The sequence below is a fragment of the Pristiophorus japonicus genome, chromosome 8 (assembly GCF_044704955.1).
Source record: "Pristiophorus japonicus isolate sPriJap1 chromosome 8, sPriJap1.hap1, whole genome shotgun sequence".
Taxonomy (NCBI): domain Eukaryota; kingdom Metazoa; phylum Chordata; class Chondrichthyes; family Pristiophoridae; genus Pristiophorus; species Pristiophorus japonicus.
The window spans coordinates 34,837,878-34,982,056 of NC_091984.1; positions in this window are offsets into that span (position 1 = coordinate 34,837,878).

The following is a 144,179-nucleotide window of genomic DNA, read 5'->3' on the forward strand; positions in this document are numbered from 1 at the left end:
CCCCGACTCCAGCGCCTTTACTTGGGTGAGGCCTGGAGTTGGATGGTCTAGAGTCGACCGCCTTTACGTGTCTCGGGCGTACGTTTCCTGCGTCCCGGCGGCCTCCATGCGGCCGGTGCCGTGTTCGGACCACCACCTGGTGTGGGCGGAGCTCGCTTCACTCCGCGCGAGGACGGGGTCCGCGTGCTGGCACTTTAACAACCGGCTGCTGGAGGACGTGCGGTTCCAGGACTCGTTCCGTCGATTCTGGTCCGACTGGAGAAGGAAGCAGGGGGGCTTCCCCTCCTTGAGGCTATGGTGGGACGTGGGCAAGGCTCACGTCCGCGTCTTCTGTCAAGAGTACGCGAGGGGGTCGACCAAGAGGCGGGCGGCCAGAGTCGGGCGCCTAGAAAAAGAGGTGCTCGACCTGGAAGGCCGTCTCGGTCAAGTCGTCCAGGACCCGGCCCTGCGGACGGTGTACGAAGCGAAGAAGGCCGCGCTGAAGGACCTGCAGCTCGTCGGGTCCCGAGGCGCGTTCGTGAGGTCGCGGATCCGGTTCCTGCGGGATCTGGACCGCGGCTCCCCCTTCTTCTACTCGCTGGAAAAAAGGCAGAGTGTCCGTAAGCAGCTCTTGACGCTGCTGGCCGACGACGGCTCTCTCGTCTCGGATCCGGAGGGCGTCAACAACAGGGTCCGTGAATATTACGGGGCTCTGTTCTCTCCGGATCCGTCCAGCGAGGAAGCGCGTAGAGTTTTGTGGGAGGACCTGCCGAAGGTCGGCCCGGAGGGCGCCGAAAATCTGGAAGCTCCGCTAAGCCTGGCGGAGCTGACCGGTGCCCTCGCCCGGCTCTCGAGGGGAAAATCCCCGGGGCTGGACGGGCTGACCGTGGAGTTCCACAGGGCGTTCTGGGACGTCCTGGGGAGCGACTACGCGCGGGTCCTGGGGGAAAGTCTGGCGACCGGGGAGATGCCCCTCTCTTGGCGCAGGGCAGTCATCGTCCTGCTGCCTAAGAAGGGCGATCTCCGCCTCCTTAAGAACTGGCGCCCGGTCTCCCTCCTCAGCACGGACTACAAAATTTTCGCCAGGGCGATGTCTGCTCGCCTTGGTGCCGTGCTGGACCACATGATCCACCCCGACCAGTCATACACGGTCCCGGGCCGGACAATCCACGACAACATCCATCTGGTCCGGGACCTCATCCATTGTTCCCAGGAGGCTGGTCTGTCGGTCGCCTTCCTATCCCTCGACCAAGAGAAGGCGTTCGACAGGGTGGATCACGACTATCTGCTCGGAACTCTGCGCGCTTTCGGGTTCGGGACGCATTTCGTCGCCCGGATCCGACTTTTGTACGCCGCCGCGGAGTGTCTGATTAAGGTTAACGGGTCCTTGACGGCGCCCCTTCGCTTTAGGAGAGGGGTGCGCCAGGGATGCCCCATGTCCGGCCAGTTATACGCCGTTTGCGTGGAGCCTTTCCTGCGCCTCTTGCGGACGAGGTTGACGGGACTGGCTCTGCAAGGGCCGGGCGTGGAGGTCGTCCTCTCGGCTTACGCCGATGACGTGCTCCTCGCGATAGAGGATCCCGCTGACCTGCGGAGGATGCGTGAGTGCCAGGAGATTTACTCGGCCGCGTCCTCCGCCAGGATCAACTGGGAGAAATGTTCCGGACTCCTGGTGGGTCAGTGGCGGGTGGACTCCCTGCCGGAGGAGCTCAGGCCTTTTGCCTGGAGCACGACCCATCTCCTCTATCTGGGAGTCTACCTTAGCCCCGACGAGGAAGCCTGGCCGGCGAACTGGCAGGAGCTGGAGGCCAAGGTCGCCGCTCGCCTAGGGCGCTGGACAGGACTGCTCCGAGTGCTGTCCTACAGGGGTCGAGCGCTAGTCATAAACCAGCTGGTGGCCGCAATGCTGTGGTACCGGCTGGTCACTTTGACCCCTCCCCCTGCGTTTGTCGCCAAGATACAGAAGAAGCTGGTGGACTTCTTCTGGAACAACAGGAAGCACTGGGTCTCTGTCGCGGTCTTGAGTCTCCCGCTTGAGGAGGGCGGTCAGTCGTTGGTGTGCGTCAGCGCCCAGCTCGCGACTTTCCGTCTTCAGACCCTGCAGAGATACCTTTACGTCGAGCCCCCTCTGGCGAGGTATTTCTTCCGCCAGCAGCTCGACCTCAATTATGACACGCAGCTCCTGTTTGTGAACTTGGGGGGTGCCAGGACCGCCCTCCGGGAGCTGCCTGTCTTTTACAGGGAACTCATCAGGGTCTGGAACAAAGTCTCCACCAAGCGCAGCTCTCCGCCGGCTGGAGTGGCGGCCGTCCTGCAGGAACCGCTGCTCGGGAATCCGTACCTCCACGGCCGAGGCTTCATGTGGCGGTCGGAAGAGAGGGCTGTGGCTGGTGAGGTGACCAGGGTCAGGGACCTGCTCGATGGCGGAGGAGCGGGCTGGATGGCGCCAGTCACGCTGGCGCGGCGCCTAAATTCTGCCAACGTCCGCCGCGCGGCCGATGCCATCGAGTCGCTAAAAACAGCTCTGGGCCCTGACTCCGTTAGGTGTATCGAGGAGGCTCAAGCACGTGGGGAGATCCCGTCCGAACTGACCCCCGTCCGGACGGAATTCCTCATCGGCGCCAAACCCCGGAACCTCCCTCGGGGGCCGGCGCCTCACAACTTGAGCCGCCTCGGGGAAATCCCCTCCGTGCCTTTCAGTTCCGCGCGGAGGGGTTTCCTGTACGGGCTGCTCCTGCACACCCTCAACTTTGCCATCCTCGCCGGCCGTCCGGACACGCCATGGCGTACCATCTTGCCGTCCGGAGGAGGCGGGGGTCCCCGATGGAGGGCACTCTACGCAGGGGTCCTCCCACTATTCATCGGGGACTTGGCCTGGAGGGTGGTGCACGGAGCAGTGCCGTGCAACAAATTTTTAAGCCGGTTCACGGACTCCCAGGCCGCCTGCAATTTCTGCGGTCTGGAGGAGTCCGTGTTCCATGTTTTTATTGAATGCACAAGGTTGCAGCCCCTGTTCCACTATTTGAAGGGGCTGCTCCTGAAATTCTGGCTGCACTTCAGTCCCACTCTCCTGATCTTTGGGCACCCTGTGCGGAGGGGAGCGGGTAGGTCCGAGGGCCTCCTCGTAGGACTGCTCCTGGGCACGGCCAAGGGTGCCATCAGCCGGTCCAGGCAGCGGGCGGTCGAGGGGGTCGTTCAACCTGACTGCCTGCCCCTCTTCCGCTCTTACATCCGATCCAGGGTGTCCTTGGAGATGGAGCACGCGGTGTCCACCGGTACGCTCGCGGCCTTCCGCGAGAGGTGGGCACCGGAGGGACTGGAGTGCATCATCACGCCCGGCAACCAAATTTTAATTTGATTTTACGTTTTAAAGTTTAATTTGTTTTAATTGCCGGTGCTTTTAGTGTCCCCCTCTCCTTTTATAGGGGGCACTGGAAAAAGGAAAAATTTGATTTTAGTGCCCCAAAAAAAAAAAAACACAAAAAAAATAAATAAAAAAGGGGCCTTGTAAATGTCTTGTGTGTGTCATCCAGGTCGGGTGGCACGGATACATGTTTTATGTTTTTGCAGGTGAACTCCAAAAAGAGTTTCATGCACAAGGACCAATTGTGGAGGAGTGGAGGCGTGTCCTGCTCAGTTGGAGCTGTGAGCAGTGAGGAGAGCAGCTAGCAACTTGTGCTCCTGCCTGGAGAGCCCTGAGACCAGCCCAGGAAGAGAAGGAAGGAAGGGGCTTCACCTTCAACTTTACCCAGAGGGAGAGGAGGAGAACAGAAAACGTTTTCATCAACTTTACCACTTCTGCAAGGAGTTGGAGAGAGGGGGAAAAGACCAACAACATCCAGTGTGGAAGGAGGGAGACTCAACATTCTACAGGTGGGTGTGGGTGCATTTCCCCAAACAGACTTTGTTGTATCGGTGGGGGGAGGAAAGAAGACCACTGAGGGCCGGAACATCGCGGGGGGTGTGTGTGTGTGTGGTAGTGTGCGTGGGGGCCTTGCTGACAACTAGGCCCCCCCCCACAATTGGAACCCCCCCCCACCCCCCACATTTGCCTAGCCTGGGATAGCTGGAGCTACCAGGCTGAAGATTTTCATTAATCACCCAATTAAACATCGTTTAGGATTGTGTGCCTGGTGGCTCCAGCTACCCCAGGTGAAGACATCTTCTCCCCCCACCTGAAGACCGCCCCAAAGACTGTGTTTTTTGTGTGTTTTGCCATCTGGGGAGTGCACCCACCCACAGCTGCGAGGGGAGACCTGCCCTCGCAGCCCCCCCCCTTCCCACCCCCCTCTCTCTTTCTCCGTTACTCTCTGTTTCTCCCCTCTCTCTCTGAGAGCCCTTTTCTTCCGAAATTTAAAAAAAAACCCAATTAAGACAACTGAGCAGAGGGAGCAAGGCCTCTCCCCAATTGTCAACGAGGGGAGAGGTGCCTCGTTAAGGGCTCCTCTGCTCAGTTAACATAAGAGGCCATTAAAGACCTTTAAGGCCTGTGACTTTGGGGTGGGTGTAGCCCTTAAAGGGACCCCGTGATGGCGACCCCATCCACGCCGGTGGCAGGGCCAGCAAGGACGTATGCGCAGGTGGCAACCGCTTCCACAGCACCTCCTGCGCCACCCGCTGCCCTGCCACCATTTACACTTATAACAAAAAAACACGGGGTCAAGAGCTACACTCACCTCACAATGAGCATCGAGGAGTGCGTGCGGGCGATGGCTGGGGTAGTCGGCCCCTCGGCCATTGTCGCAGCCTCCAAGATGTCTGGGAAGGCTGTTTTCTTCCTGAGGTCGGAGCGGGCGGTGTCCCTGGCCCTCGAAAAGGGGCTCACGGTGGGCGGGACGTTCCTGCCGGTGGATCCTCTCGAAGCCACCGCGCAGAGGGTCATCGTGTCGAACGTCCCGCCCTTTGTTCCCGCTGGGCTCCTCCTCCCTCACCTACAACAACTGGGGGAGGTAAGGTCAGGGATCAACCCCATACCGCTCGGCCTCAGGGAGAACAGCCTGCGCCACGTGTTCTCCTTCCGCCGCCAGCTCTTTGTCCGGCTGGCGCGGGAGGACATGACAGAAGGGCACTTTAATGTGGTGCACGAGGGGACTGCCTACCGCGTCTTCTGGACGTCGGACGGCGTGCGGTGCCATGCCTGCAGGGAGGTGGGGCATGTTCGCAAGAACTGCCCCGCCTCCAAGGCCGCCAAACCACCGAAGGCGGCCAAGGCTGGCGCTGCCGCCACCCCTCCCCCTAGTTGCGTCCGCGTGCCGGGAGCCATGGGTGCGCGGGCATCGTCGGAGGCCTTTGTTTTCAGGGCCTCCGGCGGGGGGGAGGGAGAGCGTCCGACCGGAAAGAAGGCGCGGAAGAAGACAAAACATCAAGAGGCGGGTCCCCTCGGTGCGCCGGATAATTTGACCACCGCGCTCAGCCCAACCCCGTCACCGGCGAGCGCGGGGTGCCCCGAGCCCGTGCCCGAGCCCTTGAACAACACCACAGAGGGGCCCGGGCGCGGGCAAGAAAAGGAAAAGGGGGGGGCGGAGCGGGAGGCCTCGGCAGACATGGAGGTCTCCCTGACTCCGCGCGCCCCCAGGAACAAAAAGAGGCACCGCCCCAATGACGCGGAGGGGGAACAATATCCCTCCGCGGAGGAGTCGGTGCCCGCCGCGTGTCCCGCGTCCCCCACCAGCGCCCCCAAATTGCGCTGCAGGCGCGAGGAGTCTTTCCCCGGGGAGGGTGAGACAGTTGAGGCTGCCCAGCCTCTGCCTCCCGGGGATGGAGTGGAAGATCTGCCTGTCGTGGGGGGCGTGGGGACCGCGGAGGAATGCGTAGCCGCCGGGCCGGGCGTCCCGGGGACTGAGGCGGGCGAGGCCGAAAAGGCCGAACCTGAGCCCGCCCAGCTATTACCCAACTTCCCCCGGGAGTTGCTCGACCCGGCAGAAACAAAATATATTGATTTTAATGAAACTGTAGATGCTGGGCCGGGGGGTGGCAGCGGGGAGGGGGAGGAACACCCACCCTCGCCCCTTACTTTGGAGCTGGAGCACTTGGAGGGCCTGGGGATTTCCTATGGCCGGGTCTCTCCTTGTTCTCCGGTTCCTGGGGCGGAGGGGGAACCCCTTCCGCTGTCATTTCCCGACCCAGCACCATTTTTAAAAGAGCCCAGTGGGGACTCCTCTGCCGACGATCCTGGGGTTGGGATCGGGGCAGTGCCAGGGCCGGTTGGAGCGGCCGGTTCATTTGCCGTACCTTGTGCGGTCGATGGGCCGGCTGCTGGCGGCCACCTCCCGGAGGAGGACGGGGACTCGGTGGGGGACGCGGGTGAAGACCTAGAGACCACCGCCAGGGAGGCGGTGGATCTGCTCGCGGCCGCCGCTGAGGCCCTCCTCGTTCCTGCAAAGGAACTCCGGGACTTTTTGGCCCAGAGCCGGGGTCGCCGCGACCAAGCCCGACTGGCCCTGGAAAAATGGTCCGAGCCGGAGCTGATCAAGGGGTCCGTCCGCGCCGCCGTTAAAACCTTGGCCGCGGGCGGGCCCTTGACAAAGGAGCAGCACCTTGAGCTGCGCGAGCTCGAGGGACTCCTCGCTGGGCTGCGGGGGGAGCGGAGTTCAACAAAAGACTCCGCTCCCTCCCCCACAATAGGTTAAGGTAGAGGTTGCACTATGCTTTTGCCATGAAGATAACCATAGCCAGCCTCAACATCAACGGCGGCAGAGGGGCACGCCGTAGATTTGACAATTTTTCGCTCCTGCGGGAGGGGAAATATGCGGTGTGCTTCCTGCAAGAAACCCACACCGTTCCGGGAGACGAAGCCACGTGGCTCCTGGAATGGCAAGGAGAGGTCCGCATGAGCCACCTCACCGCCATTTCTAGTGGGGTGGCCATCTTGCTGGGCCCGCATTTTCAGCCGGAGATCTTGGGGGTCGAGGAGCCCGTGCCAGGCCGCTTGCTGCACGTAACGGTTCGCCTGGGGGACGTGCCGCTCCATCTCGTGAACGTGTACGCCCCTCATCCCGGCCCGCAGCAAACGCGCTTCTTTGAAGAGGTGTCCGCTCTTCTTGGCTCCGTCGACGTCGGCGACTGCATTGTCCTCGGGGGGGATTTTAACTGCACCCTCGAGGCGAGGGACCGCTCCGGTGCCCCGCAGTGCATGACGGCGATGGAGAAGTTGAGGGACCTGGTCGGGTCCTTCGACTTGGTGGACGTCTGGCGAAATCTCCACCCCGACTCCAGCGCCTTTACTTGGGTGAGGCCTGGAGTTGGATGGTCTAGAGTCGACCGCCTTTACGTGTCTCGGGCGTACGTTTCCTGCGTCCTGGCGGCCTCCATGCGGCCGGTGCCGTGTTCGGACCACCACCTGGTGTGGGCGGAGCTCGCTTCGCTCCGCGCGAGGACGGGGTCCGCGTACTGGCACTTTAACAACCGGCTGCTGGAGGACGTGCGGTTCCAGGACTCGTTCCGTCGATTCTGGTCCGACTGGAGAAGGAAGCAGGGGGGCTTCCCCTCCTTGAGGCTATGGTGGGACGTGGGCAAGGCTCACGTCCGCGTCTTCTGTCAAGAGTACGCGAGGGGGTCGACCAAGAGGCGGGCGGCCAGAGTCGGGCGCCTAGAAAAAGAGGTGCTCGACCTGGAAGCCCGTCTCGGTCAAGTCGTCCAGGACCCGGCCCTGCGGACGGTGTACGAAGCGAAGAAGGCCGCGCTGAAGGACCTGCAGCTCGTCGGGTCCCGAGGCGCGTTCGTGAGGTCGCGGATCCGGTTCCTGCGGGATCTGGACCGCGGCTCCCCCTTCTTCTACTCGCTGGAAAAAAGGCAGAGTGTCCGTAAGCAGCTCTTGACGCTGCTGGCCGACGACGGCTCTCTCGTCTCGGATCCGGAGGGCGTCAACAACAGGGTCCGTGAATATTACGGGGCTCTGTTCTCTCCGGATCCGTCCAGCGAGGAAGCGCGTAGAGTTTTGTGGGAGGACCTGCCGAAGGTCGGCCCGGAGGGCGCCGAAAATCTGGAAGCTCCGCTAAGCCTGGCGGAGCTGACCGGTGCCCTCGCCCGGCTCTCGAGGGGAAAATCCCCGGGGCTGGACGGGCTGACCGTGGAGTTCCACAGGGCGTTCTGGGACGTCCTGGGGAGCGACTACGCGCGGGTCCTGGGGTAAAGTCTGGCGACCGGGGAGATGCCCCTCTCTTGGCGCAGGGCAGTCATCGTCCTGCTGCCTAAGAAGGGCGATCTCCGCCTCCTTAAGAACTGGCGCCCGGTCTCCCTCCTCAGCACGGACTACAAAATCTTCGCCAGGGCGATGTCTGCTCGCCTTGGTGCCGTGCTGGACCACATGATCCACCCCGACCAGTCATACACGGTCCCGGGCCGGACAATCCACGACAACATCCATCTGGTCCGGGACCTCATCCATTGCTCCCAGGAGGCTGGTCTGTCGGTCGCCTTCCTATCCCTCGACCAAGAGAAGGCGTTCGACAGGGTGGATCACGACTATCTGCTCGGAACTCTGCGCGCTTTCGGGTTCGGGACGCATTTCGTCGCCCGGATCCGACTTTTGTACGCCGCCGCGGAGTGTCTGATTAAGGTTAACGGGTCCTTGACGGCGCCCCTTCGCTTTAGGAGAGGGGTGCGCCAGGGATGCCCCATGTCCGGCCAGTTATACGCCGTTTGCGTGGAGCCTTTCCTGCGCCTCTTGCGGACGAGGTTGACGGGACTGGCTCTGCAAGGGCCGGGCGTGGAGGTCGTCCTCTCGGCTTACGCCGATGACGTGCTCCTCGCGGTAGAGGATCCCGCTGACCTGCGGAGGATGCGTGAGTGCCAGGAGATTTACTCGGCCGCGTCCTCCGCCAGGATCAACTGGGAGAAATGTTCCGGACTCCTGGTGGGTCAGTGGCGGGTGGACTCCCTGCCGGAGGAGCTCAGGCCTTTTGCCTGGAGCACGACCCATCTCCTCTATCTGGGAGTCTACCTTAGCCCCGACGAGGAAGCCTGGCCGGCGAACTGGCAGGAGCTGGAGGCCAAGGTCGCCGCTCGCCTAGGGCGCTGGACAGGACTGCTCCGAGTGCTGTCCTACAGGGGTCGAGCGCTAGTCATAAACCAGCTGGTGGCCGCAATGCTGTGGTACCGGCTGGTCACTTTGACCCCTCCCCCTGCGTTTGTCGCCAAGATACAGAAGAAGCTGGTGGACTTCTTCTGGAACAACAGGAAGCACTGGGTCTCTGTCGCGGTCTTGAGTCTCCCGCTTGAGGAGGGCGGTCAGTCGTTGGTGTGCGTCAGCGCCCAGCTCGCGACTTTCCGTCTTCAGACCCTGCAGAGATACCTTTACGTCGAGCCCCCTCCTAGGTGGTGTGCTCTGGCGAGGTATTTCTTCCGCCAGCAGCTCGACCTCAATTATGACACGCAGCTCCTGTTTGTGAACTTGGGGGGTGCCAGGACCGCCCTCCGGGAGCTGCCTGTCTTTTACAGGGAACTCATCAGGGTCTGGAACAAAGTCTCCACCAAGCGCAGCTCTCCGCCGGCTGGAGTGGCGGCCGTCCTGCAGGAACCGCTGCTCGGGAATCCGTACCTCCATGGCCGAGGCTTCATGTGGCGGTCGGAAGAGAGGGCTGTGGCTGGTGAGGTGACCAGGGTCAGGGACCTGCTCGATGGCGGAGGAGCGGGCTGGATGGCGCCAGTCACGCTGGCGCGGCGCCTAAATTCTGCCAACGTCCGCCGCGCGGCCGATGCCATCGAGTCGCTAAAAACAGCTCTGGGCCCTGACTCCGTTAGGTGTATCGAGGAGGCTCAAGCACGTGGGGAGATCCCGTCCGAACTGACCCCCGTCCGGACGGAATTCCTCATCGGCGCCAAACCCCGGAACCTCCCTCGGGGGCCGGCGCCTCACAACTTGAGCCGCCTCGGGGAAATCCCCTCCGTGCCTTTCAGTTCCGCGCGGAGGGGTTTCCTGTACGGGCTGCTCCTGCACACCCTCAACTTTGCCATCCTCGCCGGCCGTCCGGACACGCCATGGCGTACCATCTTGCCGTCCGGAGGAGGCGGGGGTCCCCGATGGAGGGCACTCTACGCAGGGGTCCTCCCACTATTCATCGGGGACTTGGCCTGGAGGGTGGTGCACGGAGCAGTGCCGTGCAACAAATTTTTAAGCCGGTTCACGGACTCCCAGGCCGCCTGCAATTTCTGCGGTCTGGAGGAGTCCGTGTTCCATGTTTTTATGGAATGCACGAGGTTGCAGCCCCTGTTTTATTATTTGAAGGGGCTGCTCCTGAAATTCTGGCTGCACTTCAGTCCCACTCTCCTGATCTTTGGGCACCCTGTGCGGAGGGGAGCGGGTAGGTCCGAAGGCCTCCTCGTAGGACTGCTCCTGGGCACGGCCAAGGGTGCCATCAGCCGGTCCAGGCAGCGGGCGGTCGAGGGGGTCGTTCAACCTGACTGCCTGCCTCTCTTCCGCTCTTACATCCGGTCCAGGGTGTCCTTGGAGATGGAGCACGCGGTGTCCACCGGTACGCTCGCGGCCTTCCGCGAGAGGTGGGCACCGGAGGGACTGGAGTGCATCATCACGCCCGGCAACCAAATTTTAATTTGATTTTACGTTTTAAAGTTTAATTTGTTTTAATTGCCGGTGCTTTTAGTGTCCCCCTTCCCTTTTATAGGGGGCACTGGGGAAAATTGTGATTTTAGTGCCCAAAAAAAAAACCAAAAAAAAAGAAAAACACAAAAAAAAAAAGGGGGGAAAAAAAGGGCCTTGAAAATGTCTGGAGTGTCACCCAGGTCGGGTGGCACCGTTTATTGTTTTTATGTTTTCACAGGTGAACTCAAAAGAGTTTCATGCACAAGGACCAATTGTGGAGGAGTGGAGGCGTGTCCTGCTCAGTTGGAGCTGTGAGCAGTGAGGAGAGCAGCTAGCAACTTGTGCTCCTGCCTGGAGAGCCCTGAGACCAGCCCAGGAAGAGAAGGAAGGAAGGGGCTTCACCTTCAACTTTACCCAGAGGGAGAGGAGGAGAACAGAAAACGTTTTCATCAACTTTACCACTTCTGCAAGGAGTTGGAGAGAGGGGGAAAAGACCAACAACATCCAGTGTGGAAGGAGGGAGACTCAACATTCTACAGGTGGGTGTGGGTGCATTTCCCCAAACAGACTTTGTTGTATCGGTGGGGGGAGGAAAGAAGACCACTGAGGGCCGGAACATCGCGGGGGGTGTGTGTGTGTGTGGTAGTGTGCGTGGGGGCCTTGCTGACAACTAGGCCCCCCCCCACAATTGGAACCCCCCCCCACCCCCCACATTTGCCTAGCCTGGGATAGCTGGAGCTACCAGGCTGAAGATTTTCATTAATCACCCAATTAAACATCGTTTAGGATTGTGTGCCTGGTGGCTCCAGCTACCCCAGGTGAAGACGTCTTCTCCCCCCACCTGAAGACCGCCCCAAAGACTGTGTTTTTTGTGTGTTTTGCCATCTGGGGAGTGCACCCACCCACAGCTGCGAGGGGAGACCTGCCCTCGCAGCCCCCCCCCTTCCCACCCCCCTCTCTCTTTCTCCGTTACTCTCTGTTTCTCCCCTCTCTCTCTGAGAGCCCTTTTCTTCCGAAATTTTTAAAAAAAAACCCAATTAAGACAACTGAGCAGAGGGAGCAAGGCCTCTCCCCAATTGTCAACGAGGGGAGAGGTGCCTCGTTAAGGGCTCCTCTGCTCAGTTAACATAAGAGGCCATTAAAGACCTTTAAGGCCTGTGACTTTGGGGTGGGTGTAGCCCTTAAAGGGACCCCGTGATGGCGACCCCATCCACGCCGGTGGCAGGGCCAGCAAGGACGTATGCGCAGGTGGCAACCGCTTCCACAGCACCTCCTGCGCCACCCGCTGCCCTGCCACCATTTACACTTATAACAAAAAAACACGGGGTCAAGAGCTACACTCACCTCACAATGAGCATCGAGGAGTGCGTGCGGGCGATGGCTGGGGTAGTCGGCCCCTCGGCCATTGTCGCAGCCTCCAAGATGTCTGGGAAGGCTGTTTTCTTCCTGGGGTCGGAGCGGGCGGTGTCCCTGGCCCTCGAAAAGGGGCTCACGGTGGGCGGGACGTTCCTGCCGGTGGATCCTCTCGAAGCCACCGCGCAGAGGGTCATCGTGTCGAACGTCCCGCCCTTTGTTCCCGCTGGGCTCCTCCTCCCTCACCTACAACAACTGGGGGAGGTAAGGTCAGGGATCAACCCCATACCGCTCGGCCTCAGGGAGAACAGCCTGCGCCACGTGTTCTCCTTCCGCCGCCAGCTCTTTGTCCGGCTGGCGCGGGAGGAGACGACGGAGGGATCTTTTAATGTGGTGCACGAGGGGACTGCCTACCGCGTCTTCTGGACGTCGGACGGCGTGCGGTGCCATGCCTGCAGGGAGGTGGGGCACGTTCGCAAGAACTGCCCCGCCTCCAAGGCCGCCAAACCACCGAAGGCGGCCAAGGCTGGCGCCGCCGCCACCCCTCCCCCTAGTTGCGTCCGCGTGCCGGGAGCCATGGGTGCGCGGGCATTGTCGGAGGCCTTTGTTTTCAGGGCCTCCGGCGGGGAGGAGGGAGAGCGTCCGACCGGAAAGAAGGCGCGGAAGAAGACAAAACATCCAGAGGCGGGTCCCCTCAGTGCGCCGGATAATTTGACCACCGCGCTCAGCCCAACCCCGTCACCGGCGAGCGCGGGGTGCCCCGAGCCCGTGCCCGAGCCCTTGAACAACACCACAGAGGGGCCCGGGCGCGGGCAAGAAAAGGAAAAGGGGGGGGCGGAGCGGGAGGCCTCGGCAGACATGGAGGTCTCCCTGACTCCGCGCGCCCCCAGGAACAAAAAGAGGCACCGCCCCAATGACGCGGAGGGGGAACAACATCCCTCCGCGGAGGAGTCGGTGCCCGCCGCGTGTCCCGCGTCCCCCACCAGCGCCCCCAAATTGCGCTGCAGGCGCGAGGAGTCTTTCCCCGGGGAGGGTGAGACAGTTGAGGCTGCCCAGCCTCTGCCTCCCGGGGATGGAGTGGAAGATCTGCCTGTCGTGGGGGGCGTGGGGACCGCGGAGGAATGCGTAGCCGCCGGGCCGGGCGTCCCGGGGACTGAGGCGGGCGAGGCCGAAAAGGCCGAACCTGAGCCCGCCCAGCTATTACCCAACTTCCCCCGGGAGTCGCTCGACCCGGCAGAAAAACAATTTATTGATTTTAATGAAACTGTAGATGCTGGGCCGGGGGGTGGCAGCGGGGAGGGGGAGGAACACTCACCCTCGCCCCTTACTTTGGAGCTGGAGCACTTGGAGGGCCTGGGGATTTCCTATGGCCGGGTCTCTCCTTGTTCCCCGGTTCCTGGGGCGGAGGGGGAACCCCTTCCGCTGTCATTTCCCGACCCAGCACCATTTTTAAAAGAGCCCAGTGGGGACTCCTCTGCCGACGATCCTGGGGGTGGGATCGGGGCAGTGCCAGGGCCGGTTGGAGCGGCCGGTTCATTTGCCGTACCTTGTGCGGTCGATGGGCCGGCTGCTGGCGGCCACCTCCCGGAGGAGGACGGGGACTCGGTGGGGGACGCGGGTGAAGACCTAGAGACCACCGCCAGGGAGGCGGTGGATCTGCTCGCGGCCGCCGCTGAGGCCCTCCTCGTTCCTGCAAAGGAACTCCGGGACTTTTTGGCCCAGAGCCGGGGTCGCCGCGACCAAGCCCGACTGGCCCTGGAAAAATGGTCCGAGCCGGAGCTGATCAAGGGGTCCGTCCGCGCCGCCGTTAAAACCTTGGCCGCGGGCGGGCCCTTGACAAAGGAGCAGCACCTTGAGCTGCGCGAGCTCGAGGGACTCCTCGCTGGGCTGCGGAGGGAGTGGAGTTCAACAAAAGACTCCGCTCCCTCCCCCACAATAGGTTAAGGTAGAGGTTGCACTATGCTTTTGCCATGAAGATAACCATAGCCAGCCTCAACATCAACGGCGGCAGAGGGGCACGCCGTAGATTTGACAATTTTTCGCTCCTGCGGGAGGGGAAATATGCGGTGTGCTTCCTGCAAGAAACCCACACCGTTCCGGGAGACGAAGCCACGTGGCTCCTGGAATGGCAAGGAGAGGTCCGCATGAGCCACCTCACCGCCATTTCTAGTGGGGTGGCCATCTTGCTGGGCCCGCATTTTCAGCCGCAGATCTTGGGGGTCGAGGAGCCCGTGCCAGGCCGCTTGCTGCACGTAACGGTTCGCCTGGGGGACGTGCCGCTCCATCTCGTGAACGTGTACGCCCCTCATCCCGGCCCGCAGCAAACGCGCTTCTTTGAAGAGGTGTCCGCTCTTCTTGGCTCCGTCGACGTCGGCGACTGCATTGTCCTCGGGGGGGATTTAAACTGCACCCTCGAGGCGAGGGACCGCTCCGGTGCCCCGCAGTGCATGACGGCGATGGAGAAGTTGAGGGACCTGGTCGGGTCCTTCGACTTGGTGGACGTCTGGCGAAATCTCCACCCCGACTCCAGCGCCTTTAATTGGGTGAGGCCTGGAGTTGGATGGTCTAGAGTCGACCGCCTTTACGTGTCTCGGGCGTACGTTTCCTGCGTCCCGGCGGCCTCCATGCGGCCGGTGCCGTGTTCGGACCACCACCTGGTGTGGGCGGAGCTCGCTTCGCTCCGCGCGAGGACGGGGTCCGCGTACTGGCACTTTAACAACCGGCTGCTGGGGGACGTGCGGTTCCAGGACTCGTTCCGTCGATTCTGGTCCGACTGGAGAAGGAAGCAGGGGGGCTTCCCCTCCTTGAGGCTATGGTGGGACGTGGGCAAGGCTCACGTCCGCGTCTTCTGTCAAGAGTACGCGAGGGGGTCGACCAAGAGGCGGGCGGCCAGAGTCGGGCGCCTAGAAAAAGAGGTGCTCGACCTGGAAGCCCGTCTCGGTCAAGTCGTCCAGGACCCGGCCCTGCGGACGGTGTACGAAGCGAAGAAGGCCGCGCTGAAGGACCTGCAGCTCGTCGGGTCCCGAGGCGCGTTCGTGAGGTCGCGGATCCGGTTCCTGCGGGATCTGGACCGCGGCTCCCCCTTCTCCTACTCGCTGGAAAAAAGGCAGAGTGTCCGTAAGCAGCTCTTGACGCTGCTGGCCGACGACGGCTCTCTCGTCTCGGATCCGGAGGGCGTCAACAACAGGGTCCGTGAATATTACGGGGCTCTGTTCTCTCCGGATCCGTCCAGCGAGGAAGCGCGTAGAGTTTTGTGGGAGGACCTGCCGAAGGTCGGCCCGGAGGGCGCCGAAAATCTGGAAGCTCCGCTAAGCTTGGCGGAGCAGACCGGTGCCCTCGCCCGGCTCTCGAGGGGAAAATCCCCGGGGCTGGACGGGCTGACCGTGGAGTTCCACAGGGCGTTCTGGGACGTCCTGGGGAGCGACTACGCGCGGGTCCTGGGGGAAAGTCTGGCGACCGGGGAGATGCCCCTCTCTTGGCGCAGGGCAGTCATCGTCCTGCTGCCTAAGAAGGGCGATCTCCGCCTCCTTAAGAACTGGCGCCCGGTCTCCCTCCTCAGCACGGACTACAAAATCTTCGCCAGGGCGATGTCTGCTCGCCTTGGTGCCGTGCTGGACCACATGATCCACCCCGACCAGTCATACACGGTCCCGGGCCGGACAATCCACGATAACATCCATCTGGTCCGGGACCTCATCCATTGTTCCCAGGAGGCTGGTCTGTCGGTCGCCTTCCTATCCCTCGACCAAGAGAAGGCGTTCGACAGGGTGGATCACGACTATCTGCTCGGAACTCTGCGCGCTTTCGGGTTCGGGACGCATTTCGTCGCCCGGATCCGACTTTTGTACGCCGCCGCGGAGTGTCTGATTAAGGTTAACGGGTCCTTGACGGCGCCCCTTCGCTTTAGGAGAGGGGTGCGCCAGGGATGCCCCATGTCCGGCCAGTTATACGCCGTTTGCGTGGAGCCTTTCCTGCGCCTCTTGCGGACGAGGTTGACGGGACTGGCTCTGCAAGGGCCGGGCATGGAGGTCGTCCTCTCGGCTTACGCCGATGACGTGCTCCTCGCGATAGAGGATCCCGCTGACCTGCGGAGGATGCGTGAGTGCCAGGAGATTTACTCGGCCGCGTCCTCCGCCAGGATCAACTGGGAGAAATGTTCCGGACTCCTGGTGGGTCAGTGGCGGGTGGACTCCCTGCCGGAGGAGCTCAGGCCTTTTGCCTGGAGCACGACCCATCTCCTCTATCTGGGAGTCTACCTTAGCCCCGACGAGGGAGCCTGGCCGGCGAACTGGCAGGAGCTGGAGGCCAAGGTCGCCGCTCGCCTAGGGCGCTGGACAGGACTGCTCCGAGTGCTGTCCTACAGGGGTCGAGCGCTAGTCATAAACCAGCTGGTGGCCGCAATGCTGTGGTACCGGCTGGTCACTTTGACCCCTCCCCCTGCGTTTGTCGCCAAGATACAGAAGAAGCTGGTGGACTTCTTCTGGAACAACAGGAAGCACTGGGTCTCTGCCGCGGTCTTGAGTCTCCCGCTTGAGGAGGGCGGTCAGTCGTTGGTGTGCGTCAGCGCCCAGCTCGCGACTTTCCGTCTTCAGACCCTGCAGAGATACCTTTACGTCGAGCCCCCTCCTAGGTGGTGCGCTCTGGCGAGGTATTTCTTCCGCCAGCAGCTCGACCTCAATTATGACACGCAGCTCCTGTTTGTGAACTTGGGGGGTGCCAGGACCGCCCTCCGGGAGCTGCCTGTCTTTTACAGGGAACTCATCAGGGTCTGGAACAAAGTCTCCACCAAGCGCAGCTCTCCACCGGCTGGAGTGGCGGCCGTCCTGCAGGAGCCGCTGCTCGGGAATCCGTACCTCCACGGCCGAGGCTTTATGTGGCGGTCGGAAGAGAGGGCTGTGGCTGGTGAGGTGACCAGGGTCAGGGACCTGCTCGATGGCGGAGGAGTGGGCTGGATGGCGCCAGTCACGCTGGCGCGGCGCCTAAATTCTGCCAACGTCCGCCACGCGGCCGATGCCATCGAGTCGCTAAAAACAGCTCTGGGCCCTGACTCCGTTAGGTGTATCGAGGAGGCTCAAGCACGTGGGGAGATCCCGTCCGAACTGACCCCCGTCCGGACGGAATTCCTCATCGGCGCCAAACCCCGGAACCTCCCTCGGGGGCCGGCGCCTCACAACTTGAGCCGCCTCGGGGAAATCCCCTCCGTGCCTTTCAGTTCCGCGCGGAGGGGTTTCCTGTACGGGCTGCTCCTGCACACCCTCAACTTTGCCATCCTCGCCGGCCGTCCGGACACGCCATGGCGCACCATCTTGCCGTCCGGAGGAGGCGGGGGTCCCCGATGGAGGGCACTCTACGCAGGGGTCCTCCCACTATTCATCGGGGACTTGGCCTGGAGGGTGGTGCACGGAGCAGTGCCGTGCAATAAATTTTTAAGCCGGTTCACGGACTCCCAGGCCGCCTGCAATTTCTGCGGTCTGGAGGAGTCCGTGTTCCATGTTTTTATTGAATGCACGAGGTTGCAGCCCCTGTTCCACTATTTGAAGGGGCTGCTCCTGAAATTCTGGCTGCACTTCAGTCCCACTCTCCTGATCTTTGGGCACCCTGTGCGGAGGGGAGCGGGTAGGTCCGAAGGCCTCCTCGTAGGACTGCTCCTGGGCACGGCCAAGGGTGCCATCAGCCGGTCCAGGCAGCGGGCGGTCGAGGGGGTCGTTCAACCTGACTGCCTGCCTCTCTTCCGCTCTTACATCCGGTCCAGGGTGTCCTTGGAGATGGAGCACGCGGTGTCCACCGGTACGCTCGCGGCCTTCCGCGAGAGGTGGGCACCGGAGGGACTGGAGTGCATCATCACGCCCGGCAACCAAATTTTAATTTGATTTTACGTTTTAAAGTTTAATTTGTTTTAATTGCCGGTGCTTTTAGTGTCCCCCTTCCCTGTTATAGGGGGCACTGGGGAAAATTGTGATTTTAGTGCCCAAAAAAAAAAACCAAAAAAAAAAAAAAAAGGGGGGAAAAAAAGGGCCTTGAAAATGTCTGGAGTGTCACCCAGGTCGGGTGGCACCGTTTATTGTTTTTATGTTTTCACAGGTGAACTCAAAAGAGTTTCATGCACAAGGACCAATTGTGGAGGAGTGGAGGCGTGTCCTGCTCAGTTGGAGCTGTGAGCAGTGAGGAGAGCAGCTAGCAACTTGTGCTCCTGCCTGGAGAGCCCTGAGACCAGCCCAGGAAGAGAAGGAAGGAAGGGGCTTCACCTTCAACTTTACCCAGAGGGAGAGGAGGAGAACAGAAAACGTTTTCATCAACTTTACCACTTCTGCAAGGAGTTGGAGAGAGGGGGAAAAGACCAACAACATCCAGTGTGGAAGGAGGGAGACTCAACATTCTACAGGTGGGTGTGGGTGCATTTCCCCAAACAGACTTTGTTGTATCGGTGGGGGGAGGAAAGAAGACCACTGAGGGCCGGAACATCGCGGGGGGTGTGTGTGTGTGTGGTAGTGTGCGTGGGGGCCTTGCTGACAACTAGGCCCCCCCCCACAATTGGAACCCCCCCCCACCCCCCACATTTGCCTAGCCTGGGATAGCTGGAGCTACCAGGCTGAAGATTTTCATTAATCACCCAATTAAACATCGTTTAGGATTGTGTGCCTGGTGGCTCCAGCTACCCCAGGTGAAGACGTCTTCTCCCCCCACCTGAAGACCAACCCAAAGACTGTGTTTTTTGTGTGTTTTGCCATCTGGGGAGTGCACCCACCCACAGCTGCGAGGGGAGACTTGCCCTCGCAGCCCCCCCCCCTTCCCACCCCCCTCTCTCTTTCTCCGTTACTCTCTGTTTCTCCCCTCTCTCTCTGAGGCCCCTTTTCTTCCTAATTTTAAAAAACAAAACCCAATTAAGACAACTGAGCAGAGGGAGCAAGGCCTCTCCCCAATTGTCAACGAGGGGAGAGGTGCCTCGTTAAGGGCTCCTCTGCTCAGTTAATATACGAGGCCATTAAAGACCATTAAGGCCTGTGACTTTGGGGTGGGTGTAGCCCTTAAAGGGACCCCGTGATGGCGACCCCATCCACGCCGGTGGCAGGGCCAGCGAGGACGTATGCGCAGGTGGCAACCGCTTCCACGGCCCCTCCTGCGCCACCCGCTGCCCTGCCACCTTTCAGACTCATTACTAAAAAACACGGGGTCAAGAGCTACACTCACCCCACAATGACCATCGAGGAGTGCGTGCGGGCGATGGCTGGGGTAGTCGGCCCCTCGGCCATTGTCGCAGCCTCCAAGATGTCTGGGAAGGCCGTGTTCTTCCTGGGGTCGGAGCGGGCGGTGTCCCTGGCCCTTGAAAAGGGGCTCACGGTGGGCGGGACGTTCCTGCCGGTGGACCCTCTCGAGGCCACCGCGCAGAGGGTCATCATTTCAAACATCCCGCCCTTTGTTCCCGCTGAGCTCCTCCTCCCTCACCTACACCAACTGGGGGAGGTAAGGTCGGGGATCAACCCCATACCGCTCGGCCTCAGGGAGAACAGCCTGCGCCACGTGTTCTCCTTCCGCCGCCAGCTCTTTGTCCGGCTGGCGCGGGAGGACACGACGGAGGGGAATTTTAATGTGGTGCACGAGGGGACTGCCTACCGCGTCTTCTGGACGTCGGACGGCGTGCGGTGCCATGCCTGCAGGGAGGTGGGGCATGTTCGTAAGAACTGCCCCGCCTCCAAGGCCGCCAAACCACCGAAGGCGGCCAAGGCTGGCGCCGCCGCCACCCCTCCCCCTAGTTGCGTCCGCGTGCCGGGAGCCATGGGTGCGCGGGCATCGTCGGAGGCCTTTGTTTTCAGGGCCTCCGGCGGGGGGGAGGGAGAGCGTCCGACCGGAAAGAAGGCGCGGAAGAAGGCGAAACATCTAGAGGCGGGTCCCCTCGGTGCGCCAGATAATTTGACCACCGCGCTCAGCCCAACCCAGTCACCGGCGAGCGCGTGGTGCCCCGAGCCCGTGCCCGAGCCCTTGAATAACACCACAGAGGGGCCTGGGCGCGGGAAAGGAAAGGAAAAGGGGAGGGCGGAGCGGGAGGCCTCGGCAGACATGGGGGTCTCCCTGCCTCCGCGCACCCCCAGGAACAAAAGGAGGCGCGGCTCCGATGAGGCGGATGGGGAACAACATCCCTCCGCGGAGGAGTCGGTGCCCGCCGCGTGTCCCGCGTCCCCCACCAGCGCTCCCAAATTGCGCTGCAGGCGCGAAGAGTCTGTCCCCGGGGAGGGTGAGGCAGTCGAGGCTGCCCAGCCGCTGCCTCCTGGGGATGGAGTGGAAGATCTGCCTGTCGTGGGGGGCGTGGGGACCGCGGAGGAATGCGTAGCCGCCGGGCCGGGCGTCCCGGGGACTGAGGCGGGCGAGGCCGAAAAGGCTGAACCTGAGCCCGCCCAGCCAATACCCAACTTCCCCCGGGAGACGCTTGACCCGGCAGAAACACAATTTACTGTTTTTAATGAAACTGTAGATGCTGGGCCGGGGGGTGGCAGCGGGGAGGGGGAGGAACACCCACCCTCGCCTCTTACTTTGGAGCTGGAGCACTTGGGGAGCCTGGGGATCTCCTATGGCCGGGTCTCTCCTTGTTCTCCGGTTCCTGGGGCGGAGGGGGAACCCCTTCCGCTGTCATTTCCCGACCCAGCACCATTTTTAAAAGAGCCCAGTGGGGACTCCTCTGCCGACGATCCTGGGGGTGGGATCGGGGCAGTGCCAGGGCCGGTTGGAGCGGCCGGTTCATTTGCCGTACCTTGTGCGGTCGATGGGCTGGCTGCTGGCGGCCACCTCCCGGAGGAGGACAGGGACTCAGTGGGGGACGCGGGTGAAGACCTAGAGACCACCGCCAGTGAGGCGGTGGATCTGCTCGCGGCCGCCGCTGAGGCCCTCCTCATTCCTGCAAAGGAACTCCGGGACTTTTTGGCCCAGAGCCGGGGTCGCCGCGACCAAGCCCGACTGGCCCTGGAAAAATGGTCCGAGCCAGAGCTGATCAAGGGGTCTGTCCGCGCCGCCGTTAAAACCTTGGCCGCGGGCGGGCCCTTGACAAAGGAGCAGCACCTTGAGCTGCGCGAGCTCGAGGGACTCCTCGCTGGGCTGCGGAGGGAGCGGAGTTCAACAAAAGACTCCGCTCCCTCCCCCACAATAGGTTAAGGTAGAGGTTGCACTATGCTTTTGCCATGAAGATAACCATAGCCAGCCTCAACATCAACGGCGGCAGAGGGGCACGCCGTAGATTTGACAATTTTTCGCTCCTGCGGGAGGGGAAATATGCGGTGTGCTTCCTGCAAGAAACCCACACCGTTCCGGGAGACGAAGCCACGTGGCTCCTGGAATGGCAAGGAGAGGTCCGCATGAGCCACCTCACCGCCATTTCTAGTGGGGTGGCCATCTTGCTGGGCTCGCATTTTCAGCCGGAGATCTTGGGGGTCGAGGAGCCCGTGCCAGGCCGCTTGCTGCACGTAACGGTTCGCCTGGGGGACGTGCCGCTCCATCTCGTGAACGTGTACGCCCCTCATCCCGGCCCGCAGCAGACGCGCTTCTTTGAAGAGGTGTCCGCTCTTCTTGGCTCCGTCGACGTCGGCGACTGCATTGTCCTCGGGGGGGATTTTAACTGCACCCTCGAGGCGAGGGACCGCTCCGGTGCCCCGCAGTGCATGACGGCGATGGAGAAGTTGAGGGACCTGGTCGGGTCCTTCGACTTGGTGGACGTCTGGCGAAATCTCCACCCCGACTCCAGCGCCTTTACTTGGGTGAGGCCTGGAGTTGGATGGTCTAGAGTCGACCGCCTTTACGTGTCTCGGGCGTACGTTTCCTGCGTCCCGGCGGCCTCCATGCGGCCGGTGCCGTGTTCGGACCACCACCTGGTGTGGGCGGAGCTCGCTTCGCTCCGCGCGAGGACGGGGTCCGCGTACTGGCACTTTAACAACCGGCTGCTGGAGGACGTGCGGTTCCAGGACTCGTTCCGTCGATTCTGGTCCGACTGGAGAAGGAAGCAGGGGGGCTTCCCCTCCTTGAGGCTATGGTGGGACGTGGGCAAGGCTCACGTCCGCGTCTTCTGTCAAGAGTACGCGAGGGGGTCGACCAAGAGGCGGGCGGCCAGAGTCGGGCGCCTAGAAAAAGAGGTGCTCGACCTGGAAGCCCGTCTCGGTCAAGTCGTCCAGGACCCGGCCCTGCGGACGGTGTACGAAGCGAAGAAGGCCGCGCTGAAGGACCTGCAGCTCGTCGGGTCCCGAGGCGCGTTCGTGAGGTCGCGGATCCGGTTCCTGCGGGATCTGGACCGCGGCTCCCCCTTCTTCTACTCGCTGGAAAAAAGGCAGAGTGTCCGTAAGCAGCTCTTGACGCTGCTGGCCGACGACGGCTCTCTCGTCTCGGATCCGGAGGGCGTCAACAACAGGGTCCGTGAATATTACGGGGCTCTGTTCTCTCCGGATCCGTCCAGCGAGGAAGCGCGTAGAGTTTTGTGGGAGGACCTGCCGAAGGTCGGCCCGGAGGGCGCCGAAAATCTGGAAGCTCCGCTAAGCCTGGCGGAGCTGACCGGTGCCCTCGCCCGGCTCTCGAGGGGAAAATCCCCGGGGCTGGACGGGCTGACCGTGGAGTTCCACAGGGCGTTCTGGGACGTCCTGGGGAGCGACTACGCGCGGGTCCTGGGGGAAAGTCTGGCGACCGGGGAGATGCCCCTCTCTTGGCGCAGGGCAGTCATCGTCCTGCTGCCTAAGAAGGGCGATCTCCGCCTCCTTAAGAACTGGCGCCCGGTCTCCCTCCTCAGCACGGACTACAAAATCTTCGCCAGGGCGATGTCTGCTCGCCTTGGTGCCGTGCTGGACCACATGATCCACCCCGACCAGTCATACACGGTCCCGGGCCGGACAATCCACGATAACATCCATCTGGTCCGGGACCTCATCCATTGTTCCCAGGAGGCTGGTCTGTCGGTCGCCTTCCTATCCCTCGACCAAGAGAAGGCGTTCGACAGGGTGGATCACGACTATCTGCTCGGAACTCTGCGCGCTTTCGGGTTCGGGACGCATTTCGTCGCCCGGATCCGACTTTTGTACGCCGCCGCGGAGTGTCTGATTAAGGTTAACGGGTCCTTGACGGCGCCCCTTCGCTTTAGGAGAGGGGTGCGCCAGGGATGCCCCATGTCCGGCCAGTTATACGCCGTTTGCGTGGAGCCTTTCCTGCGCCTCTTGCGGACGAGGTTGACGGGACTGGCTCTGCAAGGGCCGGGCGTGGAGGTCGTCCTCTCGGCTTACGCCGATGACGTGCTCCTCGCGATAGAGGATCCCGCTGACCTGCGGAGGATGCGTGAGTGCCAGGAGATTTACTCGGCCGCGTCCTCCGCCAGGATCAACTGGGAGAAATGTTCCGGACTCCTGGTGGGTCAGTGGCGGGTGGACTCCCTGCCGGAGGAGCTCAGGCCTTTTGCCTGGAGCACGACCCATCTCCTCTATCTGGGAGTCTACCTTAGCCCCGACGAGGGAGCCTGGCCGGCGAACTGGCAGGAGCTGGAGGCCAAGGTCGCCGCTCGCCTAGGGCGCTGGACAGGACTGCTCCGAGTGCTGTCCTACAGGGGTCGAGCGCTAGTCATAAACCAGCTGGTGGCCGCAATGCTGTGGTACCGGCTGGTCACTTTGACCCCTCCCCCTGCGTTTGTCGCCAAGATACAGAAGAAGCTGGTGGACTTCTTCTGGAACAACAGGAAGCACTGGGTCTCTGCCGCGGTCTTGAGTCTCCCGCTTGAGGAGGGCGGTCAGTCGTTGGTGTGCATCAGCGCCCGGCTCGCGACTTTCCGTCTTCAGACCCTGCAGAGATACCTTTACGTCGAGCCCCCTCCTAGGTGGTGTGCTCTGGCGAGGTATTTCTTCCGCCAGCAGCTCGACCTCAATTATGACACGCAGCTCCTGTTTGTGAACTTGGGGGGTGCCAGGACCGCCCTCCGGGAGCTGCCTGTCTTTTACAGGGAACTCATCAGGGTCTGGAACAAAGTCTCCACCAAGCGCAGCTCTCCGCCGGCTGGAGTGGCGGCCGTCCTGCAGGAACCGCTGCTCGGGAATCCGTACCTCCATGGCCGAGGCTTTATGTGGCGGTCGGAAGAGAGGGCTGTGGCTGGTGAGGTGACCAGGGTCAGGGACCTGCTCGATGGCGGAGGAGCGGGCTGGATGGCGCCAGACACGCTGGCGCGGCGCCTAAATTCTGCCAACGTCCGCCACGCGGCCGATGCCATCGAGTCGCTAAAAACAGCTCTGGGCCCTGACTCCGTTAGGTGCATCGAGGAGGCTCAAGCACGTGGGGAGATCCCGTCCGAACTGACTCCCGTCCGGACGGAATTCCTCATCGGCGCCAAACCCCGGAACCTCCCTCGGGGGCCGGCGCCTCACAACTTGAGCCGCCTCGGGGAAATCCCCTCCGTGCCTTTCAGTTCCGCGCGGAGGGGTTTCCTGTACGGGCTGCTCCTGCACACCCTCAACTTTGCCATCCTCGCCGGCCGTCCGGACACGCCATGGCGTACCATCTTGCCGTCCGGAGGAGGCGGGGGTCCCCGATGGAGGGCACTCTACGCAGGGGTCCTCCCACTATTCATCGGGGACTTGGCCTGGAGGGTGGTGCACGGAGCAGTGCCGTGCAACAAATTTTTAAGCCGGTTCACGGACTCCCAGGCCGCCTGCAATTTCTGCGGTCTGGAGGAGTCCGTGTTCCATGTTTTTATTGAATGCACGAGGTTGCAGCCCCTGTTCCACTATTTGAAGGGGCTGCTCCTGAAATTCTGGCTGCACTTCAGTCCCACTCTCCTGATCTTTGGGCACCCTGTGCGGAGGGGAGCGGGTAGGTCCGAAGGCCTCCTCGTAGGACTGCTCCTGGGCACGGCCAAGGGTGCCATTAGCCGGTCCAGGCAGCGGGCGGTCGAGGGGGTCGTTCAACCTGACTGCCTGCCTCTCTTCCGCTCTTACATCCGGTCCAGGGTGTCCTTGGAGATGGAGCACGCGGTGTCCACCGGTACGCTCGCGGCCTTCCGCGAGAGGTGGGCACCGGAGGGACTGGAGTGCATCATCACGCCCGGCAACCAAATTTTAATTAGATTTTACGTTTTAAAGTTAATTTGTTTTAATTGCCGGTGCTTTTAGTGTCCCCTTCCCTTTTATAGGGGGCACTGGGGAAAAATTGTGATTTTAGTGCCCAAAAAAAAACCAAAAAAAGAAAAACACAAAAAAAAAACAAAAAAAGGGGGGGAAAAAAAAGGGCCTTGTAAATGTCTGGAGTGTCACCCAGGTCGGGTGGCACTCTTTAATGTTTTATGTTTTCGCAGGTAAACTCAAAAGAGTTTCATGCACAAGGACCAATTGTGGAGGAGTGGAGGCGTGTCCTGCTCAGTTGGAGCTGTGAGCAGTGAGGAGAGCAGCTAGCAACTTGTGCTCCTGCCTGGAGAGCCCTGAGACCAGCCCAGGAAGAGAAGGAAGGAAGGGGCTTCACCTTCAACTTTACCCAGAGGGAGAGGAGGAGAACAGAAAACGTTTTCATCAACTTTACCACTTCTGCAAGGAGTTGCAGAGAGGGGGAAAAGACCAACAACATCCAGTGTGGAAGGAGGGAGACTCAACATTCTACAGGTGGGTGTGGGTGCATTTCCCCAAACAGACTTTGTTGTATCGGTGGGGGGAGGAAAGAAGACCACTGAGGGCCGGAACATCGCGGGGGGTGTGTGTGTGTGTGGTAGTGTGCGTGGGGGCTGTGCTTACAACTAGGCCCCCCCCCACAATTGGAACCCCCCCCACCCCCCACATTTGCCTAGCCTGGGATAGCTGGAGCTACCAGGCTGAAGATTCTTTAAATCACCCTATTAAAGATCGTTTGGGATTGTGTGCCTGGTGGCTCTAGCTACCCCAGGTGAAGACGTCTTCTCCCCCCACCTGAAGACCAACCCAAAGACTGTGTTTTTTGTGTGTGTTTTGCCATCTGGGGAGTGCACCCACCCACAGCTGCGAGGGGAGACCTGCCCTCGCAGCCCCCCCCCCCTTCCCACCCCCCTCTCTCTTTCTCCGTTACTCTCTGTTTCTCCCCTCTCTCTCTGAGAGCCCTTTTCTTCCGAAATTTAAAAAAAAAACCCAATTAAGACAACTGAGCAGAGGGAGCAAGGCCTCTCCCCAATTGTCAACGAGGGGAGAGGTGCCTCGTTAAGGGCTCCTCTGCTCAGTTAACATACGAGGCCATTAAAGACCATTAAGGCCTGTGACTCTGGGGTGGGTGTAGCCCTTAAAGGGACCCCGTGATGGCGACCCCATCCACGCCGGTGGCAGGGCCAGCAAGGACGTATGCGCAGGCGGTGTCCACATCCACGGCACCTCCTGCGCCACCCGCTGCCCTGCCACCGTTCAGACTTATAACCAGGAAACACGGGGTCAAGAGCTACACTCACCCCACAATGAGCATCGAGGAGTGCGTGCGGGCGATGGCTGGGGTAGTCGGCCCCTCGGCCATTGTCGCAGCCTCCAAGATGTCTGGGAAGGCCGTGTTCTTCCTGGGGTCGGAGCGGGCGGTGTCCCTGGCCCTTGAAAAGGGGCTCACGGTGGGCGGGACGTTCCTGCCGGTGGACCCTCTCGAGGCCACCGCGCAGAGGGTCATCATTTCAAACGTCCCGCCCTTTGTTTCCGCTGAGCTCCTCCTCCCTCACCTACAACAACTGGGGGAGGTAAGGTCAGGGATCAACCCCATACCGCTCGGCCTCAGGGAGAACAGCCTGCGCCACGTGTTCTCCTTCCGCCGCCAGCTCTTTGTCCGGCTGGCGCGGGAGGAGACGACGGAGGGATCTTTTAATGTGGTGCACGAGGGGACTGCCTACCGCGTCTTCTGGACATCGGACGGCGTGCGGTGCCATGCCTGCAGGGAGGTGGGGCACGTTCGCAAGAACTGCCCCGCCTCCAAGGCCGCCAAACCACCGAAGGCGGCCAAGGCTGGCGCCGCCGCCACCCCTCCCCCTAGTTGCGTCCGCGTGCCGGGAGCCATGGGTGCGCGGGCATCGTCGGAGGCCTTTGTTTTCAGGGCCTCCGGCGGGGGGGAGGGAGAGCGTCCGACCGGAAAGAAGGCGCGGAAGAAGACAAAACATCAAGAGGCGGGTCCCCTCAGTGCGCCGGATAATTTGACCACCGCGCTTAGCCCAACCCCGTCACCGGCGAGCGCGGGGTGCCCCGAGCCCGTGCCCGAGCCCTTGAACAACACCACAGAGGGGCCCGGGCGCGGGCAAGAAAAGGAAAAGGGGGGGGCGGAGCGGGAGGCCTCGGCAGACATGGAGGTCTCCCTGACTCCGCGCGCCCCCAGGAACAAAAAGAGGCACCGCCCCAATGACGCGGAGGGGGAACAACATCCCTCCGCGGAGGAGTCGGTGCCCGCCGCGTGTCCCGCGTCCCCCACCAGCGCCCCCAAATTGCGCTGCAGGCGCGAGGAGTCTTTCCCCGGGGAGGGTGAGACAGTTGAGGCTGCCCAGCCTCTGCCTCCCGGGGATGGAGTGGAAGATCTGCCTGTCGTGGGGGGCGTGGGGACCGCGGAGGAATGCGTAGCCGCCGGGCCGGGCGTCCCGGGGACTGAGGCGGGCGAGGCCGAAAAGGCCGAACCTGAGCCCGCCCAGCTATTACCCAACTTCCCCCGGGAGTTGCTCGACCCGGCAGAAACACAATATATTGATTTTAATGAAACTGTAGATGCTGGGCCGGGGGGTGGCAGCGGGGAGGGGGAGGAACACCCACCCTCGCCCCTTACTTTGGAGCTGGTGCACTTGGAGGGCCTGGGGATTTCCTATGGCCGGGTCTCTCCTTGTTCCCCGGTTCCTGGGGCGGAGGGGGAACCCCTTCCGCTGTCATTTCCCGACCCGGCACCAATTTTAAAAGAGCCCAGTGGGGACTCCTCTGCCGACGATCCTGGGGGTGGGATCGGGGCAGAGCCAGGGCCGGTTGGAGCGGCCGGTTCATTTGCCGTACCTTGTGCGGTCGATGGGCCGGCTGCTGGCGGCCACCTCCCGGAGGAGGACGGGGACTCGGTGGGGGACGCGGGAGAAGAACTAGAGACCACCGCCAGGGAGGCGGTGGATCTGCTCGCGGCCGCCGCTGAGGCCCTCCTCATTCCTGCAAAGGAACTCCGGGACTTTTTGGCCCAGAGCCGGGGTCGCCGCGACCAAGCCCGACTGGCCCTGGAAAAATGGTCCGAGCCGGAGCTGATCAAGGGGTCCGTCCGCGCCGCCGTTAAAACCTTGGCCGCGGGCGGGCCCTTGACAAAGGAGCAGCACCTTGAGCTGCGCGAGCTCGAGGGACTCCTCGCTGGGCTGCGGAGGGAGCGGAGTTCAACAAAAGACTCCGCTCCCCCCCCCACAATAGGTTAAGGTAGAGGTTGCACTATGCTTTTGCCATGAAGATAACCATAGCCAGCCTCAACATCAACGGCGGCAGAGGGGCACGCCGTAGATTTGAAAATTTTTCGCTCCTGGGGGAGGGGAAATATGCGGTGTGCTTCCTGCAAGAAACCCACACCGTTCCGGGAGACGAAGCCACGTGGCTCCTGGAATGGCAAGGAGAGGTCCGCATGAGCCACCTCACCGCCATTTCTAGTGGGGTGGCCATCTTGCTGGGCCCGCATTTTCAGCCGGAGATCTTGGGGGTCGAGGAGCCCGTGCCAGGCCGCTTGCTGCACGTAACGGTTCGCCTGGGGGACGTGCCGCTCCATCTCGTGAACGTGTACGCCCCTCATCCCGGCCCGCAGCAAACGCGCTTCTTTGAAGAGGTGTCCGCTCTTCTTGGCTCCGTCGACGTCGGCGACTGCATTGTCCTCGGGGGGGATTTTAACTGCACCCTCGAGGCGAGGGACCGCTCCGGTGCCCCGCAGTGCATGACGGCGATGGAGAAGTTGAGGGACCTGGTCGGGTCCTTCGACTTGGTGGACGTCTGGCGAAATCTCCACCCCGACTCCAGCGCCTTTACTTGGGTGAGGCCTGGAGTTGGATGGTCTAGAGTCGACCGCCTTTACGTGTCTCGGGCGTACGTTTCCTGCGTCCCGGCGGCCTCCATGCGGCCGGTGCCGTGTTCGGACCACCACCTGGTGTGGGCGGAGCTCGCTTCGCTCCGCGCGAGGACGGGGTCCGCGTACTGGCACTTTAACAACCGGCTGCTGGAGGACGTGCGGTTCCAGGACTCGTTCCGTCGATTCTGGTCCGACTGGAGAAGGAAGCAGGGGGGCTTCCCCTCCTTGAGGCTATGGTGGGACGTGGGCAAGGCTCACGTCCGCGTCTTCTGTCAAGAGTACGCGAGGGGGTCGACCAAGAGGCGGGCGGCCAGAGTCGGGCGCCTAGAAAAAGAGGTGCTCGACCTGGAAGCCCGTCTCGGTCAAGTCGTCCAGGACCCGGCCCTGCGGACGGTGTACGAAGCGAAGAAGGCCGCGCTGAAGGACCTGCAGCTCGTCGGGTCCCGAGGCGCGTTCGTGAGGTCGCGGATCCGGTTCCTGCGGGATCTGGACCGCGGCTCCCCCTTCTTCTACTCGCTGGAAAAAAGGCAGAGTGTCCGTAAGCAGCTCTTGACGCTGCTGGCCGACGACGGCTCTCTCGTCTCGGATCCGGAGGGCGTCAACAACAGGGTCCGTGAATATTACGGGGCTCTGTTCTCTCCGGATCCGTCCAGCGAGGAAGCGCGTAGAGTTTTGTGGGAGGACCTGCCGAAGGTCAGCCCGGAGGGCGCCGAAAATCTGGAAGCTCCGCTAAGCCTGGCGGAGCTGACCGGTGCCCTCGCCCGGCTCTCGAGGGGAAAATCCCCGGGGCTGGACGGGCTGACCGTGGAGTTCCACAGGGCGTTCTGGGACGTCCTGGGGAGCGACTACGCGCGGGTCCTGGGGGAAAGTCTGGCGACCGGGGAGATGCCCCTCTCTTGGCGCAGGGCAGTCATCGTCCTGCTGCCTAAGAAGGGCGATCTCCGCCTCCTTAAGAACTGGCGCCCGGTCTCCCTCCTCAGCACGGACTACAAAATCTTCGCCAGGGCGATGTCTGCTCGCCTTGGTGCCGTGCTGGACCACATGATCCACCCCGACCAGTCATACACGGTCCCGGGCCGGACGATCCACGACAACATCCATCTGGTCCGGGACCTCATCCATTGCTCCCAGGAGGCTGGTCTGTCGGTCGCCTTCCTATCCCTCGACCAAGAGAAGGCGTTCGACAGGGTGGATCACGACTATCTGCTCGGAACTCTGCGCGCTTTCGGGTTCGGGACGCATTTCGTCGCCCGGATCCGACTTTTGTACGCCGCCGCGGAGTGTCTGATTAAGGTTAACGGGTCCTTGACGGCGCCCCTTCGCTTTAGGAGAGGGGTGCGCCAGGGATGCCCCATGTCCGGCCAGTTATACGCCGTTTGCGTGGAGCCTTTCCTGCGCCTCTTGCGGACGAGGTTGACGGGACTGGCTCTGCAAGGGCCGGGCGTGGAGGTCGTCCTCTCGGCTTACGCCGATGACGTGCTCCTCGCGGTAGAGGATCCCGCTGACCTGCGGAGGATGCGTGAGTGCCAGGAGATTTACTCGGCCGCGTCCTCCGCCAGGATCAACTGGGAGAAATGTTCCGGACTCCTGGTGGGTCAGTGGCGGGTGGACTCCCTGCCGGAGGAGCTCAGGCCTTTTGCCTGGAGCACGACCCATCTCCTCTATCTGGGAGTCTACCTTAGCCCCGACGAGGGAGCCTGGCCGGCGAACTGGCAGGAGCTGGAGGCCAAGGTCGCCGCTCGCCTAGGGCGCTGGACAGGACTGCTCCGAGTGCTGTCCTACAGGGGTCGAGCGCTAGTTATAAACCAGCTGGTGGCCGCAATGCTGTGGTACCGGCTGGTCACTTTGACCCCTCCCCCTGCGTTTGTCGCCAAGATACAGAAGAAGCTGGTGGACTTCTTCTGGAACAACAGGAAGCACTGGGTCTCTGCCGCGGTCTTGAGTCTCCCGCTTGAGGAGGGCGGTCAGTCGTTGGTGTGCGTCAGCGCCCAGCTCGCGACTTTCCGTCTTCAGACCCTGCAGAGATACCTTTACGTCGAGCCCCCTCCTAGGTGGTGTGCTCTGGCGAGGTATTTCTTCCGCCAGCAGCTCGACCTCAATTATGACACGCAGCTCCTGTTTGTGAACTTGGGGGGTGCCAGGACCGCCCTCCGGGAGCTGCCTGTCTTTTACAGGGAACTCATCAGGGTCTGGAACAAAGTCTCCACCAAGCGCAGCTCTCCGCCGGCTGGAGTGGCGGCCGTCCTGCAGGAGCCGCTGCTCGGGAATCCGTACCTCCACGGCCGAGGTTTTATGTGGCGGTCGGAAGAGAGGGCTGTGGCTGGTGAGGTGACCAGGGTCAGGGACCTGCTCGATGGCGGAGGAGCGGGCTGGATGGCGCCAGTCACGCTGGCGCGGCGCCTAAATTCTGCCAACGTCCGCCGCGCGGCCGATGCCATCGAGTCGCTAAAAACAGCTCTGGGCCCTGACTCCGTTAGGTGTATCGAGGAGGCTCAAGCACGTGGGGAGATCCCGTCCGAACTGACCCCCGTCCGGACGGAATTCCTCATCGGCGCCAAACCCCGGAACCTCCCTCGGGGGCCGGCGCCTCACAACTTGAGCCGCCTCGGGGAAATCCCCTCCGTGCCTTTCAGTTCCGCGCGGAGGGGTTTCCTGTACGGGCTGCTCCTGCACACCCTCAACTTTGCCATCCTCGCCGGCCGTCCGGACACGCCATGGCGTACCATCTTGCCGTCCGGAGGAGGCGGGGGTCCCCGATGGAGGGCACTCTACGCAGGGGTCCTCCCACTATTCATCGGGGACTTGGCCTGGAGGGTGGTGCACGGAGCAGTGCCGTGCAACAAATTTTTAAGCCGGTTCACGGACTCCCAGGCCGCCTGCAATTTCTGCGGTCTGGAGGAGTCCGTGTTCCATGTTTTTATTGAATGCACGAGGTTGCAGCCCCTGTTCCACTATTTGAAGGGGCTGCTCCTGAAATTCTGGCTGCACTTCAGTCCCACTCTCCTGATCTTTGGGCACCCTGTGCGGAGGGGAGCGGGTAGGTCCGAAGGCCTCCTCGTAGGACTGCTCCTGGGCACGGCCAAGGGTGCCATTAGCCGGTCCAGGCAGCGGGCGGTCGAGGGGGTCGTTCAACCTGACTGCCTGCCTCTCTTCCGCTCTTACATCCGGTCCAGGGTGTCCTTGGAGATGGAGCACGCGGTGTCCACCGGTACGCTTGCGGCCTTCCGCGAGAGGTGGGCACCGGAGGGACTGGAGTGCATCATCACGCCCGGCAACCAAATTTTAATTTGATTTTACGTTTTAAAGTTTAATTTGTTTTAATTGCCGGTGCTTTTAGTGTCCCCCTTCCCTTTTATAGGGGGCACTGGGGAAAATTGTGATTTTAGTGCCCAAAAAAAAAAAACCAAAAAAAAAAAGAAAAACACAAAAAAAAACAAAAAAAAAGGGGGGAAAAAAAAGGGCCTTGAAAATGTCTGGAGTGTCACCCAGGTCGGGTGGCACCGTTTATTGTTTTTATGTTTTCACAGGTGAACTCAAAAGAGTTTCATGCACAAGGACCAATTGTGAAGCAGTAGAGGCGTGTCCTGCACAGTTGGAGCTGTGAGCAGTGAGGGAAGCAGCTAGCAACTTGAGCTCCTGCCTGGAGAGCCCTGAGACCAGCCCAGGAAGAGAAGGAAGAAAGGGGCTTCAACACAACTTTTATCCAGAGGGAGAGGAGGAGAACAGAAAACTTTAAACATCTTTATCATTTCTGCAAGGAGTTGGAGAGAGGGGGAAACCACAAACAACATCCAGTGTGGAAGGAGGGAGACTCTACATCTTCTACAGGTGGGTGTGGGTGCATTTCCCCAAACAGACTTTGTTGTATCGGTGGGGGGAGGAAAGAAGACCACTGAGGGCCGGAACATCGCGGGGGGTGTGTGTGTGTGTGGTAGTGTGTGTGGGGGCCTTGCTTACAACTAGGCCCCCCCCCACAATTGGAACCCCCCCCACCCCCCACATTTGCCTAGCCTGGGATAGCTGGAGCTACCAGGCTGAAGATTCTTTAAATCACCCTATTAAAGATCGTTTGGGATTGTGTGCCTGGTGGCTCTAGCTACCCCAGGTGAAGACGTCTTCTCCCCCCACCTGAAGACCAACCCAAAGACTGTGTTTTTTGTGTGTTTTGCCATCTGGGGAGTGCACCCACCCACAGCTGCGAGGGGAGACCTGCCCTCGCAGCCCCCCCCCTTCCCACCCCCCCTCTCTCTTTCTCCGTTACTCTCTGTTTCTCCCCTCTCTCTCTGAGAGCCCTTTTCTTCCGAAATTTAAAAAAAAAACCCAATTAAGACAACTGAGCAGAGGGAGCAAGGCCTCTCCCCAATTGTCAACGAGGGGAGAGGTGCCTCGTTAAGGGCTCCTCTGCCCAGTTAACATACGAGGCCATTAAAGACCATTAAGGCCTGTGACTCTGGGGTGGGTGTAGCCCTTAAAGGGACCCCGTGATGGCGACCCCATCCACGCCGGTGGCAGGGCCAGCAAGGACGTATGCGCAGGCGGTGTCCACATCCACGGCACCTCCTGCGCCACCCGCTGCCCTGCCACCGTTCAGACTTATAACCAGGAAACACGGGGTCAAGAGCTACACTCACCCCACAATGAGCATTGAGGAGTGCGTGCGGGCGATGGCTGGGGTAGTCGGCCCCTCGGCCATTGTCGCAGCCTCCAAGATGTCTGGGAAGGCCGTGTTCTTCCTGGGGTCGGAGCGGGCGGTGTACCTGGCCCTTGAAAAGGGGCTCACGGTGGGCGGGACGTTCCTGCCGGTGGACCCTCTCGAGGCCACCGCGCAGAGGGTCATCATTTCAAACGTCCCGCCCTTTGTTTCCGCTGAGCTCCTCCTCCCTCACCTACAACAACTGGGGGAGGTAAGGTCAGGGATCAACCCCATACCGCTCGGCCTCAGGGAGAACAGCCTGCGCCACGTGTTCTCCTTCCGCCGCCAGCTCTTTGTCCGGCTGGCGCGGGAGGAGACGACGGAGGGATCTTTTAATGTGGTGCACGAGGGGACTGCCTACCGCGTCTTCTGGACGTCGGACGGCGTGCGGTGCCATGCCTGCAGGGAGGTGGGGCACGTTCGCAAGAACTGCCCCGCCTCCAAGGCCGCCAAACCACCGAAGGCGGCCAAGGCTGGCGCCGCCGCCACCCCTCCCCCTAGTTGCGTCCGCGTGCCGGGAGCCATGGGTGCGCGGGCATCGTCGGAGGCCTTTGTTTTCAGGGCCTCCGGCGGGGGGGAGGGAGAGCGTCCGACCGGAAAGAAGGCGCGGAAGAAAACAAAACATCAAGAGGCGGGTCCCCTCAGTGCGCCGGATAATTTGACCACCGCGCTCAGCCCAACCCCGTCACCGGCGAGCGCGGGGTGCCCCGAGCCCGTGCCCGAGCCCTTGAACAACACCACAGAGGGGCCCGGGCGCGGGCAAGAAAAGGAAAAGGGGGGGCGGAGCGGGAGGCCTCGGCAGACATGGAGGTCTCCCTGACTCCGCGCGCCCCCAGGAACAAAAAGAGGCACCGCCCCAATGACGCGGAGGGGGAACAACATCCCTCCGCGGAGGAGTCGGTGCCCGCCGCGTGTCCCGCGTCCCCCACCAGCGCCCCCAAATTGCGCTGCAGGCGCGAGGAGTCTTTCCCCGGGGAGGGTGAGACAGTTGAGGCTGCCCAGCCTCTGCCTCCCGGGGATGGAGTGGAAGATCTGCCTGTCGTGGGGGGCGTGGGGACCGCGGAGCAATGCGTAGCCGCCGGGCCGGGCGTCCCGGGGACTGAGGCGGGCGAGGCCGAAAAGGCCGAACCTGAGCCCGCCCAGCTATTACCCAACTTCCCCCGGGAGTTGCTCGACCCGGCAGAAACACAATATATTGATTTTAATGAAACTGTAGATGCTGGGCCGGGGGGTGGCAGCGGGGAGGGGGAGGAACACCCACCCTCGCCCCTTACTTTGGAGCTGGTGCACTTGGAGGGCCTGGGGATTTCCTATGGCCGGGTCTCTCCTTGTTCCCCGGTTCCTGGGGCGGAGGGGGAACCCCTTCCGCTGTCATTTCCCGACCCAGCACCAATTTTAAAAGAGCCCAGTGGGGACTCCTCTGCCGACGATCCTGGGGGTGGGATCGGGGCAGAGCCAGGGCCGGTTGGAGCGGCCGGTTCATTTGCCGTACCTTGTGCGGTCGATGGGCCGGCTGCTGGCGGCCACCTCCCGGAGGAGGACGGGGACTCGGTGGGGGACGCGGGAGAAGAACTAGAGACCACCGCCAGGGAGGCGGTGGATCTGCTCGCGGCCGCCGCTGAGGCCCTCCTCATTCCTGCAAAGGAACTCCGGGACTTTTTGGCCCAGAGCCGGGGTCGCCGCGACCAAGCCCGACTGGCCCTGGAAAAATGGTCCGAGCCGGAGCTGATCAAGGGGTCTGTCCGCGCCGCCGTTAAAACCTTGGCCGCGGGCGGGCCCTTGACAAAGGAGCAGCACCTTGAGCTGCGCGAGCTCGAGGGACTCCTCGCTGGGCTGCGGAGGGAGCGGAGTTCAACAAAAGACTCCGCTCCCTCCCCCACAATAGGTTAAGGTAGAGGTTGCACTATGCTTTTGCCATGAAGATAACCATAGCCAGCCTCAACATCAACGGCGGCAGAGGGGCACGCCGTAGATTTGACAATTTTTCGCTCCTGCGGGAGGGGAAATATGCGGTGTGCTTCCTGCAAGAAACCCACACCGTTCCGGGAGACGAAGCCACGTGGCTCCTGGAATGGCAAGGAGAGGTCCGCATGAGCCACCTCACCGCCATTTCTAGTGGGGTGGCCATCTTGCTGGGCCCGCATTTTCAGCCGGAGATCTTGGGGGTCGAGGAGCCCGTGCCAGGCCGCTTGCTGCACGTAACGGTTCGCCTGGGGGACGTGCCGCTCCATCTCGTGAACGTGTACGCCCCTCATCCCGGCCCGCAGCAAACGCGCTTCTTTGAAGAGGTGTCCGCTCTTCTTGGCTCCGTCGACGTCGGCGACTGCATTGTCCTCGGGGGGGATTTTAACTGCACCCTCGAGGCGAGGGACCGCTCCGGTGCCCCGCAGTGCATGACGGCGATGGAGAAGTTGAGGGACCTGGTCGGGTCCTTCGACTTGGTGGACGTCTGCCGAAATCTCCACCCCGACTCCAGCGCCTTTACTTGGGTGAGGCCTGGAGTTGGATGGTCTAGAGTCGACCGCCTTTACGTGTCTCGGGCGTACGTTTCCTGCGTCCCGGCGGCCTCCATGCGGCCGGTGCCGTGTTCGGACCACCACCTGGTGTGGGCGGAGCTCGCTTCGCTCCGCGCGAGGACGGGGTCCGCGTACTGGCACTTTAACAACCGGCTGCTGGAGGACGTGCGGTTCCAGGACTCGTTCCGTCGATTCTGGTCCGACTGGAGAAGGAAGCAGGGGGGCTTCCCCTCCTTGAGGCTATGGTGGGACGTGGGCAAGGCTCACGTCCGCGTCTTCTGTCAAGAGTACGCGAGGGGGTCGACCAAGAGGCGGGCGGCCAGAGTCGGGCGCCTAGAAAAAGAGGTGCTCGACCTGGAAGCCCGTCTCGGTCAAGTCGTCCAGGACCCGGCCCTGCGGACGGTGTACGAAGCGAAGAAGGCCGCGCTGAAGGACCTGCAGCTCGTCGGGTCCCGAGGCGCGTTCGTGAGGTCGCGGATCCGGTTCCTGCGGGATCTGGACCGCGGCTCCCCCTTCTTCTACTCGCTGGAAAAAAGGCAGAGTGTCCGTAAGCAGCTCTTGACGCTGCTGGCCGACGACGGCTCTCTCGTCTCGGATCCGGAGGGCGTCAACAACAGGGTCCGTGAATATTACGGGGCTCTGTTCTCTCCGGATCCGTCCAGCGAGGAAGCGCGTAGAGTTTTGTGGGAGGACCTGCCGAAGGTCGGCCCGGAGGGCGCCGAAAATCTGGAAGCTCCGCTAAGCCTGGCGGAGCTGACCGGTGCCCTCGCCCGGCTCTCGAGGGGAAAATCCCCGGGGCTGGACGGGCTGACCGTGGAGTTCCACAGGGCGTTCTGGGACGTCCTGGGGAGCGACTACGCGCGGGTCCTGGGGGAAAGTCTGGCGACCGGGGAGATGCCCCTCTCTTGGCGCAGGGCAGTCATCGTCCTGCTGCCTAAGAAGGGCGATCTCCGCCTCCTTAAGAACTGGCGCCCGGTCTCCCTCCTCAGCACGGACTACAAAATCTTCGCCAGGGCGATGTCTGCTCGCCTTGGTGCCGTGCTGGACCACATGATCCACCCCGACCAGTCATACACGGTCCCGGGCCGGACAATCCACGATAACATCCATCTGGTCCGGGACCTCATCCATTGTTCCCAGGAGGCTGGTCTGTCGGTCGCCTTCCTATCCCTCGACCAAGAGAAGGCGTTCGACAGGGTGGATCACGACTATCTGCTCGGAACTCTGCGCGCTTTCGGGTTCGGGACGCATTTCGTCGCCCGGATCCGACTTTTGTACGCCGCCGCGGAGTGTCTGATTAAGGTTAACGGGTCCTTGACGGCGCCCCTTCGCTTTAGGAGAGGGGTGCGCCAGGGATGCCCCATGTCCGGCCAGTTATACGCCGTTTGCGTGGAGCCTTTCCTGCGCCTCTTGCGGACGAGGTTGACGGGACTGGCTCTGCAAGGGCCGGGCGTGGAGGTCGTCCTCTCGGCTTACGCCGATGACGTGCTCCTCGCGATAGAGGATCCCGCTGACCTGCGGAGGATGCGTGAGTGCCAGGAGATTTACTCGGCCGCGTCCTCCGCCAGGATCAACTGGGAGAAATGTTCCGGACTCCTGGTGGGTCAGTGGCGGGTGGACTCCCTGCCGGAGGAGCTCAGGCCTTTTGCCTGGAGCACGACCCATCTCCTCTATCTGGGAGTCTACCTTAGCCCCGACGAGGGAGCCTGGCCGGCGAACTGGCAGGAGCTGGAGGCCAAGGTCGCCGCTCGCCTAGGGCGCTGGACAGGACTGCTCCGAGTGCTGTCCTACAGGGGTCGAGCGCTAGTCATAAACCAGCTGGTGGCCGCAATGCTGTGGTACCGGCTGGTCACTTTGACCCCTCCCCCTGCGTTTGTCGCCAAGATACAGAAGAAGCTGGTGGACTTCTTCTGGAACAACAGGAAGCACTGGGTCTCTGCCGCGGTTTTGAGTCTCCCGCTTGAGGAGGGCGGTCAGTCGTTGGTGTGCGTCAGCGCCCAGCTCGCGACTTTCCGTCTTCAGACCCTGCAGAGATACCTTTACGTCGAGCCCCCTCCTAGGTGGTGTGCTCTGGCGAGGTATTTCTTCCGCCAGCAGCTCGACCTCAATTATGACACGCAGCTCCTGTTTGTGAACTTGGGGGGTGCCAGGACCGCCCTCCGGGAGCTGCCTGTCTTTTACAGGGAACTCATCAGGGTCTGGAACAAAGTCTCCACCAAGCGCAGCTCTCCGCCGGCTGGAGTGGCGGCCGTCCTGCAGGAGCCGCTGCTCGGGAATCCGTACCTCCACGGCCGAGGTTTTATGTGGCGGTCGGAAGAGAGGGCTGTGGCTGGTGAGGTGACCAGGGTCAGGGACCTGCTCGATGGCGGAGGAGCGGGCTGGATGGCGCCAGTCACGCTGGCGCGGCGCCTAAATTCTGCCAACGTCCGCCGCGCGGCCGATGCCATCGAGTCGCTAAAAACAGCTCTGGGCCCTGACTCCGTTAGGTGTATCGAGGAGGCTCAAGCACGTGGGGAGATCCCGTCCGAACTGACCCCCGTCCGGACGGAATTCCTCATCGGCGCCAAACCCCGGAACCTCCCTCGGGGGCCGGCGCCTCACAACTTGAGCCGCCTCGGGGAAATCCCCTCCGTGCCTTTCAGTTCCGCGCGGAGGGGTTTCCTGTACGGGCTGCTCCTGCACACCCTCAACTTTGCCATCCTCGCCGGCCGTCCGGACACGCCATGGCGTACCATCTTGCCGTCCGGAGGAGGCGGGGGTCCCCGATGGAGGGCACTCTACGCAGGGGTCCTCCCACTATTCATCGGGGACTTGGCCTGGAGGGTGGTGCACGGAGCAGTGCCGTGCAATAAATTTTTAAGCCGGTTCACGGACTCCCAGGCCGCCTGCAATTTCTGCGGTCTGGAGGAGTCCGTGTTCCATGTTTTTATTGAATGCACGAGGTTGCAGCCCCTGTTCCACTATTTGAAGGGGCTGCTCCTGAAATTCTGGCTGCACTTCAGTCCCACTCTCCTGATCTTTGGGCACCCTGTGCGGAGGGGAGCGGGTAGGTCCGAAGGCCTCCTCGTAGGACTGCTCCTGGGCACGGCCAAGGGTGCCATCAGCCGGTCCAGGCAGCGGGCGGTCGAGGGGGTCGTTCAACCTGACTGCCTGCCTCTCTTCCGCTCTTACATCCGGTCCAGGGTGTCCTTGGAGATGGAGCACGCGGTGTCCACCGGTACGCTCGCGGCCTTCCGCGAGAGGTGGGCACCGGAGGGACTGGAGTGCATCATCACGCCCGGCAACCAAATTTTAATTTGATTTTACGTTTTAAAGTTTAATTTGTTTTAATTGCCGGTGCTTTTAGTGTCCCCCTTCCCTTTTATAGGGGGCACTGGGGAAAATTGTGATTTTAGTGCCCAAAAAAAAAACCAAAAAAAAAAAAGAAAAACACAAAAAAAAAACAAAAAAAAAAAAGGGGGGAAAAAAAGGGCCTTGAAAATGTCTGGAGTGTCACCCAGGTCGGGTGGCACCGTTTATTGTTTTTATGTTTTCACAGGTGAACTCAAAAGAGTTTCATGCACAAGGACCAATTGTGGAGGAGTGGAGGCGTGTCCTGCTCAGTTGGAGCTGTGAGCAGTGAGGAGAGCTGCTATCAACTTTTGCTCCTGCCTGGAGAGCCCTGAGACCAGCCCAGGAAAAGAAGGAAGGAAGGGGTTTCAACACCAACTTCTATCCAGAGGGAGAGGAGGAGAACAGAAAACGTTTTCATCAACTTTTTACCACTTCTGTAAGGAGTTGGAGAGAGGGGGAAAAGACAAACAACATCCAGTGTGGAAGGAGGGAGACTCTACATTTCAACAGGTGGGTGTGGGTGCATTCCCCAAAAAGACTTTGTTGTATCGGTGGGGGGAGGAAAGAAGACCACTGAGGGCCGGAACATCGCGGGGGGTGTGTGTGTGTGTGTGGTAGTGTGTGTGGGGGCCGTGCTTACAACTAGGCCCCCCCCCACAATTGGAACCCGCCCCACCCCCCCACATTTGCCTAGCCTGGGATAGCTGGAGCTACCAGGCTGAAGATTGTCATTAATCTCCCTATTAAAGATCGTTTAGGATTGTGTGCCTGGTGGCTCTAGCTACCCCAGGTGAAGACGTCTTCTCCCCCCACCTGAAGACCAACCCAAAGACTGTGTTTTTTGTGTGTTTTGCCATCTGGGGAGTGCACCCACCCACAGCTGCGAGGGGAGACCTGCCCTCGCAGCCCCCCCCCCTTCCCACCCCCCCCTCTCTCTTTCTCCGTTACCCTCTGTTTCTCCCCTCTCTCTCTGAGGCCCCTTTTCTTCCTAATTTAAAAAAAAACCCAATTAAGACAACTGAGCAGAGGGAGCAAGGCCTCTCCCCAATTGTCAACGAGGGGAGAGGTGCCTCGTTAAGGGCTCCTCTGCTCAGTTAAATACACGAGGCCATTAAAGACCATTAAGGCCTGTGACTTTGGGGTGGGTGTAGCCCTTAAAGGGACCCCGTGATGGCGACCCCATCCACGCCGGTGGCAGGGCCAGCAAGGACGTATGCGCAGGTGGCAACCGCTTCCACGGCCCCTCCTGCGCCACCCGCTGCCCTGCCACCTTTCAGACTCATTACTAAAAAACATGGGGTCAAGAGCTACACTCACCCCACAATGACCATCGAGGAGTGCGTGCGGGCGATGGCTGGGGTAGTCGGCCCCTCGGCCATTGTCGCAGCCTCCAAGATGTCTGGGAAGGCTGTGTTCTTCCTGGGGTCGGAGCGGGCGGTGTCCCTGGCCCTTGAAAAGGGGCTCACGGTGGGCGGGACGTTCCTGCCGGTGGACCCTCTCGAGGCCACCGCGCAGAGGGTCATCGTGTCAAACGTCCCGCCCTTTGTTTCCGCTGAGCTCCTCCTCCCTCACCTACACCAACTGGGGGAGGTAAGGTCGGGGATCAACCCCATACCGCTCGGCCTCAGGGAGAACAGCCTGCGCCACGTGTTCTCCTTCCGCCGCCAGCTCTTTGTCCGGCTGGCGCGGGAGGACATGACAGAAGGGCACTTTAATGTGGTGCACGAGGGGACTGCCTACCGCGTCTTCTGGACGTCGGACGGCGTGCGGTGCCATGCCTGCAGGGAGGTGGGGCACGTTCGCAAGAACTGCCCCGCCTCCAAGGCCGCCAAACCACCGAAGGCGGCCATAGCTGGCGCCGCCGCCACCCCTCCCCCTAGTTGCGTCCGCGTGCCAGGAGCCATGGGTGCGCGGGCATCGTCGGAGGCCTTTGTTTTCAGGGCCTCCGGCGGGGGGGAGGGAGAGCGTCCGAGCGGAAAGAAGGCGCGGAAGAAGGAGAAACATCTAGAGGCGGGTCCCCTCAGTGCGCCGGAAAGTTTGACCACCGCGCTCAGCCCAACCCAGTCACCGGCGAGCGCGGGGTGCCCCGAGCCCGTGCCCGGGCCCTTGAATAACACCACAGAGGGGCCCGGGCGCGGGCAAGAAAAGAAAAAGGGGGGGGCGGAGCGGGAGGCCTCGGCAGACATGGGGGTCTCCCGGCCTCCGCGCGCCCCCAGGAACAAAAGGAGGCGCGGCTCCGATGAGACGGAGGGGGAACAACATCCCTCCGCGGAGGAGTCGGTGCCCGCCGCGTGTCCCGCGTCCCCCACCAGCGCTCCCAAATTGCGCTGCAGGCGCGAGGAGTCTTTCCCCGGGGAGGGTGAGACAGTTGAGGCTGCCCAGCCTCTGCCTCCTGGGGAGGGCATGGAAGATCTGCCTGTCGTGGGGGGCGTGGGGACCGCGGAGGAATGCGTAGCCGCCGGGCCGGGCGTCCCGGGGACTGAGGCGGGCGAGGCCGAAAAGGCCGAACCTGAGCCCACCCAGCTATTACCCAACTTCCCCCGGGAGTTGCTCGACCCGGCAGAAACACAATATATTGATTTTAATGAAACTGTAGATGCTGGGCCGGGGGGTGGCAGCGGGGAGGGGGAGGAACACCCACCCTCGCCCCTTACTTTGGAGCTGGTGCACTTGGAGGGCCTGGGGATTTCCTATGGCCGGGTCTCTCCTTGTTCCCCGGTTCCTGGGGCGGAGGGGGAACCCCTCCCGCTGTCATTTCCCGACCCAGCACCAATTTTAAAAGAGCCCAGTGGGGACTCCTCTGCCGACGATCCTGGGGGTGGGATCGGGGCAGAGCCAGGGCCGGTTGGAGCGGCCGGTTCATTTGCCGTACCTTGTGCGGTCGATGGGCCGGCTGCTGGCGGCCACCTCCCGGAGGAGGACGGGGACTCGGTGGGGGACGCGGGAGAAGAACTAGAGACCACCGCCAGGGAGGCGGTGGATCTGCTCGCGGCCGCCGCTGAGGCCCTCCTCATTCCTGCAAAGGAACTCCGGGACTTTTTGGCCCAGAGCCGGGGTCGCCGCGACCAAGCCCGACTGGCCCTGGAAAAATGGTCCGAGCCGGAGCTGATCAAGGGGTCCGTCCGCGCCGCCGTTAAAACCTTGGCCGCGGGCGGGCCCTTGACAAAGGAGCAGCACCTTGAGCTGCGCGAGCTCGAGGGACTCCTCGCTGGGCTGCGGAGGGAGCGGAGTTCAACAAAAGACTCCGCTCCCTCCCCCACAATAGGTTAAGGTAGAGGTTGCACTATGCTTTTGCCATGAAGATAGCCATAGCCAGCCTCAACATCAACGGCGGCAGAGGGGCACGCCGTAGATTTGACAATTTTTCGCTCCTGCGGGAGGGGAAATATGCGGTGTGCTTCCTGCAAGAAACCCACACCGTTCCGGGAGACGAAGCCACGTGGCTCCTGGAATGGCAAGGAGAGGTCCGCATGAGCCACCTCACCGCCATTTCTAGTGGGGTGGCCATCTTGCTGGGCCCGCATTTTCAGCCGGAGATCTTGGGGGTCGAGGAGCCCGTGCCAGGCCGCTTGCTGCACGTAACGGTTCGCCTGGGGGACGTGCCGCTCCATCTCGTGAACGTGTACGCCCCTCATCCCGGCCCGCAGCAAACGTGCTTCTTTGAAGAGGTGTCCGCTCTTCTTGGCTCCGTCGACGTCGGCGACTGCATTGTCCTCGGGGGGGATTTTAACTGCACCCTCGAGGCGAGGGACCGCTCCGGTGCCCCGCAGTGCATGACGGCGATGGAGAAGTTGAGGGACCTGGTCGGGTCCTTCGACTTGGTGGACGTCTGGCGAAATCTCCACCCCGACTCCAGCGCCTTTACTTGGGTGAGGCCTGGAGTTGGATGGTCTAGAGTCGACCGCTTTTACGTGTCTCGGGCGTACGTTTCCTGCGTCCCGGCGGCCTCCATGCGGCCGGTGCCGTGTTCGGACCACCACCTGGTGTGGGCGGAGCTCGCTTCGCTCCGCGCGAGGACGGGGTCCGCGTACTGGCACTTTAACAACCGGCTGCTGGAGGACGTGCGGTTCCAGGACTCGTTCCGTCGATTCTGGTCCGACTGGAGAAGGAAGCAGGGGGGCTTCCCCTCCTTGAGGCTATGGTGGGACGTGGGCAAGGCTCACGTCCGCGTCTTCTGTCAAGAGTACGCGAGGGGGTCGACCAAGAGGCGGGCGGCCAGAGTCGGGCGCCTAGAAAAAGAGGTGCTCGACCTGGAAGCCCGTCTCGGTCAAGTCGTCCAGGACCCGGCCCTGCGGACGGTGTACGAAGCGAAGAAGGCCGCGCTGAAGGACCTGCAGCTCGTCGGGTCCCGAGGCGCGTTCGTGAGGTCGCGGATCCGGTTCCTGCGGGATCTGGACCGCGGCTCCCCCTTCTTCTACTCGCTGGAAAAAAGGCAGAGTGTCCGTAAGCAGCTCTTGACGCTGCTGGCCGACGACGGCTCTCTCGTCTCGGATCCGGAGGGCGTCAACAACAGGGTCCGTGAATATTACGGGGCTCTGTTCTCTCCGGATCCGTCCAGCAAGGAAGCGCGTAGAGTTTTGTGGGAGGACCTGCCGAAGGTCGGCCCGGAGGGCGCCGAAAATCTGGAAGCTCCGCTAAGCCTGGCGGAGCTGACCGGTGCCCTCGCCCGGCTCTCGAGGGGAAAATCCCCGGGGCTGGACGGGCTGACCGTGGAGTTCCACAGGGCGTTCTGGGACGTCCTGGGGAGCGACTACGCGCGGGTCCTGGGGGAAAGTCTGGCGACCGGGGAGATGCCCCTCTCTTGGCGCAGGGCAGTCATCGTCCTGCTGCCTAAGAAGGGCGATCTCCGCCTCCTTAAGAACTGGCGCCCGGTCTCCCTCCTCAGCACGGACTACAAAATCTTCGCCAGGGCGATGTCTGCTCGCCTTGGTGCCGTGCTGGACCACATGATCCACCCCGACCAGTCATACACAGTCCCGGGCCGGACAATCCACGATAACATCCATCTGGTCCGGGACCTCATCCATTGTTCCCAGGAGGCTGGTCTGTCGGTCGCCTTCCTATCCCTCGACCAAGAGAAGGCGTTCGACAGGGTGGATCACGACTATCTGCTCGGAACTCTGCGCGCTTTCGGGTTCGGGACGCTTTTCGTCGCCCGGATCCGACTTTTGTACGCCGCCGCGGAGTGTCTGATTAAGGTTAACGGGTCCTTGACGGCGCCCCTTCGCTTTAGGAGAGGGGTGCGCCAGGGATGCCCCATGTCCGGCCAGTTATATGCTGTTTGCGTGGAGCCTTTCCTGCGCCTCTTGCGGACGAGGTTGACGGGACTGGCTCTGCAAGGGCCGGGCGTGGAGGTCGTCCTCTCGGCTTACGCCGATGACGTGCTCCTCGCGGTAGAGGATCCCGCTGACCTGCGGAGGATGCGTGAGTGCCAGGAGATTTACTCGGCCGCGTCCTCCGCCAGGATCAACTGGGAGAAATGTTCCGGACTCCTGGTGGGTCAGTGGCGGGTGGACTCCCTGCCGGAGGAGCTCAGGCCTTTTGCCTGGAGCACGACCCATCTCCTCTATCTGGGAGTCTACCTTAGCCCCGACGAGGGAGCCTGGCCGGCGAACTGGCAGGAGCTGGAGGCCAAGGTCGCCGCTCGCCTAGGGCGCTGGACAGGACTGCTCCGAGTGCTGTCCTACAGGGGTCGAGCGCTAGTCATAAACCAGCTGGTGGCCGCAATGCTGTGGTACCGGCTGGTCACTTTGACCCCTCCCCCTGCGTTTGTCGCCAAGATACAGAAGAAGCTGGTGGACTTCTTCTGGAACAACAGGAAGCACTGGGTCTCTGCCGCGGTCTTGAGTCTCCCGCTTGAGGAGGGCGGTCAGTCGTTGGTGTGCGTCAGCGCCCAGCTCGCGACTTTCCGTCTTCAGACCCTGCAGAGATACCTTTACGTCGAGCCCCCTCCTAGGTGGTGCGCTCTGGCGAGGTATTTCTTCCGCCAGCAGCTCGACCTCAATTATGACACGCAGCTCCTGTTTGTGAACTTGGGGGGTGCCAGGACCGCCCTCCGGGAGCTGCCTGTCTTTTACAGGGAACTCATCAGGGTCTGGAACAAAGTCTCCACCAAGCGCAGCTCTCCGCCGGCTGGAGTGGCGGCCGTCCTGCAGGAACCGCTGCTCGGGAATCCGTACCTCCACGGCCGAGGCTTTATGTGGCGGTCGGAAGAGAGGGCTGTGGCTGGTGAGGTGACCAGGGTCAGGGACCTGCTCGATGGCGGAGGAGCGGGCTGGATGGCGCCAGACACGCTGGCGCGGCGCCTAAATTCTGCCAACGTCCGCCACGCGGCTGATGCCATCGAGTCGCTAAAAACAGCTCTGGGCCCTGACTCCATTAGGTGCATCGAGGAGGCTCAAGCACGCGGGGAGATCCCGTCCGAACTGACCCCCGTCCGGACGGAATTCCTCATCGGCGCCAAACCCCGGAACCTCCCTCGGGGACCGGCGCCTCACAACTTGAGCCGCCTCCGTGAAATCCCCTCCGTGCCTTTCAGTTCCGCGCGGAGGGGTTTCCTGTACGGGCTGCTCCTGCACACCCTCAACTTTGCCATCCTCGCCGGCCGTCCGGACACGCCATGGCGTACCATCTTGCCGTCCGGAGGAGGCGGGGGTCCCCGATGGAGGGCACTCTACGCAGGGGTCCTCCCACTGGAGGGTGGTGCACGGAGCAGTGCCGTGCAATAAATTTTTAAGCCGGTTCACGGACTCCCAGGCCGCCTGCAATTTCTGCGGTCTGGAGGAGTCCGTGTTCCATGTTTTTATTGAATGCACAAGGTTGCAGCCCCTGTTCCACTATTTGAAGGGGCTGCTCCTGAAATTCTGGCTGCACTTCAGTCCCACTCTCCTGATCTTTGGGCACCCTGTGCGGAGGGGAGCGGGTAGGTCCGAAGGCCTCCTCGTAGGACTGCTCCTGGGCACGGCCAAGGGTGCCATCAGCCGGTCCAGGCAGCGGGCGGTCGAGGGGGTCGTTCAACCTGACTGCCTGCCTCTCTTCCGCTCTTACATCCGGTCCAGGGTGTCCTTGGAGATGGAGCACGCGGTGTCCACCGGTACGCTCGCGTCCTTCCGCGAGAGGTGGGCACCGGAGGGACTGGAGTGCATCATCACGCCCGGCAACCAAATTTTAATTTGATTTTACGTTTTTAAGTTTAATTTGTTTTAATTGCCGGTGCTTTTAGTGTCCCCCTCTCATTTTATAGGGGGCACTGTAAAAAGGAAAAATTTGATTTTAGTGCCCAACAAAAAAAACCACAAAAAAAAAAAAAAAAAAAAAAAGGGCCTTGTAAATGTCTTGTGTGTGTCATCCAGGTCGGGTGGCACGGATACATGTTTTATGTTTTCACAGGTAAACTCAAAAGAGTTTCATGCACAAGGACCAATTGTGGAGGAGTGGAGGCGTGTCCTGCTCAGTTGGAGCTGTGAGCAGTGAGGAGAGCAGCCATCAACTTGAGCTCCTGCCTGGAGAGCCCTGAGACCAGCCCAGGAAGAGAAGGAAGGAAGGGGCTTCACCACCAACTTTACCCAGAGGGAGAGGAGGAGAACAGAAAACATTTAACATCTTTATCATTCTGCAAAGAGTTGGAGAGAGGGGGAAAAACCAACAACATCCAGTGTGGAAGGAGGGAGACTCTACATTTCTACAGGTGGGTGTGGGTGCATTTCCCCAAACAGACTTTGTTGTATCGGTGGGGGGAGGAAAGAAGACCACTGAGGGCCGGAACATCGCGGGGGGTGTGTGTGTGTGTGGTAGTGTGTGTGGGGGCCTTGCTTACAACTGGGCCCCCCCCCACAATTGGAACCCCCCCCACCCCCCACATTTGCCTAGCCTGGGATAGCTGGAGCTACCAGGCTGAAGATTGTCATTAATCATCCTATTAAAGATCGTTGAGGATTGTGTGCCTGGTGGCTCCAGCTACCCCAGGTGAAGACGTCTTCTCCCCCCACCTGAAGACCAACCCAAAGACTGTGTTTTTTGTGTGTTTTGCCATCTGGGGAGTGCACCCACCCACAGCTGCGAGGGGAGACCTGCCCTCGCAGCCCCCGCCCTTCCCACCCCCCTCTCTCTTTCTCCGTTACTCTCTGTTTCTCCCCTCTCTCTCTGAGAGCCCTTTTCTTCCGAATTTAAAAAAAAAACCCAATTAAGACAACTGAGCAGAGGGAGCAAGGCCTCTCCCCAATTGTCAACGAGGGGAGAGGTGCCTCGTTAAGGGCTCCTCTGCTCAGTTAACATACGAGGCCATTAAAGACCATTAAGGCCTGTGACTTTGGGGTGGGTGTAGCCCTTAAAGGGACCCCGTGATGGCGACCCCATCCACGCCGGTGGCAGGGCCAGCAAGGACGTATGCGCAGGCGGTGTCCACATCCACGGCACCTCCTGCGCCACCCGCTGCCCTGCCACCGTTCAGACTTATAACCAGGAAACACGGGGTCAAGAGCTACACTCACCCCACAATGAGCATTGAGGAGTGCGTGCGGGCGATGGCTGGAGTAGTCGGCCCCTCGGCCATTGTCGCAGCCTCCAAGATGTCTGGGAAGGCCGTGTTCTTCTTGGGGTCGGAGCGGGCGGTGTCCCTGGCCCTTGAAAAGGGGCTCACGGTGGGCGGGACGTTCCTGCCGGTGGACCCTCTCGAGGCCACCGCGCAGAGGGTCATCATTTCAAACGTCCCGCCCTTTGTTTCCGCTGAGCTCCTCCTCCCTCACCTACAACAACTGGGGGAGGTAAGATCAGGGATCAACCCCATACCGCTCGGCCTCAGGGAGAACAGCCTGTGCCACGTGTTCTCCTTCCGCCGCCAGCTCTTTGTCCGGCTGGCGCGGGAGGAGACGACAGAGGGGTATTTTAATGTGGTGCACGAGGGGACTGCCTACCGCGTCTTCTGGACGTCGGACGGCGTGCGGTGCCATGCCTGCAGGGAGGTGGGGCACGTTCGCAAGAACTGCCCCGCCTCCAAGGCCGCCAAACCACCGAAGGCGGCCAAGGCTGGCGCCGCCGCCACCCCTCCCCCTAGTTGCGTCCGCGTGCCGGGAGCCATGGGTGCGCGGGCATCGTCGGAGGCCTTTGTTTTCAGGGCCTCCGGCGGGGGGGAGGGAGAGCGTCCGACCGGAAAGAAGGCGCGGAAGAAGACAAAACATCAAGTGGCGGGTCCCCTCAGTGCGCCGGATAATTTGACCACCGCGCTCAGCCCAACCCCGTCACCGGCGAGCGCGGGGTGCCCCGAGCCCGTGCCCGAGCCCTTGAACAACACCACAGAGGGGCCCGGGCGCGGGCAAGAAAAGGAAAAGGGGGGGGCGGAGCGGGAGGCCTCGGCAGACATGGAGGTCTCCCTGACTCCGCGCGCCCCCAGGAACAAAAAGAGGCACCGCCCCAATGACGCGGAGGGGGAACAACATCCCTCCGCGGAGGAGTCGGTGCCCGCCGCGTGTCCCGCGTCCCCCACCAGCGCCCCCAAATTGCGCTGCAGGCGCGAGGAGTCTTTCCCCGGGGAGGGTGAGACAGTTGAGGCTGCCCAGCCTCTGCCTCCCGGGGATGGAGTGGAAGATCTGCCTGTCGTGGGGGGCGTGGGGACCGCGGAGGAATGCGTAGCCGCCGGGCCGGGCGTCCCGGGGACTGAGGCGGGCGAGGCCGAAAAGGCCGAACCTGAGCCCGCCCAGCTATTACCCAACTTCCCCCGGGAGTTGCTCGACCCGGCAGAAACACAATATATTGATTTTAATGAAACTGTAGATGCTGGGCCAGGGGGTGGCAGCGGGGAGGGGGAGGAACACCCACCCTCGCCCCTTACTTTGGAGCTGGTGCACTTGGAGGGCCTGGGGATTTCCTATGGCCGGGTCTCTCCTTGTTCCCCGGTTCCTGGGGCGGAGGGGGAACCCCTTCCGCTGTCATTTCCCGACCCAGCACCAATTTTAAAAGAGCCCAGTGGGGACTCCTCTGCCGACGATCCTGGGGGTGGGATCGGGGCAGAGCCAGGGCCGGTTGGAGCGGCCGGTTCATTTGCCGTACCTTGTGCGGTCGATGGGCCGGCTGCTGGCGGCCACCTCCCGGAGGAGGACGGGGACTCGGTGGGGGACGCGGGAGAAGAACTAGAAACCACCGCCAGGGAGGCGGTGGATCTGCTCGCGGCCGCCGCTGAGGCCCTCCTCATTCCTGCAAAGGAACTCCGGGACTTTTTGGCCCAGAGCCGGGGTCGCCGCGACCAAGCCCGACTGGCCCTGGAAAAATGGTCCGAGCCGGAGCTGATCAAGGGGTCCGTCCGCGCCGCCGTTAAAACCTTGGCCGCAGGCGGGCCCTTGACAAAGGAGCAGCACCTTGAGCTGCGCGAGCTCGAGGGACTCCTCGCTGGGCTGCGGAGGGAGCGGAGTTCAACAAAAGACTCCGCTCCCTCCCCCACAATAGGTTAAGGTAGAGGTTGCACTATGCTTTTGCCATGAAGATAACCATAGCCAGCCTCAACATCAACGGCGGCAGAGGGGCACGCCGTAGATTTGACAATTTTTCGCTCCTGCGGGAGGGGAAATATGCGGTGTGCTTCCTGCAAGAAACCCACACCGTTCCGGGAGACGAAGCCACGTGGCTCCTGGAATGGCAAGGAGAGGTCCGCATGAGCCACCTCACCGCCATTTCTAGTGGGGTGGCCATCTTGCTGGGCCCGCATTTTCAGCCGGAGATCTTGGGGGTCGAGGAGCCCGTGCCAGGCCGCTTGCTGCACGTAACGGTTCGCCTGGGGGACGTGCCGCTCCATCTCGTGAACGTGTACGCCCCTCATCCCGGCCCGCAGCAGACGCGCTTCTTTGAAGAGGTGTCCGCTCTTCTTGGCTCCGTCGACGTCGGCGACTGCATTGTCCTCGGGGGGGATTTTAACTGCACCCTCGAGGCGAGGGACCGCTCCGGTGCCCCGCAGTGCATGACGGCGATGGAGAAGTTGAGGGACCTGGTCGGGTCCTTCGACTTGGTGGACGTCTGGCGAAATCTCCACCCCGACTCCAGCGCCTTTACTTGGGTGAGGCCTGGAGTTGGATGGTCTAGAGTCGACCGCCTTTACGTGTCTCGGGCGTACGTTTCCTGCGTCCCGGCGGCCTCCATGCGGCCGGTGCCGTGTTCGGACCACCACCTGGTGTGGGCGGAGCTCGCTTCGCTCCGCGCGAGGACGGGGTCCGCGTACTGGCACTTTAACAACCGGCTGCTGGAGGACGTGCGGTTCCAGGACTCGTTCCGTCGATTCTGGTTCGACTGGAGAAGGAAGCAGGGGGGCTTCCCCTCCTTGAGGCTATGGTGGGACGTGGGCAAGGCTCACGTCCGCGTCTTCTGTCAAGATTACGCGAGGGGGTCGACCAAGAGGCGGGCGGCCAGAGTCGGGCGCCTAGAAAAAGAGGTGCTCGACCTGGAAGCCCGTCTCGGTCAAGTCGTCCAGGACCCGGCCCTGCGGACGGTGTACGAAGCGAAGAAGGCCGCGCTGAAGGACCTGCAGCTCGTCGGGTCCCGAGGCGCGTTCGTGAGGTCGCGGATCCGGTTCCTGCGGGATCTGGACCGCGGCTCCCCCTTCTTCTACTCGCTGGAAAAAAGGCAGAGTGTCCGTAAGCAGCTCTTGACGCTGCTGGCCGACGACGGCTCTCTCGTCTCGGATCCGGAGGGCGTCAACAACAGGGTCCGTGAATATTACGGGGCTCTGTTCTCTCCGGATCCGTCCAGCGAGGAAGCGCGTAGAGTTTTGTGGGAGGACCTGCCGAAGGTCAGCCCGGAGGGCGCCGAAAATCTGGAAGCTCCGCTAAGCCTGGCGGAGCTGACCGGTGCCCTCGCCCGGCTCTCGAGGGGAAAATCCCCGGGGCTGGACGGGCTGACCGTGGAGTTCCACAGGGCGTTCTGGGACGTCCTGGGGAGCGACTACGCGCGGGTCCTGGGGGAAAGTCTGGCGACCGGGGAGATGCCCCTCTCTTGGCGCAGGGCAGTCATCGTCCTGCTGCCTAAGAAGGGCGATCTCCGCCTCCTTAAGAACTGGCGCCCGGTCTCCCTCCTCAGCACGGACTACAAAATCTTCGCCAGGGCGATGTCTGCTCGCCTTGGTGCCGTGCTGGACCACATGATCCACCCCGACCAGTCATACACGGTCCCGGGCCGGACGATCCACGACAACATCCATCTGGTCCGGGACCTCATCCATTGCTCCCAGGAGGCTGGTCTGTCGGTCGCCTTCCTATCCCTCGACCAAGAGAAGGCGTTCGACAGGGTGGATCACGACTATCTGCTCGGAACTCTGCGCGCTTTCGGGTTCGGGACGCATTTCGTCGCCCGGATCCGACTTTTGTACGCCGCCGCGGAGTGTCTGATTAAGGTTAACGGGTCCTTGACGGCGCCCCTTCGCTTTAGGAGAGGGGTGCGCCAGGGATGCCCCATGTCCGGCCAGTTATACGCCGTTTGCGTGGAGCCTTTCCTGCGCCTCTTGCGGACGAGGTTGACGGGACTGGCTCTGCAAGGGCCGGGCGTGGAGGTCGTCCTCTCGGCTTACGCCGATGACGTGCTCCTCGCGGTAGAGGATCCCGCTGACCTGCGGAGGATGCGTGAGTGCCAGGAGATTTACTCGGCCGCGTCCTCCGCCAGGATCAACTGGGAGAAATGTTCCGGACTCCTGGTGGGGTCAGTGGCGGGTGGACTCCCTGCCGGAGGAGCTCAGGCCTTTTGCCTGGAGCACGACCCATCTCCTCTATCTGGGAGTCTACCTTAGCCCCGACGAGGGAGCCTGGCCGGCGAACTGGCAGGAGCTGGAGGCCAAGGTCGCCGCTCGCCTAGGGCGCTGGACAGGACTGCTCCGAGTGCTGTCCTACAGGGGTCGAGCGCTAGTTATAAACCAGCTGGTGGCCGCAATGCTGTGGTACCGGCTGGTCACTTTGACCCCTCCCCCTGCGTTTGTCGCCAAGATACAGAAGAAGCTGGTGGACTTCTTCTGGAACAACAGGAAGCACTGGGTCTCTGCCGCGGTCTTGAGTCTCCCGCTTGAGGAGGGCGGTCAGTCGTTGGTGTGCGTCAGCGCCCAGCTCGCGACTTTCCGTCTTCAGACCCTGCAGAGATACCTTTACGTCGAGCCCCCTCCTAGGTGGTGTGCTCTGGCGAGGTATTTCTTCCGCCAGCAGCTCGACCTCAATTATGACACGCAGCTCCTGTTTGTGAACTTGGGGGGTGCCAGGACCGCCCTCCGGGAGCTGCCTGTCTTTTACAGGGAACTCATCAGGGTCTGGAACAAAGTCTCCACCAAGCGCAGCTCTCCACCGGCTGGAGTGGCGGCCGTCCTGCAGGAGCCGCTGCTCGGGAATCCGTACCTCCACGGCCGAGGTTTTATGTGGCGGTCGGAAGAGAGGGCTGTGGCTGGTGAGGTGACCAGGGTCAGGGACCTGCTCGATGGCGGAGGAGCGGGCTGGATGGCGCCAGTCACGCTGGCGCGGCGCCTAAATTCTGCCAACGTCCGCCGCGCGGCCGATGCCATCGAGTCGCTAAAAACAGCTCTGGGCCCTGACTCCGTTAGGTGTATCGAGGAGGCTCAAGCACGTGGGGAGATCCCGTCCGAACTGACCCCCGTCCGGACGGAATTCCTCATCGGCGCCAAACCCCGGAACCTCCCTCGGGGGCCGGCGCCTCACAACTTGAGCCGCCTCGGGGAAATCCCCTCCGTGCCTTTCAGTTCCGCGCGGAGGGGTTTCCTGTACGGGCTGCTCCTGCACACCCTCAACTTTGCCATCCTCGCCGGCCGTCCGGACACGCCATGGCGTACCATCTTGCCGTCCGGAGGAGGCGGGGGTCCCCGATGGAGGGCACTCTACGCAGGGGTCCTCCCACTATTCATCGGGGACTTGGCCTGGAGGGTGGTGCACGGAGCAGTGCCGTGCAATAAATTTTTAAGCCGGTTCACGGACTCCCAGGCCGCCTGCAATTTCTGCGGTCTGGAGGAGTCCGTGTTCCATGTTTTTATTGAATGCACGAGGTTGCAGCCCCTGTTCCACTATTTGAAGGGGCTGCTCCTGAAATTCTGGCTGCACTTCAGTCCCACTCTCCTGATCTTTGGGCACCCTGTGCGGAGGGGAGCGGGTAGGTCCGAAGGCCTCCTCGTAGGACTGCTCCTGGGCACGGCCAAGGGTGCCATCAGCCGGTCCAGGCAGCGGGCGGTCGAGGGGGTCGTTCAACCTGACTGCCTGCCTCTCTTCCGCTCTTACATCCGGTCCAGGGTGTCCTTGGAGATGGAGCACGCGGTGTCCACCGGTACGCTCGCGGCCTTCCGCGAGAGGTGGGCACCGGAGGGACTGGAGTGCATCATCACGCCCGGCAACCAAATTTTAATTTGATTTTACGTTTTAAAGTTTAATTTGTTTTAATTGCCGGTGCTTTTAGTGTCCCCCTTCCCTTTTATAGGGGGCACTGGGGAAAATTGTGATTTTAGTGCCCAAAAAAAAAAAACCAAAAAAAAAAAAGAAAAACACAAAAAAAAAAACAAAAAAAAAAAGGGGGGAAAAAAAGGGCCTTGAAAATGTCTGGAGTGTCACCCAGGTCGGGTGGCACCGTTTATTGTTTTTATGTTTTCACAGGTGAACTCAAAAGAGTTTCAAGCACAAGGACCAATTGTGGAGGAGTGGAGGCGTGTCCTGCTCAGTTGGAGCTGTGAGCAGTGAGGAGAGCAGCCATCAACTTGAGCTCCTGCCTGGAGAGCCCTGAGACCAGCCCAGGAAGAGAAGGAAGGAAGGGGCTTCACCACCAACTTTACCCAGAGGGAGAGGAGGAGAACAGAAAACATTTAACATCTTTATCATTCTGCAAAGAGTTGGAGAGAGGGGGAAAAACCAACAACATCCAGTGTGGAAGGAGGGAGACTCTACATTTCTACAGGTGGGTGTGGGTGCATTTCCCCAAACAGACTTTGTTGTATCGGTGGGGGGAGGAAAGAAGACCACTGAGGGCCGGAACATCGCGGGGGGTGTGTGTGTGTGTGGTAGTGTGTGTGGGGGCCTTGCTTACAACTGGGCCCCCCCCCACAATTGGAACCCCCCCCACCCCCCACATTTGCCTAGCCTGGGATAGCTGGAGCTACCAGGCTGAAGATTGTCATTAATCATCCTATTAAAGATCGTTGAGGATTGTGTGCCTGGTGGCTCCAGCTACCCCAGGTGAAGACGTCTTCTCCCCCCACCTGAAGACCAACCCAAAGACTGTGTTTTTTGTGTGTTTTGCCATCTGGGGAGTGCACCCACCCACAGCTGCGAGGGGAGACCTGCCCTCGCAGCCCCCCGCCCTTCCCACCCCCCTCTCTCTTTCTCCGTTACTCTCTGTTTCTCCCCTCTCTCTCTGAGAGCCCTTTTCTTCCGAATTTTTTAAAAAAAAAACCCAATTAAGACAACTGAGCAGAGGGAGCAAGGCCTCTCCCCAATTGTCAACGAGGGGAGAGGTGCCTCGTTAAGGGCTCCTCTGCTCAGTTAACATACGAGGCCATTAAAGACCATTAAGGCCTGTGACTTTGGGGTGGGTGTAGCCCTGAAAGGGACCCCGTGATGGCGACCCCATCCACGCCGGTGGCAGGGCCAGCAAGGACGTATGCGCAGGCGGTGTCCACATCCACGGCACCTCCTGCGCCACCCGCTGCCCTGCCACCGTTCAGACTTATAACCAGGAAACACGGGGTCAAGAGCTACACTCACCCCACAATGAGCATTGAGGAGTGCGTGCGGGCGATGGCTGGGGTAGTCGGCCCCTCGGCCATTGTCGCAGCCTCCAAGATGTCTGGGAAGGCCGTGTTCTTCTTGGGGTCGGAGCGGGCGGTGTCCCTGGCCCTTGAAAAGGGGCTCACGGTGGGCGGGACGTTCCTGCCGGTGGACCCTCTCGAGGCCACCGCGCAGAGGGTCATCATTTCAAACGTCCCGCCCTTTGTTTCCGCTGAGCTCCTCCTCCCTCACCTACAACAACTGGGGGAGGTAAGGTCAGGGATCAACCCCATACCGCTCGGCCTCAGGGAGAACAGCCTGCGCCACGTGTTCTCCTTCCGCCGCCAGCTCTTTGTCCGGCTGGCGCGGGAGGAGACGACGGAGGGAGATTTTAATGTGGTGCACGAGGGGACTGCCTACCGCGTCTTCTGGACGTCGGACGGCGTGCGGTGCCATGCCTGCAGGGAGGTGGGGCACGTTCGCAAGAACTGCCCCGCCTCCAAGGCCGCCAAACCACCGAAGGCGGCCAAGGCTGGCGCCGCCGCCACCCCTCCCCCTAGTTGCGTCCGCGTGCCGGGAGCCGTGGGTGCGCGGGCATCGTCGGAGGCCTTTGTTTTCAGGGCCTCCGGCGGGGGGGAGGGAGAGCGTCCGAGCGGAAAGAAGGCGCGGAACAAGAAGAAACATCTAGAGGCGGGTCCCCTCAGTGCGCCAGATAATTTGACCACCGCGCTCAGCCCAACCCCGTCACCGGCGAGCGCGTGGTGCCCCGAGCCCGTGCCCGAGCCCTTGAATAACACCACAGAGGGGCCCGGGCGCGGGAAAGGAAAGGAAAAGGGGGGGGCGGAGCGGGAGGCCTCGGCAGACATGGGGGTCTCCCTGCCTCCGCGCACCGATAGGAACAAAAGGAGGCGCGGCTCCGATGAGGCGGAGGGGGAACAACATCCCTCCGCGGAGGAGTCGGTGCCCGCCGCGTGTCCCGCGTCCCCCACCAGCGCTCCCAAATTGCGCTGCAGGCGCGAAGAGTCTGTCCCCGGGGAGGGTGAGGTAGTCGAGGCTGCCCAGCCGCTGCCTCCTGGGGATGGCACGGAAGATCTGCCTGTCGTGGGGGGCGTGGGGACCGCGGAGGAATGCGTAGCCGCCGGGCCGGGCGTCCCGGGGACTGAGGCGGGCGAGGCCGAAAAGGCCGAACCTGAGCCCGCCCAGCCAATACCCAACTTCCCCCGGGAGACGCTCGACCCGGCAGAAACACAATTTATTGGTTTTAATGACACTGTAGATGCTGGGCCGGGGGGTGGCAGCGGGGAGGTGGAGGAACACCCACCCTCGCCCCTTACTTTGGAGCTGGAGCACTTGGAGGGCCTGGGGATTTCCTATGGCCGGGTCTCTCCTTGTTCTCCGGTTCCTGGGGCGGAGGGGGAACCCCTTCCGCTGTCATTTCCCGACCCAGCACCATTTTTAAAAGAGCCCAGTGGGGACTCCTCTGCCGACGATCCTGGGGGTGGGATCGGGGCAGTGCCAGGGCCGGTTGGAGCGGCCGGTTCATTTGCCGTACCTTGTGCGGTCGATGGGCCGGCTGCTGGCGGCCACCTCCCGGAGGAGGACGGGGACTCGGTGGGGGACGCGGGTGAAGACCTAGAGACCACCGCCAGTGAGGCGGTGGATCTGCTCGCGGCCGCCGCTGAGGCCCTCCTCATTCCTGCAAAGGAACTCCGGGACTTTTTGGCCCAGAGCCGGGGTCGCCGCGACCAAGCCCGACTGGCCCTGCAAAAATGGTCCGAGCCGGAGCTGATCAAGGGGTCCGTCCGCGCCGCCGTTAAAACCTTGGCCGCGGGCGGGCCCTTGACAAAGGAGCAGCACCTTGAGCTGCGCGAGCTCGAGGGACTCCTCGCTGGGCTGCGGAGGGAGCGGAGTTCAACAAAAGACTCCGCTCCCTCCCCCACAATAGGTTAAGGTAGAGGTTGCACTATGCTTTTGCCATGAAGATAACCATAGCCAGCCTCAACATCAACGGCGGCAGAGGGGCACGCCGTAGATTTGACAATTTTTCGCTCCTGCGGGAGGGGAAATATGCGGTGTGCTTCCTGCAAGAAACCCACACCGTTCCGGGAGACGAAGCCACGTGGCTCCTGGAATGGCAAGGAGAGGTCCGCATGAGCCACCTCACCGCCATTTCTAGTGGGGTGGCCATCTTGCTGGGCCCGCATTTTCAGCCGGAGATCTTGGGGGTCGAGGAGCCCGTGCCAGGCCGCTTGCTGCACGTAACGGTTCGCCTGGGGGACGTGCCGCTCCATCTCGTGAACGTGTACGCCCCTCATCCCGGCCCGCAGCAAACGCGCTTCTTTGAAGAGGTGTCCGCTCTTCTTGGCTCCGTCGACGTCGGCGACTGCATTGTCCTCGGGGGGGATTTTAACTGCACCCTCGAGGCGAGGGACCGCTCCGGTGCCCCGCAGTGCATGACGGCGATGGAGAAGTTGAGGGACCTGGTCGGGTCCTTCGACTTGGTGGACGTCTGGCGAAATCTCCACCCCGACTCCAGCGCCTTTACTTGGGTGAGGCCTGGAGTTGGATGGTCTAGAGTCGACCGCCTTTACGTGTCTCGGGCGTACGTTTCCTGCGTCCCGGCGGCCTCCATGCGGCCGGTGCCGTGTTCGGACCACCACCTGGTGTGGGCGGAGCTCGCTTCGCTCCGCGCGAGGACGGGGTCCGCGTACTGGCACTTTAACAACCGGCTGCTGGAGGACGTGCGGTTCCAGGACTCGTTCCGTCGATTCTGGTCCGACTGGAGAAGGAAGCAGGGGGGCTTCCCCTCCTTGAGGCTATGGTGGGACGTGGGCAAGGCTCACGTCCGCGTCTTCTGTCAAGAGTACGCGAGGGGGTCGACCAAGAGGCGGGCGGCCAGAGTCGGGCGCCTAGAAAAAGAGGTGCTCGACCTGGAAGCCCGTCTCGGTCAAGTCGTCCAGGACCCGGCCCTGCGGACGGTGTACGAAGCGAAGAAGGCCGCGCTGAAGGACCTGCAGCTCGTCGGGTCCCGAGGCGCGTTCGTGAGGTCGCGGATCCGGTTCCTGCGGGATCTGGACCGCGGCTCCCCCTTCTTCTACTCGCTGGAAAAAAGGCAGAGTGTCCGTAAGCAGCTCTTGACGCTGCTGGCCGACGACGGCTCTCTCGTCTCGGATCCGGAGGGCGTCAACAACAGGGTCCGTGAATATTACGGGGCTCTGTTCTCTCCGGATCCGTCCAGCGAGGAAGCGCGTAGAGTTTTGTGGGAGGACCTGCCGAAGGTCGGCCCGGAGGGCGCCGAAAATCTGGAAGCTCCGCTAAGCCTGGCGGAGCTGACCGGTGCCCTCGCCCGGCTCTCGAGGGGAAAATCCCCGGGGCTGGACGGGCTGACCGTGGAGTTCCACAGGGCGTTCTGGGACGTCCTGGGGAGCGACTACGCGCGGGTCCTGGGGGAAAGTCTGGCGACCGGGGAGATGCCCCTCTCTTGGCGCAGGGCAGTCATCGTCCTGCTGCCTAAGAAGGGCGATCTCCGCCTCCTTAAGAACTGGCGCCCGGTCTCCCTCCTCAGCACGGACTACAAAATCTTCGCCAGGGCGATGTCTGCTCGCCTTGGTGCCGTGCTGGACCACATGATCCACCCCGACCAGTCATACACGGTCCCGGGCCGGACAATCCACGATAACATCCATCTGGTCCGGGACCTCATCCATTGTTCCCAGGAGGCTGGTCTGTCGGTCGCCTTCCTATCCCTCGACCAAGAGAAGGCGTACGACAGGGTGGATCACGACTATCTGCTCGGAACTCTGCGCGCTTTCGGGTTCGGGACGCATTTCGTCGCCCGGATCCGACTTTTGTACGCCGCCGCGGAGTGTCTGATTAAGGTTAACGGGTCCTTGACGGCGCCCCTTCGCTTTAGGAGAGGGGTGCGCCAGGGATGCCCCATGTCCGGCCAGTTATACGCCGTTTGCGTGGAGCCTTTCCTGCGCCTCTTGCGGACGAGGTTGACGGGACTGGCTCTGCAAGGGCCGGGCGTGGAGGTCGTCCTCTCGGCTTACGCCGATGACGTGCTCCTCGCGATAGAGGATCCCGCTGACCTGCGGAGGATGCGTGAGTGCCAGGAGATTTACTCGGCCGCGTTCTCCGCCAGGATCAACTGGGAGAAATGTTCCGGACTCCTGGTGGGTCAGTGGCGGGTGGACTCCCTGCCGGAGGAGCTCAGGCCTTTTGCCTGGAGCACGACCCATCTCCTCTATCTGGGAGTCTACCTTAGCCCCGACGAGGGAGCCTGGCCGGCGAACTGGCAGGAGCTGGAGGCCAAGGTCGCCGCTCGCCTAGGGCGCTGGACAGGACTGCTCCGAGTGCTGTCCTACAGGGGTCGAGCGCTAGTCATAAACCAGCTGGTGGCCGCAATGCTGTGGTACCGGCTGGTCACTTTGACCCCTCCCCCTGCGTTTGTCGCCAAGATACAGAAGAAGCTGGTGGACTTCTTCTGGAACAACAGGAAGCACTGGGTCTCTGCCGCGGTCTTGAGTCTCCCGCTTGAGGAGGGCGGTCAGTCGTTGGTGTGCATCAGCGCCCAGCTCGCGACTTTCCGTCTTCAGACCCTGCAGAGATACCTTTACGTCGAGCCCCCTCCTAGGTGGTGTGCTCTGGCGAGGTATTTCTTCCGCCAGCAGCTCGACCTCAATTATGACACGCAGCTCCTGTTTGTGAACTTGGGGGGTGCCAGGACCGCCCTCCGGGAGCTGCCTGTCTTTTACAGGGAACTCATCAGGGTCTGGAACAAAGTCTCCACCAAGCGCAGCTCTCCGCCGGCTGGAGTGGCGGCCGTCCTGCAGGAACCGCTGCTCGGGAATCCGTACCTCCACGGCCGAGGCTTTATGTGGCGGTCGGAAGAGAGGGCTGTGGCTGGTGAGGTGACCAGGGTCAGGGACCTGCTCGATGGCGGAGGAGCGGGCTGGATGGCGCCAGACACGCTGGCGCGGCGCCTAAATTCTGCCAACGTCCGCCACGCGGCCGATGCCATCGAGTCGCTAAAAACAGCTCTGGGCCCTGACTCCGTTAGGTGCATCGAGGAGGCTCAAGCACGTGGGGAGATCCCGTCCGAACTGACCCCCGTCCGGACGGAATTCCTCATCGGCGCCAAACCCCGGAACCTCCCTCGGGGGCCGGCGCCTCACAACTTGAGCCGCCTCCGGGAAATCCCCTCCGTGCCTTTCAGTTCCGCGCGGAGGGGTTTCCTGTACGGGCTGCTCCTGCACACCCTCAACTTTGCCATCCTCGCCGGCCGTCCGGACACGCCATGGCGTACCATCTTGCCGTCCGGAGGAGGCGGGGGTCCCCGATGGAGGGCACTCTACGCAGGGGTCCTCCCACTATTCATCGGGGACTTGGCCTGGAGGGTGGTGCACGGAGCAGTGCCGTGCAACAAATTTTTAAGCCGGTTCACGGACTCCCAGGCCGCCTGCAATTTCTGCGGTCTGGAGGAGTCCGTGTTCCATGTTTTTATTGAATGCACGAGGTTGCAGCCCCTGTTCCACTATTTGAAGGGGCTGCTCCTGAAATTCTGGCTGCACTTCAGTCCCACTCTCCTGATCTTTGGGCACCCTGTGCGGAGGGGAGCGGGTAGGTCCGAGGGCCTCCTCGTAGGACTGCTCCTGGGCACGGCCAAGGGTGCCATCAGCCGGTCCAGGCAGCGGGCGGTCGAGGGGGTCGTTCAACCTGACTGCCTGCCTCTCTTCCGCTCTTACATCCGGTCCAGGGTGTCCTTGGAGATGGAGCACGCGGTGTCCACCGGTACGCTCGCGGCCTTCCGCGAGAGGTGGGCACCGGAGGGACTGGAGTGCATCATCACGCCCGGCAACCAAATTTTAATTTGATTTTACGTTTTAAAGTTTAATTTGTTTTAATTGCCGGTGCTTTTAGTGCCCCCCTTCCCTTTTATAGGGGGCACTGGGGAAAATTGTGATTTTAGTGCCCAAAAAAAAAAACCAAAAAAAAAAAGAAAAACACAAAAAAAAACCAAAAAAAAGGGGGGAAAAAAAGGGCCTTGAAAATGTCTGGAGTGTCACCCAGGTCGGGTGGCACCGTTTATTGTTTTTATGTTTTCACAGGTGAACTCAAAAGAGTTTCATGCACAAGGACTCCCAGGTCCCTCTGCACCGCAGCATGTTATAATTTCTCCCCATTCAAATAATATTCCCTTTTACTGTTTTTTTTTTCCAAGGTGGATGACCTCACATTTTCCGACATTGTATTCCATCTGCCAAACCTTAGCCCATTCGCTTAACCTATCTAAATCTCTTTGCAGCCTTTCTGTGTCCTCTACACAACCCGCTTTCCCACTAATCTTTGTGTCATCTGCAAATTTTGTTACACTACACTCTGACCCCTCTTCCAGGTCATCTATGTATATTGTAAACAGTTGTAGTCCCAGCACCGATCCCTGTGGCACAACACTAACCACCGATTTCCAACCCGAAAAGGATCCATTTACCCCTACTCTCTGCTTTCTGTTCGCCAGCCAATTCTCGATCCATGCTAATACATTTCCTCTGACTCCGCGTAGTAACCTTTTGTGTGGCCCTTATCGAATGCCTTTTGGAAATCTAAATACACCACATCTATTGGAACACCTCTATCCACCATGCTCGTTATATCCTCAAAGAGTTCCAGTAAATTAGTGAAACATGATTTCCCCTTCCTGAATCCATGTTGCGTCTGCTTGATTGCACTATTCCTGTCTAGATGTCCCGTTATTTCTTCCTTAATGATAGTTTCAAGCATTCTCCCCACTACAGATGGTAAACTAGCCGGCCTATAGTTACCTGCCTTTTGTCTGCCCCCTTTTTTAAACAGAGGTGTTACATTAGCTGCTTTCCAATCCGCTGGTACCTCCCCAGAGTCCAGAGAATTTTGGTAGATTATAACGAATGCATCTGCTATAACTTCCGCCATCTCTTTTAATACCCTGGGATGCATTTCGTCAGGACCAGGGGACTTGTCTACCTTGAGTCCCATTAGCCTGTCCAGCACTACCCCCCTAGTGATAGTGATTATCTCAAGGTCCTCCCTTCCCACATTCCTGTGACCAGCAATTTATGGCATGGTTTTTGCGTCTTCCACTGTGAAGACCGAAGCAAAATGATTGTTTAAGGTCTCAGCCATTTCCACATTTCCCATTATTAAATCCCCCTTCTCATCTTCTAAGAGACCAACATTTATTTTAGTCACTCTTTTCTGTTTTATATATCGGTAAAATCTTTTACTATCTGTTTTTATGTTTTGCGCAAGTTTACTTTCGTAATCTATCTTTCCTTTCTTTATTGCTTTCTTAGTCACTCTTTACTGTCGTTTAAAATTTTCCCAAACTTCTAGTTTCCCACTATTCTTGGCCACCTTATACGCATTGGTTTTTAATTTGATACTCTCCTTTATTTCTTTGGTTATCAACGGCTGGTTATCCCTACTCTCACCGCCCTTCTTTTTCATGGAATATATTTTTGTTGAGCACTATGAATGAGCTCCTTAAAAGTCCTCCACTGTTCCTCAATTGTGCCACCGTTTAGTCTGTGTTTCCAGTCTACTTTAGCCAACTCTGCCCTCATCCCATTGTAGTCCCCTTTGTTTAAGCATAGGATGCTCGTTTGAGACACTACTTCCTCACCCTCAATCTGTATTACAAATTCAACCATACTGTGATCACTCATTCCGAGAGGATCTTTTACTCGGAGATCGTTTATTATTCCTGTCTCATTACACAGGACCAGATCTAAGATAGCTTGCTCCCTTGTAGGTTCTGTAACATACTGTTCTAAGAAACAATCTCGTATGCATTCTATGAATTCCTCCTCAAGGCTACCCCATGCGATTTGATTTGACCAATCGAAATGTACGTTAAAATCCCCCATGATTACTGCTGTTCTTTTTTCACATGCCTCCATTATTCCCTTGATTATTATCCACCCCACCGTGAAGTTATTATTTGGGGGCCTATAAACTACGCCCACCAGTGACTTTTTCCCCTTACTATCTCTAATCTCCACCCACAATGATTCAACATTTTGTTCATTAGAGCCAATATCGTCTCTCACAACTGCCCTGATATCATCCTTTATTAATAGAGCTACCCCACCTCCTTTCCCTTCTTGTCTATCTTTCCGAATTGTCAGATACCCCTGTATGTTTAATTCCCAGTCTTGGCCACCCTGCAACCACGTTTCTGTAATGGCCACCAAATCATGCCCATTTGTAATGATTTGTGCCGTCAACTCATTTACTTTATTTCGAATGCTGCGTGCGTTTAGATAGAGTGTTTTAATACTAGTTTTTAAACCATGATTTTTAGTTTTGACCCCTCCTGCAGCCCCTTTATATTCATACATATTGTCCCTTCCTAGCACCTTGTGGTTTACACTTACCCCAGTGCTACTCTGCTCTGTTGCCTCCTGCCATTTGCATTCTTTCTTGCGGTCCTGTTCATCTGAGCTCTCCCCACTCTAACTGGCTCAGAGCCCTCCTGGGTTCCGAATACTCCTCGCATTGAGGCACAGAGCTTTCAGGCTTGCCTTTTTATTGCACATTGACCTTTTAGAACTTTGCTGTACAGTGGCCTTTTTTGTTTTTTGCCTTGGGTTTCTCTGCCCTCCACTTTTATTCATCTCCTTTCTGTCTTTTGCTTCTGTCTCCATTTGTTTTCCCTCTGTCTCCCTGCATTGGTTCCCATCTCCCTGCCACATTTGTTTAACTCCTCCCCAACAGCACTAGCAAGCACTCCCCCGAGGACATTGGTTCCGGTCCTGCCCAGGTGCAGACCGTCCAGTTTGTACTGGTCCCACCTCCCCCAGAACTGGTTCCAATGCCTCAGGAATTTGAATCCCTCCCTGCTGCACCAATGCTCAAGCAACATATTCGTCTGAGCTATCCTGCAATTCCTACTCTGACTAGCACGTGGCACTGGTAGCAATTCCGAGATTACTACTTTTGAGGTCCTACTTTTTAATTTAGCTCCTAGCTCCTTAAATTCGTCTCATAGGACCTCATCCCTTTTTTTACCTATATCGTTGGTACCAATGTGCACCACGACAACTGGCTGTTCACCCTCCCTTTTCAGAATGTCCTGCACCTACTCCGAGACATCTTTGACCCTTGCACCAGGGAGGCAACATACCATCCTGGAGTCTCGGTTGCGGCCGCAGAAACACCTATCTATTCCCCTTACAATTGAATTCCCTATCACTATCGCTCTCCCACTCTTTTTCCTGCCCTCCTGTGCAACAGAGCCAGCCACGGTGCCATGAACTTGGCTGCTGCTGCCCTCTCCTGATGAGTCATCCCCCTCAACAGCACTCAAAACGGTGTATCTGTTTTGCAGGGGGATGACCGCAGGGGACCCCTGCACTACCTTCCTTGCACTGCTCTTCCTGCTGGTCTTCCATTCCCTATCTGGCTGTGGACCCTTCACGTGCTATTCACGTCATTCTCAGCATCGTGGATGCTCCAGAGTGAATCCACCCTCAGCACCAATTCCGCAACGCGGTCTGTCAGGAACTGGAGGCAGATACACTTCCCGCACACGTAGTCGTCAGGGACACCGGAAGTGTCCCTGAGTTCCCACATGGTACAGGAGGAGCATATCACGTGACCGAGCTCTCCTGCCATGACTTAACCTTTAGATACACTTAATTTGGCGACAACAATGTTAACAGGTTACTTACTGATATAAAAAAGAAAGAGAAAAGCTACTCACCAATTACCAACCAATCACTTACCCCTTTGGCTGTAACGTCACCTTTTGATTTCTTTCTACTTCTTTTTTGCTTTTTCTCCCGGCTGAAGCTGTACAAGCTGAGCCTTTATAGGCCTCTCCATGCACCCCGGACTCGCGCTGCTCAAACTGCCGCTCCTTCTCTGACATTGGGCCTTTATAGGCCTCTCCATGCACCCCGGACTTGCGCTGCTCAAACTGCCGCTCCTTCTCTGACATTGGGCCTTTATAGGCCTCTCCACGCACCCCGGACTCGCGCTGCTCAAACTGCCACTCCTCTGACATAACCGAGTCCTAGTTAGTGCTGATTACTAAAATATTAAATGTGGCTCCAAGGAACTCGCCTTCAACAATAATTTCTTCTAGTATACCATTCATTCATTTGTATTCCCTATTCCACAGACTGTTCTCAATCCTGTGCTACAGAGTTAGAAGCATACACAAACCCAGAGACCAGGCCTTTGGTAAAAAGGGGGAAAGAACTGGATGCCAATAGTATAGTTTGCATGAGAAGAGGGTTGGGACATCATCGCCCCAACCCGCTTCTCAATCTTCCACCTCACAGTCGACAAGCTCCCTACATAACCAGTGGGAACCTGTTCAACCTTCGCCATCTCCAGGCCAGGTCCAAGACTTCCCCAACCTCTGTCGTCAAGCTACAGTAGCGGACGCCGCCTGCGTCTGCGCACATACAGAGGCTAAACTCCAGGACATAGTCGACGTATTTACTGAGACATACGAAAGCATGGGCCTTACGCTAAACATCCGTAAGACAAAAGTCCTCCACCAATCTGTCCCTGACGCACAGCATTGTCTCCCAGTCATCAAGATCCACGGCGCGGCCCTGGACAACGTGGACCACTTCCCATATCTCGGGAGCCTCCTATCAACAAGAGCAGGCATTGACAACGAGATTCAACACCGCCTCCAGTGCGCCAATGCCACCTTCGGCCGCCTGAGGGAAAGAGTGTTTGATGACCAGGCCCTCAAAACTGCCACCGAGCTCATAGTCTACAGGGCTATAGTAATACCCGCCCTCCTGTATGTCTCAGAAACATGGACCATGTCCAGTAGACACCTCAAGTCACTGGAGAAACACCATCAACGATGTCTCCGCAAGATCCTACAAATCCCTTGGGAGGACAGACGCACCAACATTAGCGTCCTCGACCAGGCCAACATCCCCAGCATCGAAGCACTGACCACACTTAATCAGCTCCTCTGGGCAGGCCACATAGTTTGCATGCCAGGCATGAGACTCCCAAAACAAACGCTCTACTCAGAACTCCTTCACGAACATAAGAACATAAGAAATAGTAGCAGGAGTAGGCCATACAGCCCCTCGAGCCTGCTCCGCCATTTAAAACGATCATGGCTGATCTGATCAAGGAGTCAGCTCCACTTCTCTGCCCACTCCCCATAACTCCTTATTTCCTCATCGTTTAACAAACTGTCTATTTCTGTCTTAAATTTATTCAATGTCCCAGCTTCCACAGCTCTCTGAGGCAGTGAATTCCACAGATTCACAAACCTCTGAGAGAAGAAATTTCTCCTCATCTCAGTTTTAAATGGGCGGCCCCTTATTCTAAGATTATGCCCCTAGTTCTAGTCTCCCCCATCAGTGGAAACATCCTCTCTGCATCCACCTTGTCGAGCCCCCTCATAATCTTATACGTTTCGATAAGATCACCTCTCATTCTTCTGAATTCCAATGAGTAGAGGCCCAACCTACTCAACCTTTCCTCATAAGTCAACCCCCTCATCCCCAGAATCAACCATGTGAACCTTCTCTGAACTGCCTGCAAAGCAAGTATATCCTTTCGTCAATATCGAAACCAAAACTGCACGCAGTATTCCAGGATCAATCACTGGCTTGATGATGCGTTCAGATAGTTTGTTCACTAGCATTGTTATCAAATTCACACCAACACACAAGAGGACATTGCAATAAAAAAACGAAGATTTTATCAGATTTTGGTGTAGTTGTTTTTCAATAGGTTGATCATCAGTAAATGAGGAACTTACTTGCGTCCTTTATTCAGGGTATTCCCCCAAATAAGCATAGACAATACTGGAAATCCAGAAGTGGTTGCAAAGCAGTAATCTCATCAAGTGGTTCTGATGCTTTGATCAACCACGAGGGATTTACTTTTCCTGTGACACTTATTCATTTAATTAACATCTGGAAAATAAACTGAGATTCCTGCTTGAAATCAAATCCAGCTTACATCTTTGCCTCTGAGTCAGAAGATTGCAGCTTCAAGTCCCACTCCAGAGACAAGAGCACTAATACTCCAGTACTGAGGCCATACTGAGGGAAAGCTGCATTGTCAGAAGTGCCCTCTTTTGTTAAACTGAGGTCCTGTGTGCCTTCTCAGGTGGATATTATAGATCCCATGGCAGTGTTTTAAAGATCAGGGGATTTCTCCCGGCCGACATTTATTCCTCAACCAACACCTAAAACTGATGATCAGGTCATTTATCTCATTGCTGTTTGTGGGAGCTTGCCGTGCAAAAATTGACTGCTGCGTTTCCTACATTATAACAGTGATGCACTTCAAAAGTACTTAATTGGTTGTAAAGCCCTTTGGGGTTTCCTGGGGTCATGAAAGGTGCGATATTAATGCAAGTCTTTCTTTATCTTTTCATTTCTTTTAATAACACTGTAAAGGGCTATTTTGTGAATCTCTGCCGCCAACATGGAGCCTCCTTTCTTTGATAACAGGGCAGAGATAGGGCTGTAAGTATTTGTTTTAATGGTTAGAGAATTGTGGGTATTGTGTGTCTAAGTTTCTGAGGTGCAGTCCTGGTTGTTGAGGTTCCTCGCCAAGATGGCAAAGTTAAACACTCTCACTGCATTTGTCAGCATTTTATCAGATGTCCACTGGCTAGCTGGGTTAGCCAGAATATCAGCTCATTATCTCATTTGTGGGAGCTTGCTGTGTGAAAATTGGCTGTTGAATTTCCTACATTACAAAAGTGACTACACTTCAAAAACACATCTTTCTTTCCTTCCTTCTTTCCTTCCTTCCTTCCTTCCTTCCTTCCTTCCTTCCTTCCTTCCTTCCTTCCTTCCTTCCTTCCTTCCTTCCTCTCCACACACCTCTACTGACACCTACAGTAATGGAGAGGACTATGGCACATTCTCCAGTCTAGAAAAGTAGCATTCAGAAATATATGCTGTGCAAGGGAGGAAAATAAAATGAGGAAACATAATTGAAAGTAAAATATAATGACAATTACATGCCACAAAATGAAAGCATAATCGATTATTTATGGATTTTTAAGATGGAGGGCAGCCATTGAAGGACAGGAATTGATTTATCTGAACATGAACTACATCTTGCCTTCAGCACTGATGTGCTGCATTCATTAAAACCAGCCACAGAGACACAGAAGTGACAAGAATAATAATGAACAGTCTTACTGTTTCAGCAAGATAAACACATTTCCTGTCAGTTCTGCAATTGTATAATTAGCAATTAATAAGTTGCTTATTTAGTAACTTTTTAATCAAGCAATGGTCACCAATTTGGTCCCCAGGTTTCTTGACATTAATATTGTCATATAGGAACTGAACAGCAGCACATCAAGACTGTGCAACAACATACCACTGCAAATTGTAACTTTCGAAGAAGTTTGGAGGTGTAATTTATTGAGCACAATAAATGAATAAAGCTCACATATGAACCAATTTGTGGGGATTAAGGAACTTTTTCCGATAAACATGTATATATTCACCAACAGTACATTTACCATTGAACCACACAAATGGGTTTAGATCTTTGGCTCAGCTGTAAAGCTGGTGAGGCTCTTCCATCCACCCAATATGTGCTCTTATGGCTGTTTGTATTTGTATTTACTCTGTACAGCCACCAGAGGGCTCACCCTCTGGAGTCCCAAGGAATCCCATAATCCCTTGGGAGCACAGGTATTTAAGGAGGCTTCACAGGTTGGAGAGGCACTCTGGAGACCTGCAATAAAAGACTACGGTCACACTTTACTTTGAGCTCACAGTGTTCAGTCTAACTCTTTCTCCATACACAACAACTGGCGACGAGATACAGATAGTGACCTCAATGATGCAGAGAACAGTGGGCATCCTGGAGAAATTCTCGGAGGGAGATGATAGGGAAACTTTTGTGGAGCGACTCGACTAATACTTCATGGCCAACGAGCTAGATGGGGAAGAAAGTGCTGCCAAACGAAGGGCGATCCCCCTCACCGTGTGTGGGGCACCAACGTATGGCCTCATGAAGAATCTGCTCACTCCAGCGAAACCCACGGAGAAATAATACGATGATTTGTGCACACTGGTCCGAGAGCATTTGAACCCAAAGGAAATTGTTCTGATGGCGAGGTACTGGTTCTACACCTACATAAGGTCTGAAGGCCAGGAAGTGGCGAGTTATGTCGCCGAGCTAAGACGCCTTGCAGGACATTGCAAATTTGAAGGAGAGCAGTGCAAACCATTAAGCAAGGCTTGAAGAGGGTAACTGAAGGCTCGCTGCAGACTTGTCTATCCAGAGTCCTGCTTAGCTACCGCACGAGACCCCACTCGCTCACTAGGATCCCACCTGCTGAACTGCTCATGAAAAGAGCACTTAAGACAAAGCTCTCGTTAGTTCACCCTGGTCTACATGAACAGGTAGAGAGCAGGTGGTTTCAATAAAGTGCTTATCATGATAGCGCAAATGTGTCACGCGAGATTGAAATCAATGATCCTGTATTTGTATTAAATTATGGACATGGTCCCAATTGGCTTCCCGGCACTATTGTGGCCAAAGAGGGGAACAGAGTGTTTCGGGTCAAACTTTCAAATGGACTCATTCACCGGAAACACTTGGACCAAATCAAACTCAGATTCACGGACTATTTTGAGCAACCTACCTTGGACCCTACCTTTTTTGATCCCCCAACATACACACCAGTGGCAACCGGCACCACGGTTGACCACGAAGCAGAACCCATTATCCACAGCAGCCCAGCAGGGCCCAACACACCAGGCAGCCCAGCAAGGCCAGCTGCACAGCAGCCCAGCGAGGGCCCAACAAATGATTCAACAATACCAGCTTTCACACCGAGACGATCAACCAGGGCAAGAAGGGCCCCAGATCAACTCACATTGTAAATAGTTACACTATTGACTTTGGCAGGGGGGGGCGAGTGTTGTTGTATATATGTATACTTGTAATTACTCTGTACAGCCACCAGAAGATTCATCCCCTGGAGTCCCAAGGGATCCCATAATCCCTTGGGAGCACAGGTATTTAAAGAGGATTCACAGGTTGGAGAGGCACTCTGGAGACCTGCATTAAAAGACTACGGTTACACTTTACTTTGAGCTCACAGTGTTCAGTCTGATTCTTTCTCCATACACAACAATGACCCTGGGCGATTATCCAGGATCTGCTAATTTGAATATTTCTGGCTGGGTTGATGCCTGAATCCTGCCAGTTGCACAGGGGGAAAAGACAAAAATCCTCTTGCTGCTGCCAGACTTTGATGTCCTGCAACAGTTTAAAGAGTCAGGCTGCACAAGACAGGAACTGACTGTTGTTCTGTTCATTTTAATGGCAGGAGACGTCCTCTCGTACAAAATGATGGACAGGAGGAATGAGATGTTCAGGACATGGGCAAGAGCACTGGCAGCAGCCTCATCATAGGCAGTCCCTCAAAATCGAGGAAGACTTGCTTCCACTCTAAAAGTGAGTTCTCAGGTGACTGTACAGTCCAATATGGGAAATTATAGCCTCTGTCACAGGTGGGACAGACAGTGGTTGAAGGAAAGAGTTGGTGGGGAGTCTGGTTTGCCGCATGCTCCTTCCGCTGCCTACGCTTGTTTTCTGCATGCTCTCGGCGACGAGACTCGAGGCGCTCAACATTCTCCCGGATACTCTTCCTCCACTAAGGGTTGTCTTTGGCCAGGGATTCCCAGGTGTCGGTGTGGATGTTGCACTTTATCAAGGAGGCTTTGAGGGTGTCCTTGAAACGTTTCCTCTGCCCACCTGGTGCTCGCTTGTCGTGTAGGACTTCTGAGTAGAGCATTTGCTTTGGGAGTCTTGTGTTGGGCATGCGGACAATGTGGCCCGCCCAACGGAGCTGGTCGAGTGTGGTCAGTGCTTCGATGCTGGGGGTGTTGGGCTGGTCGAGAACACCGACGTTGGTGCGTCTATCCTCCCAGGGGATTTGCAGGATCTTGCGGAGACATCGTTGGTGGTATTTCTCCAGCGATTTGAGGTGTCTGCTGTATATGGTCCACATCTCTGAGCCATACAGGAGGGCGTGTATCACTGCAGCCCTGTAGACTATAAGCTTGGTGCCAGATTTGAGGGCCTGATCCTCGAACACTCTCTTCCACAGCCTACTGGAAGGATGTGGCATTGATTGATAGTGCTCGCTCCACCATGGCTCAGACAGCAGTGCAAGACTGCAAAATATTTCATGACCTAATGAGGCGGAGCTCTTTCACAGCTCCCAAGAATGCACTGTGTCCTTTTTTCACCATTATTCAGCAGAAAGCAGGCTGCTTGATTGGCATTCCATCCATTGGCTTAAACATCCACTAACTCCAATGCCGGAATGCCATGGATGCAGTGTGCATCATCTACAAGATGCACTGCAGCAACTTGCCAAAGTTTCTTCGGCAGCACCTCCCAAACCCGCAATCTCCACTACCTAGAAGGACAAGGGCAGTGAGATGTATGGGGGCACCATTGCTACTTACCATTTACATTAAGTATCCAGAAATGTATGCTGCAGGGAGAAAGTGGGCCATTTCAATGGGATGAAAATAAGAACTTGAAGAAACAACAATAACAACTTGTATTTATGTAGCACCTTTTAACGTAGTAAAACGTCCCAAGACACGTCACAGGAATATTATAAGAAAAAAAAATTGACGCCAAGCCTCATAAGGAGAAATTAGAACAGGTGATCAGAAACTGGGTCAAAGAGGTAGGTTTTAAGGAATGTCTTAAAGGAGGAAAGAGAGATGGAGAGACGGAGAGGTTTAGGCAGGGAGTTCCAGAGCTTAGGACCATGGCAGCTGAAGGCACGGCCTCTGATGGTTGAGTGATTATAATCAGGGATGCTCATGAGGGCAGAATTAGAAGAGCGCGGATATCTCGGGGGGGATGTGGGGCTGAAGGAGATGAAACACATTAAAAGGGTGGCCAGAGAGTTGGAAAAAAAATGCCAAAATTTAAAATTTCCTTTATTAAAATTAAACAATTAACATTGGCAGGTTGCATGTCCTGGATTACCCTGAGGAAACAAATCTTGCACCAACACAGTTCATTTACCTGCTTCTAAAATGTCTAAATCCATCACTGCATAATTGTACATTATGTACCTCAGTTGTTCCCCTATAATACAACTGCCAGAATTTTGGGTATAATTGAAGCTGGTCATGATTGGTTTCCATTGCACTGCACTCCCATTGTAATTCATGACTTTGGTGGGTCAAGCTTGAGGCCATTGAATGTCAAGGTTTCACAGATAAACAAACTGAACTTGATCTCAAAAGGGCAATAAAAATTCTAAAATCCAATGTAATAAAAAGGAATTTAACTTATTCAGCCACCTTGAAGCAATAGCCTTGGTCACGGGTACTTATTTATAGCTGTTTTCAGTTGGACGTTGTTTTCTGAGTTGTCAGCTATTTTGAATCATTCATCGGCTTTTCCAACTTCTGTAGGTTGGCAGGTGTACAGTTACCTTTGCTCTCCTGTCCTACACTTCCAAATAGACCTTTGGTCATATCACTTCCCCCCTTGAAAGGCAGCATCTGTCCTCACCTTTCATAGAATTACATGGAAATTGCCAACACGGAAACAGGTAATTTGGCCAAACCAGTCCATGTTGGTGTTTATCCTCCACACACGCAATAGTCTCCCAATCCTAAGTGCATACCCTGTTTTCCATGATTTGCCTGCTGACGCCTGGGCAATACAACATATCCAGCCATATTGTCGGAATCTTGTTTCAGAACAAGACAGAACACGGTAGAAGGGAGAAACAGGCCAAAGGGAGTTCCCCCACCCCCCAACAACATTATGCTTCTGACCCTTTATGAGAAGGAAACACTGGTCCTACTGAGGAGGCCCATAGCCGAGGGAATCTGAGATGGAAAAGTGGGAGAAGTAGACTTTTCATCATATTCTGCTGCTCTCCCTCAGGGATGAGGAACTTCAGCTATGAGGAGCCATTGGAAAAGTTAGGACTGTTCTCCTTGGAACAGACACGGTTAAGAGATGACCTAATAGAGATTTTCGAGATGATGAGAGATTTTGATACGATTGATAGAGAAAAACTATTCAGTCTGTTGAGGGGGTCAATAAACAAAGGTCAAAATTTATGGAAAAAGATCAGGAGGGGAGATGGGAATTTTTTTCACTCAGAGATTTGTCGGGATCTGGAATGCTCTACCTGAAAAGGTGGTGCGCTGATTCCATAAATAATTTTAAAAGGGAGTTGGGCAGGTTCTTGTGGATGAGGAACTTACAGGGTTACGGACAAAAAGCAGGGGTGTGGGACTAAGTACAACTAAGTAACACAGGCACAATGGCCAAATGGCCTCATTCTGTGCTGTAACTTTCTATGATTCTATCTAAACAGCTTCAGGTACTGCTTCACCTAAAAGAAACCAGAGAGCACCACTCCTCTACCACCCAGTCCAATCTCTCTCCTCATCTCCTCCTTTAGAACACCAAGAAGCAGAGCAGGAGGAAAATGCAGTCCAACACAAACTGCCTTCACCTACCTACCTAGCACAGACACTCACTAGATGCCAATGCCAGTCGAGGTAGGGCTACAAAATTGTAGCCCCGATTCTGGAACCTACGCCTACACCTAGCGAGCTCCTGAGTTGGCAGCGGTGTACCGCACTATCTACCCTGAAGATGCCTAGAACTCTCTGTGTTGAGTGGTTCCGTTTCACGTAACAACATGGGCACTGTGTGAGGGAAACATGCAGGATTTGTGGAGCTCCATATTGTTTTGTGCCGTGTTACTAGCAATGCTGCTTGCAGGAACTCGCAAAAACATATAACTGACATGGGTATAACAATGCAGTTAGCTGAGGAGGTTAGGTTAATTCACAATGAAACCGGCACTGCTATTTTCTCTGTGGGTAACTGCAGCCAAGTCGGACGTAGCATTGTAATCAACGATGTAAGTGAGTGTAATTGATATGGAAATTGATTTACTACCTCACTGTTGGTTGAGTTAGTCGAAGTGCTGATATGCAATCTGCCCACCATGCTAATTTTGCCTGGAATAAATCTGCTCTCCTGTGTTGACTTAGCAAACATTTAGGACTTCTGCCAAAAAAAATAATGATCTCACCATGTGTAAAAATGAATGCGGAATCTCTCGGATATCCGTCACTCGGAAGGTGGCTTTTCAAATTGTCAGCGCTTTGTAGGGATGTTTTGGAGATCTGTAGAATCTAGGGAAAGGAAGAAGCTGGATTTTGCTTTCAAGAAGAATTTGTAGGTTGTGGCTTTATTGGGGTGACTCCATGATCAAGCAGTTGTCGATGAGTCAGCCTGCTACATGGCATTTGGCTTGGAAGTCAAGAACATAAAAGGTGGCTGGCACGTCCCAAACTGTCCGGTATCTGTCCTTCCACGGGCACTATGCTGAAAACAGACATCACATAACTGAGGAGGAGGTTCTGAGAGTAGCTTGTGGGAAAGAAGCTGCTCTTTTCACTCAGCACAAAATGGTGGACCAGAAACAAACTTTCATTTGGCTTGAAGTAGGCAGAGTTGTTCTCCAGTAATAAGCAGATGATGACAATTCTCTTTGATAGCTGGGTAGCATGTTTAAAATGTTACGGAAAGCAGCATCTTGTCAGAGGGATGTGTAATTTCTAGTCACCATGTGTAAAAACAGTCTGAAAAAAAACTGCTGTTATCCGATTCTCTACCAGGGTGTGAAGACTGTTAATATTTTGTTTGCTTGGTTGCTTCAAAAGATGTGACTTCACATCAGACAAATTCTATGGGATAAATACTGTAGTTCTGGCTGCTAATCTTTAAGTCTGGCAAAGACACACCAGGCTCTGTGGAGTGCTAATAGCGCAGTTAATATTTTGTTCCCAACAGCTGTGGGCTGCAGGAAGATATCAATGTACTAGTCAGGTGGGCAGAACAGTGACAAATGGAATTCAATCCCGAAAAGTGTGAGGTAATGCAGTTGGGGAGGGCTAACAAGGCAAGGGAATACACATTAAATGGTATGACACTGAAAAGTGTAGAGGAACAAAGGGACCTAGGAGTGCAGGTCCACAGATCCCTGAAGGTCGCAGGCCAGGTAGATAAGGTGGTTAAGAAGGCATATGGAATGCTTGCCTTTATTAGTCAAGGCATGGAATACAAGAGCAAGGACGTTATGCTTGAACTGTATAAAACACTGGTTAGGCCGCAACTGGAGTACTGTGTGCAGTTCTGGTCACCACATTACAAGAAAGATGTGACTGCACTGGAAAAGGTGCAGAGGAGATTTACAAGAATGTTGCCTGGACTGGAGAATTTTGGCTATGAGAAAAGAATGGAGATGCTGGATGTGTTTTCTTTGGAACAGAGGAGGCAGAGGGGAGACTTGATTGAGGTGTATAAAATTATGAGGGGCCTGGATAGAGTGGATAGGAAGTTCCTGCTTCCCTTGGCAGAGAGGTCGACAACCAGGAGGCAGAGATTTAAAGTAATTGGGGGGAGGTTTAGAGGAGATATGAGGGGTAATTTCTTCACCCAGAGTAATGGGGGTCTGGAACTCACTGCCTGAAAGGGTGGTAGAGGCAGAAACCCTCACCACATTTAAAAAATACTTGGATGTGCACTTAAAGTGCCTTAACCTACAGGGCTATAATTTCCCATTATACACCTGCCCAGGAAACACCTGAAATTCCTGGTGTTCCCAGGGTGCAGCAGGCAGCATTTGTAGCATATTTAAATGGAGGGAGGAGGATCGGGCATCACAGGTCACATTGACTGCAACGGTTGTGCACAGCACGCTGCGTGAAGCTCCGAATTGAAAGCGGCAGATTTATCTGCCATTACAGTATTCTTACCAACTTCAGTGAGAGAATTTAATGGGGACATTATTAGTTCATGCCCCATGCTATTGCTAGGCAGCATCAAGATAGAAGAAGAGCTCTTGGCCATGTCATCCCATGGATGAGGAGAGGCCGAAGGTGGGTTTACAGGCACCAACGCTCATACCTCCACATCTCTTAGGAGCAGTGTGTGAGAAGGCTGCGCTTCTAAAAGTAAGTGCTGACAGAGATATGCCGTCTCCTACAGGCAGACTGATGTCTGTTTCAATAAGAGCACCTCTCATTCTTCTAAACTCCAATGAGTATAGCCCCAACATGCTCAACCTCTTCAGGTTGTCAACCCTTTCATATCATGAATCAACCTAGTGAACTGTCATATAGGTATGCTTGGTTTTACTAGCCACCAGGTGGCACCACTGTCAGAGGTCATTGGGCTGTGTGCACGTGTGTGCGGCCCAGGTATAAAAGGCCAGCCATCTTGTAATGTAATCACTTTTGGCCCGAATAAAGTAGAGCCAGGTTTGTACCTGTTCGGAGTTTACAGTATTAGGCGACGAGGTAACAAGAACTTTCACATGCAAAAATGAGCACAATTGGAATTCTGGAGTGACTCATAGAGGGAGAAGATTGGGCAGGCTTTGTAGCCCACTTGAACCAGTACTTCATGGCCAACAAAATGGAGAAAGCGGCAGACACAGTTCGGCGCCGGGCGGTCCTCCTCACGGTTTGCGGTCCGAATGTCTATGAATCATAAAGAATCTCCTCTCGCCCTTAAGTCCAACGGACAAGGACTATGAAACATTGTGTGCTCTGGTACGTGACCATCTCAAACCAGATGAAGGCATCATCATCTCAAGATATTGATTCTATACGCACGTTCGTTCTGAGGGCCAGGATGTTTCATAATTCATTGCCGACCTTAGACATCTAGCTGGACCATCTAAGTTCGAAACTGCGTTGGCAGGCATGCTGAGGGATTTCTTTGTAATCGGCATCAACCACGAGGTGATCCTGCATAAGCTACTGGCAGCGGAGATGCTGGATTTGAGCAAAGCCATCACGATTGTCCAATCATGCATAACGACGGACAAAAGCTTAAAGTAGATATCATTGAAAAATCGGAACTCGGCAAGTACTGTAAACAAGATAGTATCGTTGTTTGGCAGAGCTGCATATGGCAGGGCCCATCCAACTGCATACACGAAAACTGTGACTGCTCAAAGTCCGCCAACGGGAATGAATCCAATATCACCGTGTTGGTGTTGTGGGGGAAATCATCAGCATCATCAGTGTCAGTTTAAGCGGTATATTTGTAAAGGCTGTTCGAGAGTGGGGCAACTCCAGCGCATGTGTCCGCAACTGAGCAAGCGTGCTGCGACACACCACATGGAGAATGATGACCAGTCTAGTGGCGATCCAGATATGCAATCTGAGATACCAGAGGAGGAAGTGTATGGACTGTACTCGTTCCTAACAAAGAGCCAACCGATAATGATTAATGTAAAACGTAATGGTGTGCCTGTATCGATGGAATTGGACATGGGTGCGAGTCAATCAATAATGAGCTAGAGGACATTCGATAGGCTGTGAGATAATAAGGCTGTCAGGCCTAAGCTGAATCCAGTCAATGCCAAGTTGCGTACGTATACTAAAGAACTCATAACGGTGATTGGCAGTGCAGTTATCAAGGTGTCGTACGATGGTGCGGTTCACAATTTACCATTATGCATTGTTCCAGGTAATGGTCCAATGCTGTTCAGCAGGAGCTGGTTAGAAAAAATCAAATGGAACTGGGACGAGATCAAAGCGTTGTCGTCGGAGGAGCTCAAGTGCTGAGCAAGTTCCCCTCACTGTTTGAACCAGGCATCGGCAATTTCATGGGAGCCAAGGTGCAGATCCACATGAACTCGGATGCAAGACCAGTCCATCATAAAGCTCGGGCAGTTCCGTACATGATGAGGGAGAAGGTCGAAATCGAACTGGACAGACTCCAGCGTGAAGGGATCATAATACCGGTCAAATTTAACGAATGGGTCAGCCCCATTGTTCCCTTGTTGAAAAGTGATGGCACTGTCAGGATTTGTGGAGACGACAAGGTTCCGATCAACCGAATTTCGAAACAGGATCAATGCCCATTACCGAAGGCTGATGACCTGTTTGAAATGCTAGCTGGGGGGAAAGTCGTTCTCAAAACTGGATCTGATGTCGGCCTACATGACACAGGAGCTGGTCGACATGTCGAAGAAACTTACATGCAGACCTACTGTTAGTCATGGATGCTTTTGAAAGTGAAGGAACCCCTGTCACGGCCCAACAAACTAAGACCTGGATCAGCCAGGACCCGATATTATCGGTTATGAAACATTGTATCCTTAGTGGTGATTGGTCTGCCATACCCAAGCAAATGTGTGAGGAGACCAAACCTTACATCCGTCACAAAGACAAACTATCCATTCAATCAGATTATATACTGTGAGGTAATTGTGTTGTTATGCCCAAGAAAGGCAGAGAGAACTTTGTGCATGATCTACATCGCACGCATCCCGGTATTGTCATGATGAAAGCCATTGCCAAGTCTCATGTATGGTGGCCTGGAATTGACTCTGAACTGGACTCATGTGTGCATCAGTGCAATACTTGCATGCAACTTAGTAAAGCACCAGCGGAATCGCCACTGAGTCTGTGGTCGTGGCCATCTAAACCATGGTCCAGGATCCACATCGACTTTGCAGGTCCCTTCCTGGGAAAGATGTTCTTAGTTGTGGTGAATGCTTATTCCAAATGGATAGAGTGTACAATCATGTCATCTAGCATATCCACAGCTACCATTGAGAGCCTTCGTGCCATGTTTACTACGCATGGTCTGCATGACATCGTTGTAAGCGACAACGGATCTTACTTCACCAGTATGGAGTTTCAAGAGTTCATGAAACTCAATGGTATCAAACATGTGAGGTCAGAACCATTCAAACCTGCATCCAATGAACAAGCAGAGCGTGCACTCCAAACCATCAAGCAGAGTATGAAACGTGTAACTCAAGGTTCACTGCAAACTTGCTTGTCACGCATATTGCTTAGTTACACGACAAGACCCCATATGCTTACCAGGATCTCCCCTGCTGAACTATCGATGAAGAGAGGTCTCAAGACCAGGCTCTCTCTTGTCCACCCTGACTTGAATAATCGTGTCGAATACAGACATCAAAGTCAGCAAGGGTATCATGATCAGGCTACTGTGTCATGCGACATTTCTATCAATGATCCTGTGTATGTACTGAGTTATGGTCAAGGTCCCAAATGGATCGCTGGTCCTGTTACAGCCAAGGAGGGTAACAGAGTGTTTATCGTTAAGCTCAAGAATGGACAGACATGCAGGAAACATGTCGATCAGATAAAGCTGCGGATGAACCGGAACAGTTTGGGGAAGACACATTCAGTGACCAACCAACCTACCCTCAGTCATCAGAGGATTTTGCTGTCATCAACGAATCTGGACTTTCAATCACTGACATGGTCAATGAATCTGGACTTTCAATCCTTGATGTGGTCATTGCAACTCTCATCAGATCGGCTACCCAGCCCCCAGTCATAACAGACTCAGAACGCTCGCCCAAGGCTGGAGTTGAACTGAGACGTTCAACTCAGAAGCGGAAAGCACTAGATCATCTCAATTTGTAAAAAGACCATTACTAATATCTTAAATGGGGATATTTTCATCTATGTATGCTTGGTATACTAGCCACCAGGTGGCGCCACTTCGGAGGTCATTGGGCTGTGCGCACGTGTGTATAAAAGGCCAGCCATCATGTAATATAATCACTTTGGGCCCTAATAAAAGTAGAGCCAGGTTTGTACCTGTTCAGAGTTTACAGCATTCAACCTATTGAATTACTGCATACACAACATGAACCTTCTCTGAACTGCCTCCAATGCAACTATATCTCTCCTTAAATAAGGAGACCAAAACTGTACGCAGTACTCTCGGTGTGGCCCCACCAATACCCTGTACAGTTGTAGCAGGACTTCCCTGCTTTTATACTCTATCCCCCTTGCAATAAAGGCCAACATTCCATTTGATGTCCTGATTACTTGCTGTACCCGCATACTAACTTTTTTTGTTTCATGCTTAAGGACCCCCAGGTCCCTCTGCACTGCAACATTTTGTAATCTCTCTCCATTTAAATAATAATTTTCTTTTTTATTTTTCCTGCCAAAGTGGATAACCTCACACTTTCCCACATTATACTCCATCTGCCAAATGTTTGTGCACTCACTTAACCTGTCTATATCCCTTTGCAGATTCTTCGTGTCCTCCTCACAACTTGCTTTCCCACCCATCATTGTATCATCAGCAAACTTGGCTTGGTCCTTTCATCCAAGTCATTAATATAGATTGTAAATAGTTGAGGCCCCAGCACCGATCCCTGTGGCTCCCCACTAGTTACCGTTTGCCAACCAGAAAATTACCCATTTATTCCGACTCTCTGTTTTCTGATAGTTAGCCAATCCTCTAACCATTGTAATATATTATCCCCAACCCCGTGAGCTCTTATCTCGTGCAGTAACCTTTTATGTGGCACCTTATCAAATGCCTTCTGGAAATCCAAATACACCATATCCACTGGTTCTCCCTTATCCACCCTGCTCATTACATCCTCAAAGAACTCCAGCAAATATGTCAAACATGATTTCTCTTTCATAAAACCATGCTGACTCTGATTTATTGCTTTTCCAAATGTCCTGCTACTGCTTCCTTAAGAATGGACTCCAGCATTTTCCCAACAACAGATGTTAGGCTAACTGGTCTACACTATAGTTTCCTGTTTTCTGTCTCCCTCCTTTTTTAAATAGGGGTATTACATTTGCGGTTTCCCAATCCGCGGGGACCTCTCCAGAATCCAGGGAATTTTGATAGATTACAAACAATGCCTCCACTAATTCTGCAGTCACTTTGTTTAACATAAGAACATAAGAAATAGGAACAGGAGTAGGCCATATGGCCCCTCAAGCCTGCTCCGCCATTCAATAGGATCATGGCTGATTTGATCATGGACTCAGCTCCACTTCCCCGCCCGCTCCCCATAACCCGTTATCCCCTTATCATTTAAGAAAGTGTCTATTTCTGTCTTAAATTTATTCAATGTCCCAGCTTCCACAGCTCTCTGAGGCAGCGAATTCCACAGATTCACAAACCTCTGAGAGAAGAAATTTCTCCTCATCTCAGTTTTAAATGGGCGGCCCCTTATTCTAAGATCATGCCCTCTAGTTCTAGTCTCCCCCAACAGTGGAAACATCATCGCTGCATCCACCTTGTCAAGCCCCCTCATAATCTTATACGTTTCGATAAGATCGCCTCTCATTCTTCTGAATTCCAATGAGTAGAGGCCCAACCTACTCAACCTTTCCTCATAAGTCAATCCCCTCATCACCGAACTCAACCTAGTGAACCTTCTGTGAACTGCCTCCAAAGCAAGTATATCCTTTCGTAAATATGGAAACCAAAACTGCACGTAGTATTCCAGGTGTGGCCTCACCAATACCCTGCAAGACTTCCCTGCTTTTATACTCCATCCCCTTTGCAATAAAGACCAATATTCCATTAGCCTTCCTGATCATTTGCTGTACCTGTATTTAAGACCCGAGGATGCAGACCATCAGGTGTAGGGGTCTTGTTCACCTTGAGTCCCATTATTTTACCGAGTGTTTTTTCTTTAGCGATAGTAATTGTTTTAAGTTCCCCCCTCCCTATAGCCCGTTAATAATCTATTATTGAGTCACACGTTGCTAGCTCATAATGGACTGGTTCTCCTAAATGGCGGAAACTTCGGGATGGAGCTAATACTGGACCCGCTATTTGCTCCCATGAAGACACATCTCCGGTGAATGTTGGAATGAGACACAAGAGCTAATGGCAAAGGATCAAACAGACATTTTATTGCAAGAAATTAACAAAAACTCCCCCCACCAAAAGAAAACCATACAATAGACAGTAGGGCTAAAATCCTGGCCTCGCCGGGTCCGTACGGAGTGCGCACAGACCCGGTGAGGCCTCGCAAAACTGATGCGAATGCGCCGAAAACCGGCTTTTCCGATCTGTAAAAGAAGATGACACATGCGTTGGGGAACTAGCAGTTCTTGCACTAGATTCGGCAGTTTATCCATCTACTGGCCAGAATTAACCCACGAAAGTTCTGCGGCACATAGACGCAGGCGTACAGCCTGCATTCTCTGTGTAGAACAGCAGCAGGAAGAAGCAAAAAGAGGTAAGTAAGGGACGTTTTGAATGGGAAGTTATATTACTTTTAAATTTGAGAAAATAATTTTTGAAAGGCTGATTTAAGCCTTTAACAACATAATTTTACAGATATTTCATTGGTTTTGTATCTTATTCTTAGCAGTGCAGTTAATGAAGAGTAACTTTAGCTGTATATTCAATTTGATTGCATTTGTTTTTAACCTGAAAATGACTGTTTCAATATGATTTTTCTCATAGTTACTGCTGTTTAAAATAATTAGCCCATAATATATGAATGCTTTAAATGTTTTAAATGTTAATTTTTTTTGCTGTTTAAAATTTTTATGTATGAATTTATAAAGAGTCTTAAAAATTAATTAAGGGTGTGATATTTATCAGGCGGGTGCGATGAATGCTGATCAGATACCGATCGTTTCGCTGCACCGCCCAATGTGAATGAATTTCTACCTTCTCACTTTAAAAATGAGTTTTATAAGTCTTTTCATCTTTCCTCCTACATGTACAGCATCTATCTACGAAGGAAGCCTGTGAGGCAGAAAGATGCCTGCTTATGATTTTATCATGATCCTCTGTGCGATTCTGGCAAATAGAATGATACACCGCAGGCAACAACTAAGCAGATTGGTGAACCATGAACGCCGCCTTATCAGAAGGAACCACTACCCACCAGAGAAAGTGTACAGGGAGAGGCTATCTTTTGAAATGAGGAGTTGTGTGTGAGGAGGCTGCCCTTCAGCAAAGAGGCAATCGGAAGACTGTGTGACATGTTAAAGGACAACCTTCAAACTTCAAACACGCTCAACGACCCACATTGCCTAGTCTGTGTCCATGAAGGTAACCACCGCACTGAGCTTCTTTGCATCAGGGTCATTTCAGACAGGTACCAGTGACATTTCAAACATCAGCCAGTGTGCTGCGAGGTCCTGCATTCACCAGGTAACGGATGCCATATTCCGTAGGGACTCTGAGTTCATACACTTTGACTTGTCCGCTCGGCAGAAAAAGTAGAGTGCCCTTTTATAAAATTGCTGGCTTCCCAAAAGTGATTGAGGCCGTCGATGGAACCCATGTTGCATTGAAGACACCAATTGGTACAGCTGTGAGATACATCAACAGGAAGGGGTATCATTCATTAAATGTAACGATCGTCGATGATGCGCAACTCAGGATCCTAAGCATGAATGCAGGTCATTCATCATCACCTTCATCATAGGCAGTCCCTCAAAATCGCAAAAGACTTGCTTCCACTCTAAAAGTTAGTTCTCAGGTGGCTGTACAGTTCAATACAGGAATTACAGTCTCTGTCACAGATGGGGCAGAAAGTGGTTGAAGGCAAGGGTGGATACTGTATATGGTTTGCCGCACACTCCTTCTGCTGCCTGCGCTTGATTTCTGCATGCTCTCAACGATGAGACTTGAGGTGCTCAACGCCCTACCGGATGTTCTTCCTCCCCTTTGGGCAGTCTTAGGCCAGTGATTCCCAGGTGCCGTTGCACTTTATCAAAGAGGCTTTGAGGGTGTCCTTGAAACGTTTCCTCTGCCCACCTGGGCTCACTTCCCATGTTGGAGCTCCGAGTAGAGCGCTTGCTTAGGGAGTCTCTTGTCAGTCATGCGGACGATGTGGCCTGCCCAATGGAGCTGCTCGAGTATGGTCAGTGCTTCGATGCTGGGGATGTTGGCCTGAGCGAGAACACTGACCTTAGTGCACCTATCATCCCAGTGAATTTTCAGGATCTTACAGAGGCAGCGTTGGTGGTACATCGCCAGCTCTTTGAGATGTCTGCTGTATATGGTCCACATCTCTGAGCTATATAGGAGGGCGGGTATCACAACTACCCTGTAGACCATAAGCTTGGTGACAGATTTGAGGTTCTGGTCTTCAAACACTCTCTTCCTCAGGCGACCAAAGGCTGGGCTGGCACACTGCAGGTGGTGTTGGACCTCGTCATCAATGTCTGCCCTTGCTAATAATAGACTCCTGAGGTATGGAAAATGATCCACTTTGTCCAAGACCACGCGGTGTATTTTGATGACCATGGTGTAATAAAGATTCAAGATGTAAACTAATTATTTGCTACTTTTCAAACAGTTGTAACATTTGGTTGATAATAAAAAAGTTGGATCAAAATTTCAAGTGATTACAGGCTATAAATATTAAATAAAATAGTGAAATACAATATAAATTTTAAAGTATAACCAACACCAACATTCAGATACAACATTAATGAACATCTGTGCTTAAGTGTCAAGAGAGATGACTGTGCACAGAGACAGAGGGGCCAGGAGATGGAGAGGTGATGTGCAGAGACCCAGGGACACCACCCTCCCCTCCCACTAGCTCTAACTTCACCCATTAAAATTTGAGGTTTTTAAGCCCAGATAAGCACCTGTCTCTGTTGGAGACCCACAAATGTTGAATTTTTATAACTTAGAAGCAGTTCAAAGATAAATGTAAACAAGCCCTTTCTGCTTCCCCTTGCCCCTGCTGTATATGGTTCACGTATATGGTTCACGTATATGGTTCACTACTCTCAGGGGTTAGTCTCCTGCCAGTTGAAATACCCAACTGTTGACCTTCAGCAATTGGTTCATTATCGGGTTGCTCTTCCGGTTTCTGCTGCTGAAGGGCAACATTCCCTTCCAAACATCGCTAGTGTGACTCCTACCTCGTGGCCCTGCACTGTATCTTTGCTGGGATCAGGGAAGGTGTTAGCCACAGTAGTCAACATGGGATCAAAGCTTGCGGTCTTCAAATCCAATACTTGAATTAGAATGTTACTAATCTGCTTAAGCGCAGCAGTATTCGACTGCAACAGTTGAGTGTGTATGTCGTGAATCTGATTCAATAGTTGAGTGTTAGGTTTGTGAATCTGATTCAATAGTTCAGTGTAAGTTTCGTGAATCTGCGACAACTGCGACAGTGGAAGAGAGCCTCTTTAATCTGGCTCCCAACACCATCAACCGCCCGAATGAGAGAGGGAAGAAAGTCTATTAAATTAGTATGATGACTATGCATCTCTTCCTTCAAATGTGCAATTTGTGGTGCCTCAGCTTCTATCTCCATTCTTAGATTTTCTACTTCTCCCACCCTCTGTGCAGTATCAGGTCGGTGTGTGGCCATCTGTACCTCTCACAGAGACAGAGGGGCCAGGAGATGGAGAGGTGGTATGCAGAGACCCAGGGTCGCTACCCTCCCCTTCCACTAGCTCTAACTGCACCCATTAACATTTGGGGTTTTTAAGCCCAGTCAAGCACCTGTCTCTGTTGGAGACCCACAAATGTTGACTTTTTACAACTTAGAAGCAGTTCAAAGATAAATGTAAACAAGCTCTTTCATTGAACCACAGCCATAAAACTTCACAATGGGCTCAGCTAACCAGATGATTAAGTCAGTTAATAATGGACTTTTAAATAGGTTAAAAACATTTGAGCTTTTCTATACAAACGCTGCCAGATCTCATCAAATCCTTTAATTTTTTGCGGCATTGTTCCACTGGCCGTGGAATGGTGAAGTTGGTGCTAACAACCATTACAACTTCATTCCATGCTGCAATTTGTCTTTTCCGTGGTGCTTTCGACTTCATGGTCCCGATTAACCGAAGGCGTTTCATCTCAACCTCATTCACCGTCGGTGAAATTCTGAGCTCTTTTCATGAGGACAAAGTTAGATATTTCCATTTGACTCATCTGTTTAATTATAATTATTGCAAATTATTTAACGGTTTTTAAAAGTCTTTAAATTGATTTAAATCTCTTTTAAAGTCTTTAAAACTATTAAAATGTTACCGTCTTTTACATTTTTTTAAAGATTAATAAAGTTTTTGAAAAATCTTACCTTGAAAGCCTTTACAGTGATTTTCAATGTTGCAGACTGTGAACTGTTTAAAAAAACCCAGAGGCGTGGCTTTTTAAATGAGCTTTCTTGACAGCTCTTGTGGGTGGCACTACTTTCCGAACGAAGCCACAGGCTTCGCGCGCACAACGTTCCCTGGTGGCGTAATGTCATACGCTGCCCGGGAACCTCCCAGAGAAAAACAGAATCGCAGGAGGGCGCAGGAGTTGAAGGTAGGCGCGGGTCGTATCTGTTGCTTTTAGGCGAATGCCCGTGGGAAGCCTCCAACCGGGATTTCAGCCCCATTGTTATGTTGCAGGGCACCGAACAACAATGAAGTGCATTAAATCAAAGAAACTATTTACAAGAATAATCAACAAAAATCAGGGCATCTGTACAATCTTGTCCTGCACATTATTTTGATTTATTTAACGCCGCGATTTTTGGCTGGGGTTCAAAAACTTCCTTGTGTAACAGCGGTTTTTGTGACCACGATCATGGAACCTAATTTTTTGCCGAATTTTGCAGATGAGGGCGCAAACGTTTTCCAGGCGGTATCAGGACCGCCCCGCCGCCATTACCGCCCCGAAATCTCAAAAGCCAAAAATCCAACCCAAGATCTGAAAGTAGCAAAATGCCTGTTCAGTGATTGGGCGGTGAGTCTGCAGAATGTTGCACAACTTCTCCATTGATGACCTTAACCAGGACAAATCAGTTCTTATAGAACTTTTCACAAACATCTTAACTCAATTTCAGAGGAAAACTCAAAGCATTGTGGATCAGGGGAAAACAATCCTTCACTGCATTCTACTGATATTGCCACAGCTTTTCTTGTTAAAATGATCGAACAGGGAAAATATGGTCCAGTGTATCTTAACTCAATCTCAGAAGGTCATCTCCCTATTGTTCCAGTGTTGGTATGTACATTTTTTCATACCTTGTGCCATCTCTGAATGAGATTGCCATGTAATGACAAATCATAGGCAGAATCCAGTGAGACCTGTAGTTAGACAATCCAAACTTATACCACACATGGCAACACAGCCAGCAGAGAGGGGTGAATTCTAATCAGGTACCAGAGATGAAAGTACAGTGAGATTAGTCAACGTCCTACTGATTCCACACAGTCAATATACATTGAAAAGGGAAAGTTGCTCAAGATTTCATCCTGGGAGTTATTGCCAAGGAGAAGGTGAAAACTAAAGAAAGAATGAAAATGGTGCCCATACCAATGAATTCATCTATGCAGAATATGCACTGTCCTGGTTTAATTCTTCCTTTCATCACTGATAGAAGCTCTTCCAAAGTTCTCCACGTTTTCGTAATGCATATTTGCAAATATTGTATGACAAAAACACATCTAGACTTTGAAAGCTGCAAAGAATATTCAGTACACTAAGGGTTAAAACCTGCACAATATATCTTCTGAAAAGAATTCCTTACTGAAGTGCTGAAATTTCGTTGCGTGGGTGTGCTGACAGACAAGGACAAAAGATTATGAGATTCTATATATTATACGCAGGTTGGTGATAAATGATGTTTGGAAATTGATTGCCATTTATTTCTAAATACAATTGCAGGCAGTCAAAAAAAACAAGGAGTATAATGCCATTAAAATAGAATTTCGAATTTCTATATGGACATGGCATGTTTTTTTTCAACATGTTGCATTCTCGTTTGTTTTTATATTTTGACAGAAAGAAAATTCGGTTTCTCAGAACCAGAACACAAGAAGAATTTTTTTTGTTTGTCATTTGTCCTCATTTTGTGCAACACACAATCATGAATACACATAATAACCTAAAACAAGTTGTTTTTCAGTACCTCGCATTATCTACGCTGGCGAGATTGCTCTCTCTGTGGTAAATTTCATCCTCTCCCCCAACGATCATTATTTTATTTTGTTTTCTTAACTGCAAAGCTGCAACCACATAGGCGCAGGCCTTATTCAAATGTAAATGAGCTGCAATTACTTAATACAAAGTACAATTCTGTGACATCAATTAAGATCTACTGAATGAACAAACTGAATGGAGACAATTTGGAAAGAAAAGAACAGGAGAACCCTGAAAAAAAGCATTGCAATAAAGGGAGGCAACTAATTAATGCGAGCTACTGGCAATGGGAGCAAGGCAGCTGGACTGATTAGACTGGAAAGGTGGGTCGAGTGTATGGTTGTCAGGGAATACATTCAATGACAACGTTCTTTAATATAGTGCCTTTAATGTAGAAAAGCATCCCAAGGTGCCACACAGTAGGCATAAATCAGACAAAAATAGACGCTAAGCCAAAGAAGGAGATATTAGGAGCGACCAAATGGTTTGTTCAGAAGTTGGTTTTAAGGAGAGTCTTAAAAGGAGGAGAGGGAGTTGGGAGGCGGAGGTGGGGGGAAGGAAGTTCCAGACTGTGCGGTATAGATGGTTGAAGGCGCGTCAGCCAATAGTGGGCTGAAGGTGTGTGGGGGGATGGCACACAAAAAGCCAGAGTCAGTGGAATGGAGAGATTCAGAGGGGGCCTGGAGAAGTTTGCAGATAATAGGAAGAATAAGTCCAGGAAAGGATTTAAACATGAGAATGTGAATTTTAAATTGGTGGCTTTGAAAGACTGGGAGCCAATGTAGGTCAGCAAGGAGAGGAGTAACAGGCGAGTGGGATTTGTGTGGCACACACTGTTCGATGAGCTGAAATTTATGGAGGATGGAGACTGTTAGAATTGTTCAGTCTAGAGGAGACAAAGACATGGATGAGAGTTCCAGCAGCAGATGGGATGAGGCGGGGGCACAGGCAGGCAATGTTGCATAGGTGGTCTTTGCGATGGAGAGGATATGGGGTCAGAAACTCAGATGAGGGTCGAACAGGATGCTGAGGTTGTGAGCAATGTGGTTCAGCCGGGGACAGTGGATGGTGAGGGGGACGCAATCAGTGGCTAGTGTACAGAGATTCTGGTGGGGGCTAAAAGTGGCTTCGGTCTTAGAATCATAAAATAGTACAGCACAGAAGGAGGACATTCGGACCATCGAGTCTGCACTGGCTCTTCTGAGGTAAAGTTGGGTGTCGTCATAGAGGTAGAACTGGGTACCGTCAGCACACATATGGAAGCTAACCCCATGTTTTCAGATAATGTTGGCAATGTGCGGCATATAGATAAGGAATAGGAGGGGGCCAAGGTTAGATCCTCTGCAGTGAGACGTAATGGTGCAAGGATGAAAAGAGAAGCCATTGTTGGAGATGCTCCAGCTATGATTCAGCAGTAAGAATAAATACGGCAAGTCTGAAAAAACAATTTCACACCCAACTATTAACCTGTCCAATCTCTGTGCAGATGCTGGATGATCTTGTCAGTTTTTCTGTTTTATTTCAGATTCTAAGTACTGGCAGTTTTTCCTTCCATTATAAATTGAGCACTCATTTTCCATTAACCCACACGATGTGCTCACTTTGTGTCGTTTGTACAAATGGAGCAGATTCCAGGGCTTAGAAATTTGGGTAATTTGCCCTCCTGTAATCACCACCCCCCCCGCCTCACCCCCAGGGGCACTAACGGGGGTGCCACCAACTTTTCGACAGGGGTTGCTGCGCCGCTAACGTCTACCGTTAATTTCGGTGGGAGTTCAGCGACAGCAGTAACACGTAGCCCCAAGCTCTGCTGCGCTGGCGATGCTGACGTCATCAATGTGCGGAGTGCCCCGGACCCTCAATTGGGTATTGCCCCATAAAGCTGCGCCGGGCGATGCCAGCGACAGCTTCAGGGGATGTGTAAGGGCCGGTTGGCTGCATAGGGGCAAAGGTTAAAGGGGAGCTGTGCTGCTGGTAAAAAAAAATTATCAGATTTTTTTACTGCGCCCCATTGCTTGAGCGCCAGGCTGTTGTCACGGCACCCCCACTCCGCGGTGGTCCAGCAGAAACGTTTTTGGCTGCAGAGGATGCAACTTGTGCCCTTCCCTTAAATTAAGAGAAGATCCCCTCCTACGCGGCAGTGCTGCGGCCCGCTCCTGATGCATCCGCCCGCTATCGCCCCAGAAAGGAAGTGGAGTGCTCAATTTAGCATTCCACTTGCTATCGGGGGCAATAACCCCAATTTTATAGAATCATAGAAATTTACCGCACAGAAGGAGGCCATTTCGTCCCATCGTGTCCGCGCCGGCCAACCAAGAGCTATCCAGCCTAATCCCACTTTCCCGCTCTTGGTCCGTAGCCCTGTAGGTTTAAGTGCACATCCAAGTATCTTTCAAATGTGGTGAGGGTTTCTGCCTCCACCACCCTTTCAGGCATTGAGTTTCAGACCCCCACCACCCTCTGGGTGAAGAAACTACCCCTCATATCTCCTCTAAACCCCTCCCCAGTTACTTTCAATCTATGTCCCCTGGTTGTTGATCCCTCTGCCAAGGGAAACAGGTGCTTCCTATCTATTCTATCCGAACCCTTCATAATTTTATACACCTCAATCAGGTCTCCCCTCAGCCTCTTCTGTTCCAATGAAAACAGATCCAGCATCTCCAATCTTTTCTCATAGCCAAAATTCTCCAATCCAGGCAACATTCTTGTAAATCTCCTCTGCACTCTTTCCATTACAATCACATCTTCTCTGTAATGTGGTGACCAGAACTGCACGCAGTACTCTAGCTGCGGTATAACTAGTGTTTTATACAGTTCAAGCATAACCTCCTTGCTCTTGTATTCCATTCCTCGACTAATAAAGGCAAGTATTCCATATGCCCTCTTAACCACCTTATCTACCTGGCCTGCTACCTTTAGGGATCTGTGGACCTGCACTCCAAGGTCCCTTTGTTCCTCTACACTTTTCAGTATCGTACCATTTAATGTGTATTCCCTTGCCCTGTTAGATCGCCCCAAATGCATTACCTCACACTTATCCAGATTGAATTCCATTCGTCACTGTTCTGCCCACCTGACCAGTACATTGATATCTTCCAGTGGTCCGCAGCTTTCTTCTTCATTATCAACTACATAGACTATTTTAGTGTCATCTGCAAACTTCTTGATCATACCCCCAACATTTAAGTCCAAGTCATTGATATATACCACAAAAAGCAAGGGACCCAGCACTGAGCCCTGTAGAACCCCACTGAATACAGCCTTCCAGTCACAAAAACACCCATCAACCATCCCCCTTTGCTTCCTGCCGTCGAGCCAATTTTGGATCCAACTTGCCATTTTGCCCTGGATTCCACGGGTTGTTACTTTCATGACCAGTCTGCCATGTGGGACCTTATCAAAAGCTTTGCTAAAATCCATATACACTACATCATAGGCACTGTCCTCATTAACCCTCCTGGTTATCAAGTTAGTCAGACAGGACCTTTCCATAACAATTCCATGCTGACTGTCCTTGATTAATCCATGTCTTTCAAAATGAAGATTTATCCTGTCCCTCAGGAGTTTTTCCAATAATTTTCCAACCACTGAGGTTAGGCTGACTGGCCTGTAATTACCCGGTCTATCCCTTTCTCCCCTTTTTAAATAAAGGTACAATATTAGCAGTCCTCCAGTCCTCTGGCACCACACCTGTAGCCAAAGAGGACTGGAAAATGATGGTCAGAGGCTCTGCTATTTCCTCTTTTGCTTCTCTGAACAGCCTGGGATACATTTCATCCGGGCCTGGGGATTTATCCACTTTCAGAGCTGCTATGTCCCTTAATACTTCCTCTTTCACTATGTCTACCTCATCTAATATTTCACACTCCTCCTCCCTTATTGCAAAGTCTGCATCACCCCTCTCTTTGGTGAAAACAGATGCAAAGTAATCATTAAGAATTCTGCCCACGTCTTCAGCCTCCACACACAGATTTCCTCTATGGTCTCTAATAGGCCCACTCTTTCTCTAGTTATCCTCTTGCTCATAATGTATTTATAAAACATCTTTGGGTTTTCCCGGACATTATTTGCCAACATTCTTTCATGCTCTCTTTTTGCTTTCCTGACATCTTTTTTAATTGCATCCCTGCACTTCTTATACTCCTCTAGAGTTTCTGTAGTGTTGAGTTCTCAGTATCCGTCACAAGCTTCCCTTTTTTCCTTTATCTTACCCTGTACGTCCCTTGACATCCAGGGGACTCTAGATTTGTTAGCCCCACCATTTTTTTAAAGAAACTTGCTTTGTACCCTCAGGATCTCCTCCTTGAATGGCTCCCACTGTTCTGACACTGATTTACCATCAAGTAGGCATTTCTAGTCTACTTTGGCCAAATCCCTTCTCAGCTCAGCAAAATTGACTTTACCCCAATTGAGAACTTTTATTCCTGGTCCTCCTTTGTCCTTTTCCATAACTACCCTAAATCTTACTGAATTATGATCACTAGCACCAAAATGCTCTCCCACTTTGATTTTTATTTGCAGGTCTTCCATCCTCCCTGAGCCCGACTCCATCCTCGGCGGCACTTGCAAGAGCCTTTGCCACTGAGATTGAAAGCTCCCGCCCGCTGCTACCCAGATTGACAGCGTAAGCCGTTGTTTGGCCGCCGGGCGGTACTGCCACCTCTTTTAGAGGAATCTTGCAGGCAAAATACTGTCCAGTCTCTCGGTGACCATCGGTAGTCTTTTGGGCAGCACTTGGACGGGCCGATTTCGGCCCCCAAGTATTTTTGCCTCTCCATATTTGGAAAACCAGAGAGATGTAATGAAATTTTGCATTTTAGCTGTGGCTCAGTGGGTAGCACTGTTGCCTCTGATTCAGAAAGATGTGGGACTTGAGCACAAAAATCCAGACTGACACTCCTGTGCAATGCTGCACTGTCGGAGGTGCCGTCTTTCGGATAAAACATTAAACCGAGGCCCCATCTGCCCTGTCTCAGGTGGCTGTAAAAGATCCCATGGCATTATTTCGCAGAAGAGCAGGGGAGTGATCCCCAAAGTCTTGGCCAATATTTATCCCTCAATCAACATAACAAAAACAGATTATCTGGCTATTATCACATTGATGTTTGTGGAAGCTTCTTGTATGAAAATTGGCTGCCGTATTTCCAACATTACAACAGTGACCACACTTCAAAAGTACTTCATTGGCTGTTAAGCATTTTGAGACATATGGTGGTCGTGAAAGATGCTATATAAATGCGAGTTTTTTTTTCTTTCATTTTACAGATCTGCTCTCCTATGCAATTTATAATTTCTCCTTGGAGTATAGGTCACCCTTTGCAATCCTTACCTTCTTATAATATCTTACTTCTACCTTCAACAATAAGACCAATAAAGATAATGATAATTGCAATATGCCGTTTTCAATGTTAGCAAAAACTGGCCCTTTAAATTTATCACAGATAAATATCTGTCCATCATCCTCACATCAGAGTACTTTAGCACATTAAAGTATATTTATTTCTCACAACCAGTACGAATGGGTCGTTTAATTTTATAACACATTTAATATTCATCAAAGCCATTTTAGGACAGAGTACTATGACACAATTAAGTGAATTGATTCCTCACAGTCAGTAGTAAGACTAGAAACATACCCAAATGAACATATTCTCAATGGAATGAGGAAACAGAGCGATCTAGGATTACAAATACACTGATCTTTAAAAGGAGAATTGCAGCTGATAAACGTCCAGAACAGGGCAAGTGGGATCCTGACTTTTAATAATAGTGTAATTGAATACAAAAGCAAGGATATGATGAGGAATCCTTATAAGATGCTAGTTAAATCACAGCTGGAGCATTAGGTACCAATTATGGAAAGGATATCGGAGCCACGGAAAAAGTGCCATTTGCGATTCATCGGAATAATACAGGATGAGAAGGATCCAGTTATGATGAGAGACTCAAAAAATAGTGTTGTATTCATTGGAATAAGTAAGGTTAATTGGAAATTTAACAGAAGTGTTCACCATTTTGAATGGTTTGAGGGAGTAAATAGTGAAAGATGATTTCCACTAGATGGAGAGTTGGGAACCAGGTTCATAAATTAAAAGAGAATTTCTGAATGGCCTCCTTTTGTGCAGTAATTCTATGATTATATGATTCTCCCGACAAAGGTTCGATACAAACCATATTTTATGGGTTTCGATGACAAGTAAGTATTTCTGACAGAACAATGTGCTTGTTGTGTCCTATTGTTAAATTCTGTATACTTTCTGTGCCAGCTAACATTTGTTACTTGAACGCTTTCCCTTGATTCTGCAGGTGAAAGAGAAGAAAGGTTTGCAATGGAGACAAAGAGGTTGGAGGCTAGAGGTGAGAGGGGGATCACCTATTAGTAATCAACTTTTGAAAGAGCTGCCAAATAAGCCTACCACATGTATAAGCAGTATTTAATTCTGGATAATTCTGGCCTTTATGAAGACTTAAGAGTTTTTGAAAGGAAAGGAAATATTTGGCACAAAATTGGAGACAAAGCGTTTGGCACCAGCTTTACCAAAGGAGGAGTTGTAAGGTCAAAATCTTGTATCTTTGTAAAAGAAACAAGATTTTCATTGTTCCATTGAAGGGCATAAAGGAAGTCAAAATATAATGATTCAACCATTGCACTGCAAGGACATTGGAAGTTGTGATTCCCTAAGGGCATACAATCTGAAGGAAGCTAATGAAAAGAATGGATAAGGTCAGATGATGAGTGAAAAATACCATTGATATAAAAAAGGAATAGAGTGGGAGACACCCTTGAGCTAATGGAAAATGGAGGATGAACCATAAATTACAATCAGATGGAAGCTAGGTAGTCATGAATGTAACTTTATATTAATAACTAGTCAGCTTCAAACAACTACATGTGACTAAGCACTGGAGCTAGTTTGAATATCTAGCTTTATACTTCTAAATAGTTTTTATTCTCTCTATCAGAGGAGTTTTGATGAAATGTGAATTCAAACAATTAATTGATTATTCAAAGATCAAATTGTGTGTCATCACAACATTACTACAGAACTGTTTATATTCATGATAGGAATCTGTTGCTGAGTGACCAAACTTCAAAAACATTCTTATTCCATAAATGCTGCATGCAGCACAAAATAAGTGGTGTGCATAGCATGCTATAAATTTCCTATGAATATACACAGGTCCTGTGACCTTGTGCAAATATAAATAGTTTTACATTATATTCAACATTTTAAGAAAAGTCACATCAATCAGCCGACATTGCTTATCTCGGGTTACTTTTGCTGATTCTTGAAGTTTCTTTCCCCACTTGAACTGGGACAGCAGCAATGATGAATGTTATCATTAACACAGTGGCTAGTAACTGGTGTGTACTGTGTTCAATGAAAGGGTTTGTCACAATCTCCAGGTTCTTAAAGTACCATTTTCTATTTCAGTGGTTTCACAGCAGCTCCTGAGAGCAACCACGTCCAATGTGATCTGGAAGCAGTATCTTTATTGATAATCCACCAACTGCAGAATTGCATGACCCATAAGATTAACAATTACCCTATTTTGGAGTAGCAGCATCCTGGATTAAAGGTATTCTTGCACTACACCATTGTCACTTCAGATTGGCAGAATATCAAATACAGGACAGAGCTTTTACAGTCTAATGGAACATTTACGTGGCTGAAGTGAAGCTTGCATGAAATAGGCAATACTAAAATAATACAATAATCCATATTGTACTTTGCAAAACTGGACGATGTGTTATGGCCTAAAATAATGAAGCCTAGAAAGTAACTGTTTGATAGGTTGTATGATTTCTTCTGACTATTGTTTTAATAGAGGCATTAACCTCTTTAAAGTAAATAAGTTAGCACCTCAATTAACCCCACTGTAGCACTTTACAGGTCGTTCCTATGTATGGAGTCTTTACATGTGTGTGTTTTATTTTTTGCGCCCATCCTCTTCCTTAACTGCTGTTCATCTACAATATCTTGCAGCTCTGAGGAAAGGTACTCTGCCTGAAACATCAATTGTTATGTTTACTCAATAGATGCTGACTATCACTAGTGTTTGTTTCAGATTTCCAGCATTTGCAGTATTTTTTTGTACCATCATTAAATCTCCAATAAAGTACCAGAGAAATCTCATATTTCAGGATGTCGCAAAATGCTTTACAGCCAATGAAGTACTTTTTTGAACTATAGTCACATGGAAACATAGAAACATAGAAACATAGAAAATAGGTGCAGGAGTAGGCCATCCGGCCCTTCGAGCCTGCACCACCATTCAATAAGATCATGGCTGATCATTCCTTCAGAAAACCCCGTTCCTGCTTTCTCTCCATACCCCTTGATCCTTTTAGCTGCAAGGGCCATATCTAACTCCCTCTTGAATATATGCAATGAACTGGCATCAACAACTCTCTGCGGTAGGGAATTCCATAGGTTAACAAGTCTCTGAGTGAAGAAGTTTCTCCTCATCTCAGTCCTAAATGGCTTACCCCTTATCCTAAGACTATGTCCTCTGGTTCTGGACATCCCCAACATCGGGAACATCCTTCCTGCATCTAACCTGTCCCCCCGTCAGAATTTTATATGTTTCAATGAGATCCCCTCTCATCCTTCTAAACTCCAGTGAATACAGGCCCAGTCGATCCAGTCTCTCCTCATATGCCAGTCCTGCCATCCCAGGAATCAGTCTGGTGAACCTTCGTTGCACTCCATCAATAGCAAGAATGTCCTTCCTCAGATTAGGAGACAAAAACTGAACACAATTTTCCAGGTGGGGCCTCACTAAGGCCCTGTACAACTGCAGTAAGACTTCCCTGCTCTGATACTCAAATCCCCTTGCTATGAAGGCCAACATACCATTTGCCTTCTTCACCACCTGCTGTACCTGCATGCCAACCTTCAATGACTGATGAATCATGACACCCAGGTCTCACTGCACCTCCCCTTTTCCCAATCTGCCACCATTCAGATAATATTCTGCCTTCATGTTTTTGTCCCCAAAGTGGATAACCTCACATTTATCCACACTATACTGCATCTGCCATGTATTTGCCCACTTGCCTAACCTGTCCAAATCACTCTGCAGCCTCTTAGTGTCCTCCTCACAGCTCACATCGCCACCCAGTTTAGTGTCATCTGCAAACTTGGAGATATTACACTCAATTCCATCATTCAAATCATGAAGATATATTGTAAAGAGCAGGGGTCCCAGCACTGAGCCCTGCGGCACTCCACTAGTCACTGCCTGCTATTCTGAAAAGGACCCGTTAATCCCGACTCTCGGCTTCCTGTCTGCCAACCAATTCTCTATCCACGTCAGTACATTACCCCCAATACCATATGCTTTGATTTTGCACAACAATCTCTTGTGAGGGACCTTGTCAAACGCCTTTTGAAAGTCCAAATACACCATATCCACTGGTTCTCCCCTGTCCACTCTACTAGTTACATCCTCAAAAATTTCCAGAAGATTTGTCAAGCATGATTTTTCCTTCATAAATCCATGCTGACTTGGAACAATTCTACCACTGCTTTCCAAATGTGTTGCTATTTCATTCTTAATGATTGATTCCAACATTTTGCCCACTACTGATGTCAGGCTAACTGGTCTATAATTACCCGTTTTCTCTCTCCCTCCTTTTTTTAAAAGTGATGTTACATTAGCAACCCTCCAGTCCATAGGAACTGATCCAGAGTCGATAGACTGTTGGAAAATGATCACCAATGCATCCACTATTTCTAGGGCCACTTCCTTAAGTACTCTGGGATGTAGACTATCAGGGCCTTGGGATTTATCGGCTTTCAATCCCGTCAATTTCCCTAACACAATTTCCCGCCTAATAAGGATATCCTTCAGTTCCTCCTTCTCACTAGACCTTCGGACCCCTAGTACATCGGGAAGGTTATTTGTGTCTTCCTTTGTTCAATTGGTCTGCCATTTCTTTGTTCCCCATTATAAATTCACCCAAATCCAACTGCAGGGGACCAATGTTTGTCTTCACTAATCTTTTTCTCTTGACATATCTATAGAAGCTTTTGCAGTCATTTTTTATGTTTCCGGCAAGCTTCCTCTCATACTCTATTTTCCCCCTCTTAATTAAACCCTTTGTCCTCCTCTGCTTTATTCTAAATTTCTCCCAGTCCTCTGGCTTGCTACTTTTTCTGGCTAATTTGTATGCCTCGTCCTTGGATTTAACACTATCCTTAATTTCCCTTGTTAGCCACGGTTGAGCCACCTTCTCCGTTTTATTTTTACTCCAGACAGAGATGTACAATTGTTGAAGTTTGTCATTATGATCTTTAAAGGTTTGCCATTGCCTATCCACCATCAACCTTTTAAGTATCATTTGCCAGTCTAATCTCGCCAATTCACGCCTCATACCATCAAAGTTACCTTTCCTTAAGTTCAGGACCCTAGTTTCTGAATTAACTTTGTCACTCTCCATCTTAATAAAGAACTCTACCATGTTCTGGTCACTCTTCCCCAAGGGGCCTCGCACAACAAGATTGCTAATAAATCCCTTCTCATTACATATCACCCAGTCTCGGATGGCCAGCTCCCTGGTTGGTTCCTCGACATATTGTTCTGGAAAACCATCCCTAATACACGCCAGGAAATCCTCCTCCACTGCATTGCTACCAGTTAGGTTAGTCAAATCACTATGTAGATTAAAGTCACCCATGATTACTGCTGTACCTTTATTGCACACATCCCTTATTTCTTGTTTGATGCTGTGCCCAACCTCAGTACTACTATTTGGTGGCCTCTACACAACTCCCACTAGTGTTTTCTGCCCTTTGGTATTCCATAGCTCCACCCATACCGATTCCACATCATCCAAGCTAATGTCCTTTCTTACAATTGCATTACTTTCCTCTTTAACCAGCAATGCCACCCCGCCTCCTTTTCCTTTCTGTCTATCCTTCCTAAATGTTGAATACCCCTGGATGTTGAGTTCCCAGCCTTGGTCATCTTGGAGCCATGTCTCCGTGATGCCAATCACATCATACCCGTTAACTGCTATCTGCGCAGTTAATTTGTCCAACTTATTCTGAATACTCCGCACATTGAGGCACAAAGCCTTCAGGCTTGTCTTTTTAACACACTTTGACCCTTTAGAATTCTTCTGTAATGTGGCCCTTTTTGTTTTTTGCCTTGGGTTTCTCTGCCCTCCACTTTTACTCTTCTCCTTTCTATCTTTTGCTTCTGCCTCTATTTTATTCCCCTCTGTCTCCCTGCATAGATGCCCACCGCCCAGCCATATTAGTTTAACTCCTCCCCAACAGCACTAGCAAACACTCCCCCGAGGACATTGGTTCCGGTCCTGCCCAGGTGCAGATCGTCCGGTTTGTACTGGTCCCATCTCCCCCAGAACTGGTTCCAATGTCCCAGGAATTTGAATCTCTCCCCGCTACACCACTACTCAAGCTACGTATTCATTTGAGCTATCCTGTGATTCCTACTCTGACTAGCATGTGGCACTGGTAGCAATCCTGCAATTACTACTTTTGAGGTCCTACTTTTTAATTTAACTCCTAGCTCCCTAAATTCGTCTCGTAGGACCTCATCCCGTTTTTTACCTGTATCGTTGGTACCTATATGCACCACGACAACTGGCTGTTCACCCTCCTTTTTCAGAATGTCCTGCACCCGCTCTGAGACATCCTTGACTCTTGCACCAGGGAGGCAACATACCATCCTGGAGTCTCGGTTGCGGCCGCAGAAACGCCTATCTATTCCCCTTACAATCGAATCCCCTATCACTATTGCTCTCCCACTCTTTTTCCTACCTTCCTGTGCAGCAGCGCCCGCCTCGGTGCCATGAACCTGGCTGATGCTGCTCTCCCCTGATGAGTCATCCCCCTCAACAGTACCCAAAGCGGTGTATCTGTTTTGCAGGGGGATAACCGCAAGGGATCCCTGCACTACCTTCCTTGCACTGCTCTTCCTGCTGGTCTTCCATTCTCTATCTGGCTGTGTACCCTTTACCTGCGGTAAGACCAACTCGCTAACCGTGTTATTCACGTCATTCTCAGCTTCGTGGATGCTCCAGAGTGAATCCACCTTCAGCTCCAGTTCCGCAACGCGGTTCATCAGGAGCTGGAGGTGGACACACGTCCCGCACACATAGTCGTCAGGGACACCGGAAGCGTCCCTGATTTCCCACATGGTACAGGAGGAGCATAACACATGTCCGAACTCTCCTGCCATGACTTATCCCCTAGATTAACTTAATTTGGCAACAACAATGCTAAAGGTTCCTTACTGAAATAGAAAAGAAAAAGAAAACCTACTTACCAATCACCAGCCAATCACTTACCCCTTGGCTGTCACTGTTCCAAGATAGGAAACCCAGCAGCCAATATGCGTACAGTAAGGTTCCACAAATAGCAATGAGATAATGACCAGATAAGCTTTTATGTAATGCTGGTTGAGGGATAAATATTGGACAGGATGCCAGGTGAACTCTCTGCTCTTCTTCAAAAAGTGCCATGCGATTGTGACATATTCTTACGGCATCACTAAGAAACTTACTCTACAAGATGGCTCTTAACACAGAAACTCTCACCATGTGACTTTTCCACATGATCCTTTATTATTTACATCAGTTACATTACATCAGTGGCCCATGAGGTGGAGCAGTAGTCCACTAGGGGGTGCTCTATAATACACTTCTCCCTCCATAATGAAGAAGTAATCATAACAAAATAATCATCATACATAACTTGCTTGGTTATACACAACAAAGGTCTTATTTTTCCATATTTACAAATCAAACTTAACCACATGTTTTCTGTTTCGAAGAGGATACCTTCTCTCTCGAACAGAACTTTCCAAACATGGTGTCGACTTAGACTCATTCTAGGCTGAGCCTGAGGAGAGATTTTCTCCAAGGGCAACCCTTGATCTAAATTTGAACTCTCTACAACTTCAGACTGTTTGTCTACCTGCCTCGGACTCAGACTTAAATTCTTTCTCGTGGAGTTGTTTCTAGTACATCTGATGTAGGTATTGCTACTGGTACTCTACTTGTAACAATCTGATTCATCAGAAATAATCGAATTATTCCAACTTTCAATTCCTTCCACATCTGTATGTAAAATATGATCAATGTGAACAAACCTAACCTTTCTATGATCAAATATTTGAACAAATATGTGCAAGGACCACATATCTTCCTGGTAACCACTTTAACCATTTATGGTGATGGTTCTTCACTCTCAGCTGTTTCAATTTCACACTTCTCTCTCTTACTCTACCTCTATCATGATTCACTTCCTGTCTTAATTGTTTCTTTTCTACTGACTGCCAAGTTTGGCTTTAACAACAAGAACCTGGTTTGTGGCTGTCGTTTGAGAAACAATTCTACTGGTGTTCTACCAGTAGTTATATGAGGAGTATTATGATAAGTAATCATAAATTTACCAATCTGTGGTTCAGCGACAATTGCTATTTCCTTAGATTTGGATTCAACATTTTCTTGATGAGGACACGTTTTACAATTTGTACTGTGAGCTCTGCTGCACCATTTGAAGCAGGGTGGTATGGTGGAACTTTGGTATGTTAAACACCATTTCTGCTCATGAACTGTGCAAATTCTTCTGAACAAAATTGCAGCCCATTATCAGACACAATTTCTTCTGGGAGGGCATATGAAGAAAACCATCTTCACAAATTGTGTATTGTTTTACTTATTACTTTCCATATGGGAAACACCTCTACCCACTTCGAATAACTATTAATCACAATGAACAATTGCTGTCCTTCTAGCTAAGCAAAATCTTTTCCGCACCCTGGGAGGCCATTTTCATGGCTGTAATGGTACTGATGGTGGTTTCTTGCTCACCGATTGACATGTTGTACATAGACTAACAATGTATTCCATATCTTTATCTAAACCTGGCCAACATAAGTAACTGGATGCAAAACTCTTGGTCAAGCACATTCCCAGCTGCTGTTCATGAAGATCTCCTAATAATTTGGACCTGAACTTATTTGGGATAACCACTCTTGCACCCCACATGATACAATCTTTATCCACTGATAATTCACTCCTACGAATGAACATCTTTCTCTGATACCTGGTTTGGCCAGCCATTTGCTTTGTAATCATACACCTTTGATATAACTGGGTCACGTTTGGTTGCTCTTCCAATCTCTTCAGCTGTGACTGCCAGTTCATCAATGTATGAAAAATAGAACTCTTCTTCCCTATTGGGTGTAACTTGTGATGGGGATGGCAACCTCGACATAGCATTAGCATTACTGTGATCAGCATTATTTAGATGTACCTTAGCGATGATGTTCTCAGTTTCTAGTCTCTTGAGTTCTTGCTCAACTTTCTCCTTGAGTGCGTATGGTACGGTATGTGGCATGCAGTAAACTGGTCTAGCATCCTTCTGCACTCTGACACTAGCCTTGACGTCTTGGATTGGACTGCCTGCTTCATGGAACACCTTCGGATACTGCTTAATGGCATCATCTTTCGATGCAAATTTCATTTCCACATGAAAAATCTCATTCCAATTCAGCTTCAGTGATCCCAATGAACTTCTACCTATCAAGGCAGGCTTGCTTTCTGCCATTACTATGAGAGGCAAGCTCTGAAACTGATCCTTGTATTTCACCAGTATGGTGATACATCCTATCACAGGAATTTGCTCTCCTAATTAGGCTCGCAGCTCTATTTTCAACACGCATCTTGTTGAGATACAGTGATTCTGGTACGATGCTCATGGATGCATCAATGTCGATTTCCATGGGAATCCTGGTTCTCTCTTTTTCTTGGACATTGGTTTAATTTAAGAGCTGGGATTAAAAACTAAACATTCAAAACTTGAAAATGTAATTAATTAAATTAAATACATTAGAGATGGCAGGGGAGGCAATGTATCACTGCTGCAGCATGTGGGAGCTGGTGGACACCTTTGAGGTCCATGGTGACTAAATCTGCAGTAAGTGTTTGCTGCTCAAGGAATTCGGCTCTATGTTGATGAGCTGGAGTCCGAGCTTCAAACACTGCGACACATCAGGGAGGGAGAGAGTTACCTGGATGCTGTGCTCCAGCAGAGAGTCACACCCCTTAAGTTAAATCATTCAAATTTGGTCCGTGGTCAGGGACAGGAGGGTGTGACTATGAGTGAGGCAATTATGGGGAGCCAGGATGTAGTAATGGAGGAGCCTCAGCCCTTGCAATTGTCTAACAGGTACGAGGTTCTTGCTCCCTGTGTGGATGAGAGCAAGGACTGCAGGGAGGATGAGCAAACTGACCACAGCACCATGGTACAGGGGAGTAAAAAGAAATGTGGTAGTGGTAGGGGACAATACAGTTAGGGGGATAGATACTCTGCAGCTGAGAGTGTGAGTCTGAAGGCTGTGTTGCCTGCCCGGTGCCAGGGGCTGGAGAGGAACTTGGAGTGGGAGGGGAAAGATCCAGTAGTCGTGGTTCACGTAGGTACCAACGACATAGATACGACAAAGAAAGAGGTTCTGCTGAGGGAATATGAGCAGCTAAGGGCTAAATTAAAAAGCAGAACCACAAATGTAATAATCTCTGGATTGCTACCTGAGCCACAAGCAACTTTGCATAGGGTAAATAGGATCAGAGAGATGAATGCGTGGCTCAAAGATTGGTGTGGGAGGAATCGGTTTCGATCCATGGGGCACTGGCACCAGTACTGGGATAGGAGTTCCGTCGGGACGGGCTTCACTTGAACCAGGCTGGGGCCAGTGTCCTGGCAAATCAAATAACTAGGGCTGTAGATAGGGTTTAAGCTAAAGAGTGTGTGTGGGGGGGTGGGGAGGGATCAGGTGGGTGGAAATGTAAAAAGTCAAAGAGAAAATAGAAGGCAAAAGTGCAGGGTAGCAATAGGGGTAATGATAACGAGTGTGACAGGAAGCGTCAGAGCATATACATATAAGACAAAATTAAAAGCTCTATATCTGAACGCACGCAGCATTCGTAACAAGATAGATGAGTTAATGCACAAATAGAAATAATTGGGCATGATCTGATTGCGATTACAGAGAAGTGACCAAGGTGACCAAGGATGGGAACTGAAAATTCGCGGGTATTTGCCATTTCGTAAGGATAAGCAGAAAGGAAAAGGAGATGGGATAGCCCTGTTAATAAGGGATGAGATCAGTGCAGTAGTGAGAAATAATATTGGCTCGGAAGATCAAGTTGTAGAATCAGTTTGGGTGGAGATAAGAAATAATAAGGGAAAGAAGTCATTGGTGGGAGTGGTCTCCAGGCCCCCAAACAGTAGCCACACTGTAGGACAGAGTATAAATCAAGAAATAATGGAGGCTTGTAAGAAAGATATGGCAATAATCATGGGTGATTTTAATCTACATATTGATTGGACAAATCAAATTGGCAAAGGTAGCCTTGAGGAAGAGTTCATAAAGTGCATGTGGGATGGTTTTTTGGAACAATACATTTGGAACCAACTAGGGAGCAGATTATTTTAAAACTGGTAATGTGCAACGAGTCTAGATTAATTCATGATCTCATAGTGAAGGATCCTCTTTGGAAAAGTGAACATAGCATGGTAGAATTTCAAATTCAGTTTGAGGGTGAGAAAGCTAGATCTCATACTAGTGTCCTGAACTTAAATAAAGGCAATTACAAAGGTATGAAGGCAGAGTTGGTTAAAGTGGAATGGGAAAATAGGTTAAAGGGTAAGACTGTAGAAAAGCAGTGGCAAACATTTAAGGACATATTTCGTAACTCTCAGCAAACATATATTCCAGTGAGAAAGAAAGATTCTAAGAGAAGGATGAACCATCCGTGGCTAACTAAGGAAGTAAATGATGGTATCAAACTGAAAACAAAGGCATACAATGTTGCAAAGAACAGTGGAAGGCCAGTGGATTGGGAATTTTTTAGAAACCAGCAGAGGACAACTAAGAGAATGATAAAGAAAGACAAGATAGCTTATGAGAGTAAACTATCAGGAAATATAAAAACAGACAGTAAGAGCTTCTACAGGTATATAAAAAGGAAGCAAGTAGCTAAAGTAAACATTGGTCCCTGATGTGGAACCAAAATAAGGCTCAACACACAAGTCTGATAAAGAATCAACATTAATGTTTATTTGCAAATACCTAAAGCTTGGCCAAGGGAGAGCAGCAGTATGGAAGAGTTCACGCAACTCGTACCATGCCGTCTCAACTTTGGCTTCCAGTAGTACAGAATATAAAGCCAAAAACCGCAACGTGTCATCAATTCCATTACATTGGGGGCTTTTTACATTTTCGCTATGAAGCACAAGCCATGTTTCCTGTTATTCAACACCTAGCCTAACCGCAAGTCAGCATTTTATATCTATCTTTGTTGAGCTTGCCACCACATCCTCTTGCAGATAAACTGCTTTTGGCCTTGCAAGTTGTTGCCAGACAAAAATGACTTGACATGTTCTTCCCTGTTACCCATCCTGCAACTCTATATTACTACTTGTTCATTTCCGAACACATTTCCCAGACTGCCACACATATTGCACTAGGGTGGGTTTCTAAAAATCCCACTTCAATTCCCCCTTTGGTTCCTGACTAACCCTAGCTCATGAGACCATTAGAGCTAAGCTATCTAATGCTTTAGACCTTCTGTTCCATTTTGCGGTGACCTGCCGCCAAGTTTGGGAGGACTATTGCTTAACCGGGATTTAAATTCCCCCATGCATCAACAGTCTATCTTTCCCTTGCATACGAGTGATTGCTTTAGCCTGTTGCTTGTGTCTACGCTTCCTACAAGCTGCACATGTCATTATCAGCCAGCACAGTGCCAAAATCAGTTGAACTGCCACCAATGTGTGATAAATGACATGTATCCATGGATGGATATTAATGTTCAGTCCCCAGTTCCATGCCTTCTCGTACCAGGAGGTACATTGAAGGTCTTTTGCAATGACCTTGCCCAGTTCATGCAGCTCCTGTTTGAGCACATGATATCATCTTATGCTTGCCAGCAGAGGATCCTTTATGGGAGAAATTTAGAACTCAGCAGAGGAGGACAAAGGGTTTGATTAGGGCAGGGAAAATGGAGTACGAGAAGAAGCTTGCAGGGAACATTAAGGTGGATTGCAAAAGTTTCTATAGGTATGTAAAGAGAAAAAGGTTAGTAAAGACAAACGTAGGTCCCCTGCAGTCAGAATTAGGGGAAGTCATAACGGGGAACAAAGAAATGGCAGACCAATTGAACAAGTACTTTGGTTCGGTATTCACTAAGGAGGATACAAACAACCTTCCGGATATAAAAGGGGTCAGAGGGTCTAGTAAGGAGGGGGAACTGAGGGAAATCTTTATTAGTCGGGAAATTGTGTTGGGGAAATTGATGGGATTAAAGGCCGATAAATCCCCAGGGCCTGATGGACTGCATCCCAGAGTACTTAAGGAGGTGGCCTTGGAAATAGCGGATGCATTGACAGTCATTTTCCAACATTCCATTGACTCTGGATCAGTTCCTATGGAGTGGAGGGTAGCCAATGTAACCCCACTTTTTAAAAAAGGAGGGAGAGAGAAAACAGGGAATTATAGACCGGTCAGTCTGACCTCAGTAGTGGGTAAAATGATGGAATCAATTATTAAGGATGTCATAGCAGTGCATCTGGAAAATGGTGACATGATAGGTCCAAGTCAGCATGGATTTGTGAAAGGGAAATCATGCTTGACAAATCTTCTGGAATTTTTTGAGGATGTTTCCAGTAAAGTGGACAAAGGAGAACCAGTTGATGTGGTATATTTGGACTTTCAGAAGGCTTTCGACAAGGTCCCACACAAGAGATTAATGTGCAAAGTTAAAGCACATGGGATTGGGGGTAGTGTGCTGACGTGGATTGAGAACTGGTTGTCAGACAGGAAGCAAAGAGTAGGAGTAAACGGGTACTTTTCAGAATGGCAGGCAGTGACTAGTGGGGTGCCGCAAGGTTCTGTGCTGGGGCCCCAGCTGTTTACATTGTACATTAATGATTTAGACGAGGGGATTAAATGCAGTATCTCCAAATTTGCAGATGACACTAAGTTGGGTGGCAGTGTGAGCTGCGAGGAGGATGCTATTAGGCTGCAGAGTGACTTGGATAGGTTAGGTGAGTGGGCAAATGCATGGCAGATGAAGTATAATGTGGATAAATGTGAGGTTATCCACTTTGGTGGTAAAAACAGAGAGACAGACTATTATCTGAATGGTGACAGATTAGGAAAAGGGAAGGTGCAACGAGACCTGGGTGTCATGGTACATCAGCCATTGAAGGTTAGCATGCAGGTACAGCAGGCGGTTAAGAAAGCAAATGGCATGTTGGCCTTCATAGCGAGGGGATTTGAATACAGGGGCAGGGAGGTGTTGCTACAGTTGTACAGGGCCTTGGTGAGGCCACACCTGGAGTATTGTGTACAGTTTTGGTCTCCTAACTTGAGGAAGGACATTCTTGCTATTGAGGGAGTGCAGCGAAGATTCACCAGACTGATTCCCGGGATGGCGGGACTGACCTATCAAGAAAGACTGGATCAACTGGGCTTGTATTCACTGGAGTTCAGAAGAATGAGAGGGGACCTCATAGAAACGTTTAAAATTCTGACGGGTTTAGACAGGTTAGATGCAGGAAGAATGTTCCCAATGTTGGGGAAGTCCAGAACCAGGGGTCACAGTCTAAGGATAAGGGGTAAGCCATTTAGGACCGAGATGAGGAGAAACTTCTTCACCCAGAGAGTGGTGAACCTGTGGAATTCTCTACCACAGAAAGTAGTTGAGGCCAATTCACTAAATATTTTCAAAAGGGAGTTAGATGAAGTCCTTACTACTCGGGGGATCAAGGGTTATGGCGAGAAAGCAGGAAGGGGGTACTGAAGTTTCATGTTCAGCCATGAACTCATTGAATGGCGGTGCAGGCTAGAAGGGCTGAATGGCCTGCTCCTGCACCTATTTTCTATGTTTCTATGTCTCTCAGGTCCTCGGGCAGGTGGGATATTGGTGCAGCCAGTTCACTTTCATATTGGTACAAATCTTGTTTAATTTCATCAGTCAGGTTCAGGGTAATAGTTTCTCGAGCATGGATATACATCATTCCTGCTCGTCCAATTGTTACCAGTAGCCTCGGGGTGAAGCAGAAGTTGGGGTTAGTGATATTACATTGATAAATACCATAGTCATAAATTGGTTGGTTGGTTACCACACAGTATTCCCCCTTTCCGCTGTAGGCTGAGTGTGTGTATTCGGATTCTGATGGGCTTATTTCTAAGACACACCCAATGGTTTGATTAAATCCGCACCCATCCTCGCTTCCCCAGCCTAATGGATGTGGACACATAGTTAGGCTTCCTACCCTGCGGCACCCTGATAATGAGACCCCTCTCATGGTTCCATTCCGTTTGATCGCATATTGGTCCATTGGGTAATACCGCATGTAGTTCTCACCCCGGATTAGCCCCAAGTTTTCTACCTCAAACTGGGGGTGTGGTCCAGACTCCCCCTTTGCCATTACCGGTACCATTAGGACCATCCCACCAGAGCAGAATGTGAATCTGTACATCCGCCTGTCACTGGAAAGACTCTTGTCATTCCTTTCATGGTGCACACGTCCAGTGACCCTGGGTGCTGTGCTAGGCGAAACAGGTGGGTGCTGTTAATCCAGTCCGGGACTTCGCCCCTGTGTATTTGGTCCAGGTTCTCTCTGACCTGCCCAATCATCCATCCCCCGTAAGTGTGGCAGAGGTCTTGCTGAACCTCTGCCTTTTCCGCATAGTTTCTCGGTCAGTCAGGTGATTAATGGTCCTCCCGGACTGTAATCCCTTTGACTAAGCTTCCTGCTGCACTTTCAACTTCCCTCGCAGCCCCCTTGGCTGCGTCTGTCTGCCTCTGCAGCAACTTCCTGACTGTGTCGTTAAGGCTTTCCGATTGTTCCTGTATAGCTTGTATGTCTAGGGCATTTATAAATGAGGTTCCCATGTTGAACCCTGTTAAGACATCATTGATCAGACCCTGTTTCTGTCTGTAGGTCTGACCCATTTTCAGAGGGCTCCGGTATCTGGATGCCCCTGAGGCATCCCAGGATTCTTTCAACACTCTCTTAAGCATTCAAGTGTACAATGCCCATACCTTAAGGTCACATTTTTCTGGTAACCCTATGCCCGTTAGGTTTACTATTACAGGTAATATCTCATGGTGTACATTTTCATACAATTGGATTCCCTCCATTCTCAGGACCACCCCGCTTGGGGGTCCCGCGGTATTATGGGATATTCTAACGATATTGGTGGTGTAGGCAAGGCGGGCAGTGCCGTCGTTAGTGGCCACTCACCTGCCCATCTCACCCATATTATTGGCGAGGGACATGACCTGTCTTTATAAATGCAATTGTAATACCTGGGTCGGAATGTTCGTTCTGCTCTGACGCATACCGTAATGACATTAGGTTTATGATTTCGAACATATGAATCTATGTCATAGCATTCTTCCATTTTTTTTGCATAAGATTCCTCAAAGTCCTTATGATCATAATAATGGTCGCGATTACAGTTACGATCGCTAAGGCGTGTCCATATAGAGACACTAGCAAGGTTACAGGATATACATGCCGTTCGGTGAAATATCACAAAGATTCCGAACATTTTCGGTTGGACCCCCTTGCATCTTCGGATGGTGCCATTCGGTGGCAGACCGAAGTCCACCAGACCTCCCTCTGACCGAAAGATCCCCGATATGTGGATTCCATCCTCCACAATTATTCGTCTGAATTCAGGATCCCTTGGGTCTTCCTCGTGGTGTTGATCCGTTGTCTGGATCATCCATAACAGTATCATCATCCGCCAGGCCATTCTGCAAAAGGGGTGGACGCCCTTGGGCTATCCACTATATGTCAGTGTAGCTTCTCAACTGGGACCAATGTTTCCACTGTCCTACTCCATTCACATTCACGCATGCACATGTATTGCCACTGATCAATATCTCGTATGGTCCCGACCACAGCGGCGCGAATCCGGTTCGTCCCGGTAGCCCCTTAACCATTACTTTCTCTCCCACTTGGGGAAGATCTACCAGGGACTCTAACTCTTCTTGTTCAGCCCGGCCTGCCTGTCGTTCTCTTACTTCCTGTCTCATGTCCTTAAGTTGCTTACTTAACTCCATTACATATCTCCTAATCTGGACCCACAATGGGCCCACATCGGACCCTCCTGTGATTATACCTTCGGGTAATCGCATTGCCCGACCAGTCATGAGCTCATATGGAGTTAATCCAGTTGTCCGATTAGGGGTTGCCCTTTGTCTCATCAGGATAGCAGGCAGCAGCTCAGCCCAAGCCTGTCCGATTTCTTGGATGACTTTTGACAGGGCTGTCTTTATTGTCTGATTCATCCTTTCTACCATCCCAGAACTCTGCGGGTGGGAGGGGATGTGAAATTTTTGTTTAATACGCAATGTGGTGCATAGTAATTTTACCACCTGTCCTGTGAAGTGGGTTCCCTGATCGGAGTCTATTTGGGTAGGGATGCCCCAGCGGGGAATCACCTCCTAGGCTGAGATACGAGCTACTGTGGTAGCAATACAGTTTCGGGTAGCAAAAGCTTCCACCTACCGTGTAAACAAATCAATTATTACTGGACAGTATTTCTTTCCTCTAGAGCTTGGCAGTGGTCCCATGAAACCAATTTGTATATTCTCCCTCGTGGCCGTGGTTGATGGGCCATTCTAATTTTAATGGCCTTTCCCGGATTATGTTGGGCACATGTAATGCATTGCTGGCAATAGTTAGCAATGTCTCGTCCCATGCCTGGCCACCAACAATCACTAGAGACACTACTGATCATGGCATTTTGCCCGGCATGGTTAATGCCGTGGTGTAGTTCCATGAGTTTCTTTCTTATACAAGTGGGGGCTGCCACCATACCATCCTTTCTCCACATGGAGTCTGGATCTGGTGCCCCTCCCTGTCTTTTCCATTTGGTCTTCTCGTCATCACTTACATCTGCATGTAATTTTAAAATGTCAATATCTTCTTTAGTGATGATACTACTTACTGATTCCTCCCTCACTTCAGACGAAACTGCTGCCTCCTGCGCAGCCTTGTCCGCAGCTTCATTTCCTCTCTGGACATCGTCCATCACTTTCTGGTGGGCTTTGACCTTTATTACCGCCGCCTCGGCCGGTTTACTAGCTGCGTCTAATAGCAGCCTAATTCGGCCTTCATGTTTGATGGCCTCCCTGCCTGAGGTGACAAACCCACGCTTTCCCCAGGCGGTCATGTAGTCATGGACTACTCCAAAAGCATAGCGGCTGTCTGTGTAGATATTTGCCCACTTGCCTTCAGCTAATTGGAGGGCTTCTGTCAGGGCAGTGAGTTCTGCCACTTGTGCGGAAAGTCTTCTGTCCAGTCCCCCACTTAGGACGGTGTCAAGTGCTCCATTGACCACCATCCACCGTGTATGTGGGGTCCCTTGGATATATTTGCGGGACCCGTCCACATAAAGGGTTAAATCGAGGTCCTCGAGTGGGATCTCACTTATATTACCGGGTGAGTCTTCCCACTCTCGGGCATGGCACTCATGTGGTTCACCTGTAGCCAGGAGACCCTCTGCTGGGTTCTCCCCTGTGTCTCGTATTATTTTCACGGACTCATCATGGGGGAGTAAAACTGCCTCCCATTTAGCCCTGCGTACATTGGACACGGATCTTAGTATCCCGGTGTTGAGCATTTCTACCAGAGTGTGTTTAGTGTGCAGTACAATCTCCCCGGTCATCACTACCAGTTCACTGACTTTCACTGCCCACGTTGCACAGTCCAGAGCCGCCACACACCGGGACAGACTGATCGACACGGGTGACTGTTGGGTTGAGTAATAGGCTACAGGCGCATCCTGTCCCCATGCATCTGAGTGACCACTGCCCCATCGAATCCTTCCTCATTTTCGCAGTAAATGTGGAAAGGTATGTCCATGTTCGGAAGTCCCAGTCCAGGCACAGACATTAAGGCTTCCTTCAGATTACCATATGCTGTTTCCTGCTCCGGGCCCCACTCTATACTTTCTAGGGAGGGTTTCCCCCCTTTCACCAGTTTCTGTATTGGTTCTGCATTTGCTGCGAAGTTGGCTATAAAGTTTCTGCAGTAATTAAAGAGTCCCATTACTTTCCGTACCCCTCGGACTGTCTTTTGGCGGGGCATGATAGCTTCTTTCCTATCTTGAGACATTGCTCTAGTCCCCTGTGATATCTCATGTCCCAAATATTGTACCACTGTCTGTCCATTCTGAGCTTTCTTGGGATTGGCTTTAAATCCCAACCTTTGTAGGGTTTCTAAGATTTCTAAGCGAGCACCCGTGTATCCCCATTCATCCTCCGAGACGATCAGCAAATCATCCACATACTGGAGGATTGTGCTTCTGTAAGGGGTTAGGTCCACCTGTTCGAGGGCTCGACTCATAGTCCGGTGAAATATTGCCGGGCTATTGTGGAATCCCTGTGGCACCCGTGTCCAAGTATACTGGGGGACCCCTACAGTAAAGGCAAACTTGTCCTGTGATTCCCGAGCCAGAGGTATGGACCAAAATCCATTGACTATGTCAAGCACTGTGAATATCTTGTGTTCAGGTTTCAATCCGTTAAAGATTGTGGCTGGGCTGGCTACAATGAAGTGCTGTCGAGGTGTCACTTTATTCAGAGCCGTGTAATCTATAAGCAACCGGTATGAGCCATCCGGTTTCTTTACCGGCCACAAGGGTGAATTAGTGGTGCTCTCAGCTTCCCGGAGTATGCCACTGTCCAGCAGATCTTGTACAATTTGTTTGACTGCCTCCTTGGCTTCAGGTTTGATTGTATATTGTTTATGAAAGGTCTGCTCGGGTCCCGGGACAATGATTGGGTAGGTTTCTACCAGTCCACAATCTTCTTTGGACCATGCCCACACTCCATCAATCTGCAGACACACGGGGCCATACCCTTTTAATGTATCCCAATCCCTGGCGAGGAGTTGTATGCTCCCCACCCTAACATGGTTGTCCAATTTTTTTTTTCCCCGGAGGTAGTAGTTTTGTGCTCATTTGGACTTCTCCAAACTATTTTCTTCTCCTGTGGATCAATCAACGCTCGTAATTGTTCTAGGAGATCGATTCCTAATATTGTACCCTCATTATTGGGACAAACATAAAATTGTGCGGGGATTAGAATCCCTGCCACGTCCAATAATATTACTTCGCTTAGGTGTGCCCTTGTGGCAGATCCTCCAACCCCTGTGATTAGAACTGTCCATTTAGTTGTGGGTAGGGGGATATCTGTCATTGAGACAGAGGCACCTGTATCCACTAACATGTCACATTGCCGGCCCCCTAACAATGCTGTAATGTGGATCCGAGGATCGCCTTCGCTCTGAGCGGGGGCTGCTGACTTTCAGTCCCTTGCCAGGTGCTTAAGGCCCTGGAGAAACTGATGCTAAAGCTCCTTCTACCCCAGGAACAAATATTGTCTTCAAATTAAGAAAATCTCCAGTATTCAAAAGGTATCGCCCACTGAATTAAAACCGAGTTCACAGCTGCCTGTGAAAGAGTTAACTTCCTCTGTTTCGAAAGCCGACAAACACAAACACCATCGTTCAATGTCAACTTTCATTGCACAGTTTGCAGCCTTTTCACACTTAAAGAAAAACATAATCTTCCCTTTTTTCCTTTTCACTGAGTCATAATGATCCATTATTCACAATATGTGCAAGTCACTAAAATAAGAACTTTCTCCTCTTTGTTTCTTTACTTCTTCCCTTGATTGCCTTAATTCTTCAATTTTGGATTTCATCTTGTCACTAAATTGTAACAACTGTCATAAGAACATAAGAACATAAGAATTAGGAACAGGAGTAGGCCATCTAGCCCCTCGAGCCTGCTCCGCCATTCAATAAGATCATGGCTGGTCTGGCCGTGGACTCAGCTCCACTTACCCGCCCTCTCCTCATAACCCTTAATTCCCTTATTGGTTAAAAATCTATCTATCTGTGACTTGAATACATTCAATGAGCTAGCCTCAACTGCTTCCTTGGACAGAGAATTCCACAGATTCACAACCCTCTGGGAGAAGAAATTCCTTCTCAACTCGGTTTTAAATTGGCTTCCCCATATTTTGAGGCTGTGCCCTTTAGTTCTAGTCTCCCCGACCAGTGGAAACAACCTCTCTGCCTCTATCTTGTCTATCCCTTTCATGATTTTAAATGTTTCTATAAGATCACCCCTCATCCTTCTGAACTCCAACGAGTAAAGACCCAGTCTACTCAATCTATCATCATAAGGTAACCCCCTCATCTCCGGAATCAGCCGAGTGAATCGTCTCTGTACCCCCTCCAAAGCCAGTACATCCTTCCTTAAGTAAGGTGACAAAAACTGCACACAGTACTCCAGGTGCGGCCTTACCAATACCCTATACAGTTGCAGCAGGACCACCCTGCTTTTGTACTCCATCCCTCTCGCAATGAAGGCCAACATTCCATTCGCCTTCCTGATTACCTGCTGCACCTGCAAACTAACTTTTTGGGATTCATGCACAAGGACCCCCAGGTACCTCTGCACCGCAGCATCTTGTAATTTCTCCCCATTCAAATAATTGCACTATAATTATACCGGCTTTCTGGCCTCTCTTAGCTTTCTCTTTTTCCCACCAAGCCTTTTGTTCGGCTGGTTCTTGTGACGGGCCCCACACGTCTTTTAACATTTTGTCGATTAACCCATTCCGGTCATCTGCATAGAATTTAGCAAGGGAACTGTCCGAACCCCAGTTTAATCCTTTCCCCGATGCCATTATATGGTCTGACGATGTACGTCACTGTCCGATGACTTCACATCTCTCCAATCAGTAGTTTAATCCAACCTCTATGTTAACTTTGAGCATTATTTCACCGGTATACTTCTTGCACAATACAGTTTTTATCAACATTTTTAAACAAAATCAATGACTTTAAACTAACTTACCATACTCATGCACCAACAAATTTGTTCTTTACCAGACTTTTACAGTTCAGCATACCCAGTTGACAGGCAGCCTTGTCATGCAGAAATCATGTAATTTTGGAATGGTATTTGATACTTACTTACTCAGACATGTTCTACCAACAATTATCTGTCCATCTCCTGGCGTATCCCATCCTCGTCGCCAAATTTGATGTGGAACCAAAATAAGGCTCAACACACAAGTCTGATAAAGAATCAAAATTAATGTTTATTTGCAAATATCTATCATTTGGCCAAGGGAGAGCAGCAATATGATACAGTTCACGCAACTCGTACCGTGCCATCTCGACTTTGGCTTCCAGTAATACAGAATATAAAGCCAAAAACCGCAACGTGACATCAATTCCATTACATTGAGGGCTTTTTACATTTTCACTATGAAGCACAAGCCATGTTTCCTGTTATTCAACATCTAGCCTAACCGCAAGTCAACATTCTATGTCTATCTTTGTTAAACTTTCCACCACAACCTCTTGCAGATAAACTGCTTTGTAATGGGCCTTGCAAGTTGTTGCCAGGCTTGACATGTTTTTCCCTGTTACCCATCCTGCAACTCTATATTACTACTTGTCTATTTCTGAACACATTTCCCAGACTGCAAAATTTATTGCACTATGGTGGGTTTCTAAAAATCCCACTTCAGTCCCTTAGAGGATGAGACTGGGGCACTAATAATGGGAAACAGGGAAATGGCAGAGTCTTTGAAGAAATATTTTGTATCAGTCTTCACAGTAGAAAACACTAAAAAGGGTTATTGGGGGTGGGGGGGGGGGGGAGAATTAAAACAATCATTATCACTAGCGAAAAAGTACGAGACAAACTAATGGGACTAAAGGTGGACAAGGCCCCTGGACCTGATGGCCTGCATCCTAGGGTCTTAAAAGAGGTGGCTGCAGAGAAAGTGGATGCATTGGTGTAATCTACCAAAATTCTCTGGATTCTGGAGAGGTCCCAGCAGACTGGAAAACCGCAAATGTAACGCCCCTATTTAAGAAAGGAGGGTGACAGAAAGCAGGGAACTATAGGCCAGTTAGCCTAACATCTGTCATTGGGAAAATGCTGAAGTCCATCATTAAGGAAGTAGTCACAGGACATTTAGAAAATCATAATGTAATCAAGCAGAACCAACATGGTTGTATGAAAGGGAATTCATGTTTGACAAATTTGCTGGAGTTCTTTAAAGATGTAACAAGCAGGGTGGATAAAGGGGAACCAGCAGATGTCATGTATTTGGATTTCCAGAAAGCATTCGATACGGTGCCACATAAAAGATTAATGCACAAGATAAGAGCTTAAGGGGTTGGGGATAATATATTAGCATGGATAGAGGATTGGCTAACAGAAAACAGAGAGTTGGGATAACTGGGTCATTTTCAGGTTGGCAAACTGTAACTAGTGCTGGGGCCTCAACTATTTATAATTTATACTAATGACTTAAATGAAGGGACCAAGTGTAATGTAGCCAAATTTACTGATAATACAAAGAAAAGTGAGAAAGCAAGTTGTGAGGAGGAGGCGAAGAATCTACAAAAGAATATAGATAGGCTAAGTGAGTGGGCAAAAATTTGGAATATGGCGTATAATGTGGCAAAATGTGAGGTTATTTAAATGGGGAGAGATTACAAAATGCTGTGGTACAGAGGGATCTGTTAGTCCTTGTACATGAAACACAAAATGTGAGCATGCAGGTACAGCAATTAGGAAGGTAAATTGAATTTATTGCAAGGGGGATGGAGTATAAAAGTAGGGAAGTCTTGTTACAACTGTACAGGGCGTTGGTAAGACCACACCTGGAATACTGTTTACAGTTTTGTTCTCTTTATTAAGGAAGGATATACTTGCATTGGAGGCAGTTCAGAGAAGGTTCACGAGGTTGATCCCTGGGATGAAGGGGTTGTCATATGAAGAAAGGTTGAGCAGGTTGGGCCTATACTCATTGGAGTTTAGAAGACTGAGAAGTGATCTTAATGAAACTTATAAGATTGTGAGGGGACTTGACTGGGTAGATGCAGAGAGGATGTTTCCCCTCGTGGGGGAAACTAGATCTGAGGGGCATAATTTCAGAATAAAGGGTCTCCCATTTAAAACGGAAATGAGGAGGAATTTATTTTCTCAGAATTTCGTGAATCTTTAGAATTCTTTACCCCAGATAGCTGTGGAGGCTGGGTCATTGAATATATTTAAGGTAGAGATAGATGGTCTTTTGAATGATAAGGGAGTCAAGTGTTATATGGAGCTGACGGGGAAGTGGAGTTGAAGCCAAGATCAGATCAGCTATGATTTATTGAGTGACAGAGCAGGCTCGAGGGGCCTACTTTTGCTTCTATTTCTTATGAACTTATGTTCTTATGTTCCTCTAACATCTACTTGGATGATGATACATCATGAATCGTTGTTAGATACCCTCGTGCTCTTGATAACATGTATCCCCAAAACTTCCTCATCCTTTTGCTTCTCTTCAATGCTATGACGTCTCTACTTATAGCATTGAAAGTTGGTTTACTCTTCAGTCGGCATGCCTTCGGAAGATGCCCAGTTTTCTTGCAGAAGAAACACTCGATCTTTACATATGGACAGCTTTGAGCAATGTGTTGTCCCAGGCAACAATAGCACGACTTCAATACTCGTTACCTTGGCCAACTGCTTTGGCTTTGGGGCCCAACTGCCTTTTATTTTTCACCTGCAGGCGATTCACCTCGGTTGTCTGATGACTGGAAATAGCACAAAATTCTCGGGAGTATTGGTCGGCCATAGCCATCGACATAGCTGTCTGACACGCTAAATCAAAAGTCAAGTTAGGGGTTGTCAACAATTTCCTTCTGATCGCTTCATTTTTCATCCCACAAACAAAGCAGTCACGCAATGCTCGGTCCTGAAAGTTTCTGAAATGACAGTGAATGGAAAGTTTTTTTAAAGCTACAATGTACTCAATGATACACTCATCAATTAATTGATCTTGTATTCCAAAATGATAACTTTCAGCAATTTGCAGGTGCTCAGGACTGTAGTGCTAGAATCTCCGTCAGTGGCATGTCCTTCGGCTTGTCTGGGACAAGCACATTTTCCAGGGTTTCATACATCTTGGGGCCTGCTTCAGTCAAGAATATAGCTAGTTTTCTTTCTAAAATCACCCAGTTATGGTTTCCATCATTGGGAATTTTGACGATACAATTGGCGGTGAAAAACATTTCTAGCCGCTCTCTTGGTCACAGTGGAACTCACCCAAGCATGCTATTATTCCCATAGGTGTGGCCATCTGGACTCTGACAGTTCAGTCAAGTGTGCTGTACCTTACCTTGGATGTTTAGCAAAATAAAGAACCACTCAAAGTCTCTCTGTTGGTTGGCTCGATTATCCACCAACAAAAATTTCAGCTAGGGAATCCAATTATCCTATCCTCGTTCGCCAATGTGATACATTCTTATGACATCACTAAGACACACACTCTACAAGATGGCTCTTAAAACAGAAACGGTCCTCTTATGACTTTTTCAAATGTTCCTTTATTATTTACATCAGTAGTTGCAGTACATCAGTAGTCCACTAGGTGGAGCAGTAGTCCACTAGAGGGAGCTCTATTACAGCGATCCCCAAAGGGGGAGAAGGAGCCTTGGTTTAACATCTCATCTAAAAGAAGTCACCTCTGAAAGTGCAGCATGCTTTCAGAACTTCACTGAAGTGTCAACCTAGATTTTGTGCTCAAAACTCTGGAGTTTGCCTTGAACCCAGGACCTTTTGATTCCAAGGCAAGAGTGCTACCTCACAATTTGTATGATCACCATTCATTTTTAACTTATATCAAAAAAGGTTGACACCTGTACGTGCTCAAATAAGAGAGGAATTTGCCCTCTAATATTTCATTGCATGGTAGCACTGATGGTTCAACATAGCACATAATGGCGAGCTTGAAATTCCATGTGGTCCTTATGTTCTCCAGCTGTAACTTTGGTGGAAGATGAACAAAAACCCCCAGGTAGGTGATCTGAATGGCTATTTTGGCCATCTACATCACTGCTCTGGGGGTTCCATCGGTCTCCTGCCAGAATAATGGTAGGAGATCGGGAGAAGCTTGTGAAATAGCTGGGCCAACAACTTTAACAAAAATATTTATAAAAGCAGTAGATTGAACTGATTATGGAAATTGGGAGGGGCCTGGATCTCCACATGGAAAGAGGTGGAAAATGTGGCTGATTCTAAGTCAGACAATAAAAAAAACTTGCCAGCCTGTTGGATAAAGATTCCATAGTGCAAGCAATGGTTTCAGGGAGAAGATGCCATTTGAGCATCAGATGCACTGGAGGTGGATTTCACATCTCAAGACGTTGATACTTACAGAGAAGAAAGTTTAAGAACACGTCACATGAAGCCTTAAGAGGTCAGTGTTAGCTGCGAATTTGGTTATAGGATTGTACATTCTGTGTTTATTAAAACCTTACACAATATTTCACATAATCTAGTGTTCTAAAAAATCAACCATGTGAAATTTAGGTTACCTCATATGGATTATTTCACATTCCATAGAATATAAACACAAATATAACTGTTCATTGCCCATAACACCCTATAAATCAACATCATAGGCAGTCCTTCGGAATCGAGGAAGACTTGCTTCCACTCATAGCATGAGTTCTCAGGTGGCTGTACAGTCCAATATGAGAACTACAGTCTCTGTCACAGGTGGGCAGACAGTGGTTGAAGGAAAGGGTGGGTGGGCAGCCTGGTTTGCTGCACGCTCCTTCCGCTGCCTGTGCTTGATTTCAGCATGCTTTCAGTGACGAGACTCAAGGTGCTCAGCGCCCTCCCAGATACGCTTCCTCCACTTAGGGCGGTCTTTGGCCAGGGACTGCCAGGTGTCGGTGGGGATGTCACACTTTTTCAGGAAGGCTTTGAGGTTGTCCTTGTAATGTTACAAGTCATCAACTTGAGCAGCTCGAGCTCCGTGTTTTGGAGCTTGAGTGGCAGCTGGTGTCACTGTAGTCCATCCGTCAGTCTGAGTGTTTCATGGATAGCACGTTTCAGGAGGTGGTCACCCCACAGCTCAAGACAGTGCAGGCAGAGAGGGACTGGATGACTGCCAGACAGACAAAAAAGAATTGGCAGATGTTTCTTTGAGGGCATCCTGCCTTCTAACCAGTTTTCAGTTCTGAATACTGATGGGGGGAAATAGTTCTCCAGGAAAGTGCAGCCAGATCCAAGATCACTGCAGCATGGATGGCTCAGCTGTACAGAGCAGGTTGTGGGTGCAGGGGGGAGGAAGGTCAAGAGAGCGATAGTAATAGGGGATTACATAAGAAATAGGAGCAGAAGTAGGCCATTTAGCCCCTCGAGCCGACTCCGCCATTTAATAAGATCATGGCTGATCTGTGGACGGATTCTATAGTCAGGGGAGCAGACAGGTATTTCTGCAGCTGCAGATGTGATTTCAGGATGGTATGTTGCCTCCCTGGTGCCAGGGTCAAAATATTCTGAAGGGAGAAGTGAACAGCCAGAGCTCGTGGTCCAAATCGGTACCAATGACATGGGTAGAAAGAGGGATGAGGTCCTGCAGGCATATTTAGAAACATAGAAACATAGAAAATAGGTGCAAGAGTAGGCCATTCAGCCCTTCGAGCCTGCACCACCATTCAATAAGATCATGGCTGATCATTCCCTCGGTACCCATTTCCTGCTTTCTCTCCATACCCCTTCATCCCCTTAGCCGTAAGGGCCATATCTAACTCCCTCTTGAATATATCCAATGAACTGGCAGCAACAACTCTCTGTGGCAGGGAATTCCACAATTCCACAGGTGAACAACTCTCTGAGTGAAGATGTTTCTCCTCATCTCAGTCCTAAATGGCCGACCCCTTATCCTAAGACTGTGTCCCCTGGTTCTGGACTTCCTCAACATCGGGAACAATCTACCCTCATCTAACCTGTCCCTCCAGTTAGAATCTTGTATGTTTCAATGAGATCCCCTCTCATCCTTCTAAACTCCAATGTAAAAGGCCCAGTTGATCCAGTCTCTCCTCATATGTCAGTTCTGCCATCCCAGGAATCAATCTGGTGAACCTTCGCTGCACTCCCTCAATAGCAAGAACGTCCTTCCTCAGATTAGGAGACCAAAACTGAACACAATATTCCAGATGAGGCCTCACCAAGGCCCTGTAAAACTGCAGTAAGACCTCCATGCTCCTATACTCAAATCCATAGCTATGAAGGCCAACATACTATTTGCCTTCTTTACCGCCTGCTGTACCTGTATGGCAACTTTCAATGACTGATGAACCATGACACCCAAGTCTCGTTGCACCTCCACTTTTCCTAATCTGCCACCATTCAGATAATATTCTGCCTTTTTGTTTTTGCCCCCAAAGTGGATAACCTCACATTTATCCACATTATACTGCATCTGCCATGCATTTGCCCACTTACCTAATCTGTCCAAGTCACCCTGCAGCTTCTTAGCGTCCCCCTCACAGCTCACACCGCCACCCAGTTTAGTGTCATCTGCAAACTTGGAGATAGTACACTCAATTCCTTCATCCAAATCATTAATGTATATTGTAAAGAGCTGGGGTCCCAGCACTGAACCCTGCGGTACCCCACTAGTCACTGCCTGCCATTCTGAAAAGGACGCGTTTATCCCGACTCTCTGCTTCCTGTCTGCCAACCAGTTCTCTATCCATGTCAGTATATTACCCCCAATACCATTTTGCACACCAATCTCTTGTGTGGGATCTTGTCAAAGCCTTTTGAAAGTCCAAATACACCGCATCCCCTGGCTCTTCCTTGTCCACTCTACTAGTTACATCCTCAAAAAATTACAGAAGATTGGTCAAGCATGATTTCCCTTTCATAAATCCATGCTGACTTGGATCAATCCTGTCACTGCTTTCCAAATGCGCTGCTATTTCATTCTTAATAATTGATTCCAACATTTTCCCCACCACTGATGTCAGGCTAACTGGTCTATAATTACCCGCTTTCTCTCTCCCTCCCTTGGTGTTACATTAGCTACCCTCCAGTCCATAGGAACTGATCCAGAGTCGATAGACTATTGGAAAATGATCACCAATGCATTCACTATTTCTAGGGCTTCTTCCTTAAGTACTCTGGGATGTAGACTAGCAGACCCCGGGGATTTATCGGCCTTCAATCCCATCAATTTCCCTAACACAATTTCCTGCCTAATAAGGATATCCTTCAGTTCCTTCTTCTCACTAGACCCTCGGTCCCCGAGTACTTCCGGAAGGTTATTTGTGTCTTCCTTCGGGAAGACAGAACCAAAGTACTTGTTCAATTGGTCTGCCATTTCTTTGTTCCCCATTACAAATTCACCTGAATCCGACTGTAAGGGACCTACATTTGTCTTCACTAATCTTTTTCTCTTCACATATTTATAGAAGCTTTTGCAGTCAGTTTTTATGTTCCCGGCAAGCTTCTTCTCATACTCTATTTTCCCCCTCTTAATTAAACCCTTTGTCCTCCTCAGCTGAATTCTAAATTTCTCTCAGTCCTCAGGTTTGCTGCTTTTTCTGGCCAATTTATATGCCTCTTTCTTGGATTTAACACTATGCTTAATTTCCCTTGTTAGCCACGATTGAGCCACCTTCCCCGTTTTATTTTTACTCCAGACAGGGATGTACAATTGCTGAAGTTCATCCATGTGATTTTTAAATGTTTGCCATTGCCTATTCACCGTCAACACTTTAAGTATCATTTGTCAGTCTATTCTAGCCAATTCACGCCTCAAACCATCGAAGTTATCTTTCCTTAAGTTCAGGACCCTAGTTTCTGAATTAACTGTGTCACTCTTCATCCTAATATAGAAATCTACCATGTAATGGTAACTCTTCCCCAAGGGGTCTCGCACAACAAGACTGCTAATTAGTCCTTTCTCATTACACATCACCCAGTCTAGGATGGCCAGCTCCCTGGTTGGTTCCTTGATATATTGGTCTAGAAAACCATCCCGAATACACTCCAGGAAATCCTCCTCCACCGCATTGTTACCAGTTTGGTTAGCCCAATCAATATGTGGATTAAAGTCACACATGATAACTGCTGTACCTTTATTACATGCATCCCTAATTTCTTGTTTGATGCTGTCCCCAACCTTACTACTACTGTTTGGTGGTCTGTACACAACTCCCACTAGCGTTTTCTGCCCCTTGGTATTCCATAGCTCCACCCATACTGATTCCACATCATCCAGGCTAATGTCCTTTCTTACAATTGCATTAATTTCCTTTTTAACCAGCAATGCCACCCCACTTCCTTTTCCTATCTGTCTATCCTTCCTAAATGTTGAATACCCCTGGATGTTGAGTTCCCAGCCTTGGTCACCCTGGAGCCATGTCTCCATGATGCCAATTACATCACACCAGTTAACTGCTATCTGCGCAGTTAATTCATCCACCTTATTCCGAATACTCCTCACATTGAGGCACAGAGCCTTCAGGCTTGTCTTTCTAACACACTTTGCCCCTTTAGAATTTTGCTGTAATGTGGATCATTTTGCTTTTTGCCTTAGATTTCTCTGCCCTCCACTTTTACTTTTCTTCTTTCTATCTTTTGCTTCTGCGCCATTCTACTTACCTCTATCTGCCTGCATAGGTTCCCATCCCCCTGCCATAGTAGTTTAACTCCTCCCCAACAGCACTAGCAAACACTCCCCCTAGGACATTGGTTCCGGTCCTGCACAGGTGCAGACCATCCAGTTTGTATTGGTCCTACCTCCCCCAGAACCGGTTCCAATGTCCCAGAAATTTGAATCCCTCCCTTGTGCAGCACTCCTCAAGCCACGTATTCATCTGAGCTATCCTGCGATTCCTACTCTGACTAGCACGTGGCAGTGGTAGCAATCCTGAGATTACTACTTTTGAAGTCCTACCTTTTGATTTAGCTCCTAGCTCCCGAAATTCGTCTTGTAGGACCTCATCCCGTTTTTTACCTATATCGTTGGTACCTATATGCACCACGACAACTGGCTGTTCACCTTTCCTTTTCAGAATGTCCTGCACCCGCTCCGAGACATCCTTGACCCTTGCACCATGGAGGCAACATACCATCCTGGAGTCTCGGAAGAGTTATGGAGGTAAGGAAGAGATTAAGAAGCAGGACCTCAAAGGTAGTTGTTGTGTATGGAGAAAGAGTCATACTGAACACTGTGAGCTCAAAGTAAAGCGTGAACTTAGTCTTTTATTGCAAGTCTCCAGAGTGCCTCTCCAACCTGTGAAGCCTTCTTAAATACCTGTGCTCCCAAGGGATTATGGGATCCCTTGGGACTCCAAGGAACGAGCACTCTGGTGGCTGTACAGAGTAAATACTAGTCTACATATACAGCAACATTCCCCCCTCAAAGTCAATAGTGTAACTATTTACAATGTGAGTCGAACTGGGGCCCTTCTTGCCCTGGTTGATCGTCTCGCCGTGAAAGCTGGTGTTGTTGAATCATTTGTTGGGCCCTCACTGGGCTGCTGTGCAGCTGGCCTTGCTGGGCTGCCTGGTGTGTTGGGCCTGCTGGGTTGCTGTGGTGATGGGTTCTGCTTCGTGGTCAACCGTGGTGCCAGTTGCCACTGGTGTGTATGTTGGGGGATCAAAAAAGATAGGGTCCAAGGTGGGTTGCTCAGAGTAGTCCATGAATCTGAGTTTGAATTGGTCCAAGTGTTTCCAGTGAATGAGTCCATTTGAATGTTTGACCCGAAACACCCTGCTCCCCTCTTTGGCCACGACAGTGCCAGGAGGCCATTTGGGACGTTGTCCATAATTTAATACAAATACAGGATCATTGACTTCAATCTCGCGTGACACATTTGCGCTGTCATGGTATGTACTTTGTTGAAGTCGCCTGCTCTCTAGCTGTTCATGTAGATCAGGGTGAACTAACAAGAGCCTTGTCTTAAGTGCTCTTTTCATGAGCAGTTCAGCAGGTGGGATCCCAGTGAGTGAGTGTGGTCTCGTGCGGTAGCTAAGCAGGACTCGGGATAGGCGAGTCTACAGTGAGCCTTCAGTTACCCTCTTCAAGCCTTGCTTGATGGTTTACACTGCTCTTTCTGCCTGACCATTGGACGCTGGTTTAAACAGGACAGATGCAACATGTTTGATCCCGTTACAGGTCATGAATTCTTTGAACTCAGCACTGGTAAAACATGGCCTGTTGTCGCTCACCAGAACATCGGGTAAGCCGTTTGTGGCAAACATGGCCCGCAGGCTTTCAGTGGTAGCAGCGGGTGTGCTACCCAACATTATCTCACATTCAATCCACTTGGAGTACGTGTCTATAACCACAAGGAACATTTTACCCAAGAACGGGCCTGCATAGTCGACGTGTGCCCTAAACCACGGTTTGGAGGGCCAAGACCATAAACTTAGCGGCGCATCCCTGGGTACATTGCTTAACTGCGAGCATGTATTAGATCTGTGAACGCAGAACTCTAAGTCTGCATCGATACTGGGCCACCACACATGGATCTGGCTATCGCTTTCATTATTACGATGCCTGGGTGGGTACTGTGGAGGTCATCGATGAAGGTGTCTCTGCCTTCTTGGGGACCACTACTCGATTACCCCACAGAAGGCAGTCTGCTTGTATAGATATTACATCTTTGCGCCACTGGAACGGCTTTATCTCTTCCTGCATTTCTACTGGGACACTGGACCTGCTCCTGTGAAGCACACAGCATTTGACTAGAGATAATAAGGGGTCCTGGCTTGTCCAGGTTTTGATCTGCCGGGCAGTGACAGGTGATTTCTCACTCTCAAGTGCTTCCATAACCATGGCTAGATCTACGGGCTGCGCCATTTCCACCCCCGTGGTGGGCAATGGCAGCCTACTGAGAACATCGGCGCAGTTTTCTCTGCCTGGCCTGTGGCAGATGGTGTAGTTGTATGCGGACAATGTGAACACCCATCTCTGGATGCGAGCCGATGCATTGGTATTTATCCCTTTACTCTCGAAAAACAGGGATATAAGTGGCTTATGGTCAGTTTCCAATTCGAATTTTAGCCCAAACAGGTATTGATGCATTTTCTTTACCCCATGGACACACGCTAATGCTTCTTTTTCAATCATGCTGTAGGCTCTCTCAGCCTTAGACAGACTCCTGGATGCATAAGCAACCAGTTGCAGTTTCTCGAAATCATTAGCTTGTTGTAATACACACCCAACGCCATATGACGATGCATCACATGCTAGTACCAAACGTTTACATGGATCATACAACACAAGCAATTTGTTTGAGCATCACAATTTTCTTGCTTTTACAAAGGCATTTTCTTGGCTTTTGCCCCAAACCCATTCGCCCCCTTTTCATAGTAAGACATGTCATGGTTCTAGCAGGGTGCTGAGACATGGTAAGAAGTTACCAATGTAGTTCAAGAGTCCCAGAAACGATCGCAGCTCCATCACGTTCTGTGGCCTCGGTACGTTCTCGATTGCCTCGGTCTTCGTGTTGTTGGGCCTGATGCCGTCCGCCGCAATCCTCATTCCCAGGAACTCCACTTCAGGTGCCAGGAAAACACACTTCGAGCGTTTTAACCTGAGCCCCACGAGGTTGAGTCGACTAAGAACCTCCTCCAGGTTCTGCAGGTGCTCGACTGTGTTCCGACCTGTGACCAAGATGTCGTCCTGGAAGACCACGGTGTGGGGGACTGACTTCAATAAACTTTCCATGTTTCTCTAGAATATCGCCGCCGCTGATCGTATCCCAAATGGGCATTTGTTATAAAGAAAAAGACCTTTGTGCTTGTTGATGCAGGTGAGGGCCTTCGATGATTCCTCCAGTTCCTGCGTCATGTAGATCCAGCTTCATGAACATCTTTCCTCCCGCCAGCGTTGAAAAGAGGTCGTCGGCTTTTGGTAGTGGGTATTGGTCCTGCATGGAGAATCGATTGATAGTTACTTTGTAATCGCCACAGATTCTGATGGTGCCGTCTCCCTTGAGGACTGGGACAGTAGGACAGGCCCACTCGCTGAACTCGATCGGTGAAATGATGCCATGTCGTTGCAGCCGGTTGAAGGATTCATCACCCTTGATGGTGACTCTGAGACATCTGTAGACGTGTAGCTGCAGGTATGTGTGACCTGTCCTGTACATTACGATTCGAAAACAACATCACTTTGTTCACAGTACTTGTAGCAGCACTTGTGCGCTGAGAGATTTGCTTAGTATTGTAACTGGTGGCACTGAACGGCTGGGCTATCGCTATGGCCTTACTCAAGGTTAGGGTCTCGACAGTGAAAAGCTTGCAAAGTGTTGTGGTTTCATGGCCAATGCCAAGTACCAAAAAGCCTCTGAGCATGTGCTCCAAATGTCCTTCAAATTCGCAATGTTCTGCAAGGCATCTCAGCTCAAGGACATAACTCGTCACTTCCTGGCCTTCAGGCCTTTTGTAGGTGTAGAACTGGTACCTCGCCATCAGAACGCTTTCCTTCGGGTTCAAATGCTCTCGGACCAGTGTGCACAAATCGTTGTATGATTTCTCCGTGGGTTTCGCTGGAGTGAGCAGATTTTTCATTAGGCCATACGTTGGTCCCCACAGACGGTGAGGAGGATCGCTTTACGTTTGGCAGTGCTCTCTTCCCCATCTAGCTTGTTGGCCACAAAGTATTGGTTGAGTCGCTCCGCAAAAGTTTCCCAATCATCTCCCTCTGAAAATTTCTCCAGGATGCCCACTGTTCTCTGCATCTTTGGGTTCGCTATCTGTATCTCATCGCCAGTTGTTGTGTATGGAGAAAGAGTCAGACTGAACACTGTGAGCTCAAAGTAAAGTTGACCTTCGTCTTTTATTGTAGGTTTCCAGAGTGCCTCTGCTGTGAAGCCTTCTTAAATACCAGTGCTCCCAAGGAATTATGGGATCCCTTGGGACTCCGGGGAACGAGCTCTCTGATGGCTGTACAGAGTAAACACAAGTCCACATATATAACAGTCGCAATCTCCAGATTACTCCCAGTGCCACGTGCCAGTGAGTACTGAAAAATAGGATAGAGCAAATGAATGCGTGACTGGAGAGATGGTGCAGGCTTTAGATTCTTGGCACATTGGAACCGGTTCTAGGGGAGATGGAACCTATAGAAGCCAAATGCATTGCACCTCAACAGGGCCGGACCAATATCCTTGCGAGAGGGTTTGCTCGTGCTGTTGGGGAGCTTGCCAGGTGGAGGCAGAGCTAGAGATGGAAGGTAGAAGAATAGTAAGAGAATTTGGAAGGCAGAGCAAACAAAGGTTGGAAAATAGACAAAAAAGAAGTTTGACAGTGCTTAATGGTACATACCTAACTGCAAGGAGTTTTGTGAATAAGGCTGATGAGCTGAGGGCACAGATAGACACATGGAAGTATGAGATCTTAGCGATTACTGAAACATGGCTGAAAGAGGGGCAGGAATGGCAGCTCAATGTTCCTGGCTACAGGGTTTTCAGGCGAGAAAAAGAGGGGGTTAGAAAAGGAAGGGAGTGGCAATATTGGTTAAAGAAACAATTACAGCTGTGAGGAGGGATGATATTTTAGAAGGTTCATCAAATAAAGCCTTATGGGTTGAACAAAAGAACAAAAAAGGAGCAATCACACTGCTGGGAGTGTTCTATAGAACCTCAAACAGTCCGAGGGAGATAGAAGAGCAAATTGGTAGGCAAATTTTTGACAAGTGCAAAAACAATAGGGAAGTAATAGTGAAGGATTTCAATTACCCTAATATTAACTGGGGTATAATCAGTGTAAAAGGTATAGAGAGCACAGAATTCCTAAATTGCATTCAGAAGTACTTTTTTAGCCAATACCTAACAGTTCTGGATTTAGTTTTAAAGAATGAAACTGGGCAGGTGGAAGGAATATCAGTGGGAGAGCATTTTTGTGGTAGTGATCATAATTCAGTTAGTTTTAGCAAAATTATGGATCAGGGCAAAGATATAACAAGGGTAAAGGTTCTAAATTGGGTGAAGGTCAATTTTATAGGTTGAAAAGTGATTTAGCAAAAGTGGACTGGAAACAGCTAATTGAAGGTAAATCAGTACTAGGCATTCAAGAGGGAGATACCAGGGGTTCAGGGTAAACATGCTCCCACAAAGAAAAAGGGTAGAACTGCCAAATTTAAAGCCCCCTGGATGACAAGGTGCATACACGGTAAACAATGGCAAAAAAGGAAAACTTATATCAGACATCGAGAGCTCAATACTGCAGAAAGCCTAGAAGAGTATAGAAAGTGTAGGGGTGAAATTAAAAAGGAAATTAGGAAAGCAATCAGAGAGCATGAAAAAATATTGGCAGTTAGAATCCAAGAAAACCCAAAGATGTTTTATAACTGCATAAAGAGCAAGAAGATAACTAAGGAAAGAGTAGAGCTTATTAGGAACCAAAATGGTAACCTATGTGTGGAGGCGGAGGATGTGGGTAAGGTACTAAAGAAATACTTTGCGGCCGTCTTCACAAAATATGGGGACAATGTCGACATTGAAGTTAAGGAGGAAGAGAGTGAAATATTGGCTGGGATAAACATAGTAAGAGAGGAAGTTTTAAGGGGTTTCACATCTTTGAAAATAGATAAGTGGCCAGGACCAGATGAAATATATCCTAGGCTATAGAAAGAAGCAAGGGAGGAAATTGTGGAGGCTCTGACCATCATTTTTCAATCCTCCCTGACTACAGGAGTGGTTCCAGAGGATTGTAGAACTGTTAACATAAGAATTAGGAGCAGGAGTAGGCTATACAGCCCCTCAAGCCTGCTCTGCCACCCAATATGATCATGGCTGATCCGATCATGGACTCAGGTCCACTTCCCTGCCCGCTCCCCATAAACCCTTATTCCCTTATCGGTTAAGAAACTGTCTATCTCTGTCTTAAATTTATTCAATGACCCAGCTTTCTAAGGCAGCGAATTCCACAGATCCACAACCCTCTGAGAGAAGAAATTCTTCTTCATCCCAGTTTTAAATGGGCGTCCGTTTATTCTAAGATTATGCCCCCTAATTCTAGTCTCGCCTATCAGTGGAAATATCCTCTCTGCATCCACCTAGTCAAGCCCCCTCATAATCTTATACGTTTCTATAAGATCACCTCTCACTCTTCTGAATTCCAATAGTAGAGGCCCAACCTACTCAACCTTTCCTCATAAATCAACCCCCTCAGCTCCGGAATCAACCTATGAACCTTCTCTGAACTGCCTCCAAAGCAACTATATCCTTTCTTAAATATGGAAACCAAAACTACGCAGTATTCCAGGTGTGGCCTCACCAATAGCTTATATAACTGTAGCAAGACTTCCTTACTTTTATACTCTATCCTTTTTGCAATAAAGGCCAAGATTCCATTGGCCTTCCTGATCACCTGCTGTACCTGCATACTATCCTTTTGTGTTTCATGCATCAGGATCCCCAGGTCCCGCTGTACTGCGGCACTTTGCAATCTTCCTCCATTTAAAAAATAACTTGCTCTTTGATTTTTATTCTGCCAAAGTGCATAACCTCACACTTTCCAATATTATACTCCATCTGCCAAATTTTTGCCCACTCACTTAATCTGTCTATGTCCTTTTGCAGGCTTTTTGTGTCCTCCTCACAATTTGCTTTTCCTCCCATCTTTGTATCGTCAGCAAACTTGGCTACGTTACACTCGGTCCCTTCATCCAAGTCGTTAATATAGATTGTAAATAGTTGGGGCCCCAGCACTGATCCCTGTGGTACCCCACTAGTTACTGATTGCCAACCCGAGAATGAACCATTTATCCCGACTCTCTGTTTTCTATTAGTTAGCCAATCCTCTATCCATGCTAATATATTACCTCCAACCCCGTGAACTTTTATCTTGTGCAGTAACCTTTTATGTGGCACCTTGTCAAATGCCTTCTGGAAGTCCAAATACAGCACATCCACATGTTCCCCTTTCTCCACCCAGTTCCAATGTTATACCTTTGTTTAAAAAGGGAAGAAGCTTAGACCGAGCAATTGCAGGACAGTTAGTTTAACCTTGGTGGTGGGCAAATTATTGGAATCAATTCTGAGGGACAGTATAAACCTTCATTTAGAAAGACATAGATTAATCAAGAACAGTCAGCATGGATTTGTTAAGGGAAGGTCATGTCTGACTAACTTGATTGAATTTTTTGAAGAGCTAACCAGGATGGTCGATGAGGACAGTGTGATTGATGTAGCCTACATGGATTTTAACAAGGCTTTTGACAAAGTCCCACATGGCAGGTTGATCAAAAAAGTAAAAAGCCCATGGAATCCAAGGGAGAGTGGCAAATTGGATCCAAAATTGGCTCAGTGGCAGGAAGCAAAGGGTAATGGTTGACGGGTGTTTTTGCAACTGGAAGGCTGTTTACAGTAGGGTTCCACAGGTATCAGTATATATTAATGATTTAGAGTTAAATGTAGGGGGCTTAATAAAGATATTTTCAGATGATACAAAAATTAACCGTTTGGTTGCCAGTGAGGAGGAAAGCTTTAGACTGCAGGAAGATATCGATGGACTGGTCAGCTGTGTCGAAAAGTGGAAAATGGAATTCAATTGGAGACATGTGAGATAATGCATTTGGGTAGGTGCAACAAGGCAAGGGAATACACAATAAATGGAAGGATAATGAGAGGTGTGGAGGAACAGAGGGACCTTGGAGAGTATGTCCACAGATCCTTAAATGTAGCAGGACAGGTCAATAAGGTAGTTAAAAAGGCATGCTTTCCTTTATTAGCTGAGGCATAGAATATAAGAGCAGGGAAGTTATGCTAGAACTGTAGACAACACTAGTTAGGTCACAGCTTGAGTGCTGCATGCAGTTCTGGTCACATTACAGGAAAGATGTGATTGCATGAGAGAGCGTACAGAGAAGATTTACGAGGATGTTGCCAGGGCTGGAACATTTTAGCTATGAGGAAAGATTGGATAGGCTGGGGTTGTTTTATTTGGAACAGAGGAGGCTGAGGGGAGATTTAATTGAGGTGTATAAATTTATGAGGGGCCTAGTAGAGTGGATAGGAAGGACCTACTTCCCTTAGCATGGGTGTCAATAACCAGGGGGCATAGATTTAAAGTAGTTGGTAGAAGGATTAGAGGGGAGATGAGGAAAAAGAAATTCACCCAGAGGGTGGTGGGGGTCTGGAACTCACTGCCTGAAAAGGTGGTAGAGGCAGAAACCCTCATCACATTTAAAAAGTACTTGGATGTGCACTTAAAGAACCATAATCTACAGGGCTACGAACCTAATGCTGGAAGGTGGGATTAGGCTGGGTAGTACTTTTTCAACCGGCACGGACACGATGGACCGAATGATCTCCTTCTGTTTCGTAATCTTTCTATGAATCTATGATTCTATATAAGCCTAGAAATAGCTGTGAGCAAAATTGCAAACAAACACTTTACATATTCATATGGCATCCCTCATTCATTATTGTTGTGGAGGCATTAAGCCATTTAAAATAAACAGATTAAAGTCTACATTAAAATAGCAGAAGAATATCATACAGTTGTTAAACATTTGAACCCATTTTATCACCAACAATAATTTCTCGGCTACTACAGTTATGTTTCACAGCACAATTAGATTATGTCACGTCACACAATCATAAATCATGGGCTAGACTTTCGGCTTCATTGTCGGCGATTTTCTCGGCGGTACAGCTGTTTTTCAGCCCGGCGAAAGTTTTCACTTAAGTTTCTTCATGGTATCGCCCACATCTGAAGACGCCCACCGGGACCAAACCGCTACGTGCATCGCCGAGAACAACCGCCAGGGCATAAGTTTGGCCTTAACCGCCGACGTTCAGATCATCGAGAGACCCGCCCTGTAAAAACAGCTGAAACAGGGTGGTAAGGGGGTCCCTGCAAAGAAAGGTAAGTTAAAGGTGTTATGTATGAAGAAAGAGTCAGACTGAACACTGTGAGCTCAAAGTAAAGTGTGACCTTAATCTTTTATTGCAGGTCTCCAGAGTGCCTCTCCAACTCCAGATGCTGCTCCTTAAATACCTGTGCTCCCAAGGGATTAAGGGATTCCTTGGGATTCCAGGGGACGAGCCCTCTGGTGGCTGCACAGAGTATATACAAGTTTACATATATAACAACACTCCCCCCCAAAGTCAACAGTGTAACTATTTACAAGGTGAGTCAATCTGGGGCCCTTCTTGCCCTGGTTGATCGTCTCGGGGCAAATGCTGGTATTGATGAATCGTCTGTTGGGCCCTCACTGGGCTGCTGTGCAGCTGGCCTTGCTGTGCTGCCTGGTGTGGTGAGTCCTGCTGGGCTGCTGTGGATAATGGGTTCTGCTTCCTGGTCAACCACTGCATCAGTTGTATGTGTCGGGGGATCAAAGAAGGTAGGGTCCAAAGTGGGTTGCTCAGGATAGTCCATGAATCTGAGTTTGATTTGGTCCAAGTGTTTCCGGTGAATAAGTCAATTTGAAAGTTTGATCCTAAACACCCTGCTCTCCTCTTTAGCCACAACAGTGCCGGGAAACCACTTGGGACCTTGTCCGTAATTCAATTCAAATACAGGATCATTGATTTCAATCTCGTGTGACACATTTGCGCTGTCATGGTATGCACTTTGTTGAAGCCACCTGCTCTCTACCTGTTCATGTAGATCGGGGTGAACTAACGAGAGCCTTGTCTTAAGTGCTCTTTTCATGAACAGTTCAGCAGGTGGGATCCCAGTGAGTGAGTGGGGTCTCGTGCGGTAGCTAAGCAGGACTCGGGATAGGCGAGTCTGCAGTGAGCCTTCCGTTACCTTCTTCAAGCCTTGCTTGATGGTTTGCACTGCTCTCTCTGCCTGACCATTGGATGCTGGTTTAAACGGGGCAGATGTAACATATTTGATCGCGTTACGGGTCATGAATTCTTTGAACTCAGCACTGATAAAACATGGCCCGTTGTTGCTAACCAGAACATCGGGCAGGCTGTGCATGGCAAACATGGCCCGCAGGCTTTCAGTAGTGGCAGCGGACGTGCTAGCTGACATTATCTCACATTCAATCCACTTGGAGTACGCATCTACCACCGCAAGGAACATTTTACCCAAGAACTGGCCTGCACAGTCGACATGGACCCTAGTCCAAGGTTTGGAAGGCCAAGACCATAAACTTAGTGGCGCCTCCCTGGGTGCATTGCTTAGCTGCAAGCATGTGTTACATTTGTGAACGCAGGGCTCTAAATCTGCATCGATACCGGGCCACCACGCGTGGGATCTGGCCTTCGCTTTCATCATTACGATGCCTGGGTGGGTACTGTGGAGGTCATTGATGAAGGTGTCACTGCCCTTCTTGGGAATCATTACCCGATTACCCCACAGAAGGCAGTCTGCCGGTACAGTCATTTCATCTGTGCGCCGCTTTATCTCTTCCTGCATTTCCACTGGGACATTGGAGCAGCTCCTGTGAAGCACACAGTTTTTTAACTAGGGACAATAAGGGGTCCTGGCTCGTCCAGATTTTAATCTGTCAGGTTGTGACGGGTGATTGCTCACTCTCAAATGCTTCTATAGCCATAACTAAATCTGCGGGCTGCAGCATTTCCACCCCCGTGGTGGGCAATGGCAGCTTACTGAGAGCATCGCGCAGTTTTCTGTGCCTGGCCTGTGGCGGATGGCGTAGTTGTATGCGGACAACATGAGCGCCCATCTCTGGATGCGGGCTGATACATTAGTATTTATCCCCTTACTCTCGGAAAACAGGGATATAAGTGGCTTATAGTCAGTTTCAAATTCAAATTTTAGCCCAAACAGATATTGATGCATTTTCTTTACTCCATAGACACACGCTAACGCTTCTTTTTCAATCGTGCTGTAGGCGCTATCAGCCTTAGACAGACTCCTGGATGCATAAGCAACCGGTTGCAATTTCCCCAAATCATTAGCTTGTTGCAATACACACCCGACGCCACATGATGACACATCACATGCTAGTACCAAACACTTACATTGATCATACAACACAAGCAATTTGTTTGAGCATAACAATTTTCTCGCTTTCACAAAGGCATTTTCTTGGCTTTTGCCTCATACCCATTCGTCCCCTTTACGCAGTAAGGTGTGCAGTGGTTCTAACAGTGTGCTGAGACCCGGTAAGAAGTTACCAAAGTAGTTCAGGTCCTAGAAACGACTGCAAATCCGTCATGTTCTGTGACCTCGGTGCGTTCTCGATTGCCTCCGTCTTCGAATCGGTGGGCCTGATGCGACCCTCCTCCCCAGGAACTCCACTTCAGGCGCCAGGAAAACTCACTTCGAGCGTTTTAACCTGAGCCCCACACGGTTGAGTCGACTAAGAACCCCCTGCAGTTTCTGCAGATGCTCGAGTATGTCCCTGCCTGTAACCAAGATGTCATCCTGGAAGATCACCGTGTGCGGGACCGACTTCAGTAAGCTTTCCATGTTTCTCTGGAATATCGCCACCGCTGATCGAATTCCAAACGGGCATTTGTTATAAATGAAGAGATCTTTGTGCGTGTTGATGCAGGTGATGCTCTTCGATGATTTCTCCAGCTCCTGTGTCATGTAGGCTGAAGTCAAGTCCAGCTTCGTGAACGTCTTTCCCCCCGCCAGCATTGCAAAGAGGTTGTCGGTCTTTGGTAGTGGGTATTGGTCCTGCAGGGAGAAACGATTGATAGTTACTTTGTAATCGCCACGGTGCCATCTCCCTTGAGGACTGGAACGATCGGGCTGGCCCACTCGTTGAATTCGATTGGTGAAATGATGCCCTCTCTTTGCAGCCGGTCGAGCTCCATCTCTACCCTTTCTCTTACCATGTACGTTACAAGTCTCACCTTGTGATGAATTGGTCGCGCACCCGGAATTAGGTGGATCTGCACTTTTGCTCCTTGGAATTTCCCGATGCCTGTTTCAAACAGCGAAGGGAAATTGTTTAAGACCTGGGCACACGAAGTGTCGTCAGCGGGCGATAGCACTCGGACGTCATCCCAGTTCTACACATCTTTCCCAGCCAGCTCCTGCCAAGCAGTGTGGGACCATCGCCCGGTACCACCCAGAGTGGTAGCTTGTGCATTGCTCCATCGTAGGACACCTTTATGGTAGCACTGCCAATTACGGGAATCAGTTCCTTTGTATAAGTTCTTAGTTTCATCTGAATTGGAGTTAAGACTGGCCTTGAGGCCTTGTTGCACCACAATTTTTCAAAAGTCTTTTTGCTCATGATGGCCTGACTCGCGCCCGTGTCCAGCTCCATTGACACCGAGAGTCCATTTAGTTCATCATTCAGCATTATCGGGGGACACTTTGTGGTGAATGTGTGCACCACATGTACCTCTGCCTCTTCGGTCTGATGCTCTGGTTCATCGTGATTCGCCATAGATCTGTCCTTCTCTGCAACATGGTGGTTTGCAGGATTAACAGGATTTGCAGCTCGCCTGCACATACTTTGGAGGTGTCCCATTGTTCCACAGCCCTTGCAAACATACCCTTTGAAACAGCATGAATGGAAATGATGATCACCCCTGCAGCGCCAACAGGGTGTTAATGGCCTTGCATTCATCATCCTTGATGATGGACTTTGAGACATCTGCGGATGTGCAGCTGCAGGCATGTGTGCCCTGCCCTGTATGTTGCGATTCAAAAACAACATCACTTTGTTCACAGTACTTGTAGCAGCAGTTGTGTGCTGAGAGATTTGCTTAGTATTGTCACTGGTGGCAATGAATGCCTGGGCTATCGCTATGGCCTTACTCAAGGTTGGGGTCTCTTCAATCAAAAGTTTGTGAAGTATGGTTTCGTGGCCAATGCCAAGTACGAAAAAGTCTCTGAGCATGTGCTGCAAATGTCCTTCAAATTCGCAATGTCCTGCAAGGCATCTTAGTTCGGCGACATAACTCGCCACTTCCTGGCCTTAAAAACTTTTGTAGGTGTAGAACCAGTACCTCGCCATAAGAACGCTTTCCTTTGGGTTCAAATGCTCCTGGACCAGTGTGCACAAATTATCGTACGATTTCTCTGTGGATTTCGCTGGAGCAAGCAGATTTTTCATGAGGCCATACGTTGGTGCCCCGCAGACGGTGAGGAGAATCGCCCTTCGTTTGGCAGCATTCACTTCTCCTTCCAGCTCGTTGTCTATGAAGTATTGGTTGAGTCGCTCCACAAAGGTTTCCCAATCATCTCCCTCCGAGAATTTCTCCAGGGTGCCCAGCATTCTCTGCATCATTGGGTTCGCTATCTGTATCTCGTCGCCAGTTGTTATGTATGAAGAAAGAGTCAGACTGAACACTATGAGCTCAAAGTAAAATGTGACCTTAGTCTTTTATTGCAGGTCTCCAGAGTGCCTCTCCAACCTGTGCGGCCTCCTTAGATACTTGTGCTCCCAAGGGATTATGGGATCCATTGGGACTCCAGAGGATGAGCCCTCTGGTGGCTGTACAAAGTTTGCATATATAACAAAAGATTCTTTTTTTTTAAATTGCGATTAGGTTTAAAACTGTCTTGGGAATGCTTTGTATGTTTTTATTTTTTTAATGAAATTTTTTTTTAAAGTTTTCCCCCCATCCCTCGGCCCATCCGCAGCCTCGGACTAAATTTTAGTACTTACCGTCCATTCCGGTAACGACCGCCCATGTTGCTAACTTTCCACTTACCCGCTGAGAAAGCCGCCGAAAATGAGTGTGCAACGCTCATTTTCTCGCCGGGCGATTAGATTTACTTATTTTAAACATAAAAATGGAAATTCTCGCCAGCTTTTCTTGCCGAACATTAGCAGTTCTTCTCAGCGGGCAATCGGGCGTTGAGGGCCTTTAGGGAAAGTCTAGCCCCATGTCTTCAAATCTGGATAGATGATTCACCTACATCATGAATATAGCTGATTGTCATTGTATTTTTGAAAGAAGTCGGTGGAATATGAGTAATTAGAAGGTTTAAATAGTGTTGACACAGCATCTCAGTAGTGGCTTGCCTTTCCATTGCCTCTGGCATCCTACAAGGATCTGTTCTCGGCCCCCTCCTCTTCCTTGTCTACTACTGCTCTTTGGTGACATCATCGATGTACACACCAGCTCATCCAAAATTCTGCTATCCACATCCTATCCTGTGCCATGAACCGCCCACCCATTATCACTGTCCTTACTGAACTATTTTGGCTCCCAGTCCCCTAGTATCTCAAATTTAAAATTCAATCCTCATATTTATATTCCTTCATGGTATCTCCCCTCTTTATCTCTGTAACATGGATAGAGAACTGGTTGGCAGACAGGAAGCAGAGAGTCGGAATAAACAGGTCCTTTTCAGAATGGCAGGCAGTGCCAAGTGGGATGCCGCAGGTTTCAGTGCTGGGACCCCAGCTATTTACAATATACATCAATGATTTAGATGAAGGAATTGAATGTAATATCTCCAAGTCTGCAGATGACACTGAGCTGGGTGGCGGTGTGAGCTATGAAGAGGATGCTAAGAGACTGCAGGGTGACTTGGACAGGTTAGGTGAGTGGGCAAATGCATGGCAGATGCAGTATAATGTGGATAAATGTGAGGTTATCCACTTTGGTGGCAAAAACAGGAAGACAGAATATTATCTGCATGGTGACAGATTAGGAAAAGGGGAGGTGCAACAAGACCTGGGTGTCATAGTACATCAGTCATTGAAGTTTGGCATGCAGGTACAGCAGGCAGTGAAGAAGGCAAATGGCATGTTGGCCTTCATAGCTAGAGGATTTGTGTATAGGAGCAGGGAGGTCTTACTGCAGTTGTACAGAGTCTTGATGAGGCCACACCTGGAATATTGGTGCAGTTTTGGTCTCCTAATCCGAGGAAGGACATTCTTGTTATTGAGGGAGTACAGCGAAGGTTCACCAGATTGATTCCCGGGATGGCAGGACTGACATATGAGGAGAGACTGGATCAACTGGGCTTGTATCCACTGGAGTTTAGAAGAATGAGAGGGGATCTCATAGAAACATATAAAATTCTGATGGGATTGGACAGGTTAGAGGCAGGAAGAATGTTCCCGTTGCTGGAGAGTTCCAGAACCAGGGGTCACAGTCTAAGAATAAGAGGTAAGCCATTTAGAACCAAGATGAGGAGAAACTTCTTCACTCAGAAAGTGGTTAACCTGTGGAATTCTCTACCGCAGAAAGTTGTTGAGGCCAGTTTGTTAGATATATTCAAGAGGAAGTTAGATATGGCCCTTACGGCCAAAGGGATCAAGGGGTATGGAGAGAAAGCAGGAAAGAGGTACTGAGGTTGAATGATCAACCATGATCTTATTGAATGGCGGTGCAAGCTCGAAGGGCTGAATGGTCTACTCCTGCATCTATTTTCTATGTTTCTATGTTAACCTCCTCCAGCCCTACAGATCCTCTCCCCCATAAACTAGCCATTATCTAACCCTGGCCTCTTGTGCATTCCCGCTGTGCCCTTGGCTCCAACATCAGTGGCCTTACCTTCAGCTGCCTGGGCTCTATATTCTGGAATTCTCTCCCTAAACCCTTCTGCCACGCCACCTCCCTCTCCTTTAAGACCCTCCCTAAACCCTCTCTTTACCAAGATTTTGTTCACCTCTCCTAATATCTCCTTCCTTGGCTTGCCGTCCATTTTTTGATTGTGCGACTGTTGAAGCAACTTGGAATGTTTTTCTATGTTAAATATGCTATATAAGTGTAAGCTGTTGTCATTGCAGTCATCGTCATCAAACATCCAGGAGGCATAACACAGCTGACAGAACAGAAGCCTGGAGGACAACACTCCAGTTATAGGGCTCAATTTTCCCTGGTCATTTGCGCGTTTTTTTGGCGTGCGCCTTTTTTTGCCGTAGTTATTTTTTTCAAACTTTCCTCCTGCGATCTGCGCTGCCCTAACTAACTTAGTTACAATTTTTCTAGGCCAGTTTATTTTGACGTCATGGAGGTACTTGCATGGCTTCCTCATTCTCGCCGTCCTCCTCCTGCTCGTCATCTGCATCTTCCACATCATTATCATCTGCAACTTTCACTGCAGATGGGTCTTCCACTACCAGATGCTGCTGCCTCATGATGGCTACGTTATGCAGCATGCAGCACACAACAGTGAACTGACTGACAATCTCAGGGGAGTACAGCAACCAGCCTCCAGAACGGTCCAGCATCAGAAACAATGTTTCAAGATGCCAATAGTCCTCACTATTATGCTGCGCTTCGCAATGTGCGACATGTTGTATTCCCGGTCAGCTTCCGTCCGGGTTACGCGTAGGGGCGTCATGAGCCAGGTGGTGAGGTCGTACCCTTTGTCTTCCAGTAGCCAGCTCTGCCCTTCTCGCTGCTGCTCCTGAAACATGGCAGATATAACACTGTCACGTAGGATGAACGGATCATGGGTGCCCCCAGGGTATCTTGCATCGACTGACATGCTGTGATGTTTGTTGTCATACACAAGCTATACATTAATGGAATGGAAGCTTTTTCTGTTCCTGAACATCTCAGAATCCTCCAAAAGTGCTCGCAAGGCGACGTGGGTACAATCAATGCAGCACTATACCTTTGGGAAGCCAGCAATCCTGGAGAAGCCATGACGTTCCCTCATGTCTGCGCCAGTTTTTAAACATTTTTGCAGTTTTGCCAACATTTTTTCCTCCTAGGTCGGCGTATCTGGTCGCTCCCGAAAAACCTTCTGGGCACTTAAGAAAACCAGCACACATTGACAAATCGGCGCTGAAAGAGGCCATTGTTTTTAAATTGAAGATTTTGGAGGGAGTCAAGAGCACTGTCAAAATCAATAATAAAGTTCAACTTTTTTTACCTGTTAACATAGTAAATATAAATTTGTTGAATTTCAGAAGATTTCTCATTTTTTTACTCACTCACACTCCACTTCTGAACATCTTGAAGCAGGGTTGGAGGGTCGTAGTTTTGGCCGGCAGAATCAGCCCAGTGCCCGGACACGGGCTCGGGGCTATTGTGTATGTAGGCACTCTGTTAATGACTCCACGAGACAGGGGTATGGCACTTGAACTGTACAGACTGTAGTCCTTTATTGCAGCTCCTAGAGTGAGGACACCAAGAGGGTTGGTTACCTGCAGTATACAGGTGACCCTTAGGTCTCCAGCAGCAGCACCCTCTGGTGTACGGGTAAGATATATACAGGGTGAAGGTACATTCAGGTCTAGTGTTACAGTACATCATTGGCATGCATACATAACAACACTCCCTCCTAAGCCTTTCCCAAGTCCTTATTGCCATGACATGGGGAGGTGATCAATAGTGGGCTGTGGGAGGTCGTGGTGAGGGTTGTGTGGGTGCCAGGTGTGATCCCTGTGCTTGAGGCTGTCCTCATCAATTCTCCCCCCCCCCCACCCCACACACACACACACACACACAGACCATGTGGATGTCACTGTTGGATGATTCCTCAGTGGTGGAACCAGTGCAATGGGTAAGGTACACACACTGTAGAATGGGTAAGTGGTTGCATTTGGTGGTGGGCAGGGCCACAGGGCTGTGTGGGATCCTTGACCTCCATTGGTGGTGGAAGTCTGGTCATCCCAGGGTCCACCAGGAAAGCTGGAGGGTACTGGCCTCTCGCTCCCGGTGCTGGCCCTGGTGGCCAGGGGGTGTAGGGCCGATCTGGGGCAGGTTGCCAGTGGTGGTGGCTGTTCTGCCCATTGACCGCTGTCCCTGCAGTGGGTCTGCTCCCAATGGGTGTGTGTGAGCCCTTCCTGGGGCATCACATTTGTCCCAAAAGCCCAGGCTACATGGTCATATACCCCATTGGACCTGGCGGCCTCCCATGGGGGTTACCTCTGGCATTGATATTGTACTTGTTGAACCTGGTGTCCTTTAACAGTCTACTTTTTATATGCATGACACATTGGCTCCGATCACAAATAGTCGATTCTACACAGTTATCTCTCTTCACATTATCACATTTAGCACTTACAACACTTTCTTGTATATCCATACAGGGTTACATTTATCACATTAGCATTTCTAGCATCATCATCTAATGGTACAAACTTTTTGCTTATATCACTTTTACAAGCATTCATTACATTTTTTTCATTAGTTAATCCGGCATCACAATTTAACGTTACATTTGCATACCTGCATTCGCTTGCTGCACTTTTAACTTTAATGTCCTTGGCATCGCTGTGCCTGGAGAGAAACTGTCCCTTTAATTGCCTTGGGTTGCTGGTCTCCTTTAAAAGGGCCTTCCAATCCGGTTCGCTGCTCAGTGCCACGTGTCGCTCCTCCAACACTGCCCCTCGTGGTCTGGTCACGCCCATTTTGATTCTAGGTTCTTTGCCTCGTAGTGCGACCACCATCTTCTCGCTCTCCTCGAGGTAGGTTGTGGTAATCCTTTTCTCCCCAGGTTCGGCCACGGACGTCGGAAATCCACCGTTTTCACCAATCTTCTTCCCTCGGAGTCCTGCCACAGCCCGAAAGGTGAGGTCTGGACGTTCAAGTTGGATGATCTTGCCACGGTGTTGTGCAGCCGTCACCACGCAGTCGAGCTGGATGGTAGGATTTCTAGATGGTGCGATGGATCCAAGTTCTGGGCCGCATAGGATGTCGATCGCTGGGGCCCGGAGGCCTTCGTCGATCTGACCGATTTGGACCTGCTTCATCCAACTTCTTCCCAGCAGCGTTGGACCATCGCTGGCAACGATCCACAAGGGGAGCTTGTACATCGCGCTACCCTGGGACACCTGGACGTCCACGCTGCCAACGACTGGGATGGTGCCTTTTGTGTAGGTGAGCAGCTTTGCCTGGATTGGGGACAGTTTTGATCATTCGGCGGGATTGTTCCAAAGTTTCTTGAAGGTCATCTGGCTCATCAACGACTGGCTCGCCCCTGTGTCGATCTCCATTGAAACTGGAACCCCGCTGATGTCCACTTCCATCTCCATGGGGAACTCTCGGTGGAGCAGGTATATATTCCATATTCTTCTTCCAGGGGTTGAGCAGCTTTGTCTTCATCAGTGTCGGAGCCCAGGTGATCAGCTAACTCTTCATCGACACGGTGTAAAACTTTTTCTACACATTCTCTGAAGGTGACCTTTCATGTTGCAGCCTTTGCTGGTGTACTCTTTGTATTAGCACTGGTGGGCCTTGTGGTTTCCTCCACAGTGCCAGCACGGGGCTAGCCAGTTCGCCCCATGTGGCGGACTCAGGGTTGCGGGACTCGGGGTAGCATTTCTGCCTTTGAAAATCGATATTCTGTTCACTGCGCTTGTCGGTTTGGAGTCCTGGGTCTGGGTCATCATTCGTTTGGAGTCGCAGACCGAAATCATGAATGCCTGGCTCACCTTGATTGCCTTCTGCAGGGTGACCGTAATGTCCACAGAGAGCAGTTTATGGAGGAGGCCCACGTGGCAGATTCCAATAACAAGAATGTCCCTTAGTGCTTCGGTGAGGTGGTCGCCAAAATCACACGGTGCAGCCAATCTTCTCAGATCTGCAGCATACTTAGAAATTTCTTGGCCTTCGGGGCACCGGTGAGTGTAAAACTGGTGCCTGGCTGTGAGGATGCTCTCTTTGGGGTTCAGTTGCTCTTGTATTAAAGTTACGAGCCCTGCATAGCTCTTGGTTGTGGTCTTCGCTGGGGGTAGCAGGTCCCTGACGAGGCCGTGGATAGTGGGCCCACAACTGCTGAGCAGGATGGCCCTGCGCTTGTTCGCCAGCGTGGCCGGTGAGTCCTCATCCAGGTCGTTCGCGATGAAGAAGCGTTCTAACCTCTCCACGAAGGCGTCCCAATCTTCCCCATTGGTGAATTGTTGGAAGTTGCTGAGATTAGACTTGTTGTGCGTGGAATTCATAACCTCGTCACCAGTTATTGTGTATGTAGGCACTGTGTTAATGACTCCATGAGGCAGGGGTATGGCACTTGAACTAAAGGACTGTAGTCCTTTATTGCAGCTCCTAGAGAGAGGACACCAAGAGGTGAGCTCCCTTTTAAACTGGGTTAACTGCTGTGTACAGGTGACTCTTAGGTGTCCAGCAGCAGCACCCTCTGGTGTACAGGTAAGGTATACACAGGGTGAAGGTACATTCAGGTCTAGTGTTACAGTACATCATTGGCATGCATACATAACAGGGGCTCGGCTAGAAAACAAGACATAGGCGGGGTGGGGGTTGAAGAGAGAGAGAGAGAGAGAGCGAGGTGCCAATTGGAAGGCTTTGAACCAAGGAAGCGAGGTGCAGATTGCAAGCCTTCTACACTGAGGCCGGGGAGCGAAGTGCTGATTGGAAGTCTTCTGAAGACGACAATGAGTGGGGGGGGGCGGGGCGGGGGGGCGGGGAGAGAGAGAAAGGGAGAAGGCACAACACTGCAATTAGCAAAGGGGGCAGGGGAAGAGAGGAGAAGTCACAAACCTTGGGGATGATCCATCCATACAGACCTTGGGGAGAGAGAGAACTGCGAACCTGTGATGCCTGCTTTCCTGCCGCTTTGAGCTAATCTCAAAGGTTAAA